The following is a 144179-nucleotide window of genomic DNA, read 5'->3' on the forward strand; positions in this document are numbered from 1 at the left end:
ACATTTTTTGCCTTTCTGGATTAACATTTTCCTTAGATACTATCCTTTGTAAGGGTGTCCATAACATGCATATGCTCATACCGGAGCATTTTCAAACCTTCTGATGATGCTTGTTTATCAAGTACAAAAAATGTATAGTGGGCCCATAGATGCAAAAATTCAACAATTCACTTTTTATTTAATTTGTCAAGCACAGGATGCATCTTTTCTTCAAAAGCTCCTCTCTGGACACTGTAAATTAATTCCAACATTGATATGTTGGTATTGAGAGCAATAAAGAGAGTGTTATAATTGTATACAACTCTGCAACTATCTGTGGAAGAGTATGTGTGCAGTAAAGCAGAGGTTTGGTATAATGGTTTTCATAGCTATGGTAGTTCTGATAAACATATGTCAAAGGCTGTTTGATTCTGATTGAAACTAATTTAAGAATCTCAAGGAAAAGATATAAGAATAATTGTACAAATCTGATATGTCACTAATAGCACAAGTGTTTTTTCTTACGCAAGTGCAACCAGTGATTTCTGTTCAACAATATATTCCTTCTCCAGAAGTTGACATCATGCCTCTGCTAATGAAGTTCATGTTAACATTATTTTTCTTTTTTGTAACTAGCTTTGATTTCTTTCTATATGTAAGTCTTCCCAATTGGATGATCAGCAAGACAGTCCACCTTTGCTCATTTCATTCATTTGCCATCTTTATGGTGGCCCATCTTTTCATTTGCTTTAAAGTCTTAATTATTTTAACATGGATTTCTCATAGTTTAATTTTAGTGTAACCCTGATATTCTATATATGCATTATTTTTTTCATGGCTCCAAAATCCGTACTAACCCCTACTTTCTCTGGTGTTCTTTTTCTAGTTTTCTGTGGTAGTGAGCTGTGCCACCACCACCTGATCAAAGCACCATGCAGTGCCTACATTGATGGATTGAAGGCCAGAGGACTGATTTAGATCATTTATGTTAGGTAGAATGCCTGGTGGGGGCTGGGTGGTCTCATGGCCTCGGAACCCCTGCAGATTTTGGTTTTTTTTTTTCTCCAGCACTCTGGAGTTTTTTTTTTCTGTCTTCCCTTAACATCAGACCTTACTTTTTTCTAATTTTATTATTATTTTTTTTTTCTTTCTTCATCTTGTAAAGCACTTTGGGCTACATCATTTGTATGAAAATGTGCTATATAAATAAATGTTGTTGTTAACAGCCTGCAATTCTGTCTTAAAATCAATATCTATCCATCCATTATCCATCCCGCTATATCCTAACTACAGGGTCACGGGGGTCTGCTGGAGCCAAACCCAGCCAACACAGGGTGCAAGGCAGGAAACAAACCCCGGGCAGGGCACCAGTCCACCGCAGTAAAATCAATATGTATCCTCCAATCATGCCATTATTTTCCTGCTATTAACTAATAAAGCCATCATTTTTAAAGATGAGTGCTATGGCAGCAGAATCTAGCTTGTGCTTTTCTAGACAAAGTAGTCACAGTAGGTACGTCTTGAGAAAAGTTGTTTTTCTTAAAAATGTAAATGCAGTCAAAGTTGTAAATCACTGGAGAAACTTGGGATTGGGAATTGAAACGGTGACTGAGGGGACCTTTTGTGTGGGCAAGATAACAGAGGTATTGCAGAAACTCTGGAAGGAACCAAATGAACTTACAGGGATGTAGTATCAAGGGAGATCATTGAAATATCTGACCAGTTCAAGGTTTGGACACTCTTCAAGTTAGCTAAACTCATTTCACACATGATTCTGAAAAAATGACATCTCATTTCCAAATTCTAGGCCTTCAAACCAACTGACTAAGCCATTTTTAATTTGAAGCTTCCATTGAAGGTATTATTTTAGATGCTCAAAAGATGTGAGAAGCTCAAGTATGCAGACTTTCCAGATGTTAACAGCTGAGATTTTACCAGTATCAGTCTCATAAACTGTATTGGAATAGAAACTGTAACTTAATAAAGTCCAATTCTCATCTAATTCAGGCAATTCAGTTCAAAGGACAGTGCTGGTAATCTTGTAAATCAGGGAGCTGAGGACAGATTAGATTAGACAATATGGGTGCAGATAGATTCTTGCCATGATTTTCTTTGCAATTTTTAGAGAATACCTAAGAATGTAGGCAAATATTGAAGATAATTTTAATTTAAAGATTTATACAAAACATCCATGAATAAATGGACATTACTATTTGAATGTAACTACAAACTTGGATAACAAATTAGATGGAAGAGTGTTTATAATACAAGCCAGCAGCTGAAAGTGCTAATGAGGACAAAAATAACACAGAAAATCACCTGTTAGACTGTTGCTTGCTTTATAAGTTGAAGTTCAAATTAAGTCTGCCACATCATTGATTACATTACATTTAAAATACACCACAGTGCTCTTTTAGACTTCATTTTTAGTGTGCCTATATGCAACTCTGATTTGCAAGTTTAAGATTAGTAAACAGATGGGTTTATTTAAATGTATTTATTTAAATGTACCCATTCACACTTTACATGAACAATCAAAATTGTACCACATGCGACAGAAAAAAGTGTATTTCATGAGACAATAAATTAAAATGGTCCTAGAATCACTTTGCTTTAAGTTTGTCAAAAGTGGAAAGGTTTTAACAATCAGGTAGTGTTGGGACTTCTAGAAGACAATCTCAAACAATCTGTAAGAAAACAGCCTTACAAACAGTGATATCATGCCTTATTCTTCACCATATGATTTCTGGATGTTGATCATTTACCTTTAATTGCTAAAATGCTATTTTCAAACAACCTCAATGGAATAAAACTTTCCACCAGCTCTGTAAGCAGTGGAATAAAGACTTTATGAGGCATGACTACTTCCACTTTAATCTCTGCAAACACCAGAAAAAAGAAATTCGTTGTGACTAAGAGAAGAACAGATTAACTCAGTCCAGTCCCACTAATCCACATCAAATCTGCTGATGGTGTTTTGAAATTAATTATAGTAAGTTCAGAGTCCTGCTAAAACTTTGTTTCCTGTTTGTCTTTGTGTTACAGTAATAGTATAGTATAGTAAAAATGTATTTTATTGCTCAAACCAGAACAGATTCTGTTTATTTTAAGGTCTTTTTCCATTCTGGTCAATGCTCTAAAACTGGGTTTCTAACCACCTCTTCTTTTAATAAAGGAGTGTAGAGATACTTAAACCAAGTTAAGATGATTCCACCTTTTGTAGCATTGTGCAGAGACTCATGGTTTTGATTTCTATTTTGCAGCTCTTCCCAAAAGTATAAGTGCTTTTCTGGAATGATGACACATTCCATAACATTCCATACAAACAAGTCAAACTTAACAAAACTAAATTCAATTCCACCCCCACCCAAGAGAAAGAGAGGAAGGACAACAACCAGAGTAAAACTTTAAGAGTAGAAGAGAGGGGAGAGAATCCTTTTCCCCAATATAAATGTTTATTCTAAAATGTTATTGATTAGATCCTGCTATGTTTTTAAAAAGTTTTTCACAGATCCTCTAAGTGAGAATTTGATTTTTCCGATTTCAAATAATATATAACATCAGTTACCCTAATGACTTAAAAGAGATGGGCTAGGATTCTTCCATTTGAGGAAGATAAGTCTATGTGATAATAGTGAAGTAAAGGTAATTATAGTTTGTTTGTCCTTCTCCACTTTAAGCCCATCTGGGAGTAAACCAAACACAGCTGTTAATGGATTAGGAGTCATTGTGACACCAAGGCACTCTGATAGGCATTTAAAGATTTTGGTCCAGAATGATGTTAATTTGGTGCACACACAAAACATATGACCCAATGAGGCTAGACCTTGATTGCAACATTCGCAAGTTGAATCTTGCAATGGAAACATTTTGAACAATTTTGAACAAGATAGATGTGCTTGATAAAAGATTTTAAGTTGAATAATTGTATGCCTGCACATATGGAGATAGAGTGAATTCTGTGCATGGCTGCCTTCACTCCTTTTCTGAAATGGTGAGTAAGAAATCCTTTTCCCACTGTACTCTGGGATCTTTGAAAGGAAGGGACTTTAAAATGTTTTTATATATTATAGAAATGTTGTCCTCAAGACTGATCAATATTTCTTCTGGAATAGAAGTATGTGGGAGGCGAGGAAAATTGGGCAGATTTTGTTTAGCAAAGTTTCTAATTTGGATATAGTGGAAAACTTGTGTTGATGGAAAGCTAATTTATAGTGTAATTGTTCGTAGGATGCAAAGACATTACCTATGTACAAATCAATGATTTTGTCTCTGTCTGTGTTGGTAATTACTGGTATTCCATTGCAAACTTCCTGCTTGTGGATTTGTTGAGCTAAGATCTGTGAAAAGCCAATGGTAAAAGCATGGGGGGAAATACAAGAATTTCAGTGAACACCAAGTGGAGGCAAGGAAAACATACTATTTGTTGGTTTAAACATATAATATAAACAACAAAAGGATATAAACAACAAAAGGAATTTGATCGTGTGACATAGAGTGTCGGAGAAACTCGAAAGCTCAAGTTCACAAAGTGCCCAAAAGAAAAAAAAGGTGTCAGATATCAAAATCGCCATAAAAAGGTGAGTCGTAGCCCACCATCTGAGTGTCATATGAAAGCTTATTAGGGTACAGAGAAAAGAAAAAAAAATAGGGACACAGTGGGAAAAAAGCTTGAAATGTCAACTTTAATCTTGAAATTTCCACTTTAATCACTTAGTTTATTTTGTCATTAAAGTAGAACATCATAAACTTCATCTTAAAATTGTTTAATTTACTAGTTTCTCAAATCCCATCGTAACTAAAGTAGCATTTTAAATGCTTTGTTTTGTATGTGTTATTCTATGTGCTCTATGTGTGTGAGTCACTATGTGCTTCCTAAACGGGCTTTCTCTTCCTTGGGACACAGACTCCATTACATTTGTGATATTACAGCTCTCTGAATAATTTAAATACTGAGATGTATACTTGATATCATTTTCATGATGATAGGAGTTAAAGCATGTTATTAAACATAGGAACACAGTGGTGCAGTGATAGTGACGAGCTGGTGCCCCATCCAGAGATTGTTCCTGCCTCACGCAAGATGCTTGCTGTGCCGTGCGCGTCCTTTGATGAAATAATTTATTGCAGCAGTACTGTCTCTTTCAAACATACTAACCCCCGATTGCTGTCCTTCCTTTTCTTTCTGCAAATACCCAATCGCCAGACAATCAGCTTTGTAATAGATGTAAAGCCATCTGTAAGCTGAGAACACAGATTCTTCAAAACTTTTAAGAAACATTGAAATATATTCGTAGTACATGTTTAATTATTCTATCCATCTATCCTTCCAGTGTCACGCCATCCCCAGCAAGAATACAACGCAAGGCAGGAACAATCCATGAACGGGGCTTTTCCTTTTCTAGCTGGTTATGCAGTGAGATTTGGGTTGGCTAACGTGTGTAGCTGGAGTTAGCATCGTGTTGTGTGGCATTCTGTTCCCTCTTATCCCAGTGTCAGGATATTCTTAGCCTGTTCTGTCTCTGGTTTGGAGTTGTGCTGTGTGTTGTCATTTCTACTTTTTTTGGCAATGCAGCTCATATATTCTCCATATGAACTTAAAAATCTTGACTGTCATCCACAATTGGTCTCCCTGACTTATAATTTTTGCCAGTTGCTTGGAATTACTCAGCGTCCTCGCTATATTCACCGGTCTACCCCTCGCAGATCTGTGGCTCGGACGCGTCGATTCCAAGTATATTGACATCTCACTGTGTTCACTGGCATAATGCTAGTGCTGTCCGAGGAATAAACATGGGCCATCTTCGTACTCTTCAGGAAGTGTCTGTGCCGTACTCTCCCGGCTGTTCCAACTTTAGGCTCACCCTTTTGAACACTCACTCCATCACTAACAAGACCTCGCTGGTTAATGACCTCATCTCCTAGAAGCAAGTGGACATGTTTCTTCTTACAGAAACTTGGCAACAACCTGGTGACTATTTACATTTAAACTTGCTGTCTCCCCCAGGCTATAGCCACATATCTAAACCCAGGTTAACCCAGGTTAAAAGGTGGTGGCCTGACTGTGGTTTATAGATCTACCTTGACAATAAAGGAGCTCTCCTTTTTTGAAGTCACATCTTTTGAATATATTGCTGTTACAATGGTTTCCTCCCCTCCTGTGCTGCTGTTGTTAGTTTATTGTCCTCCCAAATCTGTGGTGAACTTTCTGTCTGAATTTAATGAATTTACTTATTGTAATCTCATCTCTTTGCCCTGCTGTAATTTTACTTGGTGATTTTAATATTCATGTTGATATCAACTGCTCTCTTACAGCTGAATTTATCTAAACTTTGGATTGTTTTGACTTGACACAGCATGTGGATTTCCCCACTCATACTCAGGGTCATATTCTTGACTTGCTTTGTTCAAATGGCTTGAATAATGTCTCTGTCTCAGGTTCACTCTCTGGTATTTCTGATTATAAGATTATTGAATGTAACTTTAGCATTATTACCACTACTTACTACTACTACATCAGTCAAGAAAAAGTCTGTCTCCTATCACAACATTAGGTCTGTTAATTCTGATTTGAGTCTTCTGTCTTCGTCTCATTCTGAATTGCATAGTCTTCCCTCTCCTGAAAACATGGTTTCCCTTTATAACAGCTGTGTTTCCCAACTGTTAGATAACTTTGCTCCATTAAGGACTAGGCATGTTCCAGCCTCCCGCTCCTGTCCCTGGTACACCGATGAGCTCAGAACTATGAAAGCCACTAGCCAGCGTCTTGAACAGCTTTATAAGAAAACGGGCCTCATAGTTCATTCACAGCTTTACACTGAGCACATACTTAAATATAGGGATGCCCTTAACACTGCTCACTCCAGCTATAGGGTGGTCCAGATCTAATTATACAACTTTTAATGCAATGCAGGAAAACAATGCAAGACAAAAGAATTGTTCGAAATATCTTGTAATAAACAAATGCAGGGCAGGTGCTGCCATCTATCGGCAACAAAAAAGGATTTTTTGTGAATTCTCTATGTAATAAATGTAATAAGTTATAGTGTAATGAAAATTGTGTAATTGCATAATTAGATCTGGACCACCCTGCCTGTCCCATAAATGGTGCTAAAACTAAGCCTAGAACTCTTTTTAGAACTGTTAATAAACTCCTCCAACCCCCACCTCTAGCATGCCCCAATACAGCTGAACAGTGTCAGGCTTTCTTACATTTCTTTAATACCAAAATTGATCAAATCTATCACAGTTTCCCCTCCACACCACAGTCATTCACTCATTCTGATCTGCCATCTCCATCATCAAGACTCGCTTGTTTCTCGCCTGTTGACTCTCTTGCCATCTCTGAACTTATTAATAAGTCTAATGCCTCCTCTTGTCTGCTTGATCCTGCCCCCACTTCTCTGTTTAAGACATGCTCATCCATAATTAATATTCCTATTGCCTCATTGGTAAATGCATGTTTCATTTCAGGTTCTGTCCCTACTGCCCTCAAAACTGCTGCAGTTACCCCAATCCTTAAAAAACCTGACCTGGATCCTTCTTCTCTCTCCAGTTACAGGCCTATCTCTAATCTCCCTTTTTTTGGCTAAGGTGATGGAACACGTGGTTGCTACACAACTCCATGCTTTTCTTCTAGATAATACACTCTATGAGCCTTTTCAGTCTGGCTTTCGTACACAGCACAGCACTGAGACAGCTCTTCTCCGTGTAGTCAATGATCTTCTCTGGTCTGCAGATTGCGGTTCCCTTAATATTCTCCTCCTTCTTGACTTAAGTGCAGCATTTCACACTGTTAACCATGACAATGGTTAACCATGGCTTAGCCCTTCAATGGCTCACATCTTATCTTTCTAATAGGTAACAGTTTGTCACACTCAGCCGATATAAATCCTCCACCTCACCTGTGTCGCATGGTGTCCCTTAGGGTTCAGTCCTTGGGCCATTATTTTTTCTACTTCATATCCTTCATTTGGGTCAGATTATTCACAGACATGGCCTTAACTTCCATTGTTATGCAGACGATATACAGTTATATCTTAGTACAGACTCCCCTACAGATTCACCTCCCAGCACACTCACGGAATGGATCACTGATCTTAAGCTATGGATGGAAAATAACTTTCTCAAACTTAATGCCAATAAAACTGAAGTGTTACTGGTAGGTCCAAAATCCCAACTTTCTAAGGCATTCAATTTCTCTATTTCTGTTGATGGTACACTTGTCGAACCTGCTCCTGTTGTCAGAAATCTTGGTGTTTTGTTTGATTAACTTTGAGTTACACATTAGGTCTCTTTCCAAAATTTAAATCTATCATCTCCGTAACATTGCCTGCCTCCGTCCATTTCTGTCATTGTCTGATGCTCAAACTCTGGTTCATTGTTTCATAATGTCTCATACTGATTACTGTAATTCCCTCTTCATTGGCCTCCCTGCAAAATCTATACAGAAGCTACAGTATATTCAGAACTCCACAGCTAGAGTCCTCACTCACACAAACTGTTCTGCTCACATTTCCCCTGTTCTCTACCAGCTTCACTGGTTACCGGTTCTATCAAGGATTAAATTGAAGATTCTGCTTCTCACCTTCAAAGCTCTACATGACCTTGCCCCCCTCTACCTCACTCAGCTACTAGCTCCTTACACTCCTTGTCGCTCTCTCAGGTCCTCGAGCAGTAATCTCCTTACTGTCCCATGCACCAGACTCTCCACCCTGGGAGGCAGGTCCTTCAGTGCTATATCCCCTCAACTCTGGAACTCTCTTCCTCAGTCTCTCTGAGATTGCTCCTCTTTCTACACTTTTAAATCTCAACTGAAAACTTTCCTCTTCTACGAACTTCTGTCATCTGTGTAATTTTTTTTTTTCTGTATGTAAAGCAACCTTGGGTTTGTGAAAGGCGCTCAATAAATGAAACTTATTATTATTATTATTATTATTATTATTATTATTATGCTGAAGTGTGCTGAAACTGTCAGTGTCTTCTGTTGCTCTTCAAGTACTCTTCAGCCCAGAACAAGACTGATTGGTCTGAAAATATACTGAGGGTTCTTTTATGGTATCTTGTTTCATTACCTCCCACTCAAGACTGCTGTCTGTTTTTATTTATAATGGCAACTGTGATATTTATAATGGTGACTGTGCATTAGAATATGCAATACGATAAGCACAAAAAAATAAAGAAAAGAGCAAATAAAATCATTAAGAAAATGGAAAAAAAATGACATAAAGCAAATAATATTTGTACTTTTTAGGATTAATATAAGTCTAATAATAACCAGCACACAAGGTACAAAGTTATGATATAGTAATGAATTTCAGTATGTGACTTTTAATACTTTCCTTTATTTTTTCAAATTATAGTAGAAACTATGTGTAAGAGACAGTTACATTTTCTGTTTTATAGTAATCCATCCATCCAACTCTCTATCCATCCATTTTCTTAACTGTCTTATCCAGTTATGAGATGCTGGAGCAGCAAAAAATCTCATGAATAAATAAAAATAAAAAAATTAAAATATTTTTCAAAGTACAAAACACTGCCAAACTTGCAAGTATGCAATACTTTTATCTTGCAATAGCACTTTATTTTAATATGATTGTTTTTACAGATCAGAATAAGTAAACAATGAAAAAATATAGTATCTTTCCCTATGGAAGGATAGTTTTGGATTTTCCAGTATCTTTCAATGCACACAACCAATTCATTCTAAAATTCATTTTATAAATATTCCGTTGCTGGAAGTGGAAATGTGATTTTATGTATTTATTTTTTTATTTGTTTGTTTGTTTGTTATAGACAACATGTATTTAAATTAAGCTTCCCTGAGTGTATAACTATGAGGAAAACTATTTTGTCTTTGTTTCTTTTATTCCAATTAGATCATAGCATAGACTAAATTTACCAATAATAATAATCAGAATAGTTTTCTTTCTCCAGTTTGACTATGATTTGTGTTTCATGAAGTTTGTAAGATCTTAAAATGCTTTCAGTGGGCAGGCCTGTGTAGATAAGAAGCTTACATGAGTTGCATTTACATTACACATTTCACTGCACGATTACATCAAAACTTTACAATGTATGATTATTCAGATTGTGAAGTTCAAAGTAATATGCATGATTTTTTTGATTACCAGACACCTTGATATTTAGGCAAATCAAAATGTATTTATATCCCTATTCAAGAGAGCCGTTAAAGAAAATGCCTTCCTTAAGGACACACCTCATTTCATATTTCTTAAAACAATACTTGAATGCTATGTGGAAAGCTAAAACAATCACTGGGAATGATGAAAACACGATGAAAATTATAAAACATATACTCACAATACAGCTTTATGTCTAAAACACAAAGACATATGGTTTCAATTTTTAAAATAGCTATCAGTTATCTGCCATTTTCTCAGACAATTTAGAAATTCCACTTTGGGCAAACATCTGACCTTTAGGCAGCATGTCTTTTATCTTATTCAAGTGAGCCATCTTTCAAAATTAAAAATGAAAATATTCTTCCATCATTAGATGTTTATTTAACAGATTGTATTCCTTTCAGGCTAAACAGCATGGAGGAGCCTGCCATTATATGTCAGATATCATCAGAAAAATACTTCACAAAATGAAACTGGTGGTAACATTTTATACTAATGTGTAAGTACACGTTTTTATGAAACCAAAGACCAAGTAAGGTACCCAAACACACATTTACACACGTAACTTGGTTTTAAGTAAAAATTGGATATTCATAAAATTGGCTGTTTTTTTTTAAAAAATACTATCAAAGGTTTCCTGCCTAAATGTCTAATGTCTTTAAAATATAAACTTATTTTATTAGTGCACATAAGAAAGCTACATTGTAAAAAAAAATACTGATACAAGCTATTTGGTTTAAGATAAAAGCAGCAGTGCAGGAGAACAGGCTATAATATTATGTGTTCTTCAGTTGTTTCTGGTACTGTGCTTATTTTTGGTATATGTTCACTTTAAATCAGGATAGATCCTGTTACTAACATGTTAAACTCTTACTCATAACCCATTAAATAATCTGAAATAAGGATTATTTAATCTTCACATTAATCAAATTCTGTCTACCATTTCTTATTAAATTGGTTCAGTAAACAAATGTTATTCAGCAGTGACATTTGATATTACATTGCTTCCAAGACTGAACGGATTAATTTACTTTTTTCTATATGTGAATCTATTGCTGCCTCTTTCACTTATGTTAAATAACATATTGTTCCTTGTTTCTGTTTTAATCCCTTTGCCTTTAGTGTATGTTTCATCATGAAAAAGAGCTAACCCAATACCTAACTTACTACATTATTACATGTCTGTCACGCTGAATTGGGTCAGAGTTTTTTTAGTCATTGTATTACAGAATAGAGAAAATTTCAGGAAAAAAATCACATAAATTTGGTGCTTTTGCACATGTTTAGACAGATAGATAGAGCGAACAAACTTTATTTGTCCCCAGGGGTAAATTTGACTTATTACAGAATATCTTGAAAAAAATAAATACAAAAATAAGCAGATAGACAAATAAGTAAATATATACATATACTATGGTCTGAACACAGACCACAATGAATAAAAAGCAAGAAGATTAAAAAGAAATGTCTCACTTGGCTGTTTGATTATTTTGTACATCCAATGACTTTTTTCTTCATGAAAGGAGTATTTAGGCTCAGATGTTTCAAAGCTGCAACATTAATGGTTGATGCAGGCCCTAATCCAACTATCTGTGGCCCTTTCTAACAGCCTAGAAGCACATCAGGCTACAATCAAAAGACGTTCCTATAAAAATATCTGGGGAAAAAAAAGTTACTGACATTGATCAGTCTAGAAACACTGAAAATTATTTCCAGTGGTCAGTGGCTCCCAATTCAGCCCACAAGAAGAAATTTTAGCACAGTAGGCAACATTCCCTGCTAGAATTTGAATGTCAATTCATTGGATTCTAATTAAGTAGAGGTATGAACTAAGCCTACTATATAATATTATAAATATGACATAAATAAATAAACAATTAATGTTCTATGTATCTATATGGAAAAATAAAATGCAACATAAAAAACAAACATAGCATAATATTTCATGCTTTTGTTGTAATGTTATATGTATAAAATATGCATATTTATAGGGTGATTTTAAGCCCAAATTCTGTCATTAGACTGCTGCAATCTGAAAGGGATTCTGTAGGCACACAATTTCATTTTAATAGGTCTATTAAAGGTCAATTATATGTGACAATGCATCTACTTCAAGGTAGACTAAGTGCCATTACAGGCAGCGAGAGAAGAAAGAAAAAGGCTTAGAATGGCATAACAAAAAAAGAATTACTTTAGTTAATTAAAAAGCAGTATAAGAGAGCAATATGAAATAACCTTAGCAACAGCACTAACACAAAAATGTTGTGTCACTGTAATGAATAAATGCGGAGACTGATAGGACTTCTTTAATGTTGGTAAGCAGAGTGTTCTATAGCTAAGGACTCTTCCACTATATTAGCTTAATTTATTGTCAGAATATAAGGGAGGCCTGCATCTTAAAAATTACCACTTGAATATAGGCATTCTATGTTCCGTAAAATAAGAAGCTAGGCCATTAATGACTGCATATGAAATGGAGGATTTTTGAACTGGCTAACTTTAATTGGAAACTAGTGTAGTGATTTAAATGTAGGAGATAAATGGTTGAACTTCTTAGTTATAGTTATGTTCCTTGCTAAGTGTAATAGGACATGCCATTTTCTAGCCTACTTAATCCAGACCAGTGGCTCTTGCATCTCACATCATGAAGAGCTTTGAGAGACAGGTCCTCGACAGTATGAATCGTCTTGTGGCAGACCCTTGGACCCACTTAATTAGCTTATCAAACAAAGATTGGAATGGAGAATGCAATTATCTTTCTGCTTATTCTACCTGCACAAAGCTATCAGCATTGTGAGGATTATACTTTTGGATTTCTCCACTGCCTTTAATACCATTCAATCATTTTTGTTAAGGGGTGAGCTCAGAGATATGCAGGTGGATGAGCTTATGGTGTCCTGGATAATGGGCTATCTGTTGGGTAGACCTGAGTTTGTGACACTGAATGAGCAACACTGGAGCACCACAAGGAACAGTCCTGCCATCTTTTCTCTTCACTCTATACACCTCTGACTATAAATGTAACAGCAGAGTCCTCCTGTATAATGCCATGCGTGGAATTCTCACTAAAACATGGCATATAGACAAACGTGGAAATGTGCGTGCGTACAAAAAATGTCAGATGCACAAAATCGGGTGCAAGCCAACTTCCACACACTTCTGTTCCATAAATCCCAGTCAACATGAAATGTAATGCATGTGCATGCACCTGCCACCCCACCACGACCCCTCACAGAATTTTGCATATTTTAATATGCAAGTCAATATAAATATCACCTTCTGTTCAGTGTTTGGTTAAAAGGCAATGGCAAAAGCATATGAAAAATGAATTTCGGCCAATGCAAAGTGGAGGCAAGGAAAAACTTACTATTTGTTGACATAAGCAGTGGTATAAGCAATAAATGTGTGGCGGAGACGCTCGAAAGTTCAAGTTCCGAAAGTGGCACAGTGTCCGAAATAAAAAAGAAGTGCTCAGATATCACAGTCAACATGAAAAGGAGAGTCACAGCCCACCATTTCTTTATTTTGTTTCAGACAGTATTACAAAAAATGACCCCCATGTGATGGTCAGGCTGTGATTGTGCTGATGTGCCAAGCTCATCACTAGGCACTGGCTGCTTACACACCTCTCTGTCTCAGAAATTGCTGGATGACCTTCTGGCTGTGTGCAGACAAACTTTGTTCTGAGTCACAGCATGCAATAGTGGATGCTGTAAGAAATGTGGCCAATGAATGGTTAAAAAGTAAATGCTTCATCGGATTACTTGTTTTTACATTCTGCTAATCACATTCAAACAAAGCTGTAACACTGTCCGATTTGGCTGATCATTTGATGGGTCAGGGTCAGGGTCAGGTTCATCATACAGTGTCTCATTAGGTACAGGCAAGCCACAATTGTGTGCCACATTATACAGAAAATGCAGCGTGCTACATGCTTGCACAATGCGACACACGTTCTGTGCACTATAGAACAGCACATTAATAGTGTGGAAATGCTTTCTATTTACATGAGCAAATTCATTCTCTGAAGGCGCCTTTATAGTGTATAGTGTTGGTGCCAAGCACCACAATGGATCAATTCGCTCCTCTTCATCCTTAAAAGTACTGCTTGTCTTTTACCACACTAGTTGGAAAAAGCACCTGTGACTATGCGGAGCTGCTGTTTTTATAGTCACTCCTGCTATATATGATATAATGCCAGCTTATTCTTTTGGTGAGTCATCCCTGGCTGATTTAACTTATCCGGTGACGTTGCAATAGCAGTGTGTGTGCAGTTGACTGCTCTGAAAAACATGTGGAGAACAGGATGTTGCTGTGAATTGCTCTTTGATGTTTCTCAGTTTAACCACAGTGTAAGGAAATCTTATATATCTGAATGACAAGCAGGTAATATCATCCTATACAGCTGGCATGGCGCGACTCAGTGATGACTGAGAAATACCCAATCATTCAATAAGTTCATATTGAAAAGCTCCTGTGGCTAAAAACCACAGAGTGGACAGAACTGGCAAAGCAGCAGGTAGAGCACAATTCCTTAAACTCTGCCTTTGTAAAGCCGGCTCCAGTTCAGCACACAGCTCCAAGAGGATAGTTCTTGGAAATTGAAATCAACTTAGAAGCCAGTCATCATCATCTAAAAATATGCTCTCTTCCAATTCTTCCATTTAGTTTTATTTTTCTTCACAGTGTCCGTATTTTTTTTTTTCACCGTGGCCCTAATGCGCTTTCGTAGTTTCTAAACCTACACTCAAGACAATATTTTTCTTTCTCTTCAATGCATCATAGTTACTCATGTACAGACTACTTATTATTGATGAGTTACTAGTCTCTGTCAGATTTTGTAATACAATGCTATTGTTATTGTTACTAGTGATAATCAGTTCGCCGTGAGTTCAGTGAAATCATGAAAATGTTTAGGAACTTTGCTGATCTCTGTGAGATGAACTGATATCAATGGGGAAGGAGGAACTGAGCTAATTTTGAGTGACTAATAATGGTGCAATGGTGTTTTAATTGCACATGAGGGATAGGGAAGCATACAGCAACTATGCTGGACTGATTATTCTGATGAAAAATATGATCTGAAGCAAAACATATTTGAGGGGATAGATCATTTTGTATTTCTCACTCAAAAGTCAACTGAAGAGAAACAATATAATTAATGAATCACATCTCAAAAAGCAATACTGAGTATGTAAAAGACTAATAAATTAACTGTAAAATCTCTTTTAAGCAGGAAAGCTACAAGTACAGGTGACTATCCAGCAAAATTTTATACAGATCTTAAAAATTAGGTCTGTTCATGTTATTTATGTTTATCAAAGTCGGAGAGTACCTAAAAGCACTATGGCAAGAATAGATTTATTTTTTTTCTCTGGTAAATAAAAACCTACTAGAATATGAAGCCTACACACCAATTTCTCTGCTAAAAACTAATGTTAAGATTGTTGCCAAAGTTCTTGCTAAAAATAATATGAATAGTGCTTACGTCAATTATTTCACAAGATCAAAATGAATTTGTGAGAGGGAAGTAATTGCTTCTAATTCTGTTCAACAGAATATACATGTCATTAGCAACAATGTGTCCAGAGGTACTGTATGGCATTATTCCATGCAGGTAAAGCTCTTGGCACAGTTGATATTCACATCCCTTTACTAAGGAAGAGGAGAGAATGGTGCTATGGAACTTCCAGTTAAACTACTGAGTCATGAGTACAGTATATGTATTACTAGGGGGCTCCGCCCCCTGCTCGCCAACCCCTGGTGTTGGGAATGACAAAGAGCGTGATGTATGAATGAGATATAGAATAGTGTGAAGGTGTAGATGATGCAAATAGAAAGCAAACAATAAAGTGTGTGGCACAGTGTAAAGGTCTATTGGAAAATTTCTTTGTACACGCCGTTTAAGTGTAAAAGGTAATTCCAGGTCAGAACTTGTAATGTCAATGAAGATGGTTATTGTTGTGATCAGAGTCAAGTTTGTCAGAGCTTAGAAAGAGTTGTGTCTCTCCAGGAAGTAATGGAATGACTTGTGTATTTATGTTTTCCACATTAATATTTTTTGGACATAATATAGTGCATTGTGTTAAAAGGGGCATTTGGTCTAATGAGATTGCTGTTCCAAATCTGTCTGTAACTAAGTCGTCGCAGATAAAGGCTTGAGGAATTGTAATAAACATCTCCCAGTTGTAATAAGCAATTGTTATGATCTGGTTCTGGACATTGTATCTTTTTTACTAACTGTATCTTTTGAAAGCAATGCCAATTGTCTGCGTATTTTAAGGTGAACTGAACAATAGCTGAGCGCATGGCATGTGGAAGAATAGCTAAGAACTGTCTAAAATCTCCTCCTAATAAAAGTACCTTTCCTCCAAAGCGAATATCATTATTCATAAACGTTTGTAGAAGTTTATGAATGGTGTTGAGTAAGTGACTGGATGCCATTGTACATTCATCAATAATTAACATTTTTGCAAGACGGATGTCACGTGCAGTGCCACCGTTAATGTTCATAGTGGATGCCGATTTGTAGGATCTAATGCAGTTGATAAAGATTTCACTTTCAGGTACATCGTTAGTTAGAAGCTTCTGTAGATATTCAGGATATGAATGTAAAGGAGGCAGTCTAATTTGACCCTTTTGACAACAACGTGTAAATGTATTACTTGTATTGCCAGTTGTTTCTTCAGGGAAGTGAACTGAATGACAATGATTGCAAATGACATTCATTAATCCGAATGAATTTTCCTGTTGTATGTTTTGCTTGTGCCGTTTGAGAGGCGCGTTGTTGCATGTGTATTATTTGTGACGTGTTGTTTTGGAGCTGTAATCGATTTGCCTGTGCTGTGTGAGAAGCCCGTTGTAGCCTTCCTTGCCGTTACCGTATGTCTGAGACGGGAGGTGTTTCGTTTTGAATCCGTGCCTGTTGCGATGCAGCACTTTGATTGATAGATTGCGTCATGTGGATCTAGGATGTAGATTTGTGCATATTTGCGTTGTTGATTTGTTTCAGGGTGCACTGTTCCAATGCGATGCAGTATTTGTGCACATATGGGAAAGCAGTATGGGCCATTGCCTTTTGGTGGCCTGATATTTACTCCGGTAGATGCAAAAGCAAATGAACTATTGTAGGATCTAATGCAGTTCATAAAGTTTTTACTTTTAGGTACATCGTTAGTTAGAAGCTTTAGTTGAGCTTTGCGTTTTTGGAGCCGAGACATTTTTTCTTTTAGAAATATGGATAAGTAATAAGGAGTATTGCACTCACTGTTAATATGGAGCCTTTTCTGAGGTTGAACGGTTAATAGTGCCTCATTGTAATGAGATCTACCTATGCTGCATATTGTGAACGTGTTGAGATGACGTATGTTTAATACGGACGGTTCATTTAGAAATGGGGCTTTGTGTGTCATTTGTTATTTATGTTACTGTGGTCGTGGGTCTGAATCGTTGTTTTTGTGTACGTTTCGTGTGCTATGTCCGTAGTCTGTCCCGTTTCGTGTCCAATGGGCTTTGTGTGGTGCTCTTGGCTTCTTTTTTTTTGTGTGCTTGTGGCTTGTTGAATCCTCCTCTTTGTGTGCGTCCCGTTTCGTGTGCAATGGGATTAAATCCTCCTCTTTGTGTGTCTCCCGTCCGTTGCTTGTGTGTGTGTGGGGGGGGGGGGGAGGGGGGGGGTTTGCGGGCTCTTTTTTTTTGTGTGCCAGGGGCTTGTTGAATCGTCCTCTTTGTGTGTGTCCCGTCCGTTGCTTGTGTGTGTGTGTCGGGGGGGGGGTTTGCTCGTGCGGCGCTGTGTGCGTCGCCTGCGCTTGACTCCTTTTTTCTGTGCTCACTCCTTTTTTCTGTGGTCTTGTCCGCCTCTCGCGGCGCCTCATTTCTTGGGGCGCCTGCGCAGTACGTCTTTTTGCGGCTACGGCCCATGGCCGGATGTCCCTGCGTCCATCCGGTTTAGCATTCTCGGTTAGTAATATGGATGAGACAAAATCAGAAACAAATGAATTTGTAGCATGTTGGCTAGCCAAGGAGAGAAAATTCTGCTTATCCTGATCATGTTCCTACAGTACTGGTGATTGTCCTTCATCCTATCCATTGTCCTTGTCATAGGGTGTTTTTAAATTGTATGTCACATTCAGAAAAACTTGCTAGCTATGCATCTCTATAATGTCTTCCTCACAGTCCACACTTAACTGGAAAATGTTCTATGTCCTCTTTTTTCATTGAGTTTGGCAGACTGAATCACAAGTATAAGAAATTACTATCCGAATCTGTCACTGATCCACACTGTTTACACACAAAGATCAAGCATACATTGGGGAAACAACTTAAGTAGCAAGAAAAATAGCTAGCCATTCATTTGGAAAAATGATGCCTGGTAGAAATGGAAGAACTTTAAGTCTGGGTAGTAGGTATATAAGGCACACTCTTCCAAGAAGAATATACTGTAATTATACTGTATACTATAATTAACAACAAATTAAACTAGAGGTGAAAGATAATATGAAGTCTTTGGCAATTTTAAATTACTGTTAATATATTACATTTGACATTCCATATAAATATAAATATATATATATATATAAAGATTGTAAAGGATGACACAGTGGGACTTCTGTTTCACTAAAGATTGAACTCCATTGCCTACCCTAAACCACGGGCTGGCATAACGTGCCAGTTGAAGTTGAATGGAAATATAGAAGTTCGTTACCTTGCAGTGACACCACAGTAAAAAAAGGACCTTTCCAAAGTACATAGCTCCATGATACACTGGAAGGCAGCATATCTGTATTGCTGCTCCCCTAATTCTACCTGCAGGGCATGCTGGGGATTGTAGTCCCAAGGGACAGCCCTGCCATCTTCCTTTGGTGCAACCGGAGGGAACTGAAGAGACAGATTATTCTTACTTTGAACATGTTTCATCTAACCTGGAATTGCTTACTTCTGGCATTATCTTGACACCAGAGGCATTCCTGGGTCTTGCTTAAAAGGAGTCTGCTGTTCACCTCAAGGAGCTGGACTCAAGAGACAGAGGACAACACTTGTTGGAAGGAAGAAGGGTAGGCCGAAGGTCAAGGAAAAGTTTACATTCATTGTGTGTACTGTGCTGTGCAAATGAATCAAGAAGGCCTGTAAAGGTACTTTTGTGTAATAAAATACACTCTGTTTTTAACCAGTAACTGTAGTTGTGACAGTGATGTTGGGGTTTTGGAGTGCTGCTACACCCCTTATGGATCACAGCCAATCATGTAGCAGCAGTACAATGCTTAAAATCCTGCAGATACAGGACAGAAGCTTCAGTTGATGTTCACATCAAACTCTTGAATGAGGAAAATTGTGATCTCAGTGATCTAGACTGTGGCATGATTGTTGGTATGAGTATTTCTGTCACTGCTGATCTCCTGGGATTTTCATGCACAACAGAGTTTACTGTGAATGGTGCAATAAACAAAAAACATTTCCAGTGAGTGTCTGTTCTGTGAACAGGAATGCCTTCTTTTCAAGAGGGGTCAGAGGAGAATGGCCAGACTGGTTTGAACTTACAGAAAGTTTACAGTAACTCAGATGGTAGAGTCAGAATTTGGTGCCAACATAATGAATCGCACCTCACCTGCCTTATGTCAACTGTCTAAGCTGGTGGTAGTGCAATGGGGTGGGGAGTGTTTTCTTGGTACACTTTTGGCATTCTAATACCAATCAGTCATTGCTTGAATGCCATGGCCTTTTTCAGTGCTGTTGCTTGTGGCTAAGTGAGGTCAGCAGCTGATTGGTGTCTTTTAAATAAATAAACACTGCACTCATGCATTTGTGTTTGTGTGTGGGTTATGTGTGGCAAGAGTACTTCCCTTGCGCTATATGGGAGCGGATGGTCCGGCACTTAGTGCACAGGTGACCCTAATTGACACCGGGAGCTGCTGATTGTCGCAGCTGTGCCACATCCCTGTTTTAAAAGGGAATTGTGAGTGCGATGAAAGAAGAAAACGGAAGTTAAAGGGTGAAAAACAGAGAAGAAGGTAGGAGGCAGAAGGAGCTGGTATGAGAGAATGAGTGAGTGAGCAGAGGCAGGCAGTGTTGTGGAGAGCCCCTGGAGAGGAGTGGGTGGTCAATGCCTAGGGGGATGCTGTAGTGGGATTGCACCCAAATAACCAACTTGGGGGAGCTGGAGTGATCAGGTGACCACAGAAGCCCAGGAAGGCAGTGGGAGTCAGAGGCTTGGACTAAGAGCCCCATTGTAAGCACCATGGCCTTTGGGGACCCAAGCCAAGGTCTGGAGAGGGAGCCTTAATGTACCCATGGGACAGCAAGGGTCCGGACTTGTGGAAGGTCAGCTGTGTCTGTCAGTAGGGCGACTTCCCCCTTGCAAGACCTGTGCCGGATAAGCAGATGAGCTGTTAGTTAAAAGAACAATACACTGGGCTTTTAGAAAAGAACAGTTTCCTGGCAGATGGTTTTAACCTCGTTTTTATGGATTTATTTCTTTGAATTTTAACCTCCACAAATTCACCTTTTTAAATGGATTATTTATTTATTTATTGGACATTTTGAGTACTGCACTTTTTGAACACTTGGTTTCTTGTCTTGAATTGATTTAAAAAAAAACCCTGAGCGCTTTGTACCTTCCACTTGATTTGTGTGTGTTTTGTCCTCATCTGCCACGCTCATCCGGTTATGTTACAACAGTGTCGGGTTCAAGAGGCTCCCAGTCAAGAGTGAGAGTGTAGAGCTGACCTGCACTGTCACATTGCTGACCATGTGCATCTCTTCGTCGTCACAATTTAACCATCTTCTAATGGCTACTTCCAGCATGATAATGCACCATGTTACACAGCAAAAGTCATCTCAAACTGGATCATAAACATGACAATGAGTTCAGTTTTCTTCAGTAGCCTCCACAGTTACTGAACCTGAATCCAAAAGAACATCTTTGCTCTAAAAAGTATATTTCCAGCATGAATGTACAGCTGACAAACCTGCAGAAATTGCATGATGCAAACATATCAATATAGACCAGAATCTCCAAAAATGTTTTCAACATCTTGTAGAATCCATGCCATGAAGAATTTAGGAACAAAAAGAGACCCTACCTAGTATTAGGATAGTGTTCCTAGTAGTTTGCTTAGTGAATGTACATACATATTTGTAATATAGTTTATTATAATATTAAAAAGCACAGCTGAATGCATACCACATCAATTAATATTTTTAAAGGTTATTCTCAATCCTGTTTTTACTTATATTTTAGATATTCAGAATCACCTGTGTTTACTATTCTTTAAAGGGAAAATATAATTGAAGGAAGTACCCCTCACTATAGAGCTTTATGGTTTCAGAAGTTAGTTTTGCAGTTCTTTCATACAGACCTACCCAAATGAATATGGTTAATGGTGCTCATTTTATGAGTTTATCTTGGCTCTAAAGTTTCTGTACAGATGTTCAGATCATCATGCACATAAGCAGATACAACTGGATTTTATTGGAATGATGGTTTAAAATCAATCCAGAACACAAAAATAACTACTAATGCTTATAATATTTTATTGCATTCTAATATAATCTGCCACAGGCAAAAGCATTTTTAGTTAAATTCATCACCTACTTTTACAAGCTTGTAATGTGTGGTGTGAATCCCCATGTCTGCTCCCAGCATAAACCAAACATAGTGACAGTAGAATTTTCCTTTTTAGAAGACATATATTTTAATTTACATTAGTGTCACTCACATGTACAAACTCGGAACATGGACTACAGGGAGCACAAAAAATAAAATAAACCTTGTCACTTTTATTCATGTGCCAGAATAATGGTTGTTTCCTGCCACTTAATAATGGCTTTATAGACTCCTGCTAGTCTTTCATATTGCAACACTTTTGAGCTGCTCTCTCTTCCCTTTCACTTCCCTTTTTAATTAATGGTAATTGACACACATTTCACGAAAGAACTGAAAAAGATATACAGGTGCTGGTCATAAAATTAGAATATCATGACAAAGTTGATTTATTTCAGTAATTCCATTCAAAAAGTGAAACTTGTATATTAAATTCATTCATTCATTCATTACACACAGACTGATGTATTTCAAATGTTTATTTCTTTTAATTTGATTAAAACTGACAACTAATGAAAGTCCCAAATTCATTATCTCGGAAAATTAGAATATCAATTAAGACCAATGCAAAAAAAGGATTTTTAGAAATGTTGGCCAACTGAAAGGTATGAACATGAAAAGTATGCGCATGTACAGCACTCAATATTTAGTTGGGGCTCCTTTGGCCTGGATTACTGCAGCAATGCGGCATGGCATGGAGTCGATCAGTCTGTGGCACTGCTCAGGTGTTATGAGAGCCCATGTTGCTCTGATAGTGGCCTTCAGCTCTTCTGAATTGTTGAGTCTGGCGTATTGCATCTTCCTCTTCACAATACCCCATAGATTTTCTATGGGGTTAAGGTCAGGCGAGTGTGCTGGCCAATCAAGAACAGGGATACCATGGTCCTTAAACCAGGTACTGGTAGCTTTGGCACTGTGTGCAGGTGCCAGGTCCTGTTGGAAAATGAAATCTGCATCTCCATAAAGTTCGTCAGCAGCAGGAAGCATGAAGTGCTCTAAAACTTCCTGGTAGACGGCTGCGTTGACCTTGGACCTCAGAAAACACAATGGACCAACACCAGCAGATGACAGGGGTGGGGTTTGATTTGTTTTTAATTTGTTTGGTTATAAATTGATCCATTTGTATGGAATGATTACAATAAAAATTAATAAAATATATTATAAAAAAAAAAGAAAAAACAATGGACCAACACCAGCAGATGACATGGCACCCCAAACCATCACTGACTGTGGAAACTTTACACTGGACCTCACACAACATGGATTCTGTGCCTCTCCTCTCTTCCTCCAGACTCTGGGACCTTGATTTCCAAAGGAAATGCAAAATTTACTTTCATCAGAGAACATAACTTTGGACCACTCAGCAGCAGTCCAAAGGCTAGACGCTTCTGACGCTGTCTCTTGTTCAAGAGTGGCTTGACACAAGGAATGCGACAGCTGAAACCCATGTCTTGCATACGTGGGTGCGGTTATCCCTATTGCTTGTACACTTTTTTCTACCACATCTTGCCCTTCCCTTCGCCTCTCGGTTAATGTGCTTGGACACAGAGCTCTGTGAACAGCCAGCCTCTTTAGCAATGACCTTTTGTGTCTTGCCCTCCTTGTGCAAGGTGTCAATGGTCGTCTTTTGGACAACTGTCAAGTCAGCAGTCTTCCCCATGATTGTGTAGCCTACAGAACTAGACTGAGAGACCATTTAAAGGTTTTTGCAGGTGTTTTGAGTTAATTAGCTGATTAGAATGTGGCACCAGGTGTCTTCAATATTGAACCTTTTCACAATATTCTAATTTTCCGAGATACTGAATTTGGGACTTTCATTAGTTGTCAGTTATAATCATCAACATTAAAAGAAATAAACATTTGAAATACATCAGTCTGTGTGTAATGAATGAATCTAATATACAAGTTTCACTTTTTGAATGGAATTACTGAAATAAATCAACTTTGTCATGATATTCTAATTTTATGACCAGCACCTGTATATATATTTTATTTTCCAGAAAGGATATTTTTAAGCAGATGAGGCTCAGCCTTCAAGAAACAGACTAGGGTAAATTGTTAATGTTAACAGTACAAAAATTGTAAAATTAATGTAAATAGCCTTTGTAAAAATCCTAATAATTAGGTATCAGACAACTCTCCATAAAACATAAGCAAGATAATGGGAAACTATAGAAATCTAGAAGGCAGGAGAAGAATATTTTGTTAATGATAGGAAAATGACCCATAGATATATTTTGGTCTCTTTGTTCCAAAAGTACGGACATTCCAAATGGCATGGGGAATATAACACACCGGGATTAGGCTCCTTCGCAGATAAAATAAATGCTTTATTGCCAGGGAAAATGTCATTAACATTCCAGTAAGTCCAGGGCTTTGATAAGGTACCCCATGACAAACTAATCTTTAAAGCGTAAGTGATGGGGATTCATGTGGAGTTGGCTTAAAGTCAGAAAACAACAAGATTATTGCCTAAATGATATAGCTTGTATTCACCTTCCACAGTTCACAATAACTAACCTTTTCTGGGGCTTTTGCTCCTCCTTGGAGGAGAAGATAAATTATTCCTTGTAAGCTTGTTTAAGATTTGCAGTACGTCATTCTATATAATATGTTTAATGAGACCCAAATACCCCCTTGCCAGTATATCAACCAGGTAGTTTCAAGTTGTATTCATATGCAAGTGATTCAACATTTTACAGTTTGTCTAAGGAAATGTATATAAAATGTTATAACCAACTGTATGCCATTCAAGCATCAATAAACTGAGCACCCTAATCATCCTTTGCAGCACAGACACAAACGTGATATTACAGAGTATGAAAATTTGGATATTTATTAAATCACAACAGTATTTTACATTGCAAATAATGATGACACTTGCGGTGGGCTGGCACCCTGCCCGGGGTTTGTTTCCTGCCTTGTGCCCTGTGTTGGCTGGGATTGGCTCCAGCAGACCCCCGTGACCCTGTAGTTAGAATATAGCAGGTTGGATAATGGATGGATGGATGGATAATGATGACACATAAGAAGTCAAATCACCTGATAATATGAAAATTGCCCTATTATAACAAATATTTTTACAGAAAGTCATAGAGTGCACTTCAGAAACTGTAAACTGTGCTTGCTTTTTAGTACTGTATGTTAACTCTGTATCTTCTTCTTCTTTCAGCTACTCCCGTTAGGGGTTACCACAGCGGATCATCTTTTTCCATATGTATTTTAACTTTCTACATGTCTGGTACAGTATATTTTTTGGCAATTAGTTACTCTGTGACAGCCCCAATAAAAAAAATTGACTGCACCTGTCAGTGAGCGTTTCCTCCTTCTGCAAGGTCCGGACAAGGTAAGAGGAGGAGATGCCACATTTAGGCTCACTGTTTTTATAGATTGTCTCTGGTTGTAACCCCCTTATTTTTAATGGATTATTTATTGAACTGTTTTTAGCCTCCACCAGCACATGTTATTTTTGGATTATTTACTTATTGAACATTTTGGAGCAAATGCACTTTGGAACACGGTTTGGATTTTGTTTTAATAAAAGCACAGTTCACTTTTGCACCTACCCCTTGCAATGCGTTGTGTGTCCTCATCTGCTGGTTCATCCCAGTCATGACCATCAACGGTGTCAGGTTCAAGAGACTGCCAAAGCTGAAGTGGGAGCATGGAGCTGACCCGCAATGTCACAGGCTATAAGTTTTATCTTCATTCCCTCCAGGGGTCAAGAGTGTGTCCTATAGCATATTTAGCTTGTTGATTCAAACGGCCTTTCTTGAAGTGATGTTACTGATCGAGTACAGCACATCATAGAAAATTGCACTGCTCATCATAGAGTTATAGAACATGTAAAATATGGCATTACCCAAAGGGATGCTGAAAGAAAGTCTGCTCTGCCTTTTGTTTTATAGTGTAATCTGTGTAATTGAACGCTGTTATTCAATGTGGATCAACCCAAGTATTTGTAGCAGTGCACCACCTCCACATCCACTGCCTTAATAGCGACTGGGAGTAGTTTCAGTTTGGTGACATGAATGTCAATCACCATTTCCTTGTCTTTGCTGATGTTAAGTTGCAGACAATTCTTTCTGTACAAAGACACAAAGTTCTGCACCTGACTCCTGTACTCTGTCTTATCCCCCTTATCAATATTTCCCATAAATGCAGAATCATCAGTAAATATGTTAGAACCTTTTCTTCACACAGAGAGAGCATCACAGATACATGGAATAGGTTACACAGCGGTAACTTTCAGATTTTGATAGGATGATATTTTGCACAAGTTTGATAAATATACTGTAGATTGATGGGCTATGTTGAAAAGAATTACTTAGTTCTTGTCAAAATTGTTCTTATTCATTTTTAAAAGCATTTTGTGTAAGTAATAGAGTCGCGGTTAGTGCACTGATGTGAGTAATATTACTAATTGGGTTCAATTTGAGATTTTAAGCTTGCAGTGAATAGTTTGTGTCCCATAAGGTGGTTTGCTTTCTGTTTTTATTGTTATTGTTCATTTGATGTGTGTAACATATTGTCTACAATACACTTGTATATGGTAATGTGAATGAAAAAATATGGCTATGCATTCTAATATGTGAATAATAAAAAAAACATAGAATCGACATGTCAGAAGAGAAATTTAACTACACATAAGTTACGTACCCTATCTTAAATGTTATCTGCTACTCTACAAAATTAACATGGTCCCAGGTAGGTTCTGTGTACTGGCCCTCAGAGATTGTGTTGGCTTCCTTCCAGATTGCACTGGCTTCAGCCTTAAATTGCCACTGTAACTCAGTAAAGGACTTTGCAGTCATTCTTCTCCTGTTAATTCACCATGGCCTCTGTCACTGTCATTGTGTAGTCAAAAAGTCAGGCACTCCCAGCATTTAATTTCTCTAGCATCATGAGGGAACTGGGAGGATGGGACTGTTAACTCTTTCTCAGAGCACCTACATTTCTTTCTCATCCTGGTGCTCAAGGAGGTTATTATACTTCCAGGGTCTATTGTTCTCTAGTGACTTCTAGTTTTTCACATTCTAAAGTGCTCTGTGATGGCTAGGTTTTCTCTGGGAATAACACATTGCTGGTGCCCCTGCCCTCAGTAACTCTTCTCTAGCTAAATAGACTTTCAGGGAACAAGTATAAAAAGTGAAGGATTTCTTCTGTAGTCTGCTATTTTTTGTACAGGTTAATAGAATATTATTCCAGTAAGTAAGTGAAAAGAAGAAAGACATTCTAATCAAAATACTGCTTCACGTGACATCCGTAAAGCTTACTTAATGCAGCAAATTTGCTTTTGATAAACTTGCTGAGATCATCAGGAAATTACTGTTCCTGATAGACAAAACCTGCCAGACACAGACACAGGCTTGTGGATTTTTCTGTCTGGGCAATGAAGTACAAACCAAGTGATCCATTTTACATTAATCAGTAACAGACTGCATGCATCAGCTTTGAGAGAGGGCTGTGAGAAGTAAAAGATATGGATTTAGCTCTGATAAAGCCACATTAAATTACAGCATGAGGTGAATAATCTTTTTGCATTTGTCAAATGCAAAAAATTCTAGCCAAACAAAGCACTTTTCATTTTTTCTAGCCCATGAAGAAACAGCAAAACACAACTTGTGTTACAGTCTGAACCAAGCTGCCAATACTGACATGATTTGTTTGCACATTAGGCATATGAAAGACAGCATGAGAAGTATTAACATAATAATAATCCAACTCCTATCTGTGTTCAGACTGAAATGCATTACATAGAAGAGATGTAGAGAAAATCCAAGCAAAATGACACCTTTTATTGGCTAACTAAAAAGATTACAATATGCAAGCTGAAGAAGGGGCCTGAATTGCCTTGAAAGCTTGCATGTTGTAATCTTTTTAGTTAGCCAATAAAAGGTGTCATTTTGCTTGGATTTTCTCTACATTCATAACGGCTAACACGGTACAACACCCTAGTACTATAGGAGAAATGTTAAATTTGCACATACAATTCTAAGGCAAGAAACACGGGAGGAAAGAAAGGAGATTTACTTGTCAAGACAACTGGAAAGTTCTCACTACTTACAACACATAGTTTTCAGCTTATTATAACAAATGACTCCTGATGAATGCCAGGTATCTAGGAGTTCATTACACTACCCTGTATAATTAGGAACACTTGGCTTCAGCTAATGAAACAAAACTATGTAAGGCTTCTGAACACAAAATTCTGCTCATGCTTTATAGATATGTAATAAAGCATTATGAGTCTATTATGTTTATCTCTGAAAATTAAATTTATATTAGACTCAAAACAATTTTTAATGTTAAAGTCTTACATTTTAACTATTTTATTAAACGTTATACTAGCATTAGTGGTGAGTGAAACATTGAAAAATTAGAAACAAAATTCGAGTTTTGCTTAGCAAGAAAAAAAATCATAATAAATGATGCTTTGCAACCAGTCATTTGTGACATTATTGCATATATTTTTTTATCACACCTGCAACTTTTTTGTCCATGTACAAAAGCACGGGAAAATTTATTCTGGTGTAGAAAAGGGATTGCAGATAAAGAGCACTAACTCACACACATTGAGGCACTTCTTATTTGTAATTCTTTGGCCTGGGAACATGGCTTCCAGTAAGTCTCTGGAAGGATCCTGGCATGGATTGGCTTGAAGAATTTTGGGGAAAGTGAACAGAGATGGTTTTACTGCTTACCCAAATATTACGAGACAGAGGTCTGTGGCAGTGCAAGTTTTTTTTCAAAACAATGGGTGTGTGTGCGGGTGAGCAGCCTAGAAATAAATGAAAATAGAGAGAAGGCGATCACTGAATCACAGGGGAAAGATTAACGGGGGAGGATAAGTTAAGCAGCAACAGATTGCTGAACAGGTTTAGGAAAGCAGGACAGAGGACTGGAGAAGCTCCGGAAAGTGGCAGGGCTCAAAAGGCAGAGAAATGGAGTCATCCATCACACTGGTCAGTGGTCACACCACAGTGATCAAATCACATGGCAAATCTGGGTCTGTAGGTAACTGTTGACGTGGTGGATTGAGAGGGATGCTGCGGGCTGTGTCTGTGGGATGTCCAGAGTCCTAAAAAGGAGTGTGAAATTGGTTATAGGAAGAAATATTGGAGAAAAAAAAATAATTACACAGTTTGTAGTGGATCAGAACTTATTAGACCCATGGGGGGTTTAAATCCTAACCTTAGAGCATATTCCTTCTTCTCACAAGCTCATCGTTGTTACTGAAGAATTGATTATTTCTTCAGAGACAATAATTTTTTGCCCATTATCAAATCATGTAAGTACAACACTATTGTTATCTTCAACCACACCCCTCTGATCATGGAGCTTAAATTACTATGTTCTAAACACGCATCTCATAGCAGGCATCTTAACCCCCTGTCATTAGCTGATGAGCACTGTACAGAATTCATATCCAAGCAAAATAATTATTTTGGGAGACAAATACATTCCCAGAACTCTCTGCAGGAATACACAGGAAAGCTCTGAAGGCATTTTAATTATTTCATATTTTTCTTACAAAAATGGAAACCAAGAAGGTGTCTGAGTTATCAGTGAAATTACCAGAATAGACCTAGAATATACAAGGTCTCCAAATGAGGCACTTTATAAGAAAAGACAGGTTTTGCAATCAGAATTTAACTTCTTGTCTACTGAGGAAATGGAACAGCTCATCTTTAAATCACTACATCATTATTATGAATACGGAGAAAAGGCCAATAAGATTTTATCTCAACAAATCACCAAGCAGGAAGTCCGCAATGCAATAACAGTAATTACCAACATAGATGGAGATAAAATCATAGACTGTAAAAATATAACCAACACATTTAAGAGAGTACAGTCCTATATACTAATCAGTTTGAAGAAGATAAGACACAATCTAATGAGTTATTTGACTCATTACAAATACCACAGCTAGATACTCTTAGTGATATGGAACTGGATAAACCTCTGATACTGTCAGAATCACTGCTATAAACTCACTTCAAAGTGGGAAAGTAGCCGGGCCCTGGTGGCTAACCAGTGGAATTTTATAAAAAAAAATTCAAATAATTAGCTCCACTATTATTAGCAATGTTTACAAAAGATAAAGACAAGAAAATTCTACCTCAAACTTTTAAATAAGCATTAATTTGCATCCTTCCTAAAAAAAAATAAGAACTTACTACAATGTGCATCATACAGAGCAGTCTCACTCCTGAATAATGATTCTAAGATACTCTCCAAATGTTTAGCTAGAAGGATTTATCACAAGACCAAACCAGATTTATTAAAAACAGACACTTAGCTTCTAATCATTTGTGTAATCTATAATAATAAAAGGCAAAGCCCTCACTGACTGACTGACTGACTCACTCATCACTAATTCTCCAACTTCCCGTGTAGGTGGAAGGCTGAAATTTGGCAGGCTCATTCCTTACAGCTTACTTAGAAAAGTTAGGCAGGTTTCATTTCGAAATTCAAAGCGTAATGGTCATAACTGGAACATATTTTTTGTCCATACACTGTAATGGAGGAGGCGGAGTCACGTATCGCGTCATCACGCCTCCTACGTAATCACGTGAACTAAAAACAAGGAAGAGATTTACAGCACGAGTCACACGCGGGAACGAAAGTAAATGACGTTAATTTTTGACTGTCTTTTAATACTGTGTAAGCATACATATTAACACATGTGCAATTAAACGTGTGCATTTACGGGGTGATTTCTCAGGCTTAAAAGCTCGCCTTTTACTAAAAAGGTAAATGCAAAACTATTTTCAATCAGTTTATTGAAACGCTCCCGTTAAGGATTGCAATAACATATTCGCGAGATAAAAGAACGAAGTAGGGGGAAATGGAGGAAGAGCCGCGAACAGCTAAGAGCAAAAAATTAATTAAACAATTGAGAACGGAGCGAGTTAAGCATACAAGCATGTTCATAAGGGAAAGAAAGCACGGTGTAAAACGTAAGTTTAAATTAAGTTTATAGAAACGCTCCCGCTGCGGATTGCAATAACATATTCGCGAGATAAAAGTTTAATGATAACACACGAGGTATAAACGAACCACACGCCGTGGCGCAACGTTAGGGGCAACAGTTTCAACCATTCTATGATCTGCTTCTCGCAACTGAAAGACGGCACATGGCGGATGTTAGCCGACTTGCTGACCGCAACGTTAGGGGCTTCAACTATGGCGCTGACGCCACATCTCAGTGCCAACACTTTGCAGACTGTACTTAAAAGACACGCCCTCCTCACTGGACAGTTAAAAACACCAATCAAACTAACGATGACATCAAGTATTACCCAATCAAAAGTAGGAAAGGAGGCATCTTCATAAAATGCGTGTGGGATGATTTGCATGAGACGCTGCTTTAAAAAAAAAATGATAAAAAAAATACGGGATAAATCCCGTCCAGTATTGATTCAAAACGGGACGCGCAATTTCATTCTCAAACGCGGCACGATTCCGTATTTTAAAGGACGGGTGGCAACCCTACAGTGCCAGGTAACCACCCATACAATCACATTGTGATTCAGACTAGGAATGCAATGAATGTTATTACCCCGATCTACATACAAGGCGAAAGTCTTGCAACATTCAAAGATGATGGTTTGGGATAAGTACACCATACAACATAAAAGAGCTTATGAAGCCTTGAACCGAAAAAAGCAAGATCTCAGAGATCGTAAAAAAAAAAATAGGAGGTAATGTCGTTTTACTCGCTGTAGATTTTAGTCAAACATTACCAGTTATTCCACGAGGGAGACCAGCAGATCAACTCAACGCGTGTTTAAAATCCATGCTTCTCCCACGCTCGGTTATATGTCGCGTGTTCTCGGGTAGGTGCACCAAAAAATGTATACATTTAAGCATGTAATGGGCAAACAAAAAATGAGGTATACCCGAAGGCACTGCAGTAGTACTTAATGTAACTTTACTTCTTAAATGTTAATGTTTTACTGTTTAATAATTTATACGCTTCTTATATGTTGTTCAAATTCTTTTATCAAAATACCACTGACAGCGCAATGCACGATAACATGGAGTGAATACACCATACGCATCCGCCCACGGCTGCCCTGCTGTGCGCAGATAGGAGTTGATTCTACAGTAAAATAAAATAAAGATAAAAAGACTAAAACAATCATCACCCATAAAGCGGATAGTAGACGTGACGTACTATATGTGTACCACATTTCAAGTGTATAGGTGAAACGGTTTGCGAGCTACAGGTCATTTAAAATCCTGGACAGACACACAAATTGCCACGGTAGCAAATTACAGAAGAAGATTTTACTGTTTAATAATTTATATTTATATGAAATGTGCTTCTTATATATTACTTCATATTCTCATATGATAATGATGTTAATGTTTATATTGATTTCTGTGTTATTAAAACTGCATGTATGTGTGTATATGTATATGTATATATATATATATATATATATATATATATATATATATATACTAGCAAAATACCCGCGCTTCGCAGCGGAGAAGTAGTGTGTTAAAGAGGTTATGAAAAAAAAGGAAACATTTTAAAAATAACGTAACATGATTGTCAATGAAAGCCCGTTTCACTCAGTAAGTCTTATGTGTGTGTTTATGTATGTGTGTATATATATGTAGATGTGTATATGTAGATATGTATATATATGTATATGTATATAAATGTTCATGTGTGTGTGTATATTATATATATAATATATATATATATATATATATAAAAGACAGCAACAGTTATAACAATGACAACACAATTACATTGACAATCATGTTACGTTATTTTTAAAATGTTTCCTTTTTTTTTCATAACCTCTTTAACACACTACTTCTCCGCTGCGAAGCGCGGGTATTTTGCTAGTATTATATATTCCCCAATTAAATCTAACAACCCAGAGATGCAGGAAAAGCATTTGACATGGTTGAATGTATCTACCTATTCACCACATTGCAAAAATTTGGGTTATGCCCAAACATATGTGCATGAATGAAACTACTCTATACTAGTCCAGAAGCCTCAGTTTGTATTAACAACATTACGAGAATGTGGTACTCGACAAGTAATGTCCCCTATCACCATTACTCTTTGCAATTGCCATTGAGCCATAAGTCCTAAAAGTACTAGCAGATTTTTAAAAGTTATCTGGACTCAAAATTAATTTGAATAAAAGTATGCTTTTTCCAGTGAAATCTCTAGCAACCAATACTAGACTGAACACCTTCCCATTAATTTCGCAGATCAGTTTAAATATCTAGGGGTAAATATCACAAATAAATATAAAGCTCTTTTTCAACAAAATTTTGCATTCTAAATGGAAAAAATTAAGCAATAGATAGTCTGCACTCCATCTCACATTAACAAGTAGAATCAACACTGTTAAGATGAACATTCTTCCCAAACTTCTTTTTCTATTTCAAACTTATCTGAAATTGGAAAAAAAAAATGTAATTCTCACTCAGAAGATCTGTTCAATTTTTTTAACCATGGCATGATCTAGTCAATAACATTTTTAGAATAATCTTCTATATCAGGGAAAAGGATACACTTCCTTCCCTGCTGCTTCAATGATTTGCTTTGTTGGCTGACTCTCCTTTATTTCTTTTTGGTGGGGGTTGAATTTTGGTTTTGTTAAGTTTGATTTGATTGGATGAATTGCTATTTGCTTTTAATTAAAATTAATAAAAAAAGAAAAAAATCATAAACAGAAATGTATACTTTAAATATAGTACTACACAAAAGCTGTAAGCACTTCAGATAGTTGCATGAGAATTCCCAGCCTCATATGGCCAGAGTGTGTAAGTAGTTCCTGGATGATGAAGGCATTGATGCCATTGACTGGTGTGCATGTTCCCCAGACCCAAATCCAATTGAGAATCTCTGGGATGTTATGTATTGTTGCATCAGATGCCTTCAAGTAACACCACTGACTGACCAGGGGGGTATTTTTTGTACGTCGCTTAAATCATCCGAGATCAGATGCCTCATCTTGGATAAGTTAATGCCGGTGACACTCATCCGGGATAGGTCGGTTTTTCAAACCCAGCCGTGTATTAGATTAGTCGAGCTGGATCTAATCATACGAGATGTGTGCGCGCGTCCGCGCTGAGTGAAAAGCCCATATATTTTGAGTCTCGAAAACATGATCAGCAAGTCTTTGATAGGCTGTAACAAAATGACGAAAGAACGGGAGCATTTTTTTTTTCACACACGCGGCACTTTTATTCGAAGGACATGAAGAATTTCAAGATTTAATATGCACAAGGGGTAACACTGCAAAAGCAGCCCAGACCAGAAAAGACAGCTGGCAAAAAGTGGCCGACAAATTAAACGCTAAGTACTGTGCATTGTACTTACTGAATGCAGCGTTTCATTTCCTATGTGTCAGATTAATTATTATTTAATATGTCATAATTCCAGATCAAACGTGAGCACAAGGAGAACATGGGAACAGGTTAAAGTGAAGTACAAGAATATACTTCAAACTGGTAAATATTGGTATATAACTATTTAAAGAATTGTTGACATAAATAATCATATATAATATAAAAAACATTAATTTTAAAGCTAATAAGAAGGCAGACAAGCAAAAAACAGGTGGAGGTCTACGCGGTCCAGACCTAACCCCTGCAGAAGAGTTGGCTCTCCAGCAAAATGCCCATCGCCCTGTTTCTGAGGGCATTCCAGGGGGAAGCTCCTCCTCAGAACCAGTGGCAGGATGCAGTGGTCACTTCATTTCAGGTAAAGGATGGTCATTGCATATATTTGTCCTCCATGTGTGCCATAGGTATGTTCCATATAGCCCTCTTTTTTGTTGGGTCAGTTGCAGGGAATGTCATATCCCTTGTACATGTGTCTGACCAACGAGATATTGACGAAGGTCAAATATTTCATGAAGACACTGTGTCTGATTATTCATCATCAGGAGGAGAGGTACATTTTCCAAATAATGTTTGATCAAACTCCACTCTGATCAGTCCCATGTACCCCAATCACATTTGGAAATCCTGGTAATGAGAATGTTAGGCTGATTGTGAGATTCTTTATGGAACTGTGGGTGTTTTTGCCTGTGTTTGTCTACCTGCAATGGCATGAAACACCTCTTTTATTATCTGCACACGTAGGTGTCCAGGAAACACTATGAAAACCCGAAGGAAATATTTCAGAGCCAAACAGACTTTACGAATTGCCTGGCAAACTGCACTTTTAGTTAGATTTTCCGTATCACCTACAGTATATAAAAAAGTGCCGCTTGTAAAAAACCTCAAAGCAATGCATACTGTCTGTGTGGTTGTGAGAGCCCGACTTTGCCGAGTTTGACTTCGAATATAAGGTGCTAATAAATCTTTGAGGTACAATATTCCCCCTCGGCTAAAGCGGAATCTTTCGAAAAGAATTTCCTCCGGGAGCAACAAAGGATCTTGCCGATCGCGCAAAACCCTCTCTATATGAAATTCTTTTCTTATAATTTGCGCACCAATATCAATTGGTCGCTCATTCATGAACGGCGAAGCCATGACTGGATGACTTCCACGCACCGTCACTAATTATGTGTGTAAACTAATCCTTGTTTACGTAGAACAAACCTGTTCCGAGCAGGTTTGCGGATTAGGATGTGTTGCTATGACAACACTTCCAGCAAGAGTTTTGAAAAACCGACAGATCCAGGATCAGGCCAAATCGTCAACAATTACATCCGGCTAAACGAGTAATCCACGTACGAAAAATACCCCCCAGGAGCTCACTGCTGCCCTAATCCAGGTCTGGGAGGAGATCCCCCAGGACACCATCCTCTGTCTCATCAGGAGCATGCCTGAACATTTTCGGGAGTGCATAGATTTTAGTTTCTTTTGAGCGTTGCTGCATCATTTTGTTCTCAACGAATTACACAGTATTAATCAGTATAGATTTTCCAATATACTGTATGATAAGACATGTGATTTAAGCATTACCTTATTTATTTTGAGCTAAGTATTTTATATTATCTAAAACAAGAAAAAAATCTAATCATCTTTGCATGGAGCTCTGCAGAGCTTCTTCAGAATTTGGCAAGGTGTCATTAATGTTATTCTGAAAAGAGTTTCCTGAGCTCCTTCCTGTGTCTCCACATAACTCCTATTGTTTAATTATTAAAAGCTTGTAAAACATGGAAGGCTCCTTTTTATTACTAATTAGTCCTTTGTTTTGGGTGCGGGTAGGTAATTAGTATGGCTTATTATTACAAATCATAATTCTTTCTGTGATATATGGTATCCATTGCATTTCTAATTGAACAGACTTTTTAAATTTTGTAATTCTGCTCTACTGACACTTACGTTTGATTGTCATATTATAAGACATCTTCTGTAATGCATAGATTTGGAACAAATAAAACTTTAAAAAATCTGTTTTCATTTTAATAATACTTTTTTTTTTTGCATTTTAAAATATTTCTTGTTGCACTAGCCACTCTTTATCAATAATGGTACAGTATATTGTATTAAAGACACAATTCAGAAAACAAAACAATATAAATATTTGACCATATGAAGATGCACTGTAAATTATATTTATTAGAGGTATAATTAAGAAAGGAAAACCCAGGCTTCTTTTGTTGGTAAAAAAGATTTCAGTAATTGCACCTTCTATAAAATAAGGGAGAGTATCTTTAACGTATCCAGTTAATAATAGATAAGAAAATCCCTACCACAGTTGAATGAGTTATGATGAAAAACTGAAAGGAAATGTGCAAGTGGCTTTGACACCTTATAAAATGGTAAGTGAAGGGAATGGATCATAAATGAAATATTAATAGCAAAAAATGTGGGCGCAAATCACTGATGCTGTCAGTTTTGTAAAAACAGTGTTTTTTTTTTTTGGTGTTGAAAGACTAAAAACGATTGCTGGGGTTTGTGTCACTGTGTGGGAGCTTAAAAGTAACATTAAAAACCTTCTTTCATCAGGCGCTGTTTACAGGATTTAGCACTTGTTTAAGAGAGATCATTCATCATTTGAAATGACAGACATAACACACAAAGTTACGACAGATTATTTCTTGCTCATTGCATTCTCAAGCACTCTCCCTTCTTTAATTTTTATAATAGAAATATATGTACTGAAATTTACAGTTGGGAATGTTTACTATTATTGAGTTAATCCATACAATGACAACAGAATGGCTCAAAAATCCAGATTGTACATTTTATAAGGCACGGGGTAAAATCTGTATTTAGGCTTCACATTGTGAAGCTATAATCTTTGTAAAGACGTTACAGCTAAAACAAAATCACTTTGTTAGAACAAATTCAACAGGAATGTATTTAATCTTGTCCATATTTTTTTTTCCATTTTAAAGTGTTACACCCAGTAGTGCTTAGGATAGGCACTAGCTCCCATAACACACATATATTCAAAGTGTAAACGCATTAGAATATTTTTACATTCATTGCATATAATATTTTATTGTGCCCCTACTGCAACATAATTGTGGACGGAAAATATTTGACAAGATACAATCCTTTCCTTTCATTAAATGGAATATTTGCCTGCATTTTATTACTGCTAAACTCACATCTTTATATGTGGGAAGGTAATGAGCTGGACACATCAGACTTTTATTTTTTGTAGGCTCCTCATCTCTCAATCTTCAAGCTAGTTTCAAACCCCCTTACAGTATCTACTTTAGGATCACTGGGGTCTGGTGTCTATTCTAACTCACTGGCTACAAGGGTGGAACCAAACATGGATCTATCATAAACACTGGTAAGGTGCCATTTTAGAGTCACCAAGTAACCTAACATACAGGTCTATGAGATACAGGTAGAATAGAGTACCTGGAGAAAAATCTATACATTTGACTTATCAATTGTGTACTTTGTTTTTAATGGTTAAGGTTTTAAGGAGATAGACCAAGAAAAGAAAGCATAGACAATTGTCATAATATTCAAGATTGTAATATAATAATAATAAAAATAATACATTTTATTTATAAAGAATCGGAAGACACCAAATTGTCAAAAAAAGAGGCAGCAGCAGACCACTACCAAGCCAAGAGGAAAGAAAAGAGGAGAGAATGGTGAAAGGTTAGAATTGAAAACAAGCTCCCCACGTCACATGTCCCATAACATTGTGCTACTGATTAATGTAATTAATAAGATCCAAGTCTCAATTACCCAGCCACACTTGCCAAGTCATACTTTGTGGGTTCCAAGGCATTATCATACCATCTTGGAGATATAATCCTCCCAACGAGCCCTGGGTCTACCCTAGGTCTCCTCCCAGTTGGCTTTGCCTAAACAAACCTCCATAGGGAGGTGTCTGAGAGGCATTATCAACCTCAACTGGTTCCTCTCAATGCGGAGGATCATAAAAACCTGTCAGTATTATGGCTAGAAAACACATTAATCCTTAGTGCAGACACCTCCAAGAGTATCCGGTTACAAAAAGATGACTTTGAACAGTCAAGGGAGAGAAAGTTTGTGACGATACGGGTTTCACTTCATGCTCCCATCTCCTTTTTAGGAGCTCTTGAACCCGACACCATCGGTAATGTCACCGGATGAGATGATCAGTGAGGACACAACGAAGCAAGGGGATGGTGCAAAAAGGTGCAAAGTGCTTTTATTAAAAACAATCTAACAAAGCAGTGTCCAAATAAATAGTGCAGTGCAATCCAAACGTTATTAAATAAATAAATAATCCAATAAAAAGGTAAAAAATCCCAGACATTTAAAACAAGACTAAAATGAGATTAAACTCCTGCTGACAACATTGGGGTCACACCAGCCAAGCTCAGCTCCTTCCCAGTCCCTCCAGCTCACCCAAAGTATATTCAGTGGGAGAGACTTCAGCAACTGCGGACCTCATTCTACCGACCCCCCATCATGGCTGCCTCCGCCGGCATCTGCCTGACTGCTTGGGGTCGGTTGTCCTCCCGTCTTCCTTCTCGAACTCTTAAGTCATCCCTCGTATCTCTAGGGCGAACTTTTTCCTGATCATACCCACTCTTCAATTAACTCAGTGGGCACAATCCTGTCCCACGAGCGTTGATCACTTGCTCCATTTGGTACCCCTGACCGCAAGGACCTCTTTCTTTCACAGTGGGCTGGCTCGTCCAATCTTTCTCCAATTCTTCATTCTCGCTCTCAGCCTCTTCCTTTCTTTCTTCCTTTCTTTTACCGTCTTCACCCTTCCGCCTCATGCTTCTCCTATTTATTACGGGGACGTGGATCAGGTGTGGCGATTAGCAGCTCCCAGATTCAATTACGGATGCGGACCATTTCTCATCTGTGCACATAAACGAGGAAACGGCAACCTCACGTAGAGTCCAGGAACTGCTCCAGCCACACTACCATGCCCCATCTTTTAACCATGAGTGTGGCAATTATTTATTTAAAAACTGGGCTTTTCTTCAGAGCCGTGGACCTGCTATACCACAGAGTTAAGGACTTTCTAATGAGAAGCCAATGCAAGTTTGGCAGAGGTGGTGCAAAAGGAGAGCATCCTCTGCTATGAAAGAATGTTCCCAGGCGTATTTAGAGAGTAATGCCATAATGGATTACATGATAGTTTTATAGAAACAATGTTTCATATGAATAACGCACATGGTGGTAGCTGGGTTTCTGGGTGCATAGGTGATATTTTTAAAGAGAAAAGGCACGTAGTGGATTCTGTGGGAGTGATAAGACAGCAAAATGTATTTGTGTTCTAAAAACGGTTAACAATTGCTGACATAAGGAAAGAAGAGCATGGAATAGAGAATTCGGGCCCTAATGAGAAGAATGTCTGGAGCCACGATTCATTACAAACATCTCAAAGTGTATTAATGTCTAGACATGCCCAATAGGGAAAGGTAAAGAAGTACAACTATCTGAAAGGCCTAATTTACAAACATTTGAGAATGGGAGTGCCACTTAGGACAGAGGTTCCAATGTTTTTCTATCTGTTGCATTAATTTAATGTGTAACGAATAAGAGGAATGAATTTGGAGAAATGGAAATAAAGGTGACAATAGATAGAATGTGATGGGAAACATTATGTTCATTGGGAAAACATGGTGGTGGATTGGCAGAATTTGCAGTTTCAAATAAAGCAGAGGGAATTAACCTAGTGGTAAAGCTCTATGTCAAGGACCAAAGTGTAATGCTCCATTGTAGGTCTATTACTATTCCAAAGAAATTTAGAAAGAAGGAAGAGAGTAGCATCAAAATGTATGCAATAAATAATACTCATTTTTATAAAGGCCAACCATAAATGTAAAGAGAGAATTAAGAATGTTGGAAAAGTCTGAGGGGGCATTACCAAGGAAGAGGGGAATGTAATCAACATAAAGAGATTTTTTTTGATGCACAATTTATGTGGCAGTGACATTATGTGTTCAGAAATGCAATCAGAAAGAGCAATGGGTTCAAGAGGTCGATTGAATAGAAGTGGAGAATGACCTTGTCTAGCACTTCTGAAATTTTAAAAAAAGTGAGATACTGAAATTTGTAGGAATAACAGTTGATAAGGAAGAATAGAGACAATTAATCAGTTTGATACATTCTGTAAAAGTCTCAGTTTGCCCCAAACCCATGTTAAAATGTTTTAATTCATTCAGTCAGATGTATTTCCTGCATCTAAGGAGATGAGGAGGCTGGTGATGATAAGGATGGAGTTGTGTCAGTTACATAAACAAGGTGACTGGTACTATCAGAAATGTGATGGGCTTGAATAAAACCAATCTGATCTGTGCGAATTGATAAATAGCAGTTTGAAAGGGTAAGGGGATACATTTAGCCTGTAGCTTGAAGTCAGTATTCATCAAGGATATGAAGTGTAACTTGAGCAGTAAGAAGGGTCTTTGCCATGTTTTCATATGAGAGTGATAACATCCATGTTAACTGCAGCATTCTTCTTTATAGAGGAAATTGCTGAATTTCGAGTTAATAATAATAATAATTCATTACATTTATGTAGCGCTTTTCTCAGTACTCAAAGCACTAAAGTTAGACAATGAGTAGTATAGTATAGACGATACATAATCAGTAAGGCTGAGATGGGCCAGACCCTATAGAAAAGGGTCCTTCTTGGAAAGGATAGACTTAGAGTTTCCTGAAACGTTTTGTGTAGAATTCAGAAAAAGATTTAATCTCAGAAAGTTTGTTAAGGTCTTGCCCTGACTAAGTTTTAATAAAGAAATTTTCAAAGTCTGAGCACAAGCAATTTACTGGGCGTAGCTACCCCCAATCCTGCCATCTAATGCTGGCAAAAGTGATACTGAACCCCTCTCCTTCTGCCTTTCTGGGAGCTTCCATGCATTAAATTCTGAAGCAGATTTAGGGAAGTTGGACCTTGGAAGTTGAGTTGTGACCGGGTCTCCTGTAAGACTGTTTGTTGGTCAGTGTAACTCAGAAGTTCCTCATCATTAGTTTTGGACAAGTAGAGCAGCTCTAAGTGTACACCCTAACACATTTATACAACTGGATAAAAAAAATCTATAAGTACGTAAATATGATCAGCAACATTTTTGCAGGTAATCTACACACCTTCCATTTCAATAATCTTCCCAAAGCATACTATGAAGATATTAGTTTTTTTATTTCTGCCATTTCTACAAAACCCATTCTGTCTAAAATTGGCAGATTTGCCCTGTGTATCCATCTTCTTGGGTTACTCCAAGTTTTTTCTTTATGATATGCATTTAGGTTAATTTGGGACTCTACACATGTCCGTTTAAGAGAGTGTAGGTGTGTGAATTGAATTCTCTCTACAATGGTCTACAGTCCTACCCAGGTCTGGGTTTTTGCCTTTCATCCAGCGCTGCTGAAATTGGCTACGGTCCTCCTTGACCCTAAATTAGGACTAAGTGAACTTGATAATGAATGGCTGGTTGAGAGTAACAGTACCTGTAATATAAACTGGTATTTCATCCTGGCTAGGACCATGTTTTGTGCCGTGAGATATCAGGATAAGCTTTACCTCCCTGTAACCCTGCATATAGAACAAGTAGGTTCAGGAAAAGGTTTTTTGGAAAAGTGGAGCATAGAACTAACAGGATTCACAGATAAAGCCAACAATAAATAAACAATAAAATAGCTTTATGACATTGGTTTTGAAATATATTTCTGCTTTAGTGTTGAAACTACAGTGCATTGTGGTTAAAAAAAAAAACTTGAAATCTCTAGTGAGTTTCTTTTTGCTTGAGTTTTAGAACAAGCATTGAGGTTTAAAAGTTACATAAAAAGATTAAACGAGAAGGTTTCAAGATTAAATCTTGGTTCAGTTACAGTAATACTCTGAACAAACCACTTAATCTCCTTGAGCTCAGCCCTCCAGATGAAAAATAAATCCAGCATGATTTCCTTGTAAATGGAGCAAAGGCACTGCATTTGGGTCATCAGCCTGCTTACACTTGCCAAGCTCAAATACCCGGGTGGCAGGGGAAGGATGTTTTTCCTAGCTCACTGGTATTATCTCTTTTATTCCTTTTTAGAAAAGTCAATACCTCCGACACATAAGTGGAAATTGAGCTGTATATCTTGATAACACCACATCAACAAACACGCAGTTTCATATATTCTTAATGTAACATAGATTTGCAAACAAATAATTATATCTGTGGTTGTTTTCCTTTAGAAGTAAGAAGAAAGCATTGCATTTATACGAGTTTTTCAAGACACTCAAAGCACTTAACATAGAGAGGGGGGAGCCAGCTCAACCACGGCCAATGTCCAGCATCCACCTGGATGATACAGCAGCAGCAATTTTATGCCAGTACCAATTAGCCATTAGGTGGTGAAGAAGTCAGATAGCCAAGTAAAGATGGGAGGACAGTGGGAAACACCCTACTCTTTATGACAGGTGCTCATGGGTCTTTTATGACCACCGGCAGTCAGGAGCTCAGTTGTACTTCTCATCTGAAGGACAGTGCTATTTTTGCTGCACAGTGTCTTCATCACTATGCTGGGGCTTTGGTATCCACATTCAGACCACAGTGTGTGGTGGACAGCACCCCCTGCTACCCTAACCAACATTTCTTCCAGCAGTAACCCAAGCTTTTCCTAGTTGGTCTCCCATCCAAGTATTGGTCAGGCCTGAACAAGCTTAGCTTCAGATGGCTTACTACTTCTGAAGTGCATGTGGTATGGCTACTAGCACTACAGTACTGGCGAGTAACACTTGTTCCAACCATATACGTTTTTAACAATTAAAAACATAATTCACAAAGAAAGAACACAAAATATTTAGTGCAACCTAACAGTTCTCAATTCACTGTCATCCAGGTAGACATAATGTACAGTTCCACAGTTTATAGCAATAGCAGGGTGTTAGCTACATTTTGCAATAAATTACCCAAATTTTTCATTCATGTTTCGTGTGACAGTGTGGCATGGTGACACAGTAGGTAGAGCTTCCTGAGTCCACTTGAAGTGAAGTCCAAGTGAAGTTGGCACATTCTCACCGTGTCTACATATGTATTCCACTGGATACTTTGGATATTTTCCCTCATCCCCAGTGATGTGCTTATTAGGGTGGCTGGCAGTTTCAGACTGACACTATTGGAGTGAAAGAAGTAGGTTGTGTTTGACTGGGTGATTTGATGAATTGGTAGACTGTCCAATGCTGCTTCCTGCATTTTGTCCGGTGCTGTTAGGATAGCCCCAAATTTGATTAATCAGGTTTGGGAATGTAATGTTACTTTCCCATGACAGAGTCTTAAGGAGCAATAACCATTCCAGACAGCACTATGTACAAGGCAGCTCTGCATAAGTCACCAGTATATTACAGAGTGCACTTATACACCCATCCACAGTAACAGTCACTCACAGCCGTGCATGATATTGTGATAGGGCGATTAAAACATAAAATACCTCGAGAAAATCTACACATGCATGGGATGATACAATAATCAATTTGGCTTCTATGCTATATCTAGTTTTTAATTGTGTAGGTTCTTGTCATATGCTATTTCTCTCTTTGGCTACTGGTCAAAAGCAGATGATTAACTAAATCTCAGAAATGAGCTTCCACTTATAGAGATAAAAATATATAGATTCTAAATGAAATTTTGTCAGGAATAATACCATTAAGAGACAAAAAATAATAAAAGTGGCAAAAAATAATTAAATCAACAACCTAAGACCTCATTTCCCTCTGGCCCTAGCAATTTAAGCTTGAACTCCTACTGAGGTAGTGTTGTGGTTGTTCTTATTATCTAACTTTAAAGCATTCTCTTCTTGTCGCCCATCTCTACTTCACGATCCTGGTATCAGGATTTACCATCTCTGTGGGTGGACCAAAGTATTACAGTGGGTTTTGAAAAACTTGCCAGTCTATTCCCAGAAGAGGTTACACATTTTCCAAAGAATCAGACTACCACATGACAGGTTGGCTACAGGGTTCTGTCCACAGTGAGGCAGTAATTCAATAACTGCATGAGTACAACAGTTCTCAGTATTATAAGATATTATACTTTGAACTTGGCCTACCTGGCATAGGTGACAAGACACTTTTGCTGAGGTCACTTCTGATCAGTCCTTCTGTCTCTTGCTTCTGATGGCATATATTAACAACCTCCATTTCAGTGTGTGGTGGACAGTATGTTTCCTTTAATGGCAAAGTATATCATAATCACTAGTTTTCCAAATTTCTCATTGGGGACAAATAAAGTTCTATCATCTATCTATCTATCTATCTATCTATCTATCTATCTATCTATCTATCTATCTATCTATCTATCTATCTATCTATCTATCTATCTATCTATCTATCTATCTATTATGAGAAATTACACAGTAGTGGAGGGTGGACTCACAACCTGAAAAAAAAAAATTTTATTTCAAAGCTGATGGCGTCTCTGAAATTGTCAGAAATTGTTCACATATTTTTTTTTTTTTTGGAAACCAACTTAAATTAAATCTCTGCTGTCCTTATCCTGTTTTGGGGGAAGACTGCTATCGCATTGAAACAGTATAATTGCCGGCAGATTGTCCTGAAGATGTATATGGTGGGAAAAGTATGGATATGTTCAAAGAAGTTCAGGATTGCCTTTTTTAAAGAAATCATGCCACAAAACTAGAACTGGCAAATAATGCCATCTGACAACAGAGAAGTACCACAAGAGCATCTGTAGAGTGACAGTGCATTTGTGTTGTAAGCTTGGACAGAACACAACAGATGATAAATGACTATTCACAGCAAAATGTGATGCCCTTTCATCTAATACATGGCAAACAAACCCCACAAGTTTGGCATCAAATTCTGAATAACTGCTGCAATGAATAGCAACTACATGCTAAATTCTGTTTTGTATTTGGGGAAAGATTCCTTGCAACCACTAGATGAATAACTGTAGGAAACTGGAGTAATGCGACTTGTTGAACCTTTCATAGGCAAATAGAGAAATGTCACTGTGGACAATTTTTTTCTTCTCCTTCCCTTATGAATAAACTAACAAAACAAGCCTTCTTGGTACAGTGAATAAAATGAGAGCTGCTTCCCTCCACAGAAGACTGCACACAATGAGAACATTTCTCAATGGCAGTGTGGAAGACTGAGAAAGCCACACTTAACTATCTACAGTATACATATAAGCCAAGAAAGAATGTCTGCCTTATCAGCACCATGCATTCACGCATTCCAATGTCATCTTTGGCACAGACAGAAAAAAAGACAAAGTAAACAGACTACAGTTGCACCAAGGTATGTAGTTCACTACTCTCTGTATTTCTTACTTTTATCTGAACAGCTCACTTGGGGACAAAAAAACACACACACACAAAAACTGACATTTCTATATTTGTCCACTTTTAAAGGTGGGAGAGGATGTGCTCGACAAGATTATAAGGCTCTGTACGGTGAAAGGATTGAGCTGCAGGTGACATGCCACTGTGTTTAACAACTTGCTAGACTTGGCTGCTATTGACAGCCATATTTTGTATTCAGAATCTACAGGCAAGAAAGAAGGCAGAAGGTGTAGTTTATTATGGACATGGCATGGAAGCTTCTCAATAATCTCATGATATTCAGAGAGGCTGCAGCATTGAAGAAGAAAGCTGCTTGTGTCACAGCATCCCTTCTGGACACTCTCACTGCTTGTTGAACAATCCAGTACTGTATCATGTTAGAAAATACGATTATAATAAAATAAAGGAAAACTGCAAAAATTGCCATTGTTTTGTGTGTGGAAGCTGCTCAAGAAGTTGCAAAGAACTTGTGTTGACTGTAAATGTCTTTTGTAATCATCTGACTTGTGAATTGCCATTTAGAGATGTTTGAATTAAAATAAATCAAGTAAAAAGGTGATTATGATAATAAATTTGAAACTCTTTTCACTGGATAAGAAAAAATATCTTAATGTATTTATTTTATGTGTCAAGCTGACAAATTTGTTATATTGCCTTTGACAAATAAATACATAAAGCAGCTTTATAACGAGCATCAGTGCAACTAAACTGTTCCTTTTATATTGCAAAGGTATGCTAATATTATAATAGAATTGCATACAAACAAGAGGCAGTGTGTCAAGAAACTCATTTTTACATACAATCAGGATTTTAATAACTGATTGACAATCTATTGTTTGTGAGATTATGGCAGTAGAAATGCATTATCAGGATGTCAGATCAGCCATTAATGAGCACAAAAGGATTCAGACGCCACTTGACATATAGCCACCTTGGCAATTTTAGTACTGAAAAAGCACACTGTGGTTCTAGTGTTAATAAACAATACAATATGAAATAAATAGTCACAGTGGAAACAAAAATAATTACACCATACACACATTATGTGCTCATGTATTGTAGATCAATCATTTCATGTGTTGTTAGATATAATTTTATATAATCTGTAATTATTCATGTTTTTGTCAATATGTGTTGAATATTTTTTGTTATTATTTGTTGTGTTCTTAATATGTTCAATTATGTGCCCTGCCACCTTAAGATAGAATTTCAGCAGCTGGGCCTACCATTATTACTAAGGGACAGAAACATTTACTATATGTACTGTTTTGAACTTTCTGGCTTTTGTGATTTTATTGTTACTTTTTTTGGATTTACTCTTTGGATTTTGTATTTAAACTTCTTTTCTTTGGATTGCCTTTTTAGGCAAATCCTTTTTGTCCTTATTTTTCATTCTTCCATTTTTGTTCTCTTTATTATTTTTGCGAATAAGTTCTTCATTAATAAAGATTCTTCATTGGAAGTGACCATAAAGCCAGAGATTTTGTGTTTTCCACTCCTTTAAATAATTTATGTAGATTTCTCTTTAAAATATTTTTGGCTATATTATCAATATTATTTTGTTTATTTTGTACTTTTATTGGTGTTTATTCTAAGGGTGGTGCTGTATTGTCTGTAGCAATGCCCCAAATTGCTAGTCACATGGTTTGGTGAAACACTTGGCTGTTTTTTGGTTGGTTGGTTGGTTCTTGGTTGATTTTGTCAAATTTTAGGATGGAACATTTAAAAATAAGCATTGTTCTAGTGTAGTAAATGATGAGCATGGGAAAGGTGCTATATTATTATTATTATTATTATTATTAAACCTAATCAATTCATTTATGTAATGAATGAACTGAACAAACAGGCTTGTCCTTAAAATGACAGTAAATGACAGTATTTTCAATGATGTTGAAAATGAAATTTAAGATATGTCAAAATAGAAAACAAAGAACAAGCTAGGAGTTCAAACAATCAAAAGTAACAAACCAAAAATGGGAGGCATAAATCAAGGTCAAAAGCAGGGGGATAAAAAGACAAAAAAACACTGGAACATTGGAAGCACACAAGTCACTTATTTTGTTTATTTGTTTTTATCCCGATACTAGGATAAGGTTAAAACTGTGGTATAATAGCTGTGTGGTTATGATGTCTCATGTAAAAATTATGTCATTCATGTAATCAGCAGTTACCGTAATACAAAAATGAAATTCAAAATTCAAAGTGGTGTTGGACCAAAATTTTAAATTCTAAATAAGCATCCAATACATATTATGACTGATATTAAAATACTCAGAAAATAATGATAGCTTTAAAGTCTGGGACTGTTTTGCTTTTCATTTCAAGTTTTGGATTTTTCATTTAAACGTGTTCTGACCACTGCCTGTTTTTTCTACTACTTTTTTGGTGTGCCTTTTGAAAGCCTGTTATTTCCTGGTTGTTACAAAAATAATTCTAAGAAGATTTTCATATGCCTTTTCCTCTCACACTGCCAAAGGATTCATAACAGTCAGTCTACAAGCCAAAAAGGAACGTAGCAGCTCTACAATTTCTGTCCAGCTGGCTGTCAAACAACCCAAGATCAGCAGTCACAGTCTTGTTTCTATTCAGCCAGTCAACATACAACATGCTGATATTTGTTCTTTCGATGTCCAGCAGTCTGACCCATAACTGTCAGATTTTTGCCACAGTTTCTACTATACATACATTGCAGTTCATACATTGATGGTGCCAAGTGCATGGTTGACGTCATACACTGTCACCTTATATTAGGAATGAGGTTTCTTTTAGTTACTTTACTAAAATGTTGTTTGCATAAGTAGTATTTTAAAGTAATTTATTTACTTATTCTGATTACTGATGCCTGCCAGTTTCGTGACTCATCCCTCCTTCCATTCCTTTTTTTATAACTCTACCACGCAGTATCTTATTCTTCTAAATATTTAGTTTCCTTGTCTCTGTATATACAGAAATTTTGGAATGTGGTAGAATTCGTGTCTGTTGTGTCAGCTAACCTAAAAGGCAACTTGTAAAATTCATGGTGATAGATTAACTTAGATTTTAAACTTTATTTTTTCATTCATCTGAATTTTGTTATATGAAAAGAAGAACCATATTTTCTCATAGCTTCTAAATTCCAGTCTGGTCACTTCTTGAGTGAATCACAATATTAGAACCACATTCTCAAAAAACAATATACAGTAGTTCTTCAATATTTTGGGTAATTAAAATTTAAAACACAAGTTAACACAACATTCTCAACAATAACAAAAAACATTTATTTATATAGCACGTTTTCATAAAGATGATGTAGCTCAAAGTGCTGTACAAGATGAAGAAAGAAAAAAACAAGAAAAAACATAAAAATAAAGTTAGGCAATACTAATTAACATAAAATAAAAGTAAGGTCCAATGGCCAGGGAGGACAGAAAAAAAAAAAAAATCCAGACAGCTGGAGAAAAAAAAAACAAAATCTGCAGGGGTTCTAAGGCCACGAGACTGCCCAGCCCCCTCTGGGCATTCTATCTAACATAAATGATCTCAATCAGTCCTTATGGTTTTCAGGCTCCACGTGGCAGAATTAGATGATGATGGTCATGTGGACCTCTGGCCTTCAATCCAACAATGTAGGGACTGCACATGCTTTGATCGGGTGGTGGTTGCGCAGATTACCACCGCAGAAAACTAGAAATAGTACAGCAGAGAAAGTACGGGTTAGTACGGATTTCGGAGCCACAAAACAATAAATAAATAAATAATAATAATTAAATCCATATACAGAATATCAGGGTTAAACTAAAATGAAGTTATGACAAAGCCATGTTAAAATAATGAGTGTTTAGCAGTTTTTGAAAGTGCTCCACCATATTAGCATGGCAAATTTCTGTTGGTAAACTATTCCAGATTCTCGAACCTACAAATCCAGTTCAAGATTATGGAGAGCAAGAGACTTTTCAGGTAGCATCAAGTGCAAGGCAGAAACTAATCCTAGAGAATCAGCTGGACCTTTGCAGGGCCCACTCACATACATTCTGCCACAGTCATGCTAACTCAGGGCAAATTTGGAATCACAGATTAACCTAACCTCAGTATCTTTCAGGTTGCAGAAGGAAAACAGCAATACCTGGAGGAAAAACACACAACTGTACCGTAGAATAAGGTAGCCCATGCAGCCCATAAGACACACTTGAAATATCGACTTACAACCACTGCAGGAACGTATATATACCCTTTTCTGAAATTACACTATACTCCATATAAAACCCATGTAGGGCAACTATGTTTACCCAAAAGGTTCCCTCTTGTAACCCATCTGGTATCCATCATTATCCCATATGGGCATCCACGTGTGGGGCCCATCTGGAACCTGTGGACAAAAGTTGGTGGAGCCCAGTTTGGCTGCCCAGATAGGTCCCACTTTCAAGCACATATGGGACCAATGTAGGCCTCATGTGGATATTTTGGCTGGGATGGGACAAATGTAGGCCCTACATGAGGCATGCCTCCTTCACCCCACATAAAACCCATGTGCATGCAACTGTGTTTACCCACAAGGTTCCCTCTTGTGACCCATCTGGTATATATCATTATCTCCTATGGGCAATCACATGTGGGGCCCATCTGGAAACGCCAGACAAACATTGGTGGGGCCCAGTTTGGCTGCACAGATGGGTCCCACTTTCACATTCATATGGGACCAACGTTGACATGATGGTGGGGTTAGTATCAGAATTTATCAGTGATGAATGTTTATGGAGCAATAGTTAGAACAGTCTTTTTCTTGCATTAACAGGAGAGTTATCATAACAGAGTTTATTCTTGTGGTTCGGTATAAAAGATGAAAAAGTACAGATCATCATTGGTAGGCTAGGAGGAGCCAGCTGTTTCCAAAAAGCAGAGAGTAGTTCTGGGGACAAACTGTCAAACACCTGGCACCTTTTTTTTGGACACATTTAGCTTATATAGTGTTATAGGGAAATTGTATAAGGCGGTATCATCTGCTGTTAAGCAGGGAAGAGACTTTTTGTCTAGTTAAATATTCTAGAAATGTAATCTTATGCTATTTCTGTACATTTCACGGTAACAGCTAACATTTATAGTATTGTAAATGAGGTTGGCTTTAGCCCTGGTAGACAATGTTGCTAATCTTCCCAACTGTTTTCAAACTCATCCCTTTTACTCACAGCTCTACCATGGACTACACATTTAAACAATCTACACAACTGATCCACAGAAGAACTTATGAGATCCACACACTTAGCAAAGAAATTACATGAGTGGACAACTTAATTATTGGGGGACTCCTTGGGCAATGGGGTTTATTCCAGTAAATTTTACAATCAGTGAATTATTCTTAATAATAATACATTTTATTTATATAGTGCCTTTCCCATGCTCAAGGCACTTCACAGAGTTTAAGAAAGAATGGCAGGATATACAGTATATAGCATTGTACTAAACCAGATAAATAAATAAAGAAGAGTAAGATAGTAAATTCAGTGAAAAAAAAGCCTAACAGACAATATAATTAATGGTCTCTAGCACACACACATACAGGTTACATGAGCATCTTGACATAGAGGTAAATTGAAAGAAGGGTAATAAAGTCAGGTAGAGCTATAAGCCTTCCTGAACAGATAAGTTTTGAGTTGTTTTTTAAAAGAATTCATGGAGTCAGCTGACCTGATTAATTTCGGTAGGTCATTCCAGAGTCTGGGTGCTTTGGAGCTGAAGGCCCTGTCAACCATGGAGTGTAGATTAGTGTGGAGTACAACAAGATTGCCAGAATCAGAGGACCTTAGTGGGCGGACAGGCACATAGTGATGTAGAAGGTCACTGATGTAGTTTGGTGCAAGGTTGTTTAAGGCTTTGTAGGTTATTAGTAGGATTTTATATTCGATTCTGTAAGACACAGGGAGCCAGTGAAGGTGAAGTAGGATGGGTGTTATGTGCTCGCTGCTGCTCATCCGTGTAAGGACTCTTGCAGCCGAGTTTTGAATAAGCTAGGTGTGATATAAGATTAGAAGGGGCACCTGCCAGTAGGGAATTACAATAATCGATGCGGGATGTGATAAAAGCATGGACAAGTTTCTCAGCATTAGAGAAGTAGAGGAAGGAGCGAACACGTGATATGTTACAGAGGTGAAAGCAAGAAAGTTTCTTAATGTGATTTATGTGGGCAGAATAAGAGAGGGAGGAATCAAAAATGACACCAAGATTCTTTGCAGGAGAGGCAGGTCTGATGAGATCACCACCAAGACTGACTGGAAAGGAGCTAATTTTATTAAGTTGCACTTTAGTCCCAATTTGCAGGAGTTCAGTTTTGTTACAATTTAATTTTCAAGAGTTCTGCTCAATCCAGGTTTTAGTTTCACTGAGGCAAGTTGTGAGCCGAGAAAGCTCTGATGAAGTTCCACTTTTAACATTGAAATAGAGTTGAGTATCGTCTGCATAAAAATGATAACCCAGTCCAAAGCTACGAATAATATGGCCAAGGGAAAGCATATAAATACAGAAGAGAAGAGAGCCAAGGACAGAGCCCTGAGGAACTCCTTGTGTGACTGGCGTTGAGCTGGATCTGCTGTTGCCAAGACTAACAAACTCTTGCCTATCAGTCAGATAGGACTTGAACCACTGGAGGGCAGTGCCAGAGATACCCAGCATGTTCTCCATTCTGGACAGGAGAATGTCATGTCTGACAGTGTCAAATATGGCACTGAGGTCTAACAGAATTAGTATGCTTGTTTGTCCAGAGTCTGCTGCCATAAGCAAATCATTGGTTACCCGTAGCAGAGCAGTTTCACAGCTGTGCTGTGCTCTGAAACCAGACTGAAAGGGTTCTATCAAATTATTAGAAGTTAAGTAATTGGTGAGTTGGGAAGCTACAACACGCTCAGGAACTTTTGATGGAAAAGGTAAGTGGGAAATAGGCCAAAAATTGTTAAGATTGTCAGCATCAAGACCAGACTTTTTTAACATTGGGGTTACAGAAGCAGTTTTAAAATGAGCGGCACAAACCCAGTATCAAGGGATGAGTTTATTATTATTGTAATAGTCGGGATTATGGCATGAAGGCAGGATTTAAGTAGTGTGGTGGAGATGGGGTCCAGTATACAAGTAGTCGGCCTCATCTTACAAAGCAGGTTATTAACAAAAGCAGATGTGACTGGTGAGAACTTAGAGAAGGAGCTAGATGGAGTGGGAAAACAGGGAAAGATATAAACAGATGAGTTGAATTATTTAGATCTTTGTTAGGGAAAAAATGGAGGAATTTCTCACAGACTTCAGTAGAAGAGGTAGTTGTGCCAGATGCGGGTTGGAGTAGTTTATTAACTACAGAGAACAAAACCCTTCGGTTATCGTGGCCACTTTCTAATATTCTGCCATAATGGGTGTTCTTGGCAGCAGTTATTGCTTCTCTGTAAGCTCTTTGATAGTCAGAGAAAGCCTGGATGTACACGGTGAGGCCAGACTTACGTGACATTCTCTCAAGGCGTCGGCCAGCTACTTTCATAGATCCTAATTCTGAATTATACCAAGGAGCTGAACGTTTAAAGAAAACCTCTTTACGTTTAAAAGGAGCTGTTTTATCTAGTGCTGAATGAAGGGCTGTGTTATAGTGGTCAACAATTAATTTAATTGATCTCAATGTTTAGTTAGTGTATTATCACACAAGACATTTTAAAATAATAATCATGCTCTAGTGCTTGGCCAAACAGCCAACTTTGTCACCAGAAAGCAACTTGACTCAAATGTGATTTTTTAATTAGGATGCCATCTTTGTGAAAAGTAAGCATTCCCTCCTGTATTTGCATAAGTATTCAGTCATCTTTTAAGGTAAACTGATGATATTAAATTGCCTGTTGCAAGAATGTTTGGGTGATATCACAAAGGTGGCCTGCAGTGAAGTTTAATCCCATCTACAGTAGTCCTGGTTTCTGACTTGCAGCCCTGACCAGTGGGATATGCAGGTTTTAAAAATGGATTAACATCCTTTTCCTTTGTAAAACAAATTTATTTTATAGCTGTGTCAAGTGCCAGACTTAACTCAGGAAAAATTATTATAGTATTTAGCATTTAGTCTATTATGGTGTTTGAAGAGTGATGATTTTAGAAAGGATTTTTAGATATGCCGCTAACCAGAGCTTGATCTGGTTTCAGCACAGAGTTATACTCATAACATCAAAGCCACCATGCTGTGAAAATTGCTTAAATGATAAATCACAAGTCAATAGGAATACTGCAGTCCAGAAACACTGCAAATCAGAAGCAGGCACAGTTAATATATTTTTGTTCTCCTGCATTTTCTTTTTACTGGCATTTTATAGAATTACATTGCCATTTAGCTCAAACTACTGTATCTGCATTATCCATTTACTGTTTATTACAGTATTTTTGTGTCACTTTGAAATGGTATTACATATTGTTGAATCACCACTTTCCTATTTTTCTGAGCATGTTTCATCTTTTTCCCATGTGAAGCTAAGCATGCACCATGTTTTGAAAAAAGAAGGCACAGAAAATTAATGGTCATAAAAATTAATGATCAAGGTAAGATTATACAGACAGTAAATCAGTTTTGTGTATGAACTATACAATTGAACTCTATGTATTTTATATACAGTATTTCCAAATACATTATGTTAGAAGGAAGAATTGTAAAATTGGTTGTGATTTCTATGAGTGATGATAAAAAACTAAAAAGAGGAAGAGAAAGCCATTTGTGGCAGTGTGCACTTACTGAGCTATATGTCAGTTTAATTCATTTTATTCTTACAGAGTGCATTTCTAGAAAGACAACCTAAAAGGCTTGGTGTATTTTCACAGATTTATAAGTATGAAATAGTAACAGAAAAACAGAACACAACAACATTTATACTCATATAAGTACTAGTGATAAGTGAAATGATTGACACAAAATTAAATTTGCAGTAAAATGTACAGTTTTTCTTTGCATAATAATTGAAAAAGGAAATGGTGTTTTGCGACCACTGAAATTCATGCCATTGACGCAGGATTAGGGTTTTTTTAGATCTTGTCTGCAAGTGTTTTGCTGCGCAAATTCCTTATGCCTCATTGAATGTTTATGTAAAGCTCTCTATGAAAAAAAAAGTAATCTGACTCATGTCAACTGTAAATCTATAAATATTTTGTTAAGACATGAGATGCGTATTGTCGTTGTTCTGGTAGTAGGAACACTGTTTTGCCAATCAATAGTAATAATAATACATTTTAGTTATATAGCACAAAGTATAAACAACGTATCTCTACATCCTTTCTATTAAAAAGAACATAAATAAATAGATTAAATAAATAGATAAAATACACTAAAATAAGAGTTGTAAATTACAATTCAAAAGACAGAATAAATAAAAACCAATATAAATCACTGAAAGCACAGGTTCTCAATCTCCATTTAAAAAACGAGGCCTGTACAGTTTGTGGTAGTTTGCTCCATACTCATGGATCGATCACCCATTATAGACAGCTTTGTCTGTAGGCCAACCAGAGAATTAGAGGAGGCAGACTGAACAGAAACAGGAGAAGTGGATGGAGTAAGTAGTACCTGAAGATACATGGGTGTAGCAGCAAGATACTTGTATACGAGGAGCAGAATTTTATTTTGGATCTGTTCCTTAACAGGCCACCAATGTAGAGAGAAAACTACAGGGGTTAAATGGGAATACATCTGTGTATTATTAAGTACATGTGCAATTCTATATTGGATGTACTGTAACTTCTGGATAGTCTTTTGGGGAAGACCGACAAACAGAGAGTGCAGTAATCTAATCAGGATGGACAAGCTTAACAGGGATAATCTAAGTTTAGATATATTCTTGAGGTGACAGGAAGATACCTTAGATACATAAAGCTATGGAAAGTAAGTGCATTGTCAATATTAACACCAATATTTAGAACTAAATAGGATAGTGAAATCATCTGGTGTCATGCATGGTTATTAGAGGACCAAGGTAAGAACTACCCCCTGAGACACCAAGGCGTGCAATCGGTAACCACCTTGTCTCCCTTTCCACCTACAAATCTAAGAAGTCACCCAATGAAGACAACCGACGCTGCCCAGTCTAATCCACAGGCTAAAAATGCAGGGTGCTCCCAGACAGAGGCATCTCATTTAGTAAATGAGCAACCCACAAGATGGAGCTCTGATCCTAAAGCCTGACTACTCTACATAGTGTCCTTACTTTAGCCAATGGCTTGTTATATTTTTGTTATTCTCTGCACAATCGAGTATCTCTTGTTTTTGTCTCAACCATATCTGAGAAAAACAGAGTGCCCTGCTTGGCACCAAAACTTTTCATTTGAGTTCTTGTCTTACTACCAGTCAATGGCACTGGACATTTTCAGAAACTTGAAACCATATTTCAAGTATAGTATTTTTATTTGTCACGGAGTACCCACACCAATGACTTGTGTTAACACTATTCAGTTGCAAATATTGTTCCCTCATCCAGCACTGGATCGTCTGGTAATATATATGTGTGTCATTGGCAAAACAGAGAAAAGACACATTGTGCAGGTATAAAATTTTACCCAGGGGTGTCATGTAAATCAAGAAAAAAAAAAAAGTTTTATAATGACAGACTTGGCTATAGCAATGTTAATTATGATTTGGAGACAAAAACGATTTTCAGTACATTTCTTCACACTAACCACATTTACATGTGCTTCGATGACTCAGTTATTCACAGAAATCTGATATTCTGAGATGTTACCCCTTATTCTGATTAGAGAAATCGGGCCTCTGAGAAACCAGATTAATAGAGGTAGATTTCTTAGCGAATAACTTGATTTATGTGGCTATCTAAATCCATAACCAGGTTACTGTTAAGGATTTTATAGCCTGCACATGTATTTGCTTTAAACAGCACAGGTAGAGAACCCACAAAAAATATTTCCAGAAGTAAATGGTTGGAGCGATCACATTATTCTTTCTCCTGCATGAAATAATCTAATCACAAAATTTATGAAGATGAGCTGAATGTACAGTGCTAATCTCAGCTACACAATCTCGTGTGCAGTAGGGTAATATGTTAAAGGTAACATGCATTAAGTATTTCGATTACATTTTAAAATAAAGAACAACCTCACGCAATATTTATCTGAAGTAAAAATACCTGTATTATTGTTATTCCAGGATCACTGGGTATAAGGCAAGAAGCACTTCAGATTCACAGTAGCAGATGGTAATGTTTAACTATTTTTTGTGCAGTTGAATGACGTCTGACCGTTTTGACAGAGGAGGACTCCAGAACAGGCATGTCAAACATGCGGCCCGCAACAGAAATCTGTGCGGCCCGCATGACAGATCCTAGTTAGCACTGAACTTGTACAAAATGATCACTATCGTTTGTGATTGAATCATTCTGCATCTTCAGTGTTACTTATTGACTTTTCTTTCTTCTGCCTTCTGATAAAAGCGCGTTTTCCTATGGCATTACGGTACCGGAAACGTCATCTGCTAGTATAGCCACGAGCCTTGACCAAAGTTAATGAGCCGCAGCGTCACAACTGAAGTGCTAGGCTGCAGCAGGGGCGGCCTTAGGTATGTGCAAACTCTGCACCTGCATAGTGCCGCCAAATCCCAGGGGCCGCCACGCCAATATATATTGAATATAAAACAGAGAAAATAACGACACAGCTGATGGCAATGTGGCCAAAAAACAGTGTTTCTTGTTAATTAGTATGCTGTATTTACTAATATAGCTTACTGCTCCGACTCGAGCGACATGTAGTATTATAACGTTCTGCTGTAATGGGAATATCATGGGCCGCCACTTGGTTTTCAAGTTATGGACACTCGCATATAGAACATGTCATGAGCACGAGGCGGCTATGCAGTGTCCGCAATGGATGTGGCCATCCGCCATGCATAAGATACCGTATTGACATTGCCAGGCGAAGGGGCCACCGATTCTTTCTCTGCCCAGGGCCACCACGAGCATAGAGCCGCTCCTGCTAAGGCTACACTACTGACTGAGCTGCTGAGACCATCACGAGTAGTAATAGTTTGCATATTTTCACGTTTTTTTGCTCTAGTTTTATGTAATTTTGTGCAAGTATTGTAACGAACAATTAGTGCAGACTACAGCTGAAGATCTGAAATGGACGAGAGAAGTTGGTGAGTTGTTAACATATTTTTCTGATTTTGAGTTTGTAAAATTATTGTATGTCAGGTGGCTTTTTGCATATCGGCTTATTTTACAATATAAACTTTGAAGTAAACTTAGTAAAGTAAAATTTGATTTTTGGAGGATTTGTTTTCCAACTTAAATTACTGAGCAATGAATTCAGTGAGCGTTTTCATGATTTCAGTTCACACAAACAGGGCATTGCGCTGTTCTCTTACAATGTTGAGAATGCGCCCGAGAATATCCAAATGGAATTGATTGAAGTGCAGTCAGATTCTATACTGAAGGCAAAATACAACAAAGTTGGTGTGCCAGGCTTGTATGCTTACCTGCCACCCTCGTATGTGCAGATCCGTAAGTTGGCATCGAGAGTACTGTATGTTCTGAAGCACTTACCTTTATGAGCAATTGTTTTCGTTCATGAAAGCTACCAAAACCCCACATCGCTCAAGATGTACCGTCGCGCACCTTTCATCCCTCATAAAAGTTGCAGCTGCACAAGATTTCAAGCCTGATATTGACGAACTGGTTACTAACAAGAGATGCCAAGTGTCAGGACAAAAGAAATAAACCTCACACTGTAAGGCTCCTATATAAGCAATGAATATAATATAATGAATATGATAAGGACCTAGCTAAGAGGCGAAGACTCTAATTCTACACTGTTGTATGGAGACTGTATGGAAATAAATTGCTTTTCTTTAAACTTTTAAGTGTTATATTTTTTAAAGTTTTCAGTATTGGAAAGAAAGCTACAGTAACTTTGTTTAATAGTATTTGTTACAGTGCGGCCTACTGATGCACGTATGGCAGTCGAAGCGGCCCACCAATGGTAGCGAGTTTGACATGCCTCCTCCAGAAGATTACTTGCACATGTAAATGTGGATTATTAAGAAAATCCAGTATTCACCTTAACCTGATTATACTGTATGTGTGCATGTAAATACACTGAATGACTGGAGTGTACATATCCCTTAACTTCATCTGCAGAAATTTGGAAACAGGAAAGGGTGGCTGCTGGGTAATGGCAAGGGACAGGTTCCTATGTAGTACATTTACCTGCAGATCAAGCATAGTAATATGCACATTGGTGCATTTTGGTGTGTCTTTCTGTGTAAAAGTGTAAAGAATGTCACCTTTTTAAAAAAACCTTGAAAAGCCCATGCTGCTCTGTGGTGATTCGATCAACAGCGTAAAATATAATTGATTTTAATGGTGTTTTGCAAACTAATTGGAACACATCGGCTGCAAAAAAAGAAAAAAAAATCCTTGCTCTTCACTCTTAAAAACCTTTAAACTAGAAATAAAACTGCAAAATTGCATGTGAAGAGAAATCAACTGTTTCACACATCCTTAATAAGCACATACAGTATTTAAATATAAATGTTGTCATATACAGTATAAATAGGGCTAAAGCATCCCTCTCTAACCCAGTAGCTGTCACGTCTTTTAGGCAAAATATTCTCTTTCAATCTATAACTGCACCCACACATTTCTATGGTTGTCAACTATACAATGCTTAAATTCCTAAATGGATAATCATCTATATTTGAAAATGTAACAGTACATACTTAAAGAATAATATTATTATAAAAAGCAAAAATAGGCACTAACACATTTGAAAAATGAGTGAGTGCCTTTCATCTAATTTCAATATGATTTAAAGGCCCGTTTTTCAGCATAAAGCTTGTTGTATTTTAAAGTAATTGATGACAGTTCAAATACTAAATCACTCTCAGCATAGACTTTGCCAAAAAAAACTGCTGAAGGAGGTAAGCCATTAAGTACAGGTTCCTAAACTGTAAAATTCTATGTGCCAATATAAAATGTTAAATCACTCTAATTTTTTAAATCAAATCTAAAAATCAGTTGTTTTAGGTTAGCCTAACCCATTTAGATATGCTGGTGTGGCTATTGATTTTTTTCATGGCCATCACTGTGGTCAGTTCTTACCAAGTCTTTGCCATTCTTGTTCTCATCTTGGTGTTCTGTGCCTAGGTTTGCTGTTAGTTAACTTTATTTATCTTAAAGTTTATACAAGATATGAGATTTGCTCAGCCTCAAATCTGATCAAAATCAAAGATTCTATAGTGGATTGTGCAGTGAAAGAATCATAATTCTACACTGCTACAGTGGCAACTGTCAACATAAACAGTTTTGGGAGAGGGACTTGGGAAGTACAAGGATGCAGTTGCATTTCTGGACTCTATATTTTTATGTTATGACATCTTCTCTTCATTTGTGTTTGTGATATCCTGTATCCTTTCCAATGCATTTTCAAACAATTCTTTAGTGTGCTGAGGATCCTAATCTGGGATCCTGAGGTAGTTTGTCATGTAGTGGGTGCGGCAATGCACTGTATCAGCATGTGTTCCTAACTTCTCTCTCTCTCTAGTGTGTGTTTACTTTCTAGATTAGCTTGCTAGTCCTGGCTTGTCTTAATATTTTTTATAATGGCTTCTGGTTAAACGCTATTTTTGATACTCCTCCTGGTATCTTTGTTGTAATGATGTATATGAGGATATGCATCTTTACAAGGCTTGGCTGACATCTTCATTGTTTAATAATTTGGACTAAGAGCTGAGAGCTGTGCCTTACTACGGTGTGAAAGTTAATTAATTCACTTTGATCTTAAAAATTTTTCTTTTCGGTTGAAATAATGGGACGAGTAATACTTTTTATTTTTTTGTCCTATACAAAGGTTTTTTATTTTTTCATATGCTCAGGAGTAAAGTACCTTGTGAGTGAATTCTATGTGCTTAACGGTGCAGCATTTGAGGTGGTGGCAGCAGGTTCAGTGCAGCAGAAGCAAACAGTAAGTAACTAATTAAGGAGCGTTGTATCTGCTAATAATAAATCAATGAGTGAGTTTCCCTGTAAGAATTGGAAGTAAAGGTTATAAAAATAATATTAGATAAGTCACAAACTTCATGCTGAAACCAACCGCTGTTCCTGTTATGTAGAAAGTGTGGGTAAAGAGGCCAAGAATGAAAGAGAGAAGATGCAGAAACAGTTGCCTAGGGAAGCAGAATCAGGTAAACTGTGGTATGGATACAGCTTAAAGTGTGTGAATGGCAACAGGAAGAAGACGTGTTAGAGTATTTTTAACAGTAGACACAGAAGGTTAAGGAGGTCCAGTAGGTATTCAACAGCTATTGTACTTTCTTAAAATGGGTGTCAGCCATGTGGGATTAGTGGGGCTCTTTCAGGGAATGATACGCTGAGTACATAGGGTAAGAATTTGGACATGACACAGTTACTTTTATCTTTACCGTTACCTTCTTTAGCTCAAAAGAGAGCAACAATTAAGAAGAACAGTGACCTGCCTCTAATCCAGCTTCTTAATGACTTGATTTCTAAAAAAAACACTGTAAACAGGATGACCTTGTCATTCAGAGAAAGACAAAGACTAGTGTTATCTGAAGGCACAATTTTTTTTCTTATTTTTTCCACCTACTCCCTTTACAGGAGTTAACAGCCCCCAAAACATATCCTAAAAATGAGGCAAGTTCTATTAATTCTGTCTTCTTGCAGCTTGTCTCAATAAGGCAAATGCGGAAGGTGCCGGCTGATCTAACACCTTAATTTCAGGACAGCTTCACAGGTTCTTTAAAGTCAATTTCGGCATGGCATAATTTTAAGAGATGCAACAAAAAAGTAAACTTGGATATATTTTTAAGTTTGATGGTCATGGAGCAGTGGAGCAGGAGTGAAAGCACTATACGTGCTGGGCAAATTCATCCCAAAATTTAGAAGACAGAGAGAGAGAGAGAGGTTCGCAGCATACGCTGATATAGTGCATTGCCCACCACACGACAAACCATCTCAGGATCCCAGATTAGGACCCGACTACAAGCATGTAACGAGTGACACCTCAGCACCACACTAATTCAGATGGAATGGAATAGTGTGACTTTTTTTATAGTGGCTGGAGTGCCAATCCCGGCACCAACCCCTGAGTTTTCCCTGGCAGATTGGAGGACCTGCTTGCAGGGCTGGATGCAGGTTAATGTCATACCCAGAATGGAGCAACTGCAGGTGAAGGGCCTTGCCCAATGGAATGGAATCACTTCTGGCATTTATGGGATTTGAACCAGCAACATTCCAATTCCCAGTGCAGATCCATAGCCACAGGGCCGCCACTCCTCCTTTATTTGGAAGGAGGAGAAAAATTAAAAAGAACAAGAGCTAAAAGAGAAGAATTAAACAGAAACAAACAAATAAAAAAATACATGTATATAATATGTATCAAACAAATAACCCCAGCACTAAGTGTAGAGCTTATGAGCATATTAGAGCAATACTAAAAACTATAAACCATATAGTCAGTAAGCATGCACCACAGGTAAACTAACAGAATTATTAAGGAAAAGATTGAGCAACATATGTCAAAAACATGTTCTGTTGCACATCACGGAGATCATATTTCACATATAATCACATGTAATTTTATGAGGAAGCAACAAAAACATATAGTTAGAGATGCATATGATATTACTCATCTTACTCATCTAACGGTACCCCTAACCAGGCAAAGTTCATCACCTGCATAATACCATCCCTACAGCAAAGCATGGTAGAGGCAGCATTATGCTGTGGGGTGCTTCTCACTGGTAGGGACAGGGAGACTGGTACGAATTGAGAGAAGGATGAATAAACTCTGCTTCAGAGTGCACACAACATTAAACTTGGATGATAGATCACCTTTCAGCATAACATTAACCCAAAGCATGCTGCAAAAACATTGCTGGAGTGGCTTTGAGACACATCTCTGACTGTAAACCCTTAAACCCCTTAAATATGTGTGTAGAGACCTGAAGATGGCCAGTTTACCAACACTTGTTATCCAATGTAATTGTTCTTGAGGGGACCTGCCAGGAAGAATGAGATAAACTCCCCAAATTCATGTGTGCAAAGTCTTATAGAAGCTCAAAGCTGCAATTACTACCAGAGGAACTTCTACAAAGTACTGAATTAAGTATCTGAATACTTCATATGAATGAGAGATTTCAATTTTAATTTTTAATAAATTTGTAAACCTTTTTGAAATACATGGATAAAGTACTGTATGTTTTCACTTTGTCATTATGGGTTATTGAGTGTAGATTGAGGGGGGAAATAGCAAATGTATCCATTTAAAATGAAATCTACAACACAATAAAGTCTACAGAAAGTGAAGGGATCTGAACAGTTTTTGAATCCACTTTATATGTTAATATATAAACTTGGTAAGAATGTAAATAACAAGCTGGTGGAGTTTTTGTGCAAACTACAGTAAATGGAATGGCAGATAATCTGTAATCAGCCAAATCAAATGGATCTGGACAAAATAAATTCAATACAAGTAAATACAATAGAATTAAAATTTAAAGTATTACACACATGAAGTAAAGATGGTAGATTTTAATACACAATGGGACGTTTGATACTTGAAAGTACACCTTAAGAAACAGACCTATCAGTTCTAGTGAACTCTTTATCTTCTACATCCAGATAGCGTACAGAAGTAATTTAAGAAGGCTAATAGAATGTTAGAGGAGGATGTGAAGAGTACAATTCAAGAGAAGGTCAAACTAGGCTGATATCAGCGCAGTAAGCTATGCGGTACAATAAAAGACTGAAGGAGTTGAACCTTTTCAGTTTAAGAAAACTGAGATTAAGAGATGAATTATGAAGGGAATTTGCACATTGCTTCAAAGTTGTTACTTTAAAATTAGTTCAACGATTTCACAGTGACTAAGATGTTTTGTCAAATTTAAATTTTACATAAACACTAAACAGCTTGTCTTAACACAAATAACCATAGACATATGGAATACATTACCAGGCAGTATGGTAGAGAGTAAGACTTAACGGATCTTCAGAACTCACTGTGATGTTATTTTGGAGAAACTACATAAATAGGATCAACAAGCTCTGTTAAGTTGAATGGAATGTTCTCATGAAAATTGTTGTAATGTTCTAAATGTAGAAATATGCATTGTGATTTTAAGTATTTTTTGTATAGCACTAAATAATCCATGGATAAAACAAAAATAAAAAACAAAAACACTGTTAAACACGTCTTATAAGAAGATCATGGAGAACTGATGATTGTTTAAAGAATGCCTTAACTGTCATGACCAACATTCCAGCTCGAGATACCAACAGACAGCTATTTACTATACAGTCTGCTGATGTTACACACACTTTATGGAATATCAATGTATGGAAAACGGCTGGCCCAGATGGTGTCCTAGGACAGGTTCTCAGAGACTGTGCTGCGGAATTAGTTGACATATTTAGGTATATCTTCACTTGATCTCTATCACAGTGCACTGTCCCTACCTGCTTGAAAACATCTACTATAGTACCAGTTCCAAAGCAGACTGCGGTAATGATTACAGGTAAGTAGCATTAACACCAGTAATCATGAAGTGTCTGGAAAGAGTGGTCCTCAATCACATCAAGGCTGCTCTCTCCCTAACTCTAGACCGTCGCCATTACATATATAGATCCTAACGTCAATAGACAACACCATTTCTGCTGTCCTCCACACTATACTGCTCCACCTGGAACAGCGAGGAACATATGCACGGCTGCTGTTTGTGGATTACAGTTCTGCTTTTAATACCATCATACCCAGCAGACTGTCTTCCAAGATGTCCAAGCTAGGCCTCCAGCATAATATCTGCCTGTGGATACAGGACTTTTTAACACTAGCCGGGTCACCTTAAATTCCTTCGCAACTTTACATCAGTTTCTTTTGTTTTGCAAATGTGTAAATCAGAAGCAGGCAGCCTGCTATGCCATCCCCTGCCGACACAGCCTAAGTGGTACACAAAGTTCACCCAGCTCATGTCTGTTTATCTGGGTATGAGGTGTCTTGAATTGTATAGGGTAAATAATATATCATTATTTGGAACACATACATTTCATGTGTGTTCTGTGTCTACAACGATCTCTGTAAATGTAGGATGACAGGAAATGTGAGGCAAGAAATGTTGAACACATAACTAGAACAAAAATCTTTTTTCATGTTCTGCTAATAATTGGCAAAATGCTGACGTGAAGTATATAATGTGTGAAGACTGAAGTCCAAATATTAAATAAACACAAAAGACAGATATAAAAAAAACAAGTGCACTTTTTTCTAGTATTTAACCAAAGTAAAAGAAATTGGGATAAGGTACAACACACACACTCACATATACGTCTGTTTGGCTGGTGCAGAGTGCTGTCTCCAAGTCGAGAAGTTGCAGGTTCAAACCCGGGTCCTTCATGCATTATTTCTTTTAGTAGTGAGCGGTTATTATTATTACTATTATAGAGCAAAAACATACATTTTATTTATTTGAGTCTGTGACCGCCGGTGTAAATTTATGGTACTTTTGTTTCATTATTCACTGTTATTCTCTCAGCCACATTCAAGCTGTCCCCGATGTGACGCTTTTAGTTTTCAAATAAAGATGTGTTATAACAGAGGTGAACTCAGATGAGGACGAGGGTCCTACATCAGAGAAAGAGAACAGAAGCCCTCCCTGCAAGAAACGTCCACTCACATATAAGAACAACGCAGCTGCACCAGGCATAAAGGCGAAAGATGGCACCATTTGGATACAGCAAGAGGTTGAGCGTCATCCTGCCAATCGGTCTGCCCCACACCTGTCCTTCAATGAAACAGCAGGGCTTACAAAGCTTGCCAAGGTATCGTGCAATGCCCTGTTTGTGATTGTCTTTATATAAAAAACATTTATATGTTACTTATATAAAATCCACATTGAATGTTATTTACCTTGATTTATTTACTTATCTCCCTACAGTGTAAAGTCACAAGTAGACTGCAGAGCTTCCTGTATTTGATCGACATGGGCATGCTGACAAAGTACATGTGCAATGCCACTCCTTATTTACGAAAAGATCCCAGTAGTCCCAAGACAGAGACTTTATGAGATTAAGGTCATAAAGCTTATGGAGCAATTTCTGGACAAAGGCAGAACTGTAACAACATTTGCATAAAGTGTGACAGGAGCTTCCACCTGCAGCTAAAGTCACTAATATACGCAAGCTAAGCAATGGTACTGAGAATGCAGACAGACTTGAGCCCCCATGTGCCTTCTTCAAAGCATCATGGCACACTGAAGAAATCTAACAGAAAAGCTTCCTTTATCAGTTAGGTTTATTTACATAATTCAATTCAATATATTTCAGTTTTCACCATTCAGCTTTAGATAAATGGTATGCGCACCTCTGAATTAAGTATTATGTAAAATCCTACTTAAACATATAAAAGTCCTACGTATAAGAAATAAAATGTCTCATGTGTAAACTATTATCACAGAACAAAACACAAAGTTAAATGCTATACATGATCTTATTTTCTAATTCAAAATGTACTGGTACAAAAGAAGTCTTGGAGTCAAAGTTTAACAAGCAGGCGGTTTCAAGCGCTTTTTTCTTTTCCCTTACAATCAGCATGGAGAGACAGGCAATATATTTTTTGAAATGAGATGTGCAGTCTATTATATGATTTGTGTACAGTAATCCCTCGCTATATCGCGCTTCGCCTTTCGCGGCTTCACTCCATCGCGGATTTTATATGTAAGCATATTTAGATATATATCGCGGATTTTTTGCTGGTTCGCGGATTTCTGCGGACAATGGGTCTTTTAATTTCTGGTACATGCTTCCTCAGTTGGTTTGCCCAGTTGATTTCATACAAGGGACGCTATTGGCATATGGCTGAGAAGCTACCCAACTTACTTTTCTCTATCTCTCTCTTGCGCTGACTTTCTCTGATCCTGACGTAGGGGGATTGAGCAGGGGGGCTGTTCGCACACCTAGACGATACGGACACTCGTCTAAAAATGTTGAAAGATTATCTTCACGTTGCTACCTTCTGTGCAGCTGCTTCCTGAAGCGACATGTTGCACGGTGCTTCGCATACTTAAAAGCTCGAAGGGCACGTATTGATTTTTGATTGAAAAACAAACTCTGTCTCTCTCTCTCTCTCTCTCTCTCTCTCTCTCTTTCTCTGCTCCTGACGGAGGGGTTGTGAGCTGCCGCCTTCAACAGCTTTGTGCTGCGGTGCTTCGCATACTTAAAAGCCAAACAGCCCTATTGATTTGTTTGCTTTTCTCTTATCTCTCTGACATTACAGTATCTGCTCCTGATGCGCACTCCTTTGAAGAGGAAGATATGTTTGCATTCTTTTAATTGTGAGACGGAACTGTCATCTCTGTCTTGTCATGGAGCACAGTTTAAACTTTTGAAAAAGAGACAAATGTTTGTTTGCAGTGTTTGAATAACGTTCCTGTCTCTCTACAACCTCCTGTGTTTCTGCGCAAATCTGTGACCCAAGCATGACAATATTAAAATAACCATATAAACATATGGTTTCTACTTCGCGGATTTTATTTCGCGGGTGGCTCTGGAACGCAACCCCCGCGATGGAGGAGGGATTACTGTATACAATTCAGAATTTTTTGGGGGTGGGTGGCAGTACAGTAAAACCTTGGATTGCGAGTAATTTGGTCTGCGAGTGTTTTGCAAGACGAGCTAAAATTTTTAATTAATTTTAACTTGATAAACGAGCAAGATCTTGCAATACGAGTAGTACGTATACGCTTTGTCCGCCGAGCGTCATGTGGGGATTGGGGGTAAACATCTCCCATGCTCGTTCTCAGTCAGCGTGCCTCACTCATAGTGATTAAATTAGTCAACATCCGTATGAGTGTATACTGTTTACTATAACATGGTTACCACGTGTGTGTGTGCTGTAACGTGCGATTCCCTGTCATGCACCCCAAAACACAAGGTTAAGTCTCAGTACTTTAGCAAAACCAGCTTTATTCAGCGTGGAACAGGAACAGCACAGTTAGTTATTGTAGCGGGATCTGACACTCTCCTATACACAGACACAGCAGTCAGGCAGCGTCATGGCCAGGTTAGTGGCCAAGTAATACTGTGCCCTGCGCATTCCTAATGTTCCTTGTATCACCCATCAATGGCAGGCACTTATAGCTTGACTGCGATCTTTTCTGATTCACTTTTATGGCAAACTGCTAGAGTGCTGGGAGCCTGCGGTTACTTCGGGACGCTCTTCCGCGTGTTGTCCTGTTGGGGGAGAATCCCAAAAGAGTTTAGAAACTTATACAGTGCGTAAAGCATTTTTTTTTTATTTTGTGTCCAAGTGTAGTGACTCTTCAGGCAAAAGCAACTGTCATTGGATAGGTTTCCTTGTTAAAAGTCACAAAAAAGAAAAAGATTCCAGTGAGCCAACAGATAGCAGTGATTCCGTAAGTTAGAGTGAAAGTCACCTTACAAAATAACTCTCCTCCTCTTCTCTCTCTCGTCTCTCTCACACCAGCCACAATTCTTTTCAAAGGTAAAGTGCAGGTTAATTTGTTTTACATATTTTTATTTTATATATTGTATTAATCATTTTTATATAAATATTTGTGGGTTGTGAAATTAATTATCTGAGTTTCCATTATTTCTTATGGGGAAATTCGCTTTGATATACGAGTGCTTTGGATTACAAGCACATTTCCGGAACGAATTATAATCGCAAACCGAGGTTCAATTGTAATTGTTATTGTGATTAAAGGGTGCTGTTTTCCAGGGTCCTAGATTCAAATTTTGACCCTCACATTGCAATGTCTTTGTATATTTTAGACATCCCCCCTTTGTTTTTTTGGACTCCTAATATTGGAAAAATCACCTGAGAAGGTCTAATGAAGACAATTGTTTTAGAATTCTTCTGCTATAAAAAGACTAAACATTCATTTTGAAACATTCTTTTTGGTACTGTAGCTTTACAAACTGGAGTTTCTGAAAGGCATACTTCTTTTCCTCATTGTATTTAGCTACAAAACAACACTAGTAAATTATATTTTATTAGAGGCATATGACTGTGGTGCATGGGGTAGCATTGCCACCTCACACCACCTGCACTCTGTTTCATTTCAAAATGCCATCTGTGTAAAAGCCTGTTTGTTCTCCATTAAATTCTGGTTACCAGCCCCCTAAACCTTTTTTAACATACTTTTAAGCTGACCGGCGACATTAAATTGCTCTGTTGGAAGTGTATGCATGTGTACGAATGTGCCCCATAATGTAAAGGCATTTCATCCAGAGCTGTTTTTGCCTTAATTCCATCCCCAGTAGGGGAAGTTCCAACCTCTGTGACATTAGACTAGAAAATTATAGTTTGTAAATAATTGCATTAAATATTTCATAGGTGTATAAAAGAGAATGCAGAGCACCAATCAGTAACAAATTTAACATAAATGTGTTATATGTTGCCCGTGGAGATGTTTTTCAGTTTAAAGTGTGTTGTTTATTATTCCTATCTGGGTAACGCTTGAGTCAAGGTGTATATTATAAACAGCTCTATATAGACCGCATGTTATGAAAACAAGTTATTAGCTTTTATAACACAATATACAGCAATGAAAAATGACAGTAACATATTTCAATTGTTAATGATGATTTATTATTGCTAATAGTGTAGTTAGTAAAATATTTTCAGAAACTGATTATAGCTGTTCTGTAATGCATACCTAATCTAAAGTGTAACCTGTATGAGCTTGTCAATGACACTAAATATTTATAACATGATAAAATGACTACCAAAACACTATCATACATTAAGAACATTTTTGACATGCTCTAGAACCTAATCAGAAGAGAAAACAGCATAGCAAGCTAACTGATGGTATATTCTTATTCAATTTCATTTTTAATTATCATTTATTCTTCTTTAGCCCTTTTCATTGACTGTAGGCTAAAAGGAATCACACATTTTATAGCTATAATAGCCTCACAGTTAGTTAATAAACAATTCAGTGTTTACATATGTAAGCATAAATGATTTTAAACAAAGTAAAACAGAACTGAATCTCAGACAGTGTGCTCCTTCTGTGCACACATACTGTGCACCATGTGCAGATCTACCACTGAAATATAAAACATTGCTTAAAAATGCAAAACTGTAACTCAAGAGCAGATGTATTAGAGTGGCACAAAATCTGAAATAGTGCAAATTCAAGATTACAATTGACACTTAAATCTGACAATGCAAGACATTACTACTATAACAGATGTCAGCCTTTTGGTGTGCTGCCAGCAACTCAACCTACGAGATTTAATGATGAGAATGGAAAGTCTGCTTTAAAGAAAGTCGGCTCATGGTCATTAGCAGCCTGCATGTGTGCTTGTGTGTGTGGCGCCTTTTATATTGGTTTTCTTTTAAGTTTGTAAACTGGGTTAAATCCAGAGCAGGCATGGATGGAAGGAAATGATATCTTTTTTCATTGCCATTAAGGACCTAAAAAAAAGAGTGCAGAGGATTATACGGTAAATCCTTGTAGTCTTAGCTTTCTTCTAGACTTCGATGTTGACACTGAGTGCATCTTTTTAGAGTTAATAGCAAGGATTGGAGTGTGGGGATAGGGCTAACAGTATTTCATTTTAAATGAACAATTTCTTTTTTCCTTTACAAAGAGCTAATATAACAGATGCATGATCCTAAATTTTCTTGTCTGCTTTAAGCTAATTTAAGTTTAGCTGAGAAACTAATTTAACTTAGTTAAAACATATATACATTTGTTAACATGTAATCCTATCCTCGCATAGTGGTTAGTGCTGCCACTTCATAGATCCAGTGTCCAAGGTTGGAATTCTATGCCTGGATGCTCTCCTGCTGTCTGTGTCGTTTCATTCAGGCACTTTGGTTTTCCTCACACATTCCCAAAGACATGTTAGGCTAACTGCGATTTCCAAACTGGCCCCTGGGTGGGAAAGTGTGTGAGTGGGCACTGAAATGGACTGGAATCCTGTCCAAGATTGTTTCCCACCTTCTGCCCAGCACTACCAATGTGTAACCCTGGACTGGGTTGTGTTTTTTTAGAATGGTATGATTTAACATTTAATCAAATATTATCGGTACATTATGTGTTTAAAAATTATTATAGATGGTTATAGAATTCAACAGCTTTGTTTTGACATGGGGCAGCACTACAAGGTAGTTGCAACAAGGAGGCTGGGGTTTGTGTCCCCAGTACGTCTTGTGTTAGTCTGGGTGAGGCTAATTTGGTGATGTTAAATTGGCTGTGTGGTATGTGGGTTTGTCCATGTGTTCTCCCTGTAATGTTCTGGCACCCTGTCCAGGGATTGTCTGTACCTTGTGCCCTAGGCTCCAACCTCCCCATTACTCTGCTCAGGATACATCAGATTTGGAAGATGGATGGGTGGATTGATGTTTTGACAAGAAAGCAGTCCAATATCTACATACAGACATCTCTGGGATCCTCTGGGAAGTATTCCACATATTTCTCAGCCAGCTGTTATAGGTGATGGTTAACTGTACCAGTAATGTTCACATAGGAAGAGTTCTGCAAAATTTCACTTTAAAGAGGAAACATGTCCATACTGTCCTCCTGAAGACGTTTTTTTTCCACAAAGCCAGTTTTCTCTTGAATACTTCAACATTGTCAAAAGAAGAAAAATGTTGTTGTTTTTGCCTTGGATGGACAGATTTAAATGGTTTCAGCAGTTTGCCTACTTACAGTGAGAGTGGTATTTTCAGCAGTCTCCGATCACCTTCTGGCACATATTGATGGCTGCTGGCATCAGCAATTCTTCAGTGATAATGAAAGCTTTCTTACAATGTGATTCATGCCTAGCTACCAGATAGCTCATCTTTGTTAGAAAGGTTCAGGCCACACTCAACACACAGGGTCTTTGGCTCAGTGTCATCATCTCCCCTGAAAAATTCATATTTTGTTAATTCTGGATTATATTTTTGGAAGAATTTAGGCTTTTTCTGAATATTAGCACTGTTATTTGTATTACACTTCAGAAATGTCTCCAAGTCTGGCCAACCTGCACATAGATACGTGCATATCTTACTAAAGTGTTATAAAACGTGGAATTTATGATGTTGGACAAAGTAATACAAAGGTGAAAATGGCAATGGGTTGGGAATTTAGAATTTTAAAATATTATATGTATAGATTTATTTATAATTAGATATATTTATCTTACGTATAAATTGTTTTTACATTTTAAAGAATAGCGTTAATGGCCCACTACAGACCAATGACTTTTCCCCCACTGAGTTCAGATCCGCAGACCACTAGAGGGCGTTAATGGCCCACCTGTGGGCCATGAACCAGTGGTGGAGAAATGCCACACTAGTACATATTAATTTAAAAAAAATGGGGATGCTTATTATTCTTGCTGTGTGAAAGACTGATTTAAATTCATGAAACGTTCTTATTCAAAGAGTTTTCTGATTTCCGGCAATGTAGTGGTGTTTTGTGCATGATGAAAATTAGCAGGCCTTTTGTAGTGCACACTATAAAGTTCCCCTTCTGATTTTTCTGGGATGAGTTGGTCTTAATTATAAGAAAACAGGTCTATACAACTCTGTCACACAAGTCAATTGATATGATGGGTTTTTATTTTTGATCCTCCTGTCAAGATTGTGCATCAAGGCTGTTCAACTTAGAGGGCCACATGTACACTTTAACACCTTTTTTTACCAGTCTTTCCCTTTCCAGGGCGGAGTGGTGGCTCTGAGGCTAGGGATCTGCGCTGATAATCGGAAGGTAAATGCCAAAAGGGATTCTGCTCTGTTGGGCCCTTTAGCAAGGCCCTTAACCTGCAATATGACGTTAATCTGGATTTAGCCCTGCAGGGAAGATCTTGGGGGTTGATGGCAGAATTGGCACTCCAGCCACCATAAAAAAACTCACACTGGTTCCATTCCATCTGAACTAATGTGGTGCTGAGGTTTCACCCATTGCATGGGTGCACTCGGGTCCAAATCTGGAATCCTGAGTTGGTTTGTCATGTGGTAGGTGTGGCAATGTGCTGTATCAGCGCATGCTCCTAACCTCCTCCTCTTTTCACTTTAGAATGTGAGGGTCTTCTCTTTAGAAATTTCTGAAAATATCAGTGTATGTACAGAATACATTTCACCTTCTAGTACTGTATTAGTCTTTAGGTCATTCAAATGATGTTGTGGACAGAGGATGTGCCTCAGGAAAATATAGCTGGAAATTAATTTTCAAAAACCACATTGTGATTAGAGGATCATGTCTTTTACCTACCACTCTGTCATTTGAGACTTCATCTTTTCAAAGCCCAAGTCTGTTAAGAAAAAGAGTAAAAGTGGAGCAGCACTTACAAGCAATGGATTTAACCAATGTTGTTTCCAGTGAAAAATAAATTGGTCTTGACCAGATGAAAGGGACTTAATTGCCCTTTATATACACTCACACAAATACAAAGAGTGATTTTCTTCTTGCCTTTCAGAAGCTGCAAGTTCTGAAGCTGTGATGGTGCATCTGCTGGCAGGCTCAGCTGGGGAACCCAGGTGGGTTCAAAGTGTAAGGGTCAGAGTCACTTGTTGCATGGTGAAGACTCTTTTACAAGTCTGAAGTTCACTTCCTTCATGATTTTCACAGATTGTGGAGTAAAGTTTTTTGATTGCTCATTTGATACTTTTTGACACTAAGACTGACATCAGCAAAAGCATGTCCCATGTTTTTAGTATTCTAGGCTATGCTGGTCTAGTCTTAATGCCACAAAATAAATAATCACAAAAAGAATAGTAATGATGTCTACTTGCTCCTCTTGGTGTATACAATTTATTATATAATTTATTGCACTTTTGGATGCATTTATAAAGGAGGAAAACATTTTGAGGAGTCTGAAAAAATGACTTGAAATGAAACAGGCACTTGAAATGTGTTACTGCATCTTGCTTTAAGTTTTAGTTTGCAATTTAGTGTTTTGTAGGGTTTATCTCCTTTTGTATTTCTTTCCTTAATCTTTATAGATCTGGATTAATACTTATGCATTCTTTACAAATGGGCAAGGGGTTGTTTCCATGTACAGAATACAGATAAAGGCATATCAGACAGGTTTGAAAGAAAGAACACAAAATAGTAAAGTAAACAGACAATACAAAAATCGCTGCATCCACTCTAAGCCTGCCCAAAGATTTATTGAACCCCTGTGTACTTAGTGGAATGGCCTTCCTGACAGTAGTTCAAGAATCACTTCTAGGGTCTGCTTACTTATACTACAGTGAATCTGTAAAAAAAAAAAAAAAAATTCCCTTAATGTATTTTGGTGTACTTGCATCTTAACCCTTCAGTATGTGTTAAAGGCACAGTCCTCCTAGGTAACTTCTCTACTGCTCATGCCCAGATATCAGCATAAAGATGCTGCCTCCTAATGAATGGACAGGACATTGTGGACATCCTGCCAGTTGCTCCTTGGCTGGTGACTTTGTGTTTACACCTTTCAGCAAGAGTGTCTTACAGCATTTTGCCAGCTCTCTTTGGCCACGTATGGTCAGGAAACCCTGGCATCTGCTGGAACTCCTACCCTGTAGCAGCCTGGATGAACATTATATGTTGTAACCTAGGATGCATTTCTATCTCTTCTGCAGTGGTGCCCCTGCCTATTGTCCTTCCAATGTACTAACTTTCATGTTGTCTTTTGAACCCCACATGTAGTCCATTTGACATTTTTTTTGTTTTTACATCTCCAATTTTACTGCACTTTATATTACTTTAATAGGTATCTGAAGACCTAAGTTTGCCTCCACCTAACACATGTATTCACATTGTAGTTAATATAAATAAATTCAATACTAATGCAATGTGTCACATTAATAACACTAAAAGTTATTAATTCATACATGTTTCTTTGGCTAGGCATGAAATGGTGTATTATATTACAAACTACACATTTACAGTAGTGTAACTGCAATGAGTTGAATCATTGTTTAATTTATGTCATTACATTGTAGCACCAACACAGTCTACTTTTGATAATTACAAGTTCATAATCTACAATGAAACTACCTGTAATATAGATAAAATGTGCTTCTGTGTAGCCATCCATTTATAAAAACTAAAATTCCCTTCCATGGAGCCATATGTGATGTTAAGCACATTTTTGTCCGAGTTGTTATATTTAATGTAGCAGTAAACAGCTCTGTCTAGTAACAACAGTGCAGCTTCTACACAGAATTCATGAAACATTCCTGTTTTATTTGTTTTTGTCAGGAATCTAATCTCTCGGCACTTTAAGTGTCTCAGTTCAAACTGCCAGTGAATGAATCTGGTGAACCTTTTATTAAAAATGACCTTTAACTTCCTGCACCTGCTTTTTATTGTTTTTTTTTATTTTTCAATAATACAGATGTTTGGCCCCTTCCACTTCTATGTTGATTTCTAATACAACTGGCATTTTGGAAAGAAAAATATAAATTGTGATAGTATGATCTCTTACATTTTTTGTTGAACTTAATCTCACAAGGTCATAACTGAATAAATAAAAGTTATCCTTTAACACTTAAAGGCCATCAGGCAGTTTCGCCAACTACAGGAGTTCAGAATCTGGCGATCTGTCAATGGTCACCTTTGATTGCTTTGGGTCACTTAAGCTCTCCAAAAGGAAGTATGCATTTGGCTAATTACAGAACAAAATTGGTCACTTGCTATGATCAAAGGCCCGCTGTCTCCTTTTAGAGGGAATATGATTGAATGACTCTCATTTAAAAAATACATATTGGGCTGCTCAGAAAATGTTATTGTATTTGTCTTGCTAAACCAACAGATGATAAAATTAACAAAAATAGATTCAAAATGAAATTTAGTATCAAAAATTATAATTATACTCAGAGAGTTATCATGGAAATTAAAAGTATTTATTAGCATTTTTTGAAAGAAAGTATTGATCACAATTGCATATGCATATTGTAAATGTTAGTGTACGCTTTTCGCTCTAACACACTTTTTCCAGGAGTTGCTTGCTGTCTTATGCTTCACCATGCTCAGGTACGTTCTGACTTCCTGAGACTCTGTAATTGGATTAAGTGGTTTAAAAAATGGATGGAAGGATTGATACATCACTTTAAAGTCAAAAAAAAAAAAATGCGGAAACACTAGAAGCATTTATAGCTTAACCAAATTGAAAGCAGTGAAAATGTGGATATGTAACTTGTAAAAGTGATTCTCTAAGTTGTCAGATTGTCACTTTTCTAGTCATTTTCTAACCTGCTTGTTCCTGAACAGAGTCACAACGGGTGCTGATGGCTATCCCAGGAGCACAGGTTGCAAGGCAGGAACAAGCCCTGGATAAGGCACCAGTCCATCAGAGGGTGAAAACACAAACACACACACACCAAACAAACACTAGGGCCAATTTAGTATCGCTGACCCACCAACCTGCATGTCTTTGGAATGTGAGAGGAAACCAGAGCACCCAGAGGAAACCCAAACAGACATGGGGAGAACATGCAAACTCCACACAGGGACCACCCAGCACGTGATCCCTGGTCCCTTAATGCAAGGCAGCAGCATTAACACAGCTGCCATAGTCAGACTGTGTTTATTTTTTTCATTTATGAATTAATGGATGTGGTTGTGTGGACAAATGTGTCCTGCAATGGCCTGATGCCTTTCCTAGGACTGGTTCTCACTTCTCTCCATGGTGCTAAAATTTAATTACATACATCACTAGAATAATTGCAATGATAATATGGAATTTTTAGTTAATACATAATAACCTTTTACAACTTATTACAAGTACATATATATGAAGCCTTAACTGAATGTATTATTAAACACAAGGAAAAGGAATGATTGTAACTGAAGGCTTAACTGATGGTAACTTAAAGCTTAAAACGCAAGAGGTCTCTGCATCATCATAGAGAATCTACCAATGTAATTTTCCAAGGTTAGAATGAGATAAATGAGTAATGAACACCCTTCTGGAAAGCAGGGATTAACTGATGGGAAAGCCCATGCTCTCCTCCTGTGAAGCAGTGCTAAGATCAATAGGACAATCCTCAAAACGTTCCTCTTAATGAAGCAGTGTTCAGAATAATGCGAGAATCGATGTGAGTTAGAAGTTACTGGTGGCATTAGTTGATTAATGGAGGTAATAATGTTTTGCATATCAAGAGTCAGATGACATGATGTATTAGATGAGGTCGTGGTAATGAGAAAAAGTATAAAAGCAGATGAATTGCTTAATTGATTGCTCACTCTGTGGACTGAGACATTTGTGCATAACTGTGCAAATTAAATTTTCTGCATTCTCATCTGGGTTTTTTCACAAAAAGAGCAAGTCATTTGGCCCAACAAGCCTGTCCCTCCTATTCACAAAGACTCTCCAAAATAACACCAAGTCATGATTGGAAGTTCACTAAAGTCTTACTCTCCATCACACTACATGGTAATTTATTCCATGTGTCTGTGGTTCTGTATGTGAAGAAAAACTTTCTAAGATTTGTATAAAACCTTACATTAACATGTTTACAATTGTATCCCCATGTTCTTGTTGGAGAATTTCTTTTAAAGTAACAGCCTGGATCCACAGTATTAACTCCATTCATACGTATAGATAGATAGATAGATAGATAGATAGATAGATAGATAGATAGATAGATAGATAGATAGATAGATAGATAGATAGATAGATAGATAGATAGATAGATAGATAGATAGATAGATAGATAGATAGATACTTTATTAATCCCAAGGGGAAATTCACATACTCCAGCAGTTTAAACATTCCAATCATGTCACCTCTTAAAGGATAAGTTTGGTATTTTTCAAGTCAAAATCATTTATCCACAAAAGCGTTATATATGCATTTGCCATGCAAAAAGTAAAGTTAACTGTTTTCTGTAAATTTTAAAAAATATCTTGCCCTCAAAGGTGTTTTGCAATAAAGGATTATAGTGCATGGAGCATCACTGGAAAATAAAAGCTTAAAAACTTACCAAATACATCTGAGACAGTTGTCAAGCATTGCCTGTGTCTTGCAATTACACGCACATTGTAAAATAGTTTATGCCTGTTGTTTCTGAACAAAAACATACCAATATTATGAAATTCAGCCATTTTAATAGAAGAAATGTGTGCACGCCATCTCACCATTTGTCTTCTTTCACAATAATCTTTCACCCCTCCAAAAGACCAAATCACAGTAAGCTTTTCATGACATGTGGTTGGTTTTGTTTTGAGAACTCCCACAAGTGAAAAGAAAACATACCGTACTCTTACCAGGAGAACTATAGTACCAGGGACATGCAATAAAATCTGACTTGAAAAATACCAAACTTACCCCTTAATATAAATAGTGGGATGGAAGGATGTTTACTTTGCGTAGCTTTCCCTTTCATATAGATTTTTTTTGATGCTGTGTAATATTGCATATGGAGACGTGTTACTGGCCTCAGGTCTAGGGGAACCTGGGCCAGCTACAAGCCACTGTTGCTGCAAGGTGTAGCCACAGCGATATGGTGAAAAAGCATAAAAGAAGCAGGCAGCAGACATGAGTCTTAGACCGTGCTTCTCTGTTTTACTCTATTCTCATTTATCCAGAAATATATAAATGCTTCAATCTCTGCATAGATCAACATGACGATCAGTTAAACAATGGTATATGCCAAATTCCTCTGCAGAACAACAGTGTAAACACATTTACTTTGGTTCAACAATAGTATTGTTGTCAGCTATCAAGAAGTATTTGATTAGAAACCAATGTCCCCAGAACTCGTTCATTTTCAAAGGAAGCAGGCAGTTCTGTATCATCATATTGTATGTGGATGAGATACTAATGAAAGCAGTCTAGTTATTCAAAGCAGGTGACTTTTTTGCAAGAAAGGTAAATATTTATGTCCTGTAGATAGCCATCAACAATAATCTACAGCAGAATTTTCCAGGAATTGTGCCTTTTCTTTAAAACACTGAAATCTAGCCTATCACACATGCATTTAAAATCAGCTATTTTCACATTGAATCCAACTTGTCCTGTTTGTAGTTTGGATGGACAAAATATCACATTATGCAAATGTATGGGAGGTATGGGAACCTACAGGTTTTATCTCTGCTGTTTGTGTACAATGAAGTTGTACTTTTGGTTTCATCTGTAATATCTAATTCTTACTGGAGTGATTCACAGATATGAATTAACATATCTGAGGGTATGATCTTCTCCTGGAAGACAGTAAATTTCCTCCTGAATATTAGTGAGGAGTGTCCATCCATAGTGGAGAGGCTCAAGTACTTTATGGTCACCTAGCTGCAAAGCAGCAGCGCTACAACTGGACCACCATGCCGCCCTAATACTAAAGGTCCTCTTCTTAATTTTCACACCAGTCAACCTCAGCCAAGACTGGTGGTTATATGATCAAATATGTGATTATTTATCCAATCTTGTCTTCCAAATGAGTTAATTTAAAAATACTACTCATGCACTCACTCACATTTCACCTTTTGTAACTGGTGATAGTTGCTTCAGCCTGAGTCACATGAATTCTGTGACCCTTCAGGGAAGTAAATGTGTACATGCAGGAACACCCACACACTTAGTCTATGTATATCCTTCTTGTATTAGACTGGAGACAAGCAATAATTTAGGTCAGAATTTTATGTATGTAATTTTCCTAGTGGCTTTTCCATATGGTTATAACTTTGTCACACTAAACAAAAAGCACAATCTTTCATTTTTAACTATGTATTTCTGCTAAAGTATTTATGTTTTTGACAAATTCTTTTCTTTAAGCCTTTGACCCTTCTCAATATGTCTGGGCTTCTTTGAAAGAATTAGCTGAAAAAAGGTTTTCAGCATTTCTGTTTTTGTGGTTAATATGATTGGACTATATCTTACTAAACATGGAAAAAGGTAAACTATGTGTGCAAAGAAAAATACCCAAGTGTAATTGTACAAATAATGTGCACTACTTTACTTGTTAGAGATTACATGTATTATGCTTTAAAGAGCCTCACAAAAGGGAATCACTAATTAAATAAAGTCTATTAAAGGTTTCTTCTCTGACCTCACTTCACAAAAATGAATATTGTCAGTAGCTCCAGGGGAAATACCCAAGTAGAAATAGTCATCTTAAGGGGATATGGATGAGAAAGCATCTAGAGACCAGAACTAGCTAAAGAGAAAACATTCCACATGCTAGAGTGTGCAGACTTTGGTTTAATTTGTATTAATAGTATTTCAAGAAGTTACATCTACATCTATTTTTGGATGGTTTGGCCATTGTCCCACACCCCAAAATCATTCTTTTAAGATAAATTGGGCAACAATGAGACATGTGCATGTATGTATGTGGTTGAAAGGCAGTGCTGCAGGGAATAGCTCCATCTCTCTATGTCTTTGAAACTGAAAATCAGACAGAAAAATTGAAGGATGCAGTTCAATATTTTAATGTATTTGTAAGGTGTTCTCATGCATTAATAACTACTTCAGAAACATACTCTTTGAAAGATGGTATTTTCATGTGCCTTTAATTTGCTAAATGCTATGATGAGTGCACTTCTTAATGACACACAGACATGGGAAAAATCATGGCACAAAGATAGAATAGAAATAGATACAAGTGTGATCATTTTGGATTTCTTACTAAAGCTAAACTCAATCTCATACAGGGCATGGTGGAGTTCCCTGCTCAAAGTCTAAACATCCCAACTGCTCTCTCCCTAGAGAAAATGAACATTTCACATTCATGTTGGATCACTTCTTTTTCTTCTTTCTTGCTCTGTCACACCCATCACCTGCATGTCCTCTCTCATCACATCCATAAACCTCCTCTTTTGCTCTTTCCTGGCCCTCCATCCCTAGCATCCTTCTTCCAATATACCCAGCATCTCTCCTCTGCACATGTCCAAACCAATGCAATCTCACCTCTCTGACTTTGTTTCCAAACTGTCCAACCTGAACTGACCCTCTAATGTACTCGTTCCTAATCCTATCCATCCTTGTCACACCCAATGCAAATCTTAGCATCTTTAACTCTGCCACCTTCAGCTCTGTCTCCTGTCTTTTTGTGAGCGCCACCGTCTCCAACTCATATAACATAGCTGGTCTCACTACACCTTGTAGACTTTCCCTTTCACTCTTGTTGGTACCTGTCCATCACAAATCTCTCCTGACACTCTTCTCCACCCATTCCACCCAGACTGTACTCTGTTCTTCACCTTTCTTCCACACTGTTGATCTCAAGTATTTAAATTCATCCACCTTGGCCAGCTCTACTCCCTGCATCCTCACCATTCCACTGACCTCCCTCTCATTCACACACATGTATTCTGTCTTGGTCCTATTGACCTTCCTTCCTCTCCTTTCTAGAGCATATCTCTAGAGCAACTCTCTAGGGTCTCCTCAACCTGCTCCCTACTCTTGTTACACATCACAGTGCCATTAGCAAACATCATAGTCCATCACTACTGCAAATAAGAAAGGGCTCAGAGCTGAACCCTGGTGTAATCCCACCTCCACCTTTAAGGCATCCGTCAGTCCTACTGCAGACTTCACCACTGTCATATTTCCCTTGCACATATCCTGTACCACTCTTAAATACTTTTCTGCCACTCCCGACTTCCTCATACAATACCACAATTCCTCCCTGGGCACCCTGTCATATGCTTTCTCCAGGTCCACAAAGACACAATATGACTCCTTTTGGCGTTCTCTATACTTCTCCATCAACACCCTCAGAGTAAACATCACTTCTGTAGTGCTCTTTCCTAGCATGAAACCATACTGTTGCTCACTAATCATTACCTGCCTTCTTAACCTAGCTTCCACACTTTTTCCCATAATTTCATGCTGTAGCTGATCAATTTCATCCCTCTGTTGTTACCCTTATTCCTGAAAATCTGTACCAGTACACTTCTTCTCCACCCCTCTGGCATCCTCTCATTTTACAAGATTGCATTAAACAATCTGGTTAAAAACTCAGTGTTTTCACAGGTATGTCTTCTGGATTAATAGCCTTCCCATTTTTCATCCTCTTCATAGTTGTCCTTACTTCCCCCTTGCTAATCTGTTGCATTTCCTTGTTCACTCCACATCATGCTACCTTCTCTCTCTCACATTCTCTTTATTCATCAGTCTCTCAAAGTACTCTTTCCAGCTACTCAACACAATCTCCTCACTTATGAGTTTGTTTCCATTATTATCCTTTATCACCCTAACCTACTGTTCATCTTTCCTAGTTCAGTCCCTCTGTCTTGCCAATTGGTAAAAGTCCTTTCCTCCCTCCTTAGTGGTCAACCTCTCACGTAACTCATCATATAACTCCCTTCACCTTACGCCTTATCTCCTTGTAATCCTGTTTACTTTCTTCATCTGTCTGACTATCCCACTTATTTTTCCCTAACCTCTTTCTCTGTATACTCTCCTGTACTTCCCCATTCCACCACCAGGTTTCTTTGTCCTCCTTCCTTAATCCAGATGTCATGCCAAGCATCCTTCTAGCTGTCTCCCTTGCAACTTCTGATGTAGGTACTCAGCTCTCCGGTAACTCTTCACTGCCACCTAGTGCCTGTCTTACCTTCTCCCTGAACTCCACCTTACAGTGTTCCTTTTTCAACTTCCATCATTTGATCCTTGGATCTGCCTTCACTATTCTCCTCTTCTTGATCTCCAATGTCATCCTACAGACCATAATCATATTCTGCCTAACTATGCTTTCTCCTGCCACCACTTTGCAGTCTCCAATCTCCTTCAGACTGACCCTCCTGCATAGGATACAATCCACATGTGTGCATCTTCCTCCACTCTTGCGTGTCACCCTGTGTCCCCTCCCTATTCTTAAAATATGTATTCACCACAACCATGTCCATCCCTTTCACAAAATTCACTATCATCAGACCTTCTTCATTCCTTTCCTTGACACCATACCAACCCGTCACCTCCTCATCTCCTCTGTTCCCTTCACCAACATGTCCATTGAAATCCACTCAAATCACCCCTTTCTCTCCCTTGGATACACTTTTCACCACTTCATCCAACTCACTCCAGAAATCTTCTTTCTCATCCATCACACACCCAAATTGCGGGGAAAAATAATATCATATATTAAAAATAATATCAATAATATCATTCATCATCACACTTTTATTTTCCAGTTTCATAGTCACTCTCAACACTCAGATCAACTCTCTTTCCACCTCTAAGATACTTTTGACATTTCCCTCAGCATCCAGTTGGCTAACAGTGCTGATGGCAGCCATTGTTAACTTGGGCCTCAACCAATCTGGTATAGAAAGCTGTGTTGTTGTCTGCATATTGATTTGGCAAAATTTTACACCGGATGCCCTTCCTGATGTAACCCACCCCCATTTATCTGGGCTTGAGACTTGCATGAAGAAACACACTTGTTTGTGCATCCCTCATGGCTGGGTTTCATGTTGGATCACTAAATCTCTCAATTGCTCCACCAAAATGTCCCAAATATTCATCCACTGGCTGAGGGTTCATGAAAAAGAAATTATAGATAGAGACTGAAAAACAGCACACATAACTGCAGGATCATGAAAAAGGACCCACAAATGTTATTCACTATTAGACCATATAAAGAGAGTCAGACTGTTTCCTCAAAGTTTTACCCGCATTTCTGCTATAGTTTTATTTGGCACTATATTTACATGAAAATTAAGGCAATATTGTTATTTATACCTCTCTTGGGTTTTTAACATCATACATTTTATAAGAGTCAATAGATTGCTAATAATTATTTGAGTACTACAGCTTAAGTATTTTGTCTGTTAATTAAACTAATTAATCAAAAATACTGTATAATACGCAATAAAAGCTAGAATTTTCATTAAAATAAAGCTGTCTCCACAGAAGAAGAACCAGGATGAAGGTCAGGAACATAATAAGATCAAACCCAAAACAATCATCACTAAAATAAAGCCCAAACTCATTTGCAGCAATGCCAACCTCAACCAGTTCCTTGACTGATGTGGAGTCTATCCTCACGTCATAAATGGAGTCCCTCAGGAGGTCTGTCCTTGGACTGTTACTTTTTCTGATTTATTCAAATGACATTGATTCCTATGAAATTCACAGATGACACTAAAATTGGAGGTAAGGCAGACTCTGAGGAGGAAGCAAAAATAATTAAAAAATACCTGGACAAGCTTCAGAACTGTGCAAACACTTGCAAAATGTATTTTAATGCAGAAAAGTGCAAGTGCTACATTTGGGCAACAAGAGTGACAATTATAATTATAATATAGGAAAGCAACCTCTGAAAAGGATATGCTGCCTAATGTTGATACAAAGTTTTCATCGTCTGTTGTGCAGAAGCAATTAAACACCAAATAAAATGTTAGATTATATAGTAAAAAATGTTGAATATAAATTGAGAAACATTATGCTTAAGACTATGTAATGTAATGTAATGAGACCGCATCTGGAGTATCATGTGAAGTTCTGGTCACCACGCTACAAACAAGATATAGCAGCACTTGAAGCTGTACAGAGGAGAGCAAACAGATTTATCTCAGAACTTAATCCCTAATGCCCTAAGGGGTTTTTGGCATTACTGTACCTGAATTACATACCCAAAAATGAACAGCTATTATTCAGCTTATGCAGATGACAGAATCATTTACATTTCTGGCCACTGTGCTGTCAAAAAACCTTAAATGGGACAATAACATCACATGTATTATTAAGAAAATCCATCAGAGAATGTTCTTTTTGCATCAGCTGAGGAAATTCAATCACCCTCAAGCGATATTGGTCCAGTTCTACACAGCCATCATTAAGTCCATTCTGACCTCATCTATAACTGTCTGGGTTGGTGCGACTTCTGTTCAGGCTAAGGCTAATCTGCAGTGCATCGTCAGAGCCTGTGAAAAGATCATAGGGTGTAACGTACCTCACATAAAAGTCCTACTGGTGTCCAGAGTATGGAAGCAGGCTGCAAAGATCATTGCTGATCTGACTCACTCATGACATCACCTATTCTAATGATGTCCCTCTGGCAAATGCCTTTGCACAATGAAAGCTAAAACAACACATCACCAAAACAGTTTTTTTACACATGCATTTATTGTGCCTAATTAGGTCCGAGCTTCCACTCAGTATCTATGTACACCTGCACACTAGACTAATTTATCGCTTTATTTTTTGCATTGCCCTTGTAATCTGCATTACATTTTTCTTTTTATGTTTTATCTTCCTATATTTATCTTTTATTGCCCTTGTATGTTGCACCAATACTGTCAAGACAAAAAACTTGTACACATTAGTGTACCTGGCAAATAAAGTGAATTCCAATTCTCATTCTGATTCTGATAAAGGAACCTTAAATGACTGAAGAGTAGTGAGTATAACACAGTGTTCTTATGAATAAAAAAAATGGTTTCACACCAATATCAACTAAATGCAACAATAATTACGCATTTTTAAATTTTCTCTCCAAAACACTGGATTTTACAGCACATATCCAAGACATTTTACAACCCTGGTCTCAGTTTTTTTGTGCTCCAATCTGCCAGTTATCATTTTACAAAGTTTAGATTTAATGCCCCATAGCATTGAAAAGTTATTCTGTTTGGCACAAGGTATCCCTCTTTTTGGAAACATATGGTGTCTTATTTTGCAAACATTTAGACTCTTGCACCTAAACAATCTCTCAAAACAAGTATTGCAATTATACTTTTATGTTTTACAAAAATAAAACACACACTCTATATATCACTCTGAAGCAACAAGTGAACATTTTGTAAGTACTGTATGTACTTATAATTATGTACTCATCCAAACCTTTTATTTTATGGCAGTCCTTGAAACAATTTGTTTACCAGAAGACACAGAAACCTGACACTATGTACTGGAGCCAATCATCCTAAACAGCACAATTCTGGTATGCAAGTTGTAAAATACTCAGAAAGAGTAGAGTGGAACAGTGACATTCAATAAAAGTGGAGTAGGTTCCCCACATGAAACTGTGAGCAGGAGCGTGGCATGCCATGGCATGGTATGGTATGATACGATACAAATATGTTCATTCAAACAGTGATTTGCTATGAAAGTTTAAGCGATGTGATTCAGTGACATTTGATCAAAGGGAGGGGATCCTTAAGTGAAACTTTGAGTGAGTACAGTGTAAATGTACTTCACCAGTACGTTAAGAAGATGAAACTGGAAGAGCAGTGATCAGAAAACTAACAAGGGGAAAATCTGTAGCAGACAGTGTCCAGATATGATAATTGAACCCATGATACTTGTACTGTAAAACTGCATGCCACATTGCTTTATTGTTATACTATAAGCAGTACAAACAAACCAAGCATAGAATTACCAGTAAGTCCTGAAGCAAAAGCATTGTTATCAATAGCATCAAAACTGTGACTGAAAGTCTTCAGGATTTACTAGATTTCTGTAACTCATTTAGGACTTTCTCAACTGTATGCTTTCTTTTCTTTGAAGAAGCCATTTCCCTAGTACAAACTTCAAGTCTTACTTGCAACAATCAAACAATTTCCATGCAGTCTCACAGAAGCTTTGTGCATAAAGGTGGATAAAGATGAGCTGTCGCTTACACAATTTATTTCTTTCCTTTTATGCACAGATGTGACTTGTAAGATGAATGACTAATCATTGACAACTATACATCACTGGAATACTCTAAACCTCATTGGTAATGAGCCTTTTACAGTACGTGGCTTGACGTTGGGGGATCTTTGATAAAAGTATATTCACTCAGCTGTGACACACTGCTCATCTCAGCATGCATGCAAATCACATTTTCTACAAATGAATGAGAGCAGACAACTTGAAAATGTATGATTTATTTGAAAGAAGACAGCCTTGGGTATGTAAAAATACCATTGTTGTTTTTGATTGGCTTGCGGGTTTTTGTAAGGTACATAAACAACTTTGAAATATGGCGGTGTCCTGCTGGTGGGACACCTACTCATAAGTTGCTACAGGAATGTCGTACTCTGACAGACTTAGAGAATTAAATCTGTTTAGCGTTTGAGCAGAGGAGACTGCGTGGGGAACTAATCCAGGTGTCAAAATCCTCAAAGTCATTGATAAAGTAGATCCTGTTGAATTCTTTCAGCTTAAGGGTGAATGACATACTCAAGGACATCAGTAGAAATTAAGAGGTGCACTTAGGCCTGAAGCCAGGTGGTACTTCTTTGCGCAAAGAGTTGTGGGATCGTAGAACAAACAACCAAGATGATGGAAATACTGGGACAGCCTAGCTATTAGCTAACCAAACAAGCCTGACAGACTGAATGGTCTCCTCTCATTTTTCACATTTCTCATATTCTTATACCTTTCTGAAAATCTTCTCCAGAAAAATGGAAGGAACAAGAAAAACAGAATTTCTGTCATAGTTCTATCATAACATTTTTCTAACAGTACAGTGGACCCTTGACTTACGAACTCAATTCGTTCGCGAGGGCTGGTAGTAACTCAAGTTGGTTGTAAGTCAAGACTATTTTTCCCATAAGAAATAATGGAATTACCCATAATGCGTTCCGAACCTCCCACTGCAACACTTACTTAACCTTTTCATAATAAAAAAAGGGTTGTATAATGTGCATAATTTACCAAAACACCAATAATTTTTCTAATGTACTAACCAAAAAGTAATAAAAAGTGCCTCGCCTACCAGAAACAACAATTTCATACTGTACTCACCATTTAATTTGACATCTTTGGGCTGCAGGAAGGGAGGAGGATGATAATGAAACTGAAGGCTTTTTAAAGGCTTCCTTTAACTTGCGCTCAGGCATTTGCAATCATTTCAATAGCTTCTTTTGCGTTAATTTTAATCTCCTCCTGCCTACAAGTTATTCTGACGAGAATTTTTCTCAGCATTTCCTCAATGGGAACGACATGCTGAAGTGCGTGGTGAAGTGCGTCCTGAAGCGCGATTGCCGCGACTGTGGAAGCTTGCTTGTCCATTGCCGGGCAGGGATATCACATGCATATCACCCATCGATATCTTTTCTGTTTGCTTTGGCTGAGAGACTCAGAACAGCTTTAAGCCGGCTGTTGCCCCAGCAACAGATAAACAGTCTTCCATACGGAGTTTGGACTTTGGCATGTCTTCTAGTTGGGGGAGGTCCCAAGAGAGTTTACAAACCTGACATTTTATTGAATGAGTGCCGCATTAATAGGAATGTTTCTGATTGTGCATTAATAGGAATGTTTCTGTTTGTTTACAATCGCGCAAGCGGATACACGTGACCGCATTCAGGTCGTAACGCAAGATGTTGGTCGTAAATCAAAATAAAAATTTTGGATGTAAATCAAGTTGTTCGCATGTCAAGCCGGTCGTATATCAAGGGTCGACTGTACTTTTCATTTATAAATTTTCCTAAAGTTTTGAACCTATTGCAAGTTATGATTTTCAGCTGCTTATTTGAAAAGTGGCACCCTTTGCTCACTATCCCTCATGTGCACACCGTACAAGATGGTATCCTCAATGTGTAATACAGTGTGCACCAAAAAAGGTTATGAAGAAACTGAGAAATTGCAAACACAGCATGAAAACATACTCAAACACCAGAAGATCTTTGCATTGTGTTTCTCCTAAGTTATATGAGCCGCCCAGGCTAAGAAAGCCAAGAAACTCTTTATAGACAATGAGAATGCGGGTTAAAACAGAATAGTTGTCAAAAATAAAGCAGGAGTCAAAACATACTAAAAAGCACAACTAGACCTTAACACCATGGTCAGCAAGGAATAAAACAAAACAATAAGCATGTTTTTTTTCCAAGAGGTAAACACAAAAATGTGCCTAGTCAGAGTCAGCATTCTAATGGATTTAATAAGCGTGTCTAATTGGGGTAAACCAGAATGCTAAACAGGGAATGAATTATAGCAATAAGGAAAAATTAAAACCAGGACAGCTCTCACAAATTACAAGGTTAACAAATCAATAACAGTCGTAGTAAGAACAACCAGCTGAATGGAAAGACAGCAGACATCTGACACTGAGACAGGATAGGCAGGCCTTGCAGTCTAAACAGAAACTTAGGAGCTGTTGATTGGGTCAGCAAATGAAACAGTGAGCATAGGCAAGGGTTTCGAAAGACTAATATTAGATTAGATAAACTTTATTAATTCCGTGGGCAAATTTAGAAATTCCATGGGGAAATTCAGAGGCCATGAATCTGCTTTTGTTCAAAACCAAAAGTACTGATCTAGATGAAGACCAATAAAGTCTAGGCAGTACAACATATATCTCAAGCAACTACCTCACTGCAGAGACTTAATGATTGCACCACTTTTTAAGAATAAAAACAGAAGGGATTTTTTCGCCTTCAATCCCTGCATATGTTTTTACTATATGTACTCATAGCTTCATGATGTCAGAAGCTAATCTTAAAGCTGTCTGCTTGAAGGTGAATAACTTTTCTGGAATAAAAAAAATGATATGGTTCCAACAACCCAACAATATCAGAACCACTGCCAGCCAGCACATAATTGAAACCTTAAAGGAGACATTGGAAACATACATGGCCATCTCAACTCGACTAGACCACCATCACTCATAGGTCCATGAGAGGCACCAATGAAAGTGCTTGAGCAGCAGCATAAACTCTTTATCTGGAAACTCAGAAATCTAAACACCATTCTTTTCTTTTTCTCTTATTTTTTTTAGTTTAAGTATTAGGGAGTACCCTGTGCACATGGCTGGAGTTTAATAATATTTTCTTCATGTGCAGTCACAAGTGAGCAGATGCCAAAACATGCAAGCCAACTACACCACAAACAATGTGTCTGTCTCTCCAATGCTATTTTTTGCACCTTTTTGTGCCTTTTTATAATTTCTAGGCACACTAGGACGACTCAGTAGGTGTGGCTACAAGGCCTTGTTGACTGTTCTGAGGTTCTGTAAAATAATAACTAGATCCATGGTTAGTGCTACCATTTTTTGTAGTTATCACATCAATCTGTGCATATGCTTTTTGTATAAATAGATCTGTTGTGATTTAAGGTTTATAGATCAGAAAGCAAAATTTGCATTGGTGGGACGAGGATGGACAGGATTAGAAATGAGTACATTAGAGGGTCAGCCCAAGTTGGACGGTTGGGAGACAAAGTCAGAGAGGCGAGATTGCGTTGGTTTGGACATGTGCAGAGGAGAGATGCTGAGTATATTGGGAGAAGGATGTTAAGGGTAGAGCTGACAGGGAAGAGGAAAAGAGGAAGGCCTAAAAGGAGGTTTATGGATGTGGTGAGAGAGGACATGCAGGTGATGGGTGTAACAGAACAAGATGAAGAGGACAGAAAGATATGGAAGAAGATGATCCGCTGTGACAACCCCTAACGGGAGCAGCCGAAAGAGAAAGAAGAAGAAAAAGATCAGAAACCAAAACAATTGAAAAAGAGTACAAAATCTAAAAATATAATAATAAAGAAAATGTCAAGCAAACAAAAGGACAAAATAATAAAAAATAATGAAATAAAGGGTAAGAAATGCATAATGCAAAAAAAAGTAAGCCAAACAATTCTTATAGGTCAAGCAATAAAAAAGGAAATGATTTCAAGAACTAGCAAAACCAAATTAACCTTCAAATAAATAATCCAAGATCTGGAGAAAATAGGATCTGGGAAGCACAGGCATAAAGAATTATTCAATGTTCCAGTAGCTTCCTAGGAACTTTAAATAGTCACACTGGTGACAGCTGCAGCACTGGGAGACCCTGCTCCCCTAAATGCAACATAAAGAGGAAAGGGAGAATAAGAAACTATGTTAACATAAACAAAAGACAACAAAATGATTACAAAATAATTTGCAGAGAAGAAATACTTAATAAAAACAAATAATAAAGATAGGTTTACAGAATCATAAAGAAAAATAAGACAACACTTATAAACCCAAGACAGGGATGGAGCCCCTGAAAATCCATGATAATAACTTTAAATAAATGTGTTTGGCATCCTATCCTGCCTTGTGCTCTGTGCTGGTGAGATAGGATTTTTGTGACATTGTACTGGAAAAAGCATTCATAAACAGGAAGGATGAATTGAAATTCTAAAATATACAACATGTCTATAAAGAAGAACTGAATTGCTACTGCGGTTTCATACACTGTCCTTTCTTCTGCCTGGTAATTTTCTTTTCAACACAAAGAGGGTTTATAAAATGAAGGTTGGATGTGTTCAATTTCTGCTCTAGTGAATGATTCACATTAATGAATTCTTATTTTCTCTGCAAAGTATTTGTAAATTCTTCTGTTTATTAAAAAGGTTAAGTGTTTATTATAACATTAAAAAATGAAATTATAATCAAATGCAGCTACTGCAGGGTTGCATCACTGTGCATCTGTAAAGGGAAAAAGGTTAACAGTCATTTTCATACAGAAAAGAAAAGAAGGTAAAAGATGTAATGTTTTAACCCTATAGTGTTTATCATCTGTGCAACCTTAAAGTAAAGAACGGGTAACATATATCGAAAGGGAAAGAGCTGCACAGTCTGTTCTGATGAAAGGAGAAGATGAGAAGAGATGAGAAAAACACTACCATTAGAGAAGATTAAGACATAGCCTGAAAAGTCACTCAATCATAAAGACCTTGAGAAATATGTAATCCCCAGCTGAGAATATAATCAAATATATTTTACCGTCAACTGAGAGGAATGCACAAATCCAAATGAAATGTTGGCATGCAAACCCAGCCTCCACATTTACTGAAATGATAAAGTCAAACAAAAACAACAGGTGCATGATGGCGCTAGAAGGAAGAAAATAGCAAAGTCAGCCATTACCTAGAGCAGTGGTTTTCCACCTTTTCGCTGGAGTGGAACCCTGCACGCGAATGGTTACCTTGTTCACGAAACCCTGTGTAATTATCCACCAGTATGTCCTAGCATTTTCCGGAGATTTAGGCGAAACCCTTGGCTAGCACTCATGGAACCCTTGGGTTCCACGGAACCCAGGTCGAAAAACACTGACCTAGAGTAATAAGGTTCTATAGAGCAGTCAGGCTTCAGGATCAGAGCTCTGTCTGGCAGGTTGTTCATACCCAGAATGGGGTGCCTCTTTCTGGGACCATCCTCCTCTTATTGCATGTGTCCCAGAAGGAGTGAAAACAGTTGCCCTCATTGATCATTCTCTCCCAGCTGTGGGTGGAAAAAGAGACAAGTTAGCAATTGTGGTACTGCTTACGTCTGATGAACTTGGAAGGTGACTCTCTAATGCATTTACGTGACCATATATATATATATAATTATATATATATACACAGTGGAACCTTGGTTCACGAATGTCTCGGTACACGTACAAATCAGTTTACGACCAAAAAGTTCGCCAAACTTTTGCCTCAGTTCACGACCACACACTTGCTATACGAACAAGCCAGTTTCCCTTTCCGTTTGTACATGTTCAGTCTCTCCCTGTGCATTTCCTGTGCAGCGAGCAAGAGAGAGAGAGAGCGAGAGAGCACAACACACACACACACACACAGGCAGCGCGAGAGAGAGCACACACACACAGGCAGCACGAGACAGAGACAGACGTACACACACAGGCAGCACGAGAGAGAGAGCCGCGCACACACCCAGGCAGCGCGAGAGAAAGACAGACGCACTCACACAGGCAGCGCGAGAGAGAGACGCGCAGACACACAGACAGCGCGAGAGAGAGTCGCACACACACACAGGCAGCGCGAGAGAGAGAGACAGACGCACACACACAGGCAGCGCGAACGAGAGAGAGAGGTCTGGACTCATAAGGTAGAGAAGGCACCATTAAAGAATGCACTGGGCTTGATTTTGTTTTCACTTCTGTTTTCAGCGATCGGTGTGTAGTGTGCATTGTTGCAATTTTACTTTTCTTGGTGGTTTTTTAAATTACGGATTTTTTCAAATGTTCTTTTTTTTCCCTGTGCTTAAAACTCATTAAAAAAAAGTGTTTTTAGCCAGCGGTTGGTAGCGCTATAGCGCGAACTATTGCAGTGTTAGTTTTCTCTGTTGTTCAAGGTTTTCTCAGTGTTATTCAATGTTTTTACATTTAGTTTACTATTACGCTGTGCATTCTATGGTTTGATTAACTATATTTGTGCTTAAAAACTTTAAAAAAAAATATTTACATACAGTTCATATGGTCTGGAATGGATTAATTATATTTACATACAATCCTATGGGGGAAATTGCTTCGGTTCACGACCAAATCGGTTTACGACTAGAGTTTTGGAATGAATTATGGTTGTGAACTGAGGTTCCACTGTATATATATATATATATATATATATATATATATATATATATATGTATATATATATATATGTATATATATATATATATATATATATATATATATATATATATATATATATATATATATATATATATATTGTATCTTACAAAGTGAGTACACCCCTCACATTTTTGTAAATATTTTATTATGTCTTTTCATGGGATAACACTGAAGATATGACACTTTGATACAATGTAAACTAGTCAGTGTACAGCTTGTATAACAGTATAAATTTGCTGTCCCCTCAAAATAACTCAGCACACAGCCATTAATGGCTAAACTGCTGGCAACTAAAGTGAGTACACCCCTAAGTGAAAAATGTCCAAATTGTGCCCAAAGTGTCAATATTTTGTGTGGCCACCATTATTTTCCAGCAATGCCTTAACTCTCTTGGGCATGATGTTCACTAGAGCTTCACAGGTCGTCACTGGAATCCTCTTCCACTCCTCCATGATGTCATCACCGAGCTGGTGGATGTTAGAGACCTTACACTCCTCCACCTTCCGTTTAAGGATGACCCACAAATGCTAAATAAGGTTTAGGTCTGGAGACAAGCTTGGCCAGTCTAGCACCTTTACCCTCAATTTCTTTAGCAAGGCAGTGGTCGTCTTGGAGCCTTTTCAGAGGTTGTCTTGCTGTTGCCTCTCCAGTGCACCTGTTGTCACTTTCATTTGCACCAAAGCAGGTGAAGCTGATTCACAATTACTTATACTTCCTAACTGGACAGATTTACATCCCTGAAGCTTAATTGACTTGGTGTTAGATTGTGATGATTAAGTTTCTCCGTAATTTTCTTTCAGCAATGTGCATGTATGTATATATATATATATAAATTGTGACAGTAGGGGGCGCTGTCGCACTTCCAAATCCGCAGACAACACGCCCAAACACCAGGTAAATGTCCTAATAATAAATTTGTGCACAAAGCACCTGCACCTCCACTATACACAATAATAAATCAATAATAAACAATAAACACTAATCAATCCTCCACTTCACCCAGCAGCTCTGTCACACTCCCACCCAACTCCAGCTCAGTCTTCTGGGTTTCCCACAGTCCTTTTTATAGTCCTCGACCCAGAAGTGCTTCTGTCCCTTAGTCCATGTGATTCCATAGCACTTCCAGGTCAAATGAAAACTCTTCTTTTCTTCAGCCCGGAAGTACTTCATTTCTTCCAACCCCATGACGAGGTAGTACTTCTGGGCTATAATAGAAACACTCGTGCCTCCCTGCAGTGTCCCCTGGCAGCCCCCACAGTATCCAGCAGGGCTGTGCAGCCGAACTCCATTGTCCATACTGCACTGCGGGAATTCGGGGCACCTCCATGTTGCAGGGAGAACTCCCTCTAGCGGCCTGGGGGTGTTGGCCAGAATAAACTGCTGGCCATCCCTCACAATAATATATATATTGTCGTACATGGCTAGGGGTCAGACCCGGCCGGGACGCCTGGAGGGACCGAGAGGTGGCATATTTGTCCTCCGGGCCACGAGGGGGCAACCGCCCTGGAGCAGAAGAGGGCCACGGAAGGGGAGCAGGGAGGCTCAAGTCCATGGAGGCCCGTATCCACCGCCAGGGGGCGCCCCGAGCCTCATGGAGCCCGGGAGTTATTTACTTCCGCCACACCCATGGAGGATGATCCTTCCAGGGTCACCCGGAGTGCTTCCAGGTGCTCTCCTGACGCTTCCACCACACCAGGACGTGACGTCAAGTAGAGCACCTGGAGCTCATCTGGGTGAGGATAAATGGGGCTGCCTCCCTCCTATCAGAGAGTTAGAGTCGGGAGCAGAAGCAGGACGAAGCTCCTGGAGAGAGAGGACAGGTGGCCCAGGGACGAGGAGAGAGAAGGTCCAGGAGAATGGTGACTGGGGCTAGAGGCACTGTGAGTTGTGCGGGACTGTGTTGTGGGAAAAGTAAAATAAAGACAAGATTTGGATAAAGATGTGATCTCTGACTGGTGGTGTCCGGGCAAATGTCACAATATATATATATATATATATATATATATATATATCTACGCGTGGAAGTGTGTGTGTCTGTCTGTCCAGCCTGGAAGTGCGAGGCGGCCCAGTACAGGCAGCCCCAAGTTAACGACTCAGAAGAAGAAAGATGTATGAGGCTACAGCATGAAGCTGAAACAAAGTGACTCGAAGAAAGACAAACGACAAAGAAATACAGTTAGGTCCATAAATATTTGGACAGAGACTTGAATTTTAAATGAAATCTTCCACATGCAAGCACCACACCTCAAATCAACTCCAGGCCTTTTATCTGCTTTATTGATAATGACATAACGATGGACTTGCCCACACCTGCCCATGAAATAGCCTTTGAGTCAATTGTCCAATTACTTTTGAGCCCCTGAAATGAAGGGATTGTGTTAAAAAAATGCTTAGTTGCCTCACATTTTTATGCAATCGTTTTGTTCACCCCACTGAATTAAAGCTGAAAGTCTACACTTCAACAGCATCTGAGTTGTTTCATTTAAAATTCATTGTGGTAATGTACCTAACCAAAATTAGAAAAAAGTTGTCTCTGTCCAAATATTTATGGGCCTAACTGTATGCTTAACCGCTGATAGACAAGGGGGGTCAGTATGCCTGGAAAACAAAACCGCCGACTCACCATTTCAATTTTTTTCCTGACGATTTCAATAGTTTTTAGGAGCCCAGGCTTTTTACAGCATGAGCTTACACAGCTAGTATATATATATACTGTATATTTATATATACATATACAGTATATACAGTGTATATATATATATATATATATATATATATATATATATATATACATACACAAAAGAGAAAATGATTGAAAATGATTGACGTTTGTTGAAATAGTTTTTTATTCCTAAGCTTTTGACAACCTATCAGGTGTTATCATCAGCAGAAAATGATTAGTCGTAAAGGAATCAAAGGCAATATAAAGCAAAGGGGTGGGGGGGGGGGGGGTCAGAAGGTGTTAGTCATAAAGTCTTTTTCATATGTTAGTGTTCTTCTTTTTAAGCCTGCATATGCTGGGTTTAAGTCCATGTGTCTGTTAATGGAGTTTTCATTTCGTAGGCATGATTCAGCCAGCTCTCTGGCTATTATTAGCCCTGAATTTTACTTGCAGTGTCCCAGTTAAAAGTGTGTCTGGTAGAGGTTGTCTAAATCTTAAGAATAAAAAACTATTTAAACATATGTGATTCCCTTTGTGGATTTCTAGCTATATATAGTAACGGCGCACTGCACAATAACACTTACTGTGAATACACTTGACTTGAGCATTCATAGTTTCATACTCTTTCTCTATACGTTTAGCTCAGAGGTTGATGTGCTTGCTACTTCCTGAGCAGCTCTTCTTTTCACAACCGTAGTGGCTCGCTTCTTCTCTTCTTTCATCTGCATCTTTTCGCGTTAAAACTGATTAAATCAGTGTTTGTGTTGCAATTACTTAGTACGTTTTCTTTAATTTTTCACTTAGTCTTCAATCTGCCTCAAGAATGATTTAAGATATGAAGAGGTAGGGGAACTGACGGTGAAGGTGGTAGGGATGAGAATGGCACCCGTACACATGCACCCCACGGCCACCCTGCTGCCTGCTGTCAAGAGTTGATTCTACAATAAAATAAAATAAAAATAAAAAGAGGAATAATTCCAAAACTCTTTGCTTTTAATGTAAAGCTGTAGTGCAGAGTTTCAGTATATGTGTACCAAATTTCAGGCTACAGGTTATTTGATTTTTGACCTTTACCTTCCTGGGTTGACTTTTGACCTTGGAGGTCAATCATCACCCTGAAAGCAGATAGTAGGCATCACGTAGTATATGTGTACCAAATTTCAGGTCAGTGGGTCAAACAGTTTGCGAGCTACAGGTGATTTAAAATCCTGGACAGACAAATGGACAGCCACGGTAGAATCTATATATATAATGCACTAAGCAGCCGACCATGGCATGCAAGACAGAGACCATGGGATACGCACGACAGAGCCACGCCCGCCAACTCACAGAGCCCCGCCCACCAACAATTCACTAAGCAGCCGACCATGGCACACAAGACAGAGACCATGGGATACGCACGACAGAGCCACGCCCGCCAACTCACAGAGCCCCGCCCACCAACAATTCACTAAGCAGCCGACCATGGCACACAAGGCAGAGACCATGGGATACTGTATGCACAACAGAGCCCCGCCCGCCAACTCTAACCCTCCTCTTGCGTCATGGGATATGCACGACCGCATCCACCCTCGCAAACTATTTTACACGCTGCATACAGCGATTCCCATCCGCGACAAACATGCTTCTTCTTAGATAGTCCTGCAGGAACAGGGAAAACCTTTGTCTACAAAAACCTGATTCATACCATACTAAAGTATCTATCTATCTATCTATCTATCTATCTATCTATCTATCTATCTATCTATCTATCTATCTATCTATCTATCTATCTAAGAATATAGTGTTTTTGTTGGCTTGCCCACCCATCTGACTATTACCAGCATTCAACGCAATGTACTGGAGTGTAAAACTATTGCAGCTGCTACCTCACAAACTGTCCTTATTCCCTGGATTTCCCTGACCCCATCAGATTCAAATTTGCCTTTTACTTTTACACGCAGACAATTTCCTGACCCCATCAGATTCAAATTTGCCTTTTACTTTTACACGCAGACAATTTCCTGTTAGATTAGCCTTTGCAATGACAATTAATAAGGCACAGGGCCAAACTTTCAAAAAGACATGTCTCTATCTGCCAACTCTAAGACCATGGGATATGCACGACAGAGCCCCGCCCGCCAACTCTAACCCTCCTCCCGCGTCCACCCTCACTCTCGAGGCATGCACACTGCCTGCTCATGTGCCCGCATGCAACACCTCACCAAACACCGCCTCAGTCGCTTTCGTCTCTGCGACAGTCCACATGCACCTCTGAACCATGTTGACTTTTCATTGTTCTTTTCGGTTCCGGCTGCTTTTCTATATATAATCCACCAAGTCGCGTGACCATGGGATACGAACGACAGAGCCCCGCCTACCAGCTCTAACCCTCCTCCCGCGTCATGGGGAACGCACGACAGAGCCCCGCCCGTCAACTCTAACCCTCCTCCCACGTCCACTCTCGCTCTCGAGGGACTGCTTGCTCATGTGCCCGCCCCCAACACCTCACCAAACACATCCTCACTCGCTTTGGTCTGTGCTACAGTCCACATGCAGCTGTGAGCCACGTTGACTGTTCATTTACCTACCATGGCCACTGCTTCAAATGTATTTCATGGAAACAACACTTCTTTCAATGTTATACAAATTCCTGCATCAGATAACTGTTTGTTTCTATCAGTCGTTTTTTTTCTGGAAAAATGTCATCCACAAAACTGTTGCTCTCGAACTTCGAAACATGTCTGTAACCTTTGTTTGCCAACATTGGGATAACTTAGGCGACGTGCTGTCCGTTGTCCTTAGTCACGGAAGCATAGTCATACAGTCTGCTCAACAATACGCTGACTACATGAATACTTCCGGAGTTTATGGTGGCGAGGCAGAAATTGTGGCAATGTCCCAAATGCTTCCAGCTACTATCACCATTCACTTCCGAAAACGTCCTCATGCCTCTCCTCGAGTTTACAATCTGGCCCAACGTCTCTCCATATCCCTGCTCTTTAGCGGTCCTTTGGATCATGGGCATTACGAAGTTCTCTTGCCTCTCAAATGCACACGTGATGACCTTCTGGTGCCGTCTATTGACAATGTCGGTATGTACACGCAGGGTACACACCCACATGATCACCACACTGATGTGACGTCACCTAACCACTATCCTCTTCCTGAAAAACATTTACAAATGCATTTCACACCGGAATTTCAATGCAACATTTGCTCCAAAACCTTCACACTCCAGAAATATCTCAAAGCACATTTAAACACACACTACACTGAACAAACACATTCCACACAGGACTTTCAATGCACCATTTGTTCCAAAACCTTCCGACTGCAGAGATATCTCAATGTACATTTAAAAACACACTCCACTGAACGAATCAATGTGAACATTGCCAGCAATGCTTCAAAACATCTCGCGCTCTCAAGAACCACTTACAAACTCATTCCACTCACACCTTCAGGTGCACATTTTGTAACGACGACTTCACGGCTGAGATGGATCTCCTAAACCATGTGCAAATCCTCACAAACTGTCCTTATTCCCTGGATTTCCCTGACCCCCATCAGATTCAAATTTGCCTTTTACTTTTACATGCAGACAATTTCCTGTTAAATTGACCATTGCAATGACAATTAATAAGACACAGGGCCAAACTTTCAAAAAGATATGCCTGTATCTGCCAAAACCAGTTTTCAGTCATTTACAATTGTATGTTGCTCTCTCCAGAGTTCCATCTTTTTATTCACTCACAGTCGTATCCTCAAACCCACCCCATTTGGACAACTGTGTCTTTCAGGAAGTGTTCACCCATCAATAAATAATAAGCAGCGTATGCTACGCCGCAGGTTGGCTAGTATTATATAAGAACATATATATTTAAAACATCACTCCAACTTATGTGCAGCTCAAAAAGGCAAAACATAAAGCATTATATAGGAAACCTACAACATTATAGTAACAAACAGCAATCCAGTTGACAACTGTTTTCATTACAATGTAACTAAGAGGCCAGTTTGCCTATAATTGTATAATTAAGTGTTTGAATGTTTTTTGCTGGCCTCTGCAAACTAATGGAGCACACTGAAATAGTTTTAATTGCTGTGATCACTATGCTTCCATAAATAAATATTAAACAATGAAGAGTTTATTATAGACAGCACTCTCTGTACTCCATTACAATAACTGATTCACTCACCTGGCAGCTATGGGATGAAACTATATTGTCAAGATGAAAGCAAAGTGGCTGTTGGTAAAACATTAAATGTACAACAAGATGACACCACTGCACATTGAATTGAACCTTAAATGCAGGCTTGGCAAGGTTCCAAAATTGCATTGTGACAACATACCATCCCTTGACTAAATTAATAAAATAATATTTATTGATACTAGCTTATACACTGGTTCAGTTTAAAGGGTAAAAGCACTTTACACAAAAATATTTTTTATTTCTAAAAAAAAATTACATTATATGAGAAATAATGAAAATGTTAACAAAGACCATCAAGGCAGAACATTGGTTTTAAGGAGTTAAAGTACAAAGGCTGGATAAAATGAATTTGATTAACCAGAAAAAAAAACTCACTAGGGACCCACAGTAATTAAATACCATTAAATAAAATAAACTATTTTAATGTTTGTTTTTAGGAATCCATTAGTTGTACAAGCCACAATGCAATGAAACTTACAAAAAGCAAAAGTTTAAAACATAAATATCACAATATCTTTACCTAAGGGTTTTTCACATTATGTAAAAAATGATGGCCAGACATGTTTTAAGTAAAGGAATGCTGGGCATTTCAGCTGCAAGCAGAATTTAAGACCCGTATCTACTTAAATGTGGTGTCTCTAGGGAACAGATACCAAATCAGGTGGAATTATATGCTAGAAAATATTGATGAAAATTTTAAGTTAGAAAAGTCAGTTTATCTCACGATGCAATGCTGATTGTGTACACGTTGCTTCATTGGGAAAGCAACCGACAAGCTGTTGGCATTGGCACTGTAATTAAATTGTTTGTTTTGATAATAACATTGAAAATATGGTGTTGCATGATTTAAGTGAAAACCTAACAATTATAATTAAACATGCAGCAATTGCAGGTGCCACTTTTTGTAAACCTATCAGATTTCTTTGTTTGAATACAGTGAGAATTTTATAGAAAACATTGGTTCATTTTAGTTTTTTCTGTGTTACTGGTCTTCAGTTGTCTGTCATCTGTTTACAATGGATCCATGATTTTCAGCCTTAATCATTTTAAGGAAAATTTTAACAATAAGCACTTAATGAACAGAAGGTACACAACTTAATTCCACTAATAGATTATGCTATAACAGTCCCACAGTTAAGGCTAGCAAGAAAGGTGTCTGCCTAGGTTCTAAAAATTACATTCAAAGCCAGTGATGTTAACTTTGCAGTTAGGCTTTGAAGAGATCAAACGCAAGTTGATTCCATTAACAGCTCAAGGAGTTCATCAGAGAATATACAGTATATAATGGCAAGAAAGAATGGTAGTGCGTGTAGCTACTTGTGCATACCTGGACTATAACTGTAACACAAAAGCAGTTTTCAAAACTCTACAATGCATTCATTGAGACAGAGATTTTGTACAGAATTAAAACAAGGCCACATAAAGTAGTTTTGATTTAGATGTAGGTATTTTCTATTCATATACTTATGGAGTGGTAAAATAAATATTAAAAATGATTTTGTATTTTGATTGCTATTGGTAAAGCATTTTTATTGTATTTGTGTTCTGTTCTGTATATTGTATTGTATTTCCCCTCTTTCTTTTGACACCCACTGCATGCCCAACCTACCTGAAAAGGGTTCTCTTTTTGAACTGCCTTTCCCAAGTTTCTTCCATTTTTTTTTCCCCTTCAAGGGACTTTTTTTTTTGTCTTCTTAAAGAGTCAAAGCTGGAGGGGCTGAAAAAAGACAGGGCCTGTTAAAGCCCATTGTGGCAGCCCTTATGTGATTTTGGGCTATACAAAAATAAATTGTATTGTAATTGTATTTGCTGGCTGGACTACACGTGTACTAAAATGGTTTAGGGAGATCAGGGATGGAACTTATTACTATTTCTTAGAACACTTTTTCCTCCACATGTCATGTAGGTCATTGTGCATTATGTGCTTGTTCATTTAACATATGTATATCAGAGCTTATAGAATTAATCAGAAATATGATATTAGCTAGTTGGAAGGAATGGCACTGAAATTCACATTTCTGATTATGCTATTAATTCTATTTTAAAGTCAGATGTACTATTAAAAACAAGGATGGACTTCTTTTTTAGGCATTTGTGATGTTGTAAGCTGATAGAAGGTTGTATTGTATAGTTGCCTTCAAGTGTGCTGTTTTCTTATTTCTTCTTCCAAGAACTCTGGCCATCCTACTCGCTTGATATTTTAATTGTATAATGAAAATACCTTCTTCTATGTGATTATCATATAGATTAGGTATCTCCCATAAGTATTTTATCAGTTTAAGCTAAACCTAAAAACTACGTTTTTACAGTATCATTAGAAAGGCCAAATTTCACACTCTTTCACATATTAATCCTGTTTTTCAAGTTTTCATTAAAAATAGAAGCACACAGCCACAACATTGCATGTATAAAAAAGTCGAGTATTTGCTTACATAAACTAGCTACTAGTGAGCACAAGAAAAATAGGCCAAGGGCTCTCCTTGGCAGCCCAGAAGAGGCTTCCTCAATACCAGCTAAGTCTCAATTGCTACCTGCTAGCTTCAGGCGACACTGCATGTATAAAATGCAATGCAACAAAAGTCCTAAAGCTTAACACAGAAAACCCCTCACAAGGGAGAAAACTGTCAACCTCTGACTTGCAAAGAGTATAAAAGTATACTTATGAATGGAAAATATAACATAAAAATGTTCAAAAGAGCAAAAAGAAGTTCCCTAAACAGGCAATCCACTGCAGACAATTCCCAATATACTTACGCCAAAGAATAATCAAAGAAATAGAGCAACGATAAATCACAAAAAAAAAAAAAATTCCAAACAACCTCAATGTTTACTGCTGAATCTTTCCTTCTTGGTTCAATATAAAGCCAGAAGGAAGACCAAGCAGAAGTGATGTCAGCGTGCCCTCACCACCTGCAGATCCACCCACAAAGCACAGAGCATAGCAGCAGATTTAAAGTTACAGAACACAATTACAAACATAACAGAGAATGCATTAAAATATAAAAAAATATAATTCACAAACGACAATGTAACATAAAATATACATAAATGCATGTAGTAATAGCAATTATCAATTTTCTATGTAACAGTTGGTGACAAAAACAACTATGGAATATACACAATTTACAAATAAAATAAATCTGTCAGCATGTTTTAGGCTATTTTAGGAAACAAATCTTTGGAGGAATGCTCTGTGTGTGTGTGTACTTATATCTGTGTGTGTTTCCCTTTTGTGAGAATCTCTGAGTAGCTGCGGTCAGCAGGTAGTGGCATTATAATGAAACCCCCTATTACAAAGAGTATGTTTTATACCAGAGAACTAATCAGTTAAATTATACATCATGTAGTCAACTTCAAAGAGTGCAAATTCACAAGGGGCTTTACAAAGTCGGCAAAATATAATTCAAAGCAACTAAAAAATAATTCCATCATTCCTGGGACTCATAACCTTCTGGTATTTAGAAAATACTTTTTTGGTTTGCTTGAAAATTAGAGTATGAAATCAATTAGTCTGCCACTAACAAAAGTAACAGGTGTCCATTGGAAAAGACTGCCTTTTAGAAAATGCAAACAGTTACATATTTTTTTTAGTAATCTTTAATTTTACTGCCAAAACAGACTGTCTTTTGAAAACTATTTAAGGGGGGTTTAAGTTTAGTTAATTAATATATTGACAAATGTTCCTTATGTATCTCAGATTTTGTAATGGGACACATCTATATATTTTGAAAGACTGAAATAAAATGTTCCAGTTTACTTTTGGTCTGGCTGTGCTGAAGTTTAACACAGCTCTTGTTTATCAGTGATGCACCCTGCCCTTTTCAGTTTCCCAAAATAATTTTATTGATGACAGCTTGTCTTTAAACTAATGAAATGAAGTCTAGTTTTCCATACAAGCAAAATATGTAAATATCAGAAAACATGAACATTAATTACAGAGCAGGGGTGTGTTTCCCAAAAAACGTTCGATCTTAGTAAATAATCAACTATATAGTGAACAACGTCAATAAAGAACAACTGAGTTTTACGTTTCCTGAACTTTCTGGTGGCCTTGTCCCTAGTGTCCATGTTAGGAAATCAGACTGTCGATAGCAAGAACATTGATCTGACTTATTTCAGTTATCAAATATATATTATTACACTGGACATATGCAAAAAAAAAAAAAGGAATAAAGAAAACTATTAAAACACATGGAAAAGCACAAAACAAAGAAATTAAAATTCTGATCAACCGAGAAGATTAATTAAACCTATTAGTCAAAAATCTATAAATGGGCTCAAAATGTTGACATGGCTTCCTTGCAAAAAAAGAAGAAGCACCAGAAGGAAAAAAGCATCACTTCACAAAAAGGAGTTGAAACAACTTGTATAGGAGATGATACAAAAAATAAGAAGTGTTGTTTTCCTAGACTCATGAAAGCCCCCTTGGACTTATGTATCAGGATCGGATCTTTCACATGCCCAGAGCCCATTTTACAACAGTGTGTGTGCTTTGATGTGTGGTGTTATAGCTCTCCTCAGCAATGGTTTGGAGATTCAACATTGGCGTTAGCAGGTATTTGCAAAGAGGACACCTACTATCTATCTATCTACTGTCTCCCATTAACCATTTTCAACCGCACACACCATCCTTTGCCATCTGAAACACTCCAGAGTTGGACCAAATATTAGCATCATATGTTCGCCCTAGCCCTTGGCCACAATGTCTGTAAAAAGTCCCTGGTGTTTGGTTGTAAATCACCGGCACATTTGGCGCTGAGAATCTGTTTCCAACAGTTATGGATGGCATTCAAGAGGCTGAGAGTAAAAATAGAGGTGATCATTTCATCTACTGCACTTAAAATGCAATGGTATGAAAACAAATGTTACTGTCATGCAAGACAATTTATTATTACTATTGTTATTTACTATACTTACTCATGGAAGCTTTTAACATTTGATATACAATTGGCTGTATTTCCTTTGTTTTTCCAGCTGGAACAAAGGCAAGTGAAGTTACTTGCTCATGGTCACACAGTGTCAGTAGCAGGGACTGAACCCACAATCTCAAGGTTTGTTGCATGCTTTGCACAATAGTAACCTGGTCACTGCATGCACAGATTTGGACACAGGATCCTTGCTGAGGCCATGTGCATCACCCACAGTCTGCAGGAACCTGCCGGTGAGCTGTCAGAATCTGCAAAGTGAGACTGAGGGTAATATTCTGGTGTGTTCCTTTTTCCAATTCATCCTACACTAGACTAAGGAGGATCATTATGTCACCCCTGGGGAGCCTTCATTTCTCTATTAGTTGTTTATTAAGAAGATGTTTGTGTTCACCTGCAAACAAGCACTTAAAACTGCAACTTTGCTTCTTAAATGGTGTCTGGTTGAATTACACAATTCGCTGAACAGCTGCCAATGTAGTTGCTGGTACTAAGAGGTGATTCACCTTTCAACTTTAAAGGATGTTTCTGATTACATAGTGAGTTTGGTGAGATAACTACTCAAATTGTCTACAAAGAGCTTCTTTTGATTTAATTTACAGTATAACCTATATAATAATTGTATATGTTTATTGCAAAATTGACCTTTTATTATTAATATTTTTTAATTGGTATTGTTATTGCATTGTCCAAATTAGAGCGTCAGTATGCTGGACATATGCAGAAGACCACCTCAGCAGCTGAGATTGACTTAGCTCGACTCAAATTGGCCACATCAACCCTGCACAGAGCAGTTGGTACACTGGCCCAAGTGCCCACTGCCGCTCCTACTTGAGAGGGCAACGACGATGGAATCTGACTGTTTCGGCATTGCAGGTAAGGGCTCAAGGCTAGATCACTTCCATCATCTGAGGCAAGCATCACCTTCCAGAACCACTTCTACCCTCTCCACTCCCCCACCATACCAGCAAACTTTGGTAATGTACTTGTTATTGGGGATTCAGTTATATGCCACCTCAATATTCCATGCCCTAAACATAAAACTTTTGTTTGTTATTTTTAATATGAGATATTAGAAAAGAGCCCTGTCACAGAGAAGCACAAGGACAGGGCTGTTGGGACCACTCCATGGAGGCATTACCAACATTTAATATTAACAGTCTGAGGTTCTAAAGACAGACTTGACAGCACTAATTCAACCCATGAAGGAGAGGACTCTGGTTACAAGAATCATCATTTCAGATTCTTTGCCTTTGGCTAGAAGGTCAGATGAATCCTACAGTTGTCTGCTGGCCTTGAACATCTGTTTGAGAAGCTTCAGCAAGAAACAAAACATTAGTTTTGTGTACAACTGGGATATTTTCAGGGACAGACCACGTTTCTACAAATGAGTAGGTCTGCATCCAAGCAGATTCGGCACCTGGGTCTGAATCTTGGCAGTAATCTGTCTCTCTTGACTATGTAATTTTAGTCCTAATGTTTTTTATAATGCTATGTTAGGCTGTGATAATTCTGTTGTGAGTTCACCTTTAGATGTGCACTGTATTAGCACTATAATCATGAACCATACTCTACATAAAAAACGCGGACAAAGAGGTATATATGCAAACCATTAGATTTGCACTGTATTAGAACTATAACAAAAGATTATAGATTAAATAAAAAATCTGTACAAAGCAGTATAAACACAAATAACTTTATTATTTCAAGCTGCTGTAACATTCCGATACAGCTTGGCTGTTCTGAGAACTTAAATGTGGCTTTACTAAATATTAGAGCATTTATCAGCAAAACTTTTTACATTAATGATCTTAACAGTAATAGGAGAATTGACTCTTTTACACTAAGTAAAACATGGCTCAGCTCTTAAGGGGAAGCAGTGTTGTTTGAAGCAGCTCCTCTGAATTACAACTTTGCTCATTCAGGTAGCCAAGGCAAAAAAGATGTCAGTATTTACTTGAGCCAATTAAAATGTAAATATGCCAGTTTTTGTACTTTCTCATTTTTCGAGTATCTTGCCATGATTATTCAAGAAGTGTTGCAGTTTCTTGCATTGGCTATTTATAGACCTCTAAAATATAATGCATTATTTATTGTGGAATTCTCAGACTTGATGTCTATAATAATAACAGAACTATGACAAGTTCCTAATTATAGGCGATTTCACTTTTCATGTGGATAACCAATGTGACCCGAAAGCAAAACAATTCATGAACTTACTGAACTTTTTTGATCTAAGTCAGCACGTCATCCAGTCCACACACAAGGAAGGACACACGCTGGATCTAGCGATTTCAAAAGGATTAAAATATGACGTGAGGCAGGTCATGGATATCGGTATAGCAACATCAAATATTATATGATGTAGAAGCATTGATAACTACAACTAATGAGAAGCGTATTGTTAAAAAAACGTTATTTTTATAAATCTGCAGTGCTAATATTCTAAACAATCAGTCCAATAATAGTGCTTACCTTAATGAAGCTAACAGTGTAACCAGTAAGGTGGAAAATTTTAATGCTAAGGTTAGAATGGCAACTGAGTTAGTGCCACCAGAAAAGACTGTTAAGAAATCCTCCAGACCCAAAGAGTGTCTGATTTAAAGAGAACATGCCAGAGAGCTGAACAAAAATGGAGAAAAACTATGGAGAAAAATAGGTAACTAACTACAGTCCACTATGAAATATTGAAGGCTCAAATAACTGAATATAACAACGCATTCTGCCTTGAGAGGCAGTCATAGTTCTCTAGAATTATAAATGATATTGTTGCTAATCCAAGAATTCTATTCTCAAATATTGATTGTCTTCTAAAACCAGCTCATTTAATCTTCCTCCTAAAAACTACTAGTGAAATGTGTGAGGCTTTTGCTAGATTTTTTAAACACTAAATAAATTACATTAGAAATAATATGGAACATCCTCCTAAAGTTAAGCCTTTTGAACTCCAACATGCCCTTATAAGTGAGTAAAAATTTGTCACTGGAATAGATCCACCAGAACTACGTTGATTAATTTTTCAACTCAAACCCTCCACCTGCATCTTTGACTCAGTACCAACAGGAGTGGGGTGTGTACAAATGGCAGAGATGTAATCAGTGCGAGCGTATGACCCGCACTTACTGGGAATTCCTCGTTCGTGGGGCACAATTGCAAGCCCCGGTTTCCAGCACGAATGGGGTTCAACGGCTTACCCACGCCTCTCTGCGCCGGGTAGACACACGTTGATCCATTCAGTGTAGCGCGCGTGCAGTAAATGAAGATCTCATGGCAAGCCTGAAAGCATAAAATTGGAGCTGTGTGACTCGCGTTGTTTTCGCGGTTCGCTTTTCCTCAACATGGGTCAATTGTATGTGCCAGCCTGGATCTCCATAAGGGAATAGCAGTGGATAAACCATGGGGTCACAGTTCATATTGAGAACAGAGATACGCTTGCAAGCATCTCCCCTTGGATATATGCAAATGTCGCGTTGTGCAGGAGGTTCCCCGTCTTCACCTACAAAGATAGCAGCAACATCAGTTTGACAGGACGGGGTGTTATACCTTTTCATAACCAGACTTGGATTTTCCATGAACACCATTTGTACAGCAGTAACAGGGTTACCGTGAGTGATAATGTCATGCATTTGCATGTAAGACTTTGCGAAGGGATTAACCTGTCGTATCATGTTGTCTAGTTGAAGCAACAAAATGTCACTACAAGCGCTATTACATTCCTTTTGCAAACGTTGACTGGTAGCCTCAGCAGAAACGGAAGATATATAGCTGACCGTATTGTGGTGACGTGTCAGGATTGGTTTATAAAGGAGAGACCTGGTGATAAATTTGACCGTGGATTCTGAAAGCATATGGTCCTTGTCCAGATGGCTGAGTGATGTGCACGCCCATTGACGCGAAAGCTAAAGCAGAGTTGTATTCCCTGATATGATCACAGTAATTTCGGGACAGCGGGTTCTTGCCAGTCAAGAGGTCTTCTAATAAAAGAGGGGGTTTGGATAGCGGTGGCAAAGACACCTTGTCGGCATGACAACACTTAGTGTAATGTCCGGATTTGTTGACCTCTGCTGGCCAATGAAGAGTATTGCAAGAAGCACATAGTGCGGTAGGTAGGCCAATGTTATGTTCTTGGACGTGAATGGTGGTATCTTCTTGAAAAGCTGCAGAAAACTGCATGCGATGTTTGTGCATGAACGATTTAGTGCTGTGTTGACACTGAAGGAAATTGGAATGAGTTGTTTCGAAGCATTGCTGGCAATGTTCACCTTGCTTAATTCATTCAGTGGAGTGTGTTTTTAAATGCATGTTGAGATATCTCTGCACTCGGAACAATTTTGAACAAATCGTGCATTGAAAGATCTGTTTGGAATGCGTTTGTTCAGTGGAGTGTGTATTTAAATGTGCTTTGAGAGATTGCTGGCACGTGAATGTTTTGGAGCAGTGTTGACACTGAAAAGAATTCATATGGGAATGTGTTTTGAGATGGTTAGTAAGGTATCTGCGTGCGTGAAAGTGTTTGTCACAAAGTTTGCATACAAATGTTTGTGTTGAATGGATCTGCATATGGTTGTGGAGATCCATCTCACCTGTGAAGTCCTCGTTACAAAATGTGCAATTGAAGGTGAGAGTGGAATGAGTTCGTAAGTTTTCTTGAGAGTGCGAGTTGTTTTGAAGCATTGCTGGCAATGTTCACATTGCATCATTCGGTTAGCGTTGTGTTTTTTTAAATGTGCGTTCAGATATCTCTGCACTCAGAAGCTTTTGGAACAAAAGGTGCATTGAAAGTCCTGTGTGAAATGCATGTGTTCAGGGGGATGTGTCTTTAAATGTTTTTCAGGAAGAGGAGAGTGGGCCGGTGATATCACATTAGTGTGGCGAGCAAGTGGGTGGGCACCCTGTGTGCACATACCGACAGCGTCAAAAGATGTCACCAGAAGGTTATCACATGTGTATTGGAGAGGCATGAGAACCTCATAATGCCCATGATCCAAAGGACCGCTAAAGAGCCGGGATATGGAGAGACGTTGGGCCTAATTGTAAACTCGAGGAGAGGCATGATGACGTTCTTGGAAGTAAATGGTGATAGTAGCTGGAAGGATTTGGGACATTGCCACAATTTCTGCCTCGCCACCATAGACTCCGGAGCCAACAGCCATGTTGCGAAGTTTGAGAGCAACAGTTTCGTCAATGACATTTTTCCAGAAAAACCCGACTGATAGAAACAACAGTTACCTGATGCAGGAATTTCTATAACATTGAAAGAAGTGTTGTTTCCATGAAATACATTTGAAGCGGTAGCCATGGAGGGCAAATGAACAGTCAATGTGGCTCACAGCTGGATTTGGACCGCAGCACAGACCAAAGCGAGTGAGTATGTGTTTGATGAGCTGTTCGAGTTGGCGGGCAGTGCTCTGAGGTGCGTTCCCTATCACGTGGGAGGAGGAGTAGAGTTTCTGGGCGGGGCTTCGTTGTTCCTTTCCCATGGTTTTCGATGGTGGATGCGGTCGGGTGTCGTAACCGAAAAGAATAATGAAAAGTCAACGTGGCTCAGAGGTGCATGTGGACTCCTAGCACAGACGAAAGCGACTTACGGGGTGGTCGGTGAGTTGTTGCGTCCGGCCACACATGAGCAGGCAGTGTGAATGCCTAGAGAGCGAGGGTGGACGCGGGCCGGGAATAAGGAGTGTTGGTGGGTGGGGAAACATCTTCCGTGTTCCTGCAGGACCATCTAAGAAGACGCATGTTTGTCGTGGATGCGAATTGCTGTATGTAGCGTGTAAAACAGTTTGCGATGGTGCACGCGGTCGTGCGTCGTAACCGAAAAGTCAACGTGGCTCAGAGGTGCATGTGGACTGTAGCACAGACGAACATAAATGATGGCGTGTTTTCCGAGGCGTCGTGTCTGAGTTGGTGGGCGTGGCTCTGCGAGTTGTCATCGTATCCAATGGTCTTAGAGTTGGTGGGCGTGGCTATTTTGCGTGTTTTCCATGGGTGTCTACTTGTTGGCGGCTTAGTGAATTATATATATAGATGACAAAAGTTAGACATCTTAAACTTTATAAGATACCAAAAAATTAATTTACACTTTTGATTTTAGTTGACTAGATTACTGAACTCCTAACAGGACTACCTAATAAAGACATCAATCAGATGTAGTTAGTTCAGAATGTATCAGCTAGAATCTTAAGAAAAAAAGAAAATTTGAGCAAATCTCACCAGTTTTAGAGTCGGTACATTGGTTACCTGTGCTATTTAGAATAGACTTTAAAATACTGCTAATGGTGTATAAAGCCTTAAATAATCATGCCCCTTCCTATATTTTGCAGCACTTGTCCCCCTACACTCCAAGTCTTAACGCTAGATCTTCAAATAGAGGTCTGCTTATAATTCTAAGAGCCACACTTAAAAGAAGTTTAGGTGTTCTTTTTCTGTCATGCACCTAAAATCTGGAATACTTTACCAATAGAAATTCACCAGGCTAATACTGTGGAACATTTTAAAAAACTACTAAAAACCCATTATTTTAATTTGTCTCTTTTGTAGTTACATTTTAGTTGTATTCCTAATAGACAATATGGGCATAGAATTATTTTATTCTTCAGGGATCTGCAATCTTTACTAATCTGTGCTGTCTCTTCCAGTTCTTCACCACCTGACCAAGGTGCCATGCAGCCACCTGTGTTGATGGAATGAAGGCAGGTGTCTCAGCTGTCCATGACATCATCTTCTTCAAATCCTATCATGTGAAGCCTGAAAACAAAGAAGATTGATTTAGGAGCATTCATGTTCAGTAGAATGCCCAGTGGTGGCTAGGTGGTCATTTGGCCATGGAAACACTGCAGATGTTGTTTCTTCTCCAGCCTAACTGGAGCTTTTTTGTACTCCCAGCAATATGGCCTTACCTTTTTCTTTTGTTACTTATTGTTTAATATTATTGCCTAATGTTTTTTTCATGTAACTTTCTCTTTGACATCTTGGAAAGCACTTTGTGCTACAGTGTTTGACTGAAAATGTACTATAGAAATAAATGGTGTGGTTGTTGTTGTATTGTGAACTAGGGCGATCTCTGTCTCCCTCTGACAGAATTGCAGGCAAAAGTCCACATAAAGAACAACATTAAAAATAACGATGAAAATCTTTAAATGCTTATCAGACAGCCTTGATGTCACAGTCATCCATAACCTGTTAACAGCTGTGTCGGTGTACTCCCAGATGGGCTTAAAGTGGAGAAGGACAAATTAATTATAATTGCCTACACTACAATACTAGCAAGTACACTTATCTTTCTTAACTGGTAGAATCCCAACCCACCTTTTATAAGTAAGTTGGTAACTGATGTGCTATACTAACTGAAACTGGTAAACATTAAATTCTCACTTAGATGATCTGTTCAACAATGTGACAAGGTTTAATTAATAAAATGTTAGCATAAGCATTTATATCAGGGAAAAGGGACATTTTCCCTTCTTTTTTCTAACTATTGTTGCTCCATGTTCTTGGCTCTCTTCTCTTTCTCTCTGGTGGGGGTTGAATTCTGTTTTGTTAGGTTTTGATTCTTACTGTTCCTGCTTTCTTTTTTAACTTTCTGATATTTCTTTTCATTTTTTGATTTGACTATAAAGTCATTTGTTGTATAAGTTCAACTTGATTGTCGGCAATGTTACTTCAAATAAAAACAAAAATGAGTGGTTCAGTTTACTTGTTAGTTTACAAAGGAATTTAAGCATTACTTCAGCTACAAATAGTTTCTGGAAACACTAACTAATGAAATATCTTGAGCACGAGATAATGAAGTAGTTAGTGTTACAAAGCTTTGGAGAAATACGTCCCTGAATGTTATCTCCGTAACAGGATCATTTAATGTAAGTGAAATTCTCAAAAGATTATTATATTTGTGGTTTCAAAATATGATGAAGCACCCCATATTTAATTTGGTCCTAATTCAAGTCAACTACAGATGAAATAGTGATTTATGGATTGGTAGTCACTTAGCATCATGCAGCAAGTTCCATAATTCTACAATGCTGCATTTTGTGACCAAAAAAATTATTTAATGCAATAAAAGAAAGGGAGCCAGCAAAATACCATACTAAATTTTAAGAAAATGAAAATAAAATGTATTAATTTCCTTACACAGCAGAAATCCAGACTCATCAGACCAGACAATGTTTTACCTATCTTTTATTGTCCAATTTTGGTGAGCCTGTGTGAATTGTATCTTTCGTTGCCTGTTCTTAGCTGACAGGAAAGTGGCACCCAGTGTGGTCTTCTGCTGCTTCATGGTTTGACATGTTGTGTGTTCAGTGATGCTCTTCTATATATCTTGGTTGTAACAAGTGGTTATTTGAGTTATTGCTACCTTTCTATCAGCTCGAGCCAATCTGGCCATTCTCCTCTGACCTTTGGCATCAACAAGGCATTCTCACCTAGAAAACTTCTGCACACTGGATATTTTCCCTTTTTCAGACCATTCTCTATAAACCCTAGAGACTGTTGTGGGCAAAAATCCTAGCATATCAGCAGTTTTGGAAATTCTCAGAATGTCCCATCGGGCACCAACAACCATGCCACTTTTAAAGTCACTTAAATCACCTTTCTTCCCCATTCTGATGCTCAGCTTGAACTTCAGCAGGCCGACTTGACAAAGTCTACGTGTCTGAATGCATTGAGTTGCTGCCATGTGATTGGCTAATTAGATGTTTGTTTTAACAAGCAGTTAAACAGGTGTACCTAATAAAGTGGCAGGTGAGTGTATGTCTACTGTGCTAACTCCTATAACAATTTGTTAATTTTGGAATGCTCGATTAACATTCATTACATAGGTCAAACTTAGGGTATCCACATCATGCCCAAAAAGTGATCCCAATCACAAGTGATCTTACATCTTTTTTTCCTTGTCTATCTGTTGTATAACCATGTGCATGAAGGGGCATGTATCAGGTGATCAGGAGCTAGGCTTGCTCTGATTGAGGGGTAATTGTACAAGTTGTGTATCAATTGTACCTATATATATCTATTTTGACATTTTTATTGTTTTTAATACTCCATGTTAACACTCGATTCATTATGCTGTGAATAAAATTTTCTAATAACTGACAGCAGAAATTTAGCATGACAGCCAGAGCTTGCACAATTTCACCCAGAATTAACAGTATACAGTAATGCACAGTATTTCCTGTAGCAGTCCTGGATTGGATCAAATTCATTCCTCAGGCAAATCGCTCCAGGATTTTCTTGGTATTCCACCAAGACCACCCTGTTCAAAGAATATGTCCTCTTGTTGTGGTATTTTTGCCCATTATTGCTTTCACATCTACCTAAACAAACCACACTTTCAGGGAAATTGCACTAACAGTTGAAAAAAACACACCAAATGAACGAAGCCTTAAAAGTCTTTGGAAAAACATCTCATCATTCAATAGACACTACTTATGCAGATGCTACAGTTAATGAAACAGTTAAATGTCATATGGTCTCATCAGGTCTGTCTTAGAAAGTGTTTGCTACATAGAAAAGCATACAAACCAGTGCACAAATATAAAACATTGAAAAAAATATTACAAATGATTAAAACAAAACAATATTCAGCCAGTTTAATTGTATACTAACTTACAGTGTGGACTAAGAATTTAAAAGTATACAAAGGCAGATGTTAGGCCTTGTACTCTGATAATCATTCATAATGAAATGCAAGACTTGTGTAATAATTATGCTGCTAATGTTTTAATGGCTCCTTAAGAAGATTGCTGTACACACTATCACCCTACAACAGACAAGGAACACGCCACCACCCTAAACTTAATCTCTCACATGAGAAAATTCAAATTCTACATTACCCGAAAACTGAAAGTAAAGTACCTGAAAAATAAATTAATTCTTTACTAAAAAAGAAATTAAAAAACAAAAAGAGAAGCAAATTGCCCAATTTAAAAAATCAATAAATCTTAATTAACAAATAAAACAATGACAACAAACTAAGAAGGAAATAAATATGGAATGAACTGAGATAAACATTTTAATACAAGGTCATAAGCACCAGAAAACAAACTAAATTACACAAAACAAAGAAACACATACCCAAATCCAAAACACAGACCAAAATTCTAAATCAATATCCTGTCCAAAAAAAAATGCCTAAACCAGAAACAAATACAAATAATTACAAGTGGTTATTACAGTGAAAAACTACTGTGTGCCTGTGTAATTTAGCACTGACAATTTAAAAATTAAAGGTGACTTTTGTGATTATAAAACAAGGACAGTTTTGTGATGCTTCATTGCAGATGGTTAAATTAAGACTGTAGTTCTTAAATTTCATCATTCTCCAAACTTTCCCTTATCAGCTTCTTAATCTTCTAGAAAGTGATTCAAGGGCAGAATCAGTGCAGGAGAAAAGAGTTGCTTCAGTACTTAAAGTTCTGAAAAAAGAGACAACGGACTATATACAAATTTGTCAATATGAGCAGGGTCACAAGAGAAACTATAATAAATCTAATCCTTAAGGAAATATTTTATTAGGTAGCAGATGACCAGAAAAAAAGAATAAATACCCAGGTGGTAGTGATAGCGAAAAGACACTCAAATATTTACAGATCCTGACACGTTGCTGTGCAGTTGAAAGTAGCAATTTGGAAACTCCACTTGATATTTTTTGAAAATGTTAAGTGAATTGTAATTCAAGTGAAAATGTTATGTTTTCTGAATGGTGGAGGAACATTGTCATGGTCTGACTCCCCTGCAAGCTTAACTGCCATACAAGTTTGCATTTGTAAACTGACTAGAGAATAAAAGGGAGTCAAGCAAGATATTTACTCCAACTTGAATTTTACTTTGACCTTTAGATAGTCAGAATAACATGATAGCCTCATATAAAGCACTTCTATCTGATGGCTCTAGAAGTCTAAATGGTATAGCATGAGTGAGTCTGTAGGTGTGTGCATTAATCTACCCAAAGTTGGAGTGGTGCCTCATCTGTCATCCCAGTACGCAGTACAGCCAGGATAGTACCCCTTGAACCTGAATTGCATAAAGCAGGATTAAAATAGGAGGATTATTAAACAAATCATTTTAGATGTGAGTTTTATGTTTACTGGCAGCACATAACTTTTCTATTATTGCAGTAACAATGAATTAGCTACTCAAGAAATAATGGTGAGAATAATATAAAATATGACATACATTATTTTAAAAAGACCATATAGAGTGCAGATAATTTAAAGACATGGCTTTAAACCTGGTTTATACTTAACGTGTATGCACTGGTTGTGGGGGCAGCATGGCAAAAATGACATTGGACATTGCATTGCTCAAGCATGCTGGGTTTTCATTGCACACTGCGCATGAAATTTTTTCTGATCATGAATTTCCAGAAGAGGCTAGCGGCACAAGTGAGGCAGTGTAGGCACACATATGATTCCTATCTCCAAGATCACTAAGATGTTCAGATAAAGACAAATGAAGCAGTGTGTAAGAAAACTGAGAACATGGGCACTCTTACTTCTCCTTTATTTCCTCTTAAAAGCTGGTATTAACAGGCACAACTCTTCTTCCAGTAGCAGTCTCATCGACTGTAGGAATATTGTAAACAATTCACTTCCTCTGCTATGAAATTGCTAGGTATGTGACATTGGCCAAACACGGCCAGCTACTGCCCAAAACAACTATGTTAATCCTTATATCCCCTTAAGTGAGATAGAACAATAGGTTAGTGACTCAAAATTTGATAAGAAGAAAAAGAAAGCTACTAAAGAAAATTAAAACAACAATCTATAGATTAATGAACCAATTAATACACACTAAACACCCAAAAACTGCAGGGAAAAATAAACCTAAAGGATTAAGGGAAGGGGCACTAAATGGTAGAATGCATGAAGACAAACACATGAAGTGTAAATGGCCAGTATATGAAATTCCAATTAAATAACCTAATGACAGGAATTCAAGAACTAGGAAATCCAGGCCAGAAAATCAGAAAGAAAAAACAAAAACACTTGAAGTTAACAATGATCAGCCTCTACGTTTAGCACTTTTCATTACTGTCTAGAAAAGGAGTGCTAAACTCCGATCCTGAAGGTCCTCAATGCATGCAGTTTTGTGCTTTAACCAAAACCTTTATTTTTATTTACTACTAAAGCAATACTTTTTTGTCTTAGTTTTAGTGAACTTGTTTGTTACATTTCAGAACCCTTAACTGGTTATTTTAGTTTAAATAGATAAATTAATTTTTCAATTGTTGCCAGTTTTCTTAACCAGTCCATTAGTTAATAATGAGGTGCAAATGACAAAGGAACCACAGCTCTCCAGCTAACATGCTTCCATTTAAACCTGTATGCATCATGAAGTATCTGTGTTGATAAAATATTTTGAAATAAATGAGAGAGAAGGGAAAGACTACATAATATATGGATAATGTTCTCAGAAAATGAAAAATCTACAATGTGATAAAGATCTGTCTTGGAAGAATGAAAGTACTAACAAGACATACATTAATCAGGTTTCATTATCTTTTAGCCCAGGCTTCTAGTTACAAAACAGGATGGAATGGAAACCTGCAACCACCAAGGACTTCCAGGATGGGAGCTAAGTACCCCAGTCTAGCGTTTCTTGTTTAGACACTCTGCTGCTGCTAAAACCATTCACTAGACATGGCCTATACAGTTTAGTTGCACCTAAAACTTTATTTTTTTAAACATCTTTTGGAGTTCTTCCTGAAAACCAGTGTTATCATTTTGAAGGTGCTGGACACCTTGTCTACAGTACATTTTCCAATAATTTCTTCTTTGTTTGAATCTTTTGTATCGTATCTGGCTGGTTTTCTGATTTTCTTTCTTGTTTCTGTGATGCTGCTACTGCAACCAAAGAGAACTAAAATGCAAGTGCTCTCAGACAGTATTTAAAGAGTGGCATCGATTGCGATTGTCTTTCTTAAAAGGGCTTTGCAGAAAAATGGTCATTGTTTGGTACACTAAAGAGTACAGATTGAACACCAAAGTACAAATAGGTACACTATACTCCAAATCAAAGAAAAATGCAAAATCAAGATCAGAATCTGAACCAAAATTAATTTATTGCTTGAGAAGAAAATTCTTTACTATATCATCACAAACTTCAGATAGTGCTCAATACACATAATACTCGTTTATAACATAACATCATGTATCACACACTGCATGCATCACATGTTTAGCAGCAGACCCAAGGCTCTGAAATAATGGCAGCCATGAAATCATAAACAAAATTGTAGTCTGTAAAAAAAATCTGAATGGTAAGGTGATAAAAATTATTAATGTGGTCCACACAGTAAACAAATATTGAACTGCTAGCAAGTTTCTGGATTCAGAAGGAATTAATGTACCAGGGACACAATATTAACTCTAAGAATGATCATAGAATAGAGGATGGAGTGGAATATGAGAATATACATAGCATTTCTAGGTCTAGAAAAGGACAATGTTAAGTGGAACAAAATGTTTGAAGTTCTGAAAAAAGGCAGAACTAGCTATAGAGAGTGTAGACTGATATGGAAGCTATATTGGTATGAGTTTTTGGAGGGAAGCAATAAGAGGAGGCAAAAATCTGGAAAGGAGTTAGACAAAGATGCACACTATCACCCATTATGTTAAACCTGTATATAGAAGAAGCTTTGAAAGAAGTTAGACAACAAGTAAAAGTGGGAGTAATAGTGCAGGGTGAAAGAATAGATATGCTCAGATTTGCAGATGGTATTGCTATCTTAATTGAAAATGAAGAAGACCTCAAATACAAGTTGGAAAAATGAATGTAATTATGGGGATAAATAGATCCAAAACAAAAGTAAAGGTACGCGACAAGGAAGAACAAACCAAAATGCAGATTGATGTTGGTAATGATCGTCTTGAACAAGCAGATTAATTTACTTATCTGGGAAGTAGTATTTACGAGGGATGGGCAAAGAAAAGTTGAAGTAATAAGAAGAATTATTTAGGCAAAAATCACTTTCAACAAAAAGATAAAGCTCTTCAAATCAGGGAAAGGCTTCTAAAAACCTTCGTCTGGTGTGCAATTTTATATGGCTGTGAGACATGGACCTTAGGAGTTAAAGAAGAAAAGAGGCTAAATTCATTTGAGCTATGGTGCTAGCAGCATATGTTGAAAATTAAATGGGCTGATAAAATAACTAATGAGGAAGTTCTCCAAAGAGTAGGTGAAAGGCACAGTTTATGGAAAACTACAGTTCAAAGATGAGTGCAACTTGTGGGACACCTATTGAGACATGAAGGGCTCTTGCAATTGAAAATGGAAGGACAGGTGAAAAGGAAGAGAGGCAGAGGAAGACCACGTTTGCAATACCTTGAGCAAATAACGAAAGGTATAGGATGTAGGAACTACCAGGAAATGAAAAAGATGCCGGAAAAGCGAGAGGTGTATAGAGTTGCATCAAACTCTGGATTAAACACTGAAGAACAAGTTTCTGACTATTGTAGGATGGACATAGGTGCTTTATACAGTATATGAGGTGCGGTGGACATGTCTATGGGTGTTTCATATAAACTGGCTTTTATCATGGGCATCTTATTTATAAATTCGGGTTGAAAGTGAGGTGTTGGTTTAGCAAAGCAGTAATCGTTTCTGGATCTGTTTATTTGTGCCCATGCAGTGTCAATCAAGTTATATCTAGTCAACTGGAGTGATTTTCTGTAAAGCTGACCAGGTCTCAGTCAGTCCGTGACTTTTAATTATTGCTAGCTTGTGTAGCTGGCCCACACACCTATGAATCAGCTACCTTTTGTGTCCTTCCTGCTCTGCTGATCTTCCTTATAATATAAAAATTCATGTAGTGTGCTGACTTTGCTTGCAGTGACTGTCATAGTCTCACTGACAAAAACTCTCTTTCTCCCCTTTGAAATATTAAACATTAAAAATTATTTTAATGACTAGTGCTTTACATGTGATTACATATGTAATTCATGATCATGTAGTTTTTTGAAATATTTTTTTGATTGCCTCATTATTCCTACTGGAATGTTTATATTCCATAAGGGTTTTATTATGCCCAAAAATCTATCTCTGTCATTATTTTTTTAGTTTTGTTTTTGTTTTGAAATATTGAGAATTCACTTTTTATCACAATCTAATTGTTTTGAAGGGTGCCACCATTTTGTGCTCATTTCTTTATTTTTTCTATGGCATTTCTAGGTATAGTCAACCAGAAATGTGTGATGCACAACATCACTAGACTGAGGATAAAAAAGTCAGCTTCATGGTAGTGCATGGTACTCTGAAGATCTCCCCATTGATTTATGATTTTATTATGGTTTTGACGTACTGATTATGTTGAGGAAAACGTTCTGAGTTTGTGAAGTGCTCTGAGTGTGCTTTTTATGTCAAACTAAGACTTTCTGTACCGTCAATTTTCAGCATATTTATTGTGACGAAGATATTGGCATACATTAGTGCTTTATGTACAAAAGTCAGTCTTGGTAATAAGTTAAGGATGCTGGAAGGCTCTATTTTATTCCCTACAAACTACAATGTTAATGGAATTTTTTGGACATGCTGCTTAAAATTCTAATATATGTATTAATATAATTAGTAATGAAAACAGTAGCTTAATGTAACATAACTGGGACATGTGTAAAGAAACTGTTTTGTTTAATTTTAACATGTTAAGAGATAGTTAATTTAATAGCCTTTGAAACAATTTAAAAGATTTTTTATAGGAAGAGGTAAAATGTGTTTTGTATAAATTGCCTGCATGCTGATTGGTGCAAACTAATGTATTTCATAGTTGTGTTATTCAAATTAGCCTAGCTTTCATAAGCAACAGCTCTGTCTTTTTCTGTCAATGTGCCATAGTGAACTCAGCTGTTAATTTTCAGGCTCCATTAAACTCAATGCTGTAATTAAGGACACCCATTCCTGGTTCATTACAATGGTGATTTTGGCTGTTATTTAAAATCATTTCTGAAACAATTTTAACAGATCATTATTTGACCTTCCCGTTACAAACTGCTTTCTCAAGTATGTTTCATCTCCCAGTCCTTGTTTCTCAAATAATGCCAATTTCCACCTTATGGCTGAACACAAAGTACTTTAGTAGTTCATAAAATAATATTAAGGATATAACAGGCATAAAAAAGAAATGATCACTCTTTTTTATCTAAACAACATGTGTTCAGTGATACACAGAAAGAAAATGATCATCTTTTATCTAGGGAGTTTATAGTGTTTCTCAAATTGATTCTTCATTGAAATACTAAACAAAATTAGCTTGGCTGCCTCAGGCCATATTGTCATTCTAGCAGATATAGAGACAAAAAAAGGCACTTTGTAGGTATAAAAGTCTCAACAATAGCTGCTTTTAAGAGAGAATTTCTGTCCCTGTCACCTTTAACATGCATTAACAGAAACAGCTACTCATAATTCACTTGCTTGACTGTTAAAATAACAAAGGTAAAAAAGTTCATTAGTTGAGATTACAGTTAATACTTTAGTGTTATTCAACTAGGTTTCCATATGGATGAATCCATTTATGCATAATGTAAACTGAAATGCATGTCTGCTAGTTGGACAAGAATTTTTCGCTCCTCAAGACTTCCCTGGATATAAGAAATTAGGGATGGCATACCATATCCAGCATTAGATAGAAACAAAACACTGGATATAGTTATCTGGTGCCACCACAATAACAAGCCACGAGGTTGCTGTTTCAAACAAAGAAGTCCTGAATGTGGCAATGTACAAGGGCCGGTAAAGACCCTCTAATTACTGAAGTTTGTTCAAACAATATTCCTCCCACTCTTCATAAATTATTATATACATGTAAGTGAAAAAAAACTGAAATCCTCTAAAAATGTACCTCTACTAACAACAAAAGTAGCTTCTAGAAAAAAGGAGACTAGAGTTTTGATGAACAGAGATACAATATATGCAGTAGATTACAAGAAGGGATATCAGCATGCAATTTTCAAAGGGATCTAAGTCCACTCTGTGAATAGCAAACACTCAAACTCTCAACATTAAGAATAGAGGAATGGGGAGAGAAAGCAGTTATTGTGCTTTATGACAAATTATACTTAGGTTCAAATTGTAAATGTTTTGTAAATCAAGAGAAACAAAAATGTTAGAATCCCCATGGGTCAAGGTGGTAAATAAAATATCCAGATAACTACAGGCACCTGAATTCTGATAACATTAACATTAGTTTTGTGGTTTTATGAAATCAGAGCCATTTAAACTATTATACATGCTTTTAAATTCTAAAAATTTCTCAGCAGAAGAAATGATTCCAAAAAAAATAAACTGTTACCTTAGCCAGTCTCAGTCTCAGGATGTTGCTGGATATCACGGCCGGCCTGTACACCTGTACTGTGAGTGCTGTGCAGAGTGGAGGCAGAACCTCTGCATTTTTCCCAGTTGATTCTGGGGTTCGTCAGGGGTGTGTTCTTGCTCCTACTCTGTTCAATGCTTGTATGGACTGGTTTTGGGCAGGGTCGTGAGGTCCAGCGGCTGTGGGGTATTTGTTGGTGAAGAAAGATTCACTGAATCTTGACTTTGCTGATGATGCTGTGATCTTCGCAGAGTCAATGAGTGTCCTGGACAAAAAACAAAATCCAGGCCTTTAATGGCCTCTTGGGCTCAGCCATCAGCAGTGTATCTGTCTGCAGAGAGAATGTCAACCTCAAGTTTATTTACCTCAACAAAAACATTCTTGTCTCTGGTGACTTTTCCTGTGAAGTCAGTTGACGGATTGGAAGAGCATGAGGGGTCATGAGATAGCTGGAAAGGGGTCTGTGGCACTCTCGATATCGTTGCAAAAGGATGAAGGTCCAAGTCTTGCGCTTCTTGTCTTGATATATGGTTGCGAGACATGGTCGCTATCCAGTGACCTGAGAAGAAGACTGGACTCCTTTGGTACTGTGTCTCTTCAGAGAATCCTTGGGTACCGCTGGTTTGACTTTGTGTTGAATGAGTGGTTGCTCACGGAGTCCTGAATGAGGCACGTTACCTGCATTGTTAGGGAGCGTCAGTTATGGCACTACGGCCATGTGGCATGATTCCCCGAGGTTGATCTGGCTCACAGAATCTTCATTGTTGAGGACCTGAGCAGCTGGGCCAGGACAAGAGGACGCCCAAATAACACCTGGCTGCGTCAGATAGATGGTCATTTCCAAGGGGTGGGACTGGGCCATGTGTCTGCCTGGGGGGTTGTCAACCAGGATCCAATGCTGTTTCGTTTTGTGGTGGGTGCGGCAACACACTGTACCAGTGCATGCTCCCCAACTGACCTGACTTGACCTGAACTTTAACCAGTTTGTCAAAAGACCAACAAGTGAAAACACCTATATAGATTTGTTCTTTAAAACAGCACAAAGAAATACCAAACTAATTCACTAAGCATGAGTAATCAGCATCTATAAAGGGTGAAATTAAATAAAATATATAAATTAGCATGTATAGTGATTTACAATTCATAAGAAGAGTGCAGGTACACAGCATACATTTCTTTTTGCACATTAGTAAGTTCTTTATTTCTTTTGATTTTGCTTCTCTGCATTACTCACTTTTTATTTTCATTTCTTTTTAAAACTATTTTGATGACGTCATTGCATTTCCATTCAGTGCATGTGTTTACTTGTGAGAGCCTACATTTTGTGTATTTTATGAGTGTCCAAGTCCAGTCCTGAAGGGACAAAGTGGCTGCAGGTTTTCATTGTAACCATTTTCTTAATTAGTGACCAGCTTTTGCTACTAATTAACTTATTTTACCTTCATTTTAAGATTAAGATTCAGACCCCTTAATTGTTTAATTTTCCTTATTTATCAGTTGAATAATACTAGGATACAAAATGAGCCAACACATAACCAACTAACCTGTGTCCATTATGTAAAATCTGAAAAGAAAGAATGGTGAAGGTCCCAGTAATGTTCATCTGCTCAGGTCCACAAAACATTTCGAAGGTGTTCTTAGCTAAAAGAAAATTAACAATTTTGGAAATATCTGCTGTGGCAGAATGAGAGCACCAACAAGCCATGGAATTAAATAACAGGTTTGATTAACAGCAAGAATCGGCTTCTAATTTAGAAACTAGTCAGAGTGTAACTGGTTAGAATTTGAGGCCCCAGATAATTTAGCTGTTCATCAGTGGCCATTTAATAAAGAAATAAGCCCTTTAGAGGACTGAATCTTAAAAAAAACATGGCAATTAAAATGACAGGAAAAGAAGTCGATTAACAGCAGAGATTGGGCACTGATTAAGAAGTGACAGGAAGGAAAATCTACCACCATTGCGACGTTCCAGGATTAGAGCTGGCACCACTGCTATAAAGCTATTTGATACACATGTCATATGACCCATGGCAGTAATAATATAAAAGATAGCATTACGTATCTCATGGGGCATAAACTTTTATTTAATTAAAGGAAATATGGTTGTGAGAGACACAACACTGATTAACTAAATAGATTTTTAAAGAAAACAATATGGTCTTAAACAGTTTGTTTTGACTTTAAGCATGTTTCTGTCCTAGTAATAGTGTTAAAACACAAAAATTACTTCTGTGTATTGATCCTAGCTAAACACCTTGGCAATTCTTCTATTTTGCCCATAAAGAAAGACATTTTTAAATCTCTGCTGCTCACTGGAATTCTTGTCTGATTGGACATTCTTTCTGTAATCAATTAAAAAAGATAATAGAAAGAGGCAATAATATCCAAAATAGTAAAGTAGTACTAGGATGTTGTACTGTGTTAGCCATTAAGAATGTAGTGAGAAGTCAAGCAAAATGACACCTCTTTTTAGTAAGCCAAAAAAGGTGTCATGTTGCATGCCTTCTTACTACAAAATAGAAAAGAAAAGATGCACATTTTAATAATAAAATTAAGTGATTATTTAAAACTTTGCTTTATTGCAATTTTTGTTTTTAGGGCACAGTGGCAACTATGAGGAACTGTAAGAATTTTAAGCCCACAAGTCAAATAGAAGATCACAACTCTCAGTGTTGGAAGAAGATAAAGTAATGATAATATGACAGATTAAGTGTTTACCCAATTTGAGTTTCAATTACTGGTCTTACCACTTCTTAAGACACATTTTTTAAAAACAGTGTTAGTCTATTTTTTGCTTTATTTTGTTTTTGTCTTGAGTAAATTTTGTAGAGGCATGTTTCGTGTGTAGTACATGTGCACAGTAAATAAATAGACAATATTCAATCATGGGTGTTTTGGTTCTAAAAGCTAATCAAAAAAAGATGGTCCCTATGATAATACAAAATGAGAATTTAATGTGTAACATGTGCATTAAATTCTTTTTTTATTCTCCCATTGCAATTTTATGCTATACATATAGCAACTGCTACAAATAACGTCTTCAATTTTTCTACAGGGAAGGATGAAGTCATTTCCATGGTGTTGTCTCAGCCAAAACTAGACGTATCCATTACATACAAGATACTGCAACTTAAAGCATTTCTGTTCTTACAGTCTTGGTAACTCATGAAAGTCATAATCCTCATGATGGTAGTATGACTTCTAAAGCATTCATTCACTCCTTCCCTACCTTACTTACTTGGTGCGATGGGAACACTGAGCTTATGAAGACGGCAGGATGAATGCATCTTGACTGGTTGGATGGGGACTGAAAATACAAAAATGGCTCCACGGCCATTTTTTTCCCCAAAAATGGCAACCATAATGGCTCAGGCCAAGGATGAGTCCATAAAGTAAACCAAGAAAAATACAGAAATCTAAAATGCAATCAGAGAGTTCCTCTTTAAACAAATGGTACTTACAGTATGCTCCAGGGGCAGAATCTGTTAATGACATTTTTGCACACACAGGGTATAGGAAGCACAGTTTTCCAGAGCCTCCACAAATCCTGTGCATAAGTATTTCCTCTCTTAAACATCCAAACTGCTCTTATCGTTTCTTTCTCTATAGCTCTTTCAAAATAAGCTGCTGCACATCTCTCAGCTCCCTTCACTTCAAAGCCTACACACATCTGCTATTAGCATTATAATCATTTTGGGTCACTGCAAATCAAACAACTTGAATAAGATGCTAGCCATCTATGGGGACACATGAACACACAGAAATGCCCACAACTACAGTGAATTCAGAAAGTATTCAGAGTTCTTCACTTTTTGCTCATTGTGTTGTATATCTCATTTACCATCTTTTCCTGGTGAGGGTCAAAGTTGTGTTGTACATTAAACTTCAAAGGGATAAATGTGCTATTTTCGCCCATCAATCTACAATCAATAACCCTTAATGGCAAAGTGAAAACATGTTTTCAGCAAGGTTTGCACATTTATTAAAAATCAAAAACTGAAATCACTCAATTATGTAAGTATTCAAACCCTTTTCTGTTTCACTCCAGATTGTGATCAATTAGTCTAAAATTGTCAAAGACAGAGGAGTCCAGATTACTTTTTTTTGAGCATGAGTTAAACAACTGTAGTCTTTTGACAATCAGGGAAGACCCCCGTGTCAATGATGAGTTCACTATGTCAAGTACGCCATCAACGAGCATATCAGAGACTTCTTTGAAAATCTCTTAGGACTGAGTCAAGGACACAAGTGGAAGGTTTCAACTGAGAAATTATTTTATGTAGTTCTTTTCGATCTATTCCATTGAAAGAATTTAAGTCACTTAAAAGAGAATGCTGGGATTCAATTAGATTAATGTTGGAGGGTTGTATCATGTTACTTCTAATATTATTTATTTTGTGTTTAAAAAATATGGCAAAAGTTTCACATGTTTCACTATTAGTTTTAAGGAGGTATTTCATTAAGTGAGCTGGGATTAAAAGGTGATCAACTATTGAAAATTAAACTCTCGGATGTAATGTTTACAAGATATAGCAAAAGCCTCACAAATTTTACTAGTAGTTTTCAGGAGGCAGTCGATTGAGTGAGCTGGATTTAGAGGACAATCAATATTTGAGAATAGAATTCTTGGATTACTAGCATTATCATTTATAATTTTAGAGAAATAGGCTATGTTTGTTATATTCAGCTGTGCTTGCCTTCAATATTTCGTAATGGACAATCCGTTTAGTTTTTCTCCGTTTACACTCAGCTCTCTCCTACATGTTCTCTTTAAATCAGATACACTTTGAGTCTCCCATGGTATGATACTGCTGGAGGATTTCTTAACTGTCTTTTCTAGGGCCTCTATATCTACTGCAGCTCTTATTTTGGCATTAAAACGTTCCACCTTACTATTAACATTCTTTGCACTATTGAGATAACCACTAAAACCCAACTGATTCTTTAGAATATTAGCAAACATTGAAGCTGCAGATGTATCAATATAACTTTTTTAAACAATATCAGTTGTAGTTATCAGTATTTCTTCATTAAGTAATATGCAAAAATGGTCAGAAATACCGACCACAAACCTGCCTTATGCCAACATTTAAACCTTTTGAAATCACTAAATCCAATGTGTGTCCTCCTTTTTTAAACAATATCAGTTGTAGTTATCAGTATTTCTACATTAAGTAAAATGCAAAATGGTCTGAAATTCCGACCACAAACCTGCCTTAAGTCAACATTTAAACCTTTTGAAATCACTAAATCCAACGCGTGTCCTTCCTTATGTGTGGGCTGGCTAACATGCTGACTCAGATCAAAAGAGTGCAGTAATTTCTGGAATTCTCTTGCTTTCGGGTCATATTGGCTGTCCACATGAAAATTAAAATCGCCTACAATTTAAGAACCTGTCACACTTCGTTGTTATTATAGATACTAAATCTGAGAATTCCTCAATAAAAGACACATTATATTTTGGAGTTCTGTAAACAGTTAGTATGAGAGATTTGGAGAATCTTTGAATAACAATGGCTTTATACCCGAAAGACGTGAAAGTACCAAAATGGCATTTTTAACATTTAATCGACTTGAGTAAATACTTGCTAGACTGCCTCTTTTCTTGCATTGGCAAACCGAATGAGCATTACTGTAATTCAGAGATGCTATTTCAATTAATACTGCAGCACCATCTGAGCTGAACCACGTTTGACTTAGTGAGAGAGAGTCTACTTTCCTATCACTGATAAGATCATTAATGTAAAATGTCTTGCTGGTTAGCAGTCTAATATTTAGCAGGGACAAATTTAAGGTCTTAGAAGAGCAGAGCTGAAATGGAGTGTACTAAGGGTTATTGTTGTTAATGCATCATTGTGCAGATTTTTTTCTTTAATCAATAATCTGTTGTTATTGTTTTAATATAGTGCACAGCTATAGGTGAAATGGTAAGTAAATTATTCAGATTTATACTGCTTTGTCCGGGTTTTTTAGTTAAACTATAGTTAGTTATTCTACCATTAATCACATCCTAAAACTGCATTCTAGAGATCCTTAGGACTAAAATTACCTAGTCAAGACAGAAAAATTACCTTTGAGATGTTTTCGGAGAGGACCAGGATGCTGAATCTGTTAGGGTGCAGACCATCTCATCTTAAGAAACACGGTCTTTCGCAGAAAAGATCCCAGTTGTGCACAAAGCTGATATTTTCATCTTTTGCAGAAGCCTCTCTACCAGTTGTTCAAGGACAGTAGTCAATTGTAGGCTCATTCAACCTTCTAACTAACTCCAGAGGATGTGAAATGATAATGATTCTTGCAGCCGGGGTCCCCACTTTCCTGGCCTGGATTTGTGCTCCGAAGTCATTCCCTACAGCAAAATGTAATGGTGGCAGCATCATGCTATAGTGGTGCTTCTCGGTGGCAGGGACAGGGAGTCAGAATTGAGGGAAGGATAAATGCCTCCACATATATAGAGGTCCTTGAAGAAAACCTGCTGCAGAGTGCATAGGACTTCAGACTGTGGTGACAGTTCACCTTTTAGCATGACAATGACATGCAGCATACAGCCCAGACAATGCTGGAATGGCTTCAAGACAAGCCTCTGTCTGTCCTTGTGTGTCCCAGCAAAAGCCTAGACTTAAACCCTATAGAACATAATGAAGTTGAACTGAATTTGGCAATTTACTAACACTTCCCATCTAGTCTAATAGAGTTTGAGAGGATCTGCCAGGAAGAAGAGAATAAACTGCCCAAATGCAGGTAAAGCTTGCAGACAGCTACCCAGGAAGACTCAAATCTCTAATTGCTGCCAAAGAAGCTCTACAAAGTACCGAATTAAGAGTCTGCATACTTATATAAAATATGATATTACAGTTTCTCTTTTTTAATAAATTTTCAAACCTTTGTAAAAACATGTTTTCACTTTGTCATTATGGGTTATTGAATGTAGACCGATGGGAAAAAATGGCAAATGTATCCATTTAAAATTAAATCTACTTCACGGTAAAGTGTGAAAAGTGAATTGGTTTGAAAATGTCTGACTTCTGACCAATAGGGGGCATGCTAACACCCCAAACTCCAGATACAACAATGCAAGCACAATTCGCAGGTGTAAACAAATGATTTATTGCACAAATACCCTTCTAATACAGGAGTCTTTGTACAATACCATAAAATATATTCTTTTTTCTTACTTTCTTTACTCTCTTTCCTCTCCTCCTCAGTGAGCTTCATCCTCTCCCCCCCAACTCTGACTCACAGTGTGAGAAGGAGTGGCTTTCTTTATCCCAGACCTGGGATTTCTTTCAGTGCTACCATATTGCATCCAGGAAGCACTTCTGGGTCAGATAGATAGATAGATAGATAGATAGATAGATAGATAGATAGATAGATAGATAGATAGATAGATAGATAGATAGATAGATAGATAGATAGATAGATACTTTATTAATCCCAATGGGAAATTCGCATTCTTCAGCAGCAGCATACTGATACAATAAATAATATTAAATTAAAGAATGATAATAATGCAGGTGAAAAAACAGACAATAACTATGTATAATGTTAAATATTAACGTTTACCCCCCCGGGTGGAATTAAAGAGTCGCATAGTTTGGGGGAGGAACGATCTCCTCAATCTGTCTGTGGAGCAGGACAGTGACAGCAGTCTGTCGCTGAAGCTGCTCTTCTGTCTGGAGATGATACTATTTAGTGGATGCAGTGGATTCTCCATAATTGATAGGAGCCTGCTGAGCGCCCTTCGCTCTGCCACAGATGTTAAACTGTCCAGCTCCATGCCAACAATAGAGCCTGCCTTCCTCACCAGTTTGTCCAGGCGTGAGGCGTCTTTCCTCTTAATGCTGCCTCCCCAGCACACCACTGCGTAGAAGAGGGCGCTCGCCACAACTGTTTGATAGAACATCTGCAGCATCTTATTGCAGATGTTGAAGGAAGCCAGCCTTCTAAGGAAGTATAACCGGCTCTGTCCTTTCTTGCACAGCGCATCAGTATTGGCAGTCCAGTCTAATTTATCATCCAGCTGCACTCCCAGATATTTATAGGTCTGCAGATGGAACCTCCCTAAAATGAGGAAACTTTCTCTCCATTTAGTGGGTCCCACAAGACCCAGCAGTGCTGCCCATTTGAACTGCAATTCCCATGAAGCCCTGTGGGTGTGTATATGGGGAACCCAGAGGAGAACTGTTGCCACCTGTCATAATGAGGGCACACACGGCCCCGGGTGGTGGTCTCCTTCAATGCCAGCAAACTCTTGTGTTCTATGACATAATGTATATTTAGAACACATAAGGCAATATAATAATAATAATAACTCTTTGCATTTATATAGCGCTTTTCTCACTACTCAAAGCGCTTAGCAATTGTACCTTAAGGGCCTTGCTCAAGGGCCCAACAGAGCAGAGTCCCTATTGGCATTTATGGGATTCGAATCGGCAACCTTCTGATTGCCAGTGCAGATCCCTAGCCTCAGAGCCTAAATATAATATGCTTCAGATATTTTGTTTCTAAATAAAATGATGAATGAATATTTATCTCTGCGGAAGTTATTAGTCATGAAAACTCAAAAAGACTATAAATAATATTTATTTAGGTGTTGTGTTTTTAAAAACATTAGAAAAATAGTAGCAATTTTCACTAACATGATGCCTTATTGAAATAAAAAACAGAATTCCAGCACTAAGTGAGTAAGTCAAACCATGAGAGAACATATAATCCATCTACTGTATAATTATGCATTTAAGTCTTAATTAGCGAGCTGGACCCTCTTTAAAATGCACAGTTCCCTTTAAAAAACTGCAGCCTTCAGGTATGTGTAAACTTGAAATGAGGCCAGACTCCCAAACGTTCAATAATCACTCAATAAACCTTCATGTGAATAGTATAATGAAGTTAACTTATGTTTTTTTTTCTGGACATAAACAAATCATTACAGCATGTTATTAAGGCTATATCTAGTTTATATGTTTATTAATATTTAGAAAACAAATTGACATGCTTTCTTTACACAAAGGACAGCTTGTAGTTTTTGTAAATTAATATTTCTTACTTCCTAATCAATATCATGAACTAATTATAATAATACAGGCTTCACACTAGTTTCCTTGTGATGACTTGACTGCCCAGGGCAGTTTCACAGTTTCATGAAAGCTGTAAATCTGTCCAGACATATCCTGCCTGGCTTTTCAGAAACAAAAGTTTACTTTTAGTATGATTCTAGCATTATTATTCTTTTTGTATATTTGACTAATCCCTGTAACTAAGGAGAGTTGCAAGATCAGCAAATATTCTAACATGCATTTTTATAAGTGGAGTACAAATGGGTAGAATGACTTGCTCTGGCCATCACAGTGAGTTGTAGATAGGAAATGAACAAGCAGTCCTGTGGTCCATTTAGCCATTTTAGTTGTGCTAATTTCTTACGGAACCCCTATCCATGTATTCTCGTTTTTTATTTGTTACCCAAGATACATAAAAATCTTGAGAATCCGCCCGGTAGACCTATAGTTTCCGCTGTGAATGTTATCTTTCAGCCGCTCACTCAATTTATTATCAATCAATATTTTATTTTATAAAGGGTCTGGCTACTTATAAACTGGCTCCCCCCTCATTTTGTAGAATTCATTCTACCTTTAATTTCTCTCAAATTAAAACTGTTCACTTCTGCATATCACAAATGTTCCCTACCTTCCCCTCTAGTTTTGTTTGAAGGAGCCTAGGAGTTTAAGGTGCAAATCTGGATACATGCTGTCATGTTACAAGCTGGAATGTTTGATCCACTGATCAGGATATATACCAGGTGGGTCCGATGAAATCATATCGACCTTCTGTTTATTGGCACAGTTCCATTGTTGTTTTCCCTTTAAACCCAGTGTCCCAGCTGGAGACTGCTCTGTAAAGCGGGTTATGCTATAAATGTACTGCATTTGTACATTTTTTATGCACTTTGGGAGTCTATTTTCCTGATATTTAAGTCACTTACAAAGGTTTTTGGAGTCACTGAACTAATTTCTCAGTTACAGAAAAAACATTCTATTACCTTTTTTAACACCATTTTGTGGTGTAGTTGCCATCACATTGCCATGGGACATCAACCAGAATTGCAATGTGCATGATGTTATGACAGATTTCATCTCCTAGTCCCTAATGTCATTTTATTTTGTCTGCTTCAGCTGAACATTTGTGATCACTAATATCAGCAGGTGTTTTCATGTTCATGACAAGACTGTTGCTCCGCGTTCTATGTTCAAATTTCCTTCGGCTGTTTGCACTTGGTTTGTATTGAGCAAAGCTCTTTTACTTAAAACTGGAGAAACAGTAGTTTAGGACTACAGATGACGTGCTGCAGTTTCAGCTAAGGAAAGTGTTCAAAACAGCTAGGAAGCTTTGATTTTTAATGAAGCCTAATGCGTAAATGAAATTCAGATAAGGTAAAAAAAAATGGAGTCCTTTTCAGCATAAAACTGTTCTAAGAATAACAGAAAATAAAACAAGACTGTAAAAATGTAGCAAAAAATGTATATAAATAATTTCTCTACTACTTCCATTAACCTAAGTAGGCAAAAACTTCTCATTCATTGTATATTTCACATAATAAAATTTCTAAATTAGTGGAAAAGTAACATTAGTCTTACATTAGTTTATGATGCACTACTTCTTAAAAGTTCTGGACTTTGTCAAATAAATTAAATCATATGTGGCAGAATGCCAGAAAGTTCAAAAGAAAATGTTTTAAGTACTGTAGACTATAAAAGCAATGTCCCATGCTATGATGAAGTGCATGAACTGCTTTTTTGGAGTTTGTGATGGAAAGTTGAGGCTTGAGCAATTAACCTGTGCATCATGGTTGAGGAACCGCTACAGTTTCAGGTGTATATGTTGAGCTTGTTTTCATGCTTTGGATGTCCCATTTACCCATACCTACTATTTGTATTTATGATCAATAAAAAACAATCATAATGCATATTGGGTGTATTTTGAGTTATACTTCTTTTGCTCCATGTTGAGGTACAATTAATCCGGTAGTTGAGTGTTTTTGATTAAGAATGAAAGGCAACAAGAGAAAATGTCTTAGGTGCATGAAACTGGTAAGTTTGGTCTAGCCGACCCACCTGATTAACCATGCAAGTAACCAGGCAAGTCAAATCCAGTCGAGCAGCAAGATTATGATTGTGCTTTTGATTAGAATGCTTCTCTCAAGTTTTTGAAATTATAGTGATACATTATGGACTTTGATAACTTCTAGGAAAATTCTATTATACACAGTATATCATTTATATTCAATTGTAGAAAACTTTTTAAAGAGCATCAGGCTGTAGAGAGACTTTATTTTGGTGTATTGCTAGGTGAAGAAAACTGTGTTTTATGATTTATTGCCTTAAGCTGCTTATTAAACTTGGCTAGAAAAAAACACCTTAGATTGTTTTGAAGTATATACAATGATTCATTTAGGAAGAAGACATTTATTCAATAAATGATCGAATGAAGAATATTTATTTTTACTATTGAAGGCTTGATTTTTTCTTCCACTAAATAAAAAATAACATGTGAATCCATTTCTTTAAACATGTGTGAAAAAATACAGCCATATACTCTGTTTGGTTTTGAGGGATTATTGTGTATCTCCACTGCATTATGATGTGTTCACATATTTTGGCATACTACAACAACAACAACATTTATTTATATAGCACATTTTCATAAAAATAATGTAGCTCAAAGTGCTTTACATGATGAAGAAAAAGAAAAAAGACAAAATAAATAAGAATTAAAATTAGGGAACACTAATTAGCATAGAACAAAAGTAAGGTCCGATGGTCCGGGAGGACAGAAAAAAATACTAAAATATTTCCTTTAACACTAGAATTACCAGAGCCTACGAAAAAACTTGTAGATCAGGCCAACCTTAAATCCGTTCGCACCTCTCAGCATCTTTTGTCCTGTAAATGTGCCGATAAAGACAAGCAGCAAGGAGCCTGCTGTTCCATCCCCCCACCGACTTAGAATGAGCACAAAGTTCTCCCAGCTCATGCCTTGATTGATTATCTGGGAGTGAAGTACTGGAGTTTTAGAGTGGAAATAATAGATCATTATTTGGAACACATGTATTTCATGTGTGTTCCATTTCTACAATAATCTGTGCAAATACATTGTTAAAACAGAAAGGTTTTTCATATTTTAGTAGCAAATGACAAAATGTTGGCATAAACTATATAATGTATGAAACCTGAAGTCCAAAGATCAAATAAATACTTTCACAAAAGGTTCAAGGACAAGGCAACAGGTTCCATGGTGTAGCGGTAAGATTTGCAGACTTGTGATCAAGAGTTCCCGGTTCAATCCCGACTGCCTCCTATATTTGCCGTTTTCAGTAGTGAGCTGCTCTTATTGTTAATATTATACAGTACACACATACATTTGGTTTGCATCTGTAACAGACGGTGTACATTTATAGTACTTGTGAAAGTTACAGTTCTCAGTCACAATCACAATACATACTATGCCAACCCCCAACTCCAGCACTTCACTCCCAGATAATCAATCAAGGCATGAGCTGGGAGAACTTTGTGCATGTTCTGCGGCTGTGGGGGGATGGAATAGCAGGCTGCTTGCTGCTTGTCTTTATTGGAACATTTACAGGACAAAAGACGCTGACGGAGAGGTGCAAACGGATTTAAGGTGGGCCGGATCTACGAGTTTTTTCATAGGCTCTGGTAATTCTAGTGTTAAATGATTTTAATGACTGTGATAATGTTGTTGTTTCTTATTGTCATTGGCTTAATGATCTCTATTACATTCAAAATATTTGCATGCCTTTCCTTTATCCCTGGACCACTAGTGAGAAATTTCTGCAGATTTACTTAGAGGTGGCTTATGTATGTGTTTAATTCATCCAATCCATAACTATTTACAAGTCAACCCCTTTGTTCCCTAAGTATGACATAAAAAATTCATGCCCAACCAATACACAGACAATGTAACTTTCAAGGGACTCAACTGTATGATTATAAACAAAGATACATTCAGACAAGAGAACACACACACAGAAGATAATCAAAAATGCATGATGTCCTCAAGATACTGTGAAGTAAAATGGCAATTTCGAAGGTGCATACTATTTTATGAGATCTTGAACTTTAAAATTTCAAATGTCACACTTTGCACAGGCATAGAGTTTTAAAGATGTGCTGCAGAAGTGATTTTCTACTGATGTGTTTTGCTTTGGGATTAAGTTGGCTTTCCGGTAGGGGAGCCTATGATTTGTTTTGTTGTGTCCACGTTAGAAAGTGTTGTATAAGTTAATCATATTAGAAGGAGTACCATTAATAGGGTTGTCTGATTATTTTTCTTTTATACTGTATATTACATAGCACAACTGTTTATTTATTTGTTTTTTTAATAATTATATGCATACACATAAAAAGTTGATGTTGTAAAATATAAGACATCAATCCCTTTAAACCTTTGTAAACCTCAAAACAGTGAAAATATTTGGATATTCTAAGACTGACACACTGGGTACCCTTAGCACACTCACATAAATAGTCACTTGGTCAATGACTATATTTCTCTGCTCTGTTAGAACACAGGGTCGATTTTCTGTCGGTGAAATCGACTTTTCCACTGTCTATCTCTTTGCTTAGTCAGGCATAGCCCTTTTAGAAAAGAGTTCAACAATCCTACTGTTTAATCCCTATGTAACTTAAAGACCTGTATTTGAAACTTACAGTTTCGGCTTTCTCCTTTCACTTATATTTAGAGACTTGCTCACCCATGGTTTGATAAACCCATTCATCTGAAATATTAGGCCTCTTACAGCCCAATATTGCATTTTAAAGGATATATAGTGTAGACTGGCTTCTTTTATAGTGTAACAAGGTGACACGCATCATTACTTATCCCTTATCCAGTGTCATTTCTCAAAACGTTTTCATTTCTTGGAAGGAACAAAATAACCTTAAAAACTAATGGTAAGGCTAATTTATAAATAAACACCAATGTCTAACACCTGTGCTATTCTTTTGACTTTTTCAGGCAAGCTTTCCTAGGCCGTATTTACTAATACAAGCCACAGAAAGAAACTTAGAAGTGTTAAAATTTCTTCTGCATTATTTATCCTAAGTCAATAAATAAGCAATGGCAATAGACATAAAATTAGCAAACATGGGCTAAAAGCATTTATGAGCGAATACAAATATGGGCTTATATAAAATATAAGGTAAAACTGGTACATGGTTTGAAAGGCAATTTTACCCTTACCACTCAAAATTCAAGATTTTAACACCCCAGATCTTTACCAACAACTACACACTAATGACATTTATTAGAAAATAAAAACAAAACTTTCATTTGCTTCTAAGTACATCCATTGTGCATTTGGTGGGATTAGTCTCTCTAGCCTAAAGGCAATTTAATTCACCAGGCCCTATGCATCCTTGGAAGGATGTAGCAGTGGCAGTTTCCAGTTTTCCAAAATTTGTTTTAGTCATATCTGTGGTAGAGAGGACACTGGTATTTCCTATCCTTTCAGTATATTCATCTGCCTAAGGAACTGGTTAGAAACTGAACTAGGAAACAGAATTATTTATAAAAACAGAAGACACCATGGTACTCTAGAACCTGTATGTTTGTCTCTTAAGTGAAGGGTCAATGTAAAATATTTTCGAGTTCTTCTACTTGTCAATTAAGATTGATTTTAAAATACTTTTATTGTGTATAGGGCTCTACACAATCTAGCACATTCTCATATTTTGGGCTTCCTGTCTCCCTACTTTCCTAATTGTAATCTTAGATCCTCTAACACCAACTTGGTCAGTATTCCAAGAGTGGACCATTAAAGAACTGGAGAGGCTGTTTTCTGGTTCTGTGCACCAAAAATCTGGAATATTTTACCATTAGAGGTACGCCAGGCCAGTATAGTTTAACACTTCAAAAAACTATTAAAAGCACACCTCTTTATTCAGGCTTTTTCTTGATCTCTTAAGAAATCACTAGCAACACAACATGGAGAGAAGTACAAATTGATTCTTTTCATAAAGTGCAATTTTATTTGTTGTTTCATAAACTGGTGACTAGTAATGAGCAAATCCCACAGAGTTTGCTTCATCATGAGTTAGGCGAAATCACAAAATTGTTTTGGAATTTCACCTGAACTACACGCAATGTATTGAAGTCAATGGGAAAGAAGAAACTGAGTTAGTTTTGAGTGGATTATTATGGTGCAGTAGTCTTTTAAGTGTCCCAGGGGCTAAAAAAGCATTTGCCAACTATGCTGGACTGATTATTGTGACCAAAACTGGGATATGGGCTGTAAGGCAGCAGTGCTAATGTCTTTGCCACCATGCCTCAAGCAATAAAAGAAACAGTTGGAACAATAACCACAAACAAAATATAAGAAAATGACCACAATACATATATCATTGTGCTTACAAAGTTTCGATCTTGGGTACACAGCAACGTGCCAGGAAGTTGCTGCATGGGACTGGTTTATTCTATTGCTTGAAGTTGTGGCTCTGAGGGCAACCATAACATCTGTTTTGTTTCCAGTTTTTCTGTACAAATACTTTGTACTTTTTCTTCCCTCAAGAAAAAAGAACAACCTTGCAAACAGCAATATATTTTTGTTTTCTGATTGGGGAGAGGGTGAGAGCTACTTTAAGGCTTGTTTAGACTCATAAGAGCAGCATATGGCTAACTAAACATGAAAATTTGCCACGTGGTACTGCACGAGACACTAAGGGGGCTCACAGGGATTAGTGTTATACTGTATATCCAAAGTGTACCTAATGTACCCCTCAAATGAAAATAATGCATTTTTTTAAACCACAAACAGGTACAAGTTCAGCTGGTTCAGTTTGTGACATCATACAAACATCTTACAGTAGGCATGAATGAAAGTTCCACATATGACTGCTACAGCTTTATGATGTCATGTTCACCTCACAAGCACCATGGTGCACTAAGAAAAAAAATATTTCTCTAAGTTTACCGCAAAATGAATTTCCAGGAATTTATTTGGCAAACAAAGTCACCAGCGAACACAGCTGCAAAAAAAAACAGTTTGGTGAATTACAATGATCAACCCCACTGGTCATTAATTACTACCTTTGTATGTTTTCTTTTGTTCCTGGTGCACAGTTGTGACACTAAATATGCTGCAGATACATGAGATGCTAGGAAGATGAAGAGAGCACCACAAGAGTATTCTGTTAATTTTGACACACTGATGGAATGTAGAATGCCCAGGGGTGTCTGGGTGTTTTTTTGGCCTTAGGACACCTGGAGCCTTTTTTTCCCCAGCATCCCTCTGATTGGAGTTTATTTTTCTTTTCTCCCTGGCTATTTGACCATAGTTTTTTTTGTTATCAAGTAGGACATTTTGATTCTCTACTGCTTTATGTTATAAATAACTTTCTTTAGTTTTTACACTCTTTTGTAACTCTGTTTAATCATTATTATTACAAAGCACTTTGAGCTACTTTCATGTATAAAAATGTACCATATAAATAAACATTGTTCTTGTTGTTGTTTTGGATGTGTGCTCTTTAGATTTTGGGTATTATGCAAGGTACAAGATGCTGTTTTATGTCTACAATGTATGCTACCTAATAGCTGCTAACAATTCTTTAGGTCTATATTCTCTTACATGAGTTGGTGCTTTTTCAGGCCTTTTTGATAAAGGTGTGGTGGTGGTGTTAGGAGCAGGCACTGATACAGCACATTACCGCACCCAGCACATGACAAACCAACTCAGGACTCCAGGTTAGGACCCGAGTGCAGCCATGCAACGGGTGACACCTCAGCACCACACTGGTTCAGATGGAATTGAACCAGTGTGAGGCTGATACAGGGTTTCTTGGAAAATGGAGTTTTGGTCACTACTCTTTTCAGAACTAGTCTGAATGAATGTGTTGTTTTAGTATTATTAATTATTTTCTTAACACACCACATCACTAATTAAAATTTATATTTACCATGTTATTAAAATTGCATGTTAAATACCAACTCAGTTCATTTAGGAGAATCATTTTAAACGTGTTTGTAAACTGCAAAAAAGAAAAAGCAAACATAATGTAACTTTAATTAATTTATAATATAATAAATTAATACATTGCACTTTTTTTACATGTACTAAAACTTAAAAAAATAAATTAATTTAGTGTCTTTTTGGAAATACTTTTTAAAATTATATTTTTTTGATCCTAGGTGGATTTTTCATTTTCTTTTTACAGAGTATTGGCAAAAAAAATGTTATTTAGTTGTGCCTTTACATTGAATCGAGTGCTTTTTAATTTGAAATTCTGCAATACAATTTTTTGCTGAAGCCTTTTTGGAGCTCTACTGCTTTATTTGTCTTTTTCTCCTACTTTTTGAAGCAAGAACTTAATCAAGATGACATTAATAATCCAAAGGTACCTTTTACTGCTCATTTTTCTTTCTTTTAGTTCACATAACTATTTCTTTAGGGAGCAAAAAATACCACGCTAATTTTAAAACTGGCCCAAGAATGAGTTACTGATCAAAAGGCCAACCATCTGCATATTTTTACTATTTGTGTTTAATATGCAAAGCAAGAGTTTTATCCCGATAACATTAATGGTAAAGAGAAGGAAACAAAAAAAGGGAACTATTTATTTATCCTTATTTAACTAGACACAACAGTTGCCATGGTTCACAATTATGTAGAAGCACCAATTTTGTGGCGTGGAGTCAAAAATGGAACGGTGTCATCCAGGCATGTGTTGTGTGCTCTAATGATCTCCCAGAGGGTACTACATTCTTTATTTTTGATATGTCCAGGGAACGGAGCAGACATTTCTTAAGAATATCCTAATAGAAAATGGTACCAGACAGCAAGTAATGCTGCTGTCTAGAGGTGACACAGCAGAGTAAATGATAACTCACATTACATCATAACAATTACTGTTTTGGTGTCTTGTTCTGAAATGTTATATGGATATTAGCATTTAAGTATAATCTGAATATCTGAAAGTGATATACAGTAAACTAAATTGTCATCAGTGCCATGGGATAATCAAGATTTATTGCTAAAAGTGACCCAACAGCAAACTGTATGATTTCTGCCAGGACAAGTTGTCAATGTTAAACATCAAAATGTCATTAATAGAGTCATGCCTCATATCTTGTTCTGTGTATTCCATAACCTGACCAGTTTTCTAATGTGTTGACATGTTAACTTGACCATTTAGAAGCCTGTAAACTGCCCACTTTTCAATTTAATTCAGTTGTTGAAATGAAAAAAGTAAAAATAAATAAATAAATAAATTGATGAGAGATTCTTGATGTACTGTGAGTTTATTAGTCTTAAGGTCCTAGTGTCACCATGAATCGATTCCTTTCTATTCACTTATCTCCCATTGATGGCAAGCACAATGCATGGCCCTCTAGTGACAGTTCTAAGCATAAATGTCTTGTTGATTCAAATTTTGTATCTCTGCTCTCTCTTGCTGATTTTAATAAATCCAACAACTATTTCTGAGTTTTTTCCCCAGTCATCGGGTACATGTACTAAAATTAACAAGAACAGAAATAACTAGAGGGCATTTATTCTGAATTAATCCTTCAGAGGCTGTACTGTATGCGCATATGAATTGCTTTGAGCAAATAATATTTAACAAATTCTGTCCCAATATTTGCACATAATGTTGCCTTTTAAGAAGTAAATCTTATGGTAGAAAAAATAAGGAGCATATAAATTACTAAAATTAGGTTACCTGCAAGGAAGTTTAAAATCCGTAACTTCATATAAATATATATTCAGAAGTAAAGTAGGGCTCAAGGGTGCAGTTAAAATGTTGGTACAGAGATTAAAATAATAACCTTTTGAGGGTTAACTAAATCAGAGTAGCACAGAAACCATTGCCCATTATTATTATTATTATTATTATTATTATTATAGCATACCATTATTCTTACCCTGCTGCAGCCATAAAAAAGATAAATGGGGCATAGCTAAGGATTGTGCGCAATAATCTGATTTTCATAAAATATAAAGGATGACTACTTTGCTTAGTCTTGGAAATTGCCCTTTAACCATATTTTACTACATTTATTTAAATAAGGAAGCATTTGCAGATATGTGTGGTCACATAAAGCATTTATCAGTACAGTACATGTTAAATACAGTATACTGTATGATGTACAAGTGCTTTATTTAGCAAACCAGTAGTTAATTCTACAGTAATCTCAAAAAATATGTTACATACAAGTAACATATTGTATAATCAATCGTGTGTCAGTGTCGTAAATTTCCCAAATGTCTCTGAATGAGCATTATTCATAGGGATTGTGTCATCCATGTTAACAGCCATCCTAACATGGATGCCAATTTTCTTTGTCTTGGTGAATGCTACTTAATCGGTTTGCTCTGCATCTCTCCGTGATAATCAAATATTAACATGTACCTTGCTGAAGTCGCCATAAAATATTTGATGCCACTTGTTCTTTCTTTCTTTCTTTCTTTCTTTCTTTCTTTCTTTCTTTCTTTCTTTCTTTCTTTCTTTCTTTCTTTCTTTCTTTCTTTCTTTCTATGAACTACTAAAAACTTCTTCCTATCACTACATTTTCTGATGTTTCACCATTCTTCTGTTTACTGTGAACTATGCCAAATGGCAATGTAAAAAGGTGATGACTAATGTTTGTTGTCCAAGTCAAACTTGTATTTTTACAAAAAACAACAGACATATTTTGGGAGTTCAGAACTTTGGGTTACAGGCTGTAGGAAGAGATAAGATAATTTGAGATAGATAGATAGATAGATAGATACTCTACTTTGTTAAACCCAAAGGAAATTGCAGGGTTAGGGCAGCAGAAATTGTAATTATCTTAAATATGGTAACAAGGTACAAATACATACAGTATATGCCAAGCAGTATCTATACTGTCCACAAATCCAACATGCTAATTGAAGTTTGCTCATTATGATGTCCTCTGAATAAGTATTTTAAGGTCAGAATGATTCATTCATTAGAATATTATCATAAAGCGAATAATTTCTGTTCCTGAGCTAACAAATATTTCTTAGCATGATGTAACTTACCTCTGTCTAGGCTGTATTATGGACGCACTCAATCAGTATTTTAATGTCTAGATAACACATTTTAGTTTTAATTGTGATTTTTTTTTTTCCATTTTGATTGCATCAGGTGAAAACTGTTCAGCATTAAAATAGCATCTGAAATAAGAAGTTTAAGCTGGTTCTCTGCAATGAATACATGCCACAGTACTTGGATCTGCATGGATCAGTGTGACATGTAAAAGTTCATTCAACTTATTTAAAAGTGATTGAAACATTGATCCAGTCCTGCAAAGAGGAATCCTAAAAGGTGGAGGCAGACTCAGCAAAGCTGTTATGTCAGAAGAGGCTAAGCACCCCACAATTCTTCAATTTACATGCTGCCACCCTTATTTTGCATCACATCCATAAAGAACATGGACATTGTAGATGTAACTACATGCTAGCACAGTTGCGTCAGAAATATTGGATCACTCAAGCTATCAGAAAAATTATTTCAAAGTGTACAACATTCAGAAGATGCAATGCCAAAACAGGTAAGCAAAAAATGGCAGATTTACCAGAAGATCGTCTACTCCCTGACCAGACACCTTTTTCCAAGGGTGGAGTCAATTATTTTGGACCTTTTCAAGTAAAAAGAGGATGAAGCTTAGTCAAGATATATGGAGTAATTTCACTTGCCTAACAATAAGAGCTGTACATATAGAAATTGCATACAGCTTGGACACTGATTCTTGTATCAATGTCATACATCAGTTTATTTGCAGAAGAGGGCAAGTTAAAATTATGCGCTCAGATAATGGAACAAACTTTATCGGAGCAGAAAGAGAGCTAATTGAAGCATAAGAAAAGCCCTAAACTCAGTAACTAACAACAGACACCTTACAAATGTATCAGATGATGCGAATGACGTGGAGGTGCTGACACCCAATAACTTACTATTAGTCAAGACTCAACCCAGCATACCCCAGGACTTTTCTTCTAAAAATGACATTCTAAGACATTAGAAACAATTATAGTACCTTGCTGATTTGTTTTGGAAAAGATGGACTAAAGAGTATTTACCAGTACTTCAGGAACATCACAAATGGCTTTCTCCAAGAAGAAACTTTGAAGCAGGTGACATTGTTCTCATTGTAGATGAAACTGTAGATGAAACTGCATCTCGTAAGTCTTGGGTAATGGGACAAGTTATCAAGACAATACCAGATTCCAAAGGGGCAATCGGAAGAGTTTGTGTGCAGACCAAAACCAGCACACTGGACAGACCTATAAACGAACTGTGCTGGCTCCCAGAAACACCAATTAATTGAAATGATTCCTCTTAAATTTTCAATGCTTAAATTGTGTTGTGCTATTACATCTAAGTTTAATTTTACATTTAAGTTTAAATTGAAGTCTTTATCCCAAATATTCTTGAATAGTTGAAGCTCTTACTAAGTAACGCTGTAGTAATTGATTTCTGCCTTTAGCATAAACAATTAGGGGCTGGATGTGTAAGAGCCATTTGCTAGTTATTTAGGTTATGTTAAGTTGATCGAAGTATTTTCTTAGTTATGTTAATTATTTGCCTATAAATTAGTACATAGTATATGGGAGGTTCATATAACCCCCACAAGCAGAATTGAATTGGCATATTCTAACTACAGTGTATTTCTTGTCCCTCTGACTACAGATTAGTCTCAGCTAGTGACCTGTCTTGCCATAAGTAAGGCACGGAGGGCACATGGTTTCAAACCTTAAGTGCCCAGTAGTATGTAATGCAATGTGCTCAATTGAACGTGCAGCGCCGTACATTTAGAACGTACTGAAGGTGAAGTAAAGCATAGAAAAACAACTCATCTTTAAGTATAGAAAACAACTGACGTTTAACAAGAAAATTTTATTAAGAAACATTTTTTCCTTTTTTGCTTTTTATTCTGCATGTGTAACAACTTTTCTCTTTTATATATATGTACTAGCAAAATAACCGCGATTCGCAGCGGAGAAGTAGTGTGTTAAAGAGGTTATGAAAAAGTAAAGGAAACATTTTAAAATTAACGTAACATGATTGTCAATGTAATTGTGTTGTCATTGTTATGAGTGTTGCTGTCATATATATATACATATACATATACACATATATATATGTATATATACATATACACATATATTATATATATATATACATATACACACATATATATATATATATATACATACATATACACACATACATGCACTTACAATAACATAGAAATCAATATAAACATTAACATCATTATCATATGAGAATATGAAGTAATATATAAGAAGCACATTTCATATAAATATAAATTATTAAACAGTAAAATCTTCTTCTATAATTTGCTACCGTGGCTATTCGTTTGTCTGTCCAGGATTTTAATCACCTGTAGCTCGCAAACTGTTTCACCTATTGATTTGAAATCTGGTACA

This window comes from Erpetoichthys calabaricus, chromosome 1 (genome assembly GCF_900747795.2).
Source record: "Erpetoichthys calabaricus chromosome 1, fErpCal1.3, whole genome shotgun sequence".
Lineage (NCBI taxonomy): Eukaryota > Metazoa > Chordata > Cladistia > Polypteriformes > Polypteridae > Erpetoichthys > Erpetoichthys calabaricus.